A 114,355-nucleotide genomic window follows, 5' to 3' on the forward strand; every position below is an offset into this window, starting at 1 on the left:
ATCAGGGTTGATCTGCAAGAGAAAGCTGAGAGTTTTCATGCAAGCTTGCATGCATGTGCCAGTTTCTATCAAAGCAAATCGACACAAGAGAGACACACCTGTTTCTGCATTTTTGTAAGGCAATACCTTGGTAATGCAAGCACCACCTAAAGCACAGCTGAGATCTTCTGCAGACATTTTAAAGCTTTTAAACATTTTAGGATATAACCTTGTTTAACCAGACAACTTTACTGTAACAGCTCAGCCAATCCCCTATTTTCAGTAGTGACATGTCAGGTCAATATAATCATTACCTCTTTGTTTCTTTTTTGCAACTCATATCACTCTGTTAATGGTTTTCTAAAATGATGTCCCCATTTGGACCACGAGGCTCCTACATCTGAGTGATTAACGTGTCTAACTCTGGAGATTTGAATCACAGAACATGAGGTCTTTAATGATCAAACTTGTTAATGGTGCCTAGGTGTCAATTCTCAGACTTTAGAACACAGCCAGCTCAACATTTGAGGTTAGAAGCTCTGATAATGATCTCATTCCTCCTGCCTTCTTTGCCATCATTGCTCCATAACTTTCAGATCAGACCCAAAGCTAATGAGAGCTGCAATCACTTGTGTGTAATTGCTGGATCTCTGTTGTTTCTTTGCAAGCTGCTGTGTTCACTGCTTTCTGCTCTTTTGAAGCCACTCTGACATGTAAATGTCTGGAGAAAATTCTTGCTGTTGCTGAAGAGGAAAAACCTGAATTGGGTTGTGACAAAAAGCCTTCAGGGATATGTGGGGACTCAGCAGGTGTTTTGTTTTCATCTTTAAATAACTTGTGTTTAAATTTTCAACTTTGCATCCAAAGAGCAATTACAGATCATTCACTGTACCTTTCATCCAGTCAACCACTTGACTGGGGCTCCACTTGCTCACTGGCTCCATAATTAATGCCATGGTTAGAAGTTTGTCTTCCAAGATTCACAAAAGGAAAACACGCCCAGGAAAAAAAATGTTAAAAAAAAAAACTCCTTAATCAAATATGTAAAAAATATTTAATGGTCAAAGATAAAAAAGCAATAAATAATTCAAATTAATCATAAATCTTGCAGGTTTTTTTGTGTGGATTCAGGTTCAAGATGTCCAAAATGTCGTTGGAAGCAGCTTGAGTAAAGCCCAGCAGACTTGAGCACATTCCGGAGCTCCTCAGTGTCTTGAAAAAGCCCGTTCACTTATCATTCATGTCAGGCTCTGCGGCGTTGATGCTGGCGGTCCCTGCTGCCCTGCTCCTCTTCCAAAATAGCTGCATCCCAGCCCCATCCAGAGCAGCAAACAACACGCAGACTGCTACTCTCATCATACTGCTGTCCTGAGAGGTTGCATCGCTCTGAGCATCCTCCCTACCCCCCTCCCCAGACATGGAGTCGCAGCCGTTCATACAAAGTCTTCGTGTATGAGGGGTGATTAGTGTCACACAAGCCAAATCCAGCCTCAGTCTTGCTTCTTTTGAAAAATATATTAAGTCAATGGTGAATTTTGTTATTGTTGTTGTTGTTCCATTTATCTTTCTGAATACCTATTTATGTTGCCTTGTAGTTTCAGAGATATGATTGTTGTTGTGTAATTGTACTAATTTATCATTAATTTCTTGGCTGGAGTCAGACATCCATTGCATCGGTACAAATACAATGCTATTTCAAAATTGAGGGTGTTATTTTGATTGTATCAAGTATTTAAAAAATAACATTTGAAAATAGCATTGAAAAAGAACAATTACTGGAAAAAAAATTAACAATAGTGCCACCAAACAAAAAAGTAAAACTGATCATTTTGTTTTACATGAACTGGAATCTTTCAGAACAGCAGCATTCCTCTTTCTCTTTATCAAAAAAAAAAAAGAAATTCACAAAACCATTGTACGATAGAGTTTTAGGGCCACCAAAAAAAAAGGTAAAATTACGAGATTTAAAGTTGTGAATTTATGAGATTTAAGTCAAAGTGAGCATACAGTGCAGCAGCAAGTGATCGCCACGCAGTAGCAAAGCAGACAGACTAAACTTAATTGAATAGGTGAGCTGGACATTTATTTATAACGTTACAAATGTTTCGAAGCTCATTTGTTTGATTTACGATTTATTAATGTTTTATTTATTGATGGGTGGTTTGCAGGATCACTGCAGCCCGTTGATGAAGACATCGGTATCCCTGCAGATGTCCACTTCAATGCTTTCTTGCTCCATGAAACCAAGATCTCTAAGTCTGTGTGACGCTTCCGTCTGTGGAGGAGCACTTTTTGGCATTTTCAACGTTCTAATGCTATTATAACAGACTATTTTCATTCATCTTTGTTTTGTGTTGAAACAGGACGTTTCCTCTGGAGAAGGGGGCGTATGTAACTGTATAAACATTGGTGTTCTGCTTCATGACGTAATGAGACAAATGGTGTTCAGGTTGCGTGAATGAAAAGGAAAATAAAGTAGCGGTCCCCTACACCGAAACGTGTCTCTGAGCTCCTTATTTTACACATGAAACTCAGCTTTACTGAGACCAGAAAGCCAGCTATACTGACCACAATCTGATTTTGAGTCGTCAAAAAGTTCCGAAATTCTTTGTTTTTGAAACCTATTTGGAAATTAAGCTTCACAAAATGCTCCAGATCTTTCAAATTCAAGGTAGGCTCCGATAAACAGAGAACTTTGGTGTTTTTTTCTCACTAATCTAGGACTTTTTTCTCGTTCATTTGCAGTCGTAAAGTCGTAAGTTTACCAGATTTCTTCCCATGAATTTACGACTTAAGATCTCATGGTTTAACAGTTATGCCTTTTTTTTACGACATAAAAGTCGTAATTTTAAAAAGAATTTTGTTTGCAAACTGGCCCTAAAACTCAGTCGTACCATTGAAATAATTGTTCCTTGTATTTAGATATTTCTTTAATTCTAACTGGGGTTCTGGAAACCTTTATTTCCATAAATGAAAACAAATATAATTCAAGTGTATAATTCCACAATGGAGTTTTAGGGCCAGTTTACAAACAAATTTTTTTTTATTACGACTTCAAAGTCTTAAATTTAAGAGAAAAAAGTCGTAACTGTTAAATTACGAAAATAAAGGCATAAATTCAAGACTTTCAAACACGTGAAGTTACAAGAAAAAAGTCGTAAATTTACAAGAAAAAAGGCACAAATATCCAAGAAAAAAAGTCACAAATTGGTCATGAATTAACAAGAAAAAACAGCAAAGTTGTCAATTTGTTGGAGCCGTGCTCAAAGATAAAAGAGGTGGAGCGTTTTGTGAAGCTTTATTTCCGGATAGTTTTCAAAAACAAAGAAATTCTGAACCTTTTGCAGACTCAAAATCAAATTACTGTTAATTTAACTGGCTTTTCCAGGGTTTGGTGTCAGGAATGAAGATTTTATATGTAAAATAAGGAGCTCAGAGACAAGTTTGGGTGTAGAGGACCGCTACTTTATTGTCCCATTTCATTCACATACCCAGAAGTTCATTTATCACCTTACATCATGTCATGCGCAGAAGAAAACACTAAAGGGGCATAAAAACAGTGTTACATCCCCTTCTCCAAAGGAAACGTCTTGTTTCAATACAAAACAACAAATTGGAATGAAAATAGTCTGTTAAGTTAGGATAAGAACATTGAAACTGCCTAAAACTGGGCCCTTTCAGGCAAAAGCATTACACAGTCTTGGAGGAGATCCTGCCTTTCGTGGAGGAAGAAAGCATTGAAGTGGACAGCTGCAAGGAAACCAATGGCTTCATGAACGGGCTGCAGTGATCCTTCCAGCCACCTATCAATGAATAAAACATTAATAAATCGTAAATCAAGCAAATGAGCTTTTAAACATTTGGAACATGATCAAAAAAACATTCAGCTTACCTGTTCAATTGAGTTTAGTTGGTCTGCTCTGCTGTGTTGCGTTCACTTGCTGGACTGCTCATTTCAACTTTAAAGTCATGAATTTACTAGAAAAATAGCTGTAAATTTACAACTTAAATTTCAATAATTGAACAGTTTTTTCTCATAATATTACGTAATATCACTACCTTTTTTGTGGCCTTAAAACCCTGTCGTAGAATTCAAATATTTCTTTGCAAAATATATTGTTTGAAAAATCTCTTTTTCAGTGCTACAGTGACTGAAGTGATTGAATTAATAGGTAAAGTTTTAAAAACATCGACATATTTTTAACGTTATTAGAACTGCAGTGAATCATGCAACATTCAAATCTTAATTTTAAGACACAGCTTGTAATCTATCTCTAAATGCTTTCTACGGGCAGTTGTAGGAACTGCAGGTCTTTACAGAACCAACACTTGGGCCGGGAGAGGGAGGGTTTTATTCATAATATATGTTTCTTTGTTAATGCTTTTTTTTCTTTACTCATATTTTATTTATGTCTGAATTATTTATGTCTGAATTCATGACTTGATTGAAGATGACTGTCTTGTGTGCACTAAACATGATTTATTAAAGTTCAGTTTCTTTTTTTTTTTTATGTTCCTGCTCTTACCAACTAATTTCCTTTGTTTCCTTGTTCAAGTGCTGATTTTTATCCTTGCAAGGAGCATCTGCCACAAAAAGCCATTTCCCTCTTGGGATTATTCAATTATTCTACTTAAATATTTTATTCCCTACCTTGGCCAGCTTTCCATTTTTATTCTCATCCAGACAAAGTCAAAGGTGCAGACCTTATAGGAAAACACTCCCAGTATTATTTCTTTTGACAAAAACAGTCAGAACAATGCTAGTTTTGACAATGATTGGAAAACATCTACTCCCAAAGCAGAGGTCACTTTTCACCCCCCATACCACCACTGTTTTCCCATCTTTCTTTGTCGCTGCTCACGCCTCCGTCACACAAAGCGCAGTGTAGTGGAACCACGGTCACCGACGGAACAAGGATGCAATCATGTGCCTTTCTCTTGTTTTGCCAAAGAAAACTGTTTCTGGCTGTACATTAGTATTTCATATAACGACACGTCTGCTGATTTTGAAAAAAAAGAAAGTCTGAAACATGGATTTACCATGTAAAAATTGTTTTTACAGTCTATGGGATTTACCCATAAATAAGAGCTCCCTTTCAGTTTCTGCAAAAAAAAATGTTATTCAGTTTTGGAATTTTATTTATTAAACTATCATTCTTTTGTTTCATTTGCTTTATGAACCATTTACCTGCCCAATTATGTGTTTTATTCTGTTTGTAGTATTTTACGCTGAAAAATACGTCATACAAAATAACTCATTCTTAATATTGACTAAAAGATTTTTTTTTAAATACGGCTAAAGCATTAGGACAGTATTTTATTTAAGTATTGTTTTCTGAGAAATTAAGAAAATTTGCATTAATTAATCATTGTTGAACCCTAGAAGGACCTCAGCATCTTTTTTTAAAGTATTAGAAAATCTTTGTTCATCGAAGAGTGGCATTTCCTTGTTCTGAAACACAGATGATCCATTTTTTCTGAGAGTTGCTTGTTTTTACTCAACAAAGTAACATATTTTAATAAATTATGGGCCCCTTTTCTTCATGTATTGCTATTCAACAAAACCTTCTTTGACCTTTTTTTGAAGAGGTGTTGTGGTCCTGGAATGCAAAGTCAATGTCTTTAACCCTTGTGCTATCTTAGATGATCCACCCTTACTTTGACGTGTTCTCACTACCATGACAAAGGTGGATAAAGGGGGAAAGATTTCATGTAATCCATGGACACCAGTGAAGATCACAAATCATTGAAGAAAAAGGTTCAGTGCACTGTCTAGTGGGTCTAGATGACCCAACTCCCAATGTTAAAGTGCCTAGGATAGCACAAGGGTTGAGAAAAAAGTATTTCAAATATGTTAAAGAATTTGGGGTTCATTTGAATCATAGACTGTAAAAACAATGGATAAGTTGAGGTGTGACGTCACCCATAGAAAATGCCTAACCTCTGGCTCTCACGAAATGAGGCAAAATCCTTCGCTATTGCTTCCTGGTACGGGCGCTTCCTGGTCTACTGGTTCCAACATGGCGGTGCCCGTACCAGAAAGCAATGGTACTTCCTGTTTGGGAACACGAGAAGGGTCCATTGTTTTTTTACAGTCAATGCACAAAAAACAAAGTCAAGGCAGCAAAAAATGTCCACTTGTGGCTTTTTGCAATACAGGCAGACAGTGATCATTTTTCCGCATTGTTTGTAACAAGAGGATATGTCCCAAGGAATCTGAACCCTAACCATCTAAAAAAATTATTAACTATAAGAAAAGCATCCTTCATCAACTTGTAGAAAGACATTTTAAATGTCAATTTTCAGGGTTTATCTAGGAAAAACTATGAATGTTATTTTTAGCTACAGAAATCCCATGTACATGTTTATAGATTTGAATGTGTCAACAGAAATATTTTCAAAAAAGGAATAACAACACAGAAATATAAACATCAAAATTTAAAAACAATGTTAGACTCCAACAAACTTGATAATGAGATGTTTGTTGCAACATTTTCAGCTACACCAGCGTGAGTCCTGACATTCACCAGGATCAATAATCATAAATAAATGCAATAAGAGAAAGTATCTAAAAATGATTAAGGGACTGAATACAGCTTTGGTGATTTCTGAACAATTATTTTGCTGTATGATTCACATTGCACAGCCAGAGGGCAATTCCAGCAGTTCTCTCAAGCATGCAGTGACATTCAGCATCTCTTATATAACATAAATGCTAAGATGTAACAATGACAACATCTTGTAATAGTCTGCAGTTAATCTGCAATCAATTTCACCACCATGAAAACATGGATGGTAAACATATTTAAAAGGCATAAACAAACAATTATTTGAATAATAGCCCCTAACAGAAATGTTTTTTTTTAATGATTTGGTTTTATCTTGTAATTAACTGTGTAATGGCATCAATTTAACAACATATTGGTCATTTTATGGGTCATTCCAGAATAGGAGGACATTCAAGTTCCATCCATCATATGTCAAATAATCTACAAACTGCTAAAACATGTTGTATCTGATGGAATTTACTCTTTTTAAGACGAGAACTAAAACAAAAGAATGCTTGATAACAGTGTTTAAGTACCCCCTAAAATACCATTTTCCCTCCTTCCCCCATGTCCAAATAATATCTTAAATTCATTCATTTTCTTCCGTTTGTCCCTTTCGGGGTCATGTATCTGCCAGAGCCTATTCCAGCCACTTATGGGTGAAGGCAGGGGACACCCTGAATAGGTCACCAGTCTGTTGCAGGGTCACACATATCACACACTCACGTTCACACCTATGGACATTTTGGAGTGACCAATTAAGGCAGCATGCTTTTGGAAGGTGGGAGGAAGCTGGAGTCCCCAGAGAGAACCCATGCATGCACGGTGAGAACATGCAAACTCCACACAGAGAGATCCCCCATAGTTGTTCTGTTTCAGCTGGGACTTGAACCAGGGGCCTTCTTGCTGTGAGGCAAGAGCACTAACCACCGCACCACCATGCAGCCATCATAAATTAAACTGTTAAAATGAAACATAACATTTTTTTATTTCGTAATTTTTGTTTCAATTGTGTCTCTTGTAATTGTGGGAACATTTGTTTTTATAAACAATTTTTTTTTTTTAATTATCGTTCAAACTTGTGTCCAACAACAGGCACGCAACCCTGTTACCATAACCTTTTTAAGATAAGATAAAGCTTTATTGTCATTGTACAGTCACACTTGTACAACAGTACAACGAAATTGCGAACTGTCCCACATTGGTGCAAGGAGAATGAAGAAAACAACATAATAATAATAAAACAGGTTGTATATGCAGAATATACATTCCTCATTCTCCCAGAGAAACTAAACCATGGAGCATGGTAGAATGGTAGAGGAAGAATATAGCAAAGAATCAATGATACGGTGGACTTGGCATCATCAAGCAGTTTCCCAAAAGAATGGGTAGATCAAATGAATCTCCTTACTTCTTGTTTTGATGTCCAGCTCTACCCCATGCAACCTTGTTATGTATATAATCAGAATAATAATTTCTATGTATTCACATAAGTAAATGTGTCCTCTTGTTCATCAGTAACTTCAACAGTAGCTTTTACTCTTGATGGGAAAGCTAATAGATTTGCAACCCTGTAACCTGCAAAAATTAGTAACAGCGTTGCATCAAGTTCTGTAAACATCAATGTAATAAAATCTTCACATGTGATCTGCAATCTCAAATAATAAAGCCTTTGGTAGTTTATTACAAATTATTGATGAACATGTAGCAGGAAATCAGAAAAGTGCAGGTTTAATTTTCATGAATTTTGAAGCTCACATGTCCTCCAATTCAGGAATGACCCTTGGCCGACTGCAGACAAACACTAAATCCTTTCTGCTTTTATGTATATATTTTTTTTTTACCACAGCTCTAGTCCTGAGTATGTTTTCCTTTGCTTATATAGCTTGAAGTTGCAAATTTTTACAATTGCTGTTTTAAAAATAATAATTTGGCAAGTATTTCTACACACGCACTTTGGGGGAAAGTTCCACCTTGAGCCTGCAGGGGGCGGTCAAGTTTCACAGCCGGCATAGACCTCAACGACGAAGAAGAAACATTTTCACTTTAGAATACCCGTGATGGCAGCGGTGAGAATCCTCTTTTCTTTCCCTTTTATTAAAAATAACATAACACAGTTTCAGATAGTTTATACTTTAACATGTAACAAACCAATATTCGTTCAGGAAAAACGTATTTGAACTTTAAAGTGTGAGTGGTTTCGCATGAAAGCGCTACAAAGCTAGTTAAGTACCGCCCAGTCCAGGTGTACCGCCTGACCTAGACTGATTTATTCAAAAGGTGAAGAAAATTCCGGTGGTTTTCTTGCTGGATTGCAGCATAAATAGGAGCAAACGAAACAATTCTTTGTATTTCATTGTCTTGGTTAGATATTCAGGATAGTTTTATTTTATTAGAAATCTTTCTTTGGAAATATTATAAAACGGGTTTTTTTGTCTTGTTTTGTTGTTGGATTCTAGCTAAAGTTTATGCTGTTTAACTTTATCTCCAGTTATGTTTACTACGTAACGATCCTCCAAGAGGATTTGCCCCAATTTTTTTTAAAGTTCAAACGTACAAAGTTTAATCGTTTTTGTGCCTTAATACAAACAAAGCAGACGTGTTATAGCAGTCGTAGTTGTGGATCAGAGAAAGTGGTATATTCCTGTATTCCCGCACTGTGTGGGAAACGTGTCCTCCAGGTGGAACGCAGGCCTTTTTAACCCGGAAGACTGACTGCAATCCCACTTCCTAGTGGCCGAGCAACTATTCTTTTTTCTTTTTTGTCTCAGTTGATAGTTGGCATTATTTCACAATTTTGACTTGTTCTTCAAAAAATTGCTCAAGTTTAGAAATCCCCCATAGAAAACCATTTTTATTTTATTTTATTGAAAAGCATCAAAGCCTTTTAAAAGTTTAGGTTGTTATTTATTTAAATAGAAATGTGGCTGTTATGTGAAATTAATTAAGCAATTTTATTTTTTTAAAGAGTATATCGTGTGAAATAATGGTATTTTTAATAAAATAGGGTAGATTATATCATGCAAACTTAACTTTTTGTTTTTACTTGTTTCTGATAAACAATCATGGCTAAATGTTGATTAAGTGGAACTTGTTTAAATATTATGTTTACAGTTATTATGTTGGTAAGGGAAACACTCGTTTTGAACTTGTCAAACGTTTTTTTTAAATACAATCCAAAATGTCCTTTTTTTATTGAAAAGTATTCAATATTTAATGTTTTGATGCCTTCTGAAATGAGTGGGCGGAGTTACGAAAAGAACTCTTGGAATTGGTTTTTAGACCAAAATTTACTCTATGCCTTTAATGCGTCCAAATGGACTCTACAGAAACAGGAGCTAAATGCAGTTGACATTTGTCTTTTAGAAAGTTCTCCTCCAGAAGTTCCCATAAATGTGTTATTTGTAGTTTGCCTTTCCACTGTCCATTTCATTTGCTGAACAATTAATGGTAAAAGGCGTATACTTGTATAGCGCCCCCTCTGGCTTGCTCGAAGGCCCAAAGCTTTACAGTCCCGTTCACACATTCACACACTGGTGGCGGCTCCGCTGCCAAACACTGGCGCCAACCTTCCACCAGAGGCAAGGTGGGGTTCAGTGTCTTGCCCAAGGACACTTCAACACATGGGCGTGAAAGGCAGGAATCAAATCAGCGGCACACCGCCCTACGACTTCGCCACTGCCGCCCTTCGTGTTTTTGGGCTGACTTTCTGTTCTTTTAATTTTATGTAGTTTTAGCTGAGCTTTAATTATTGTTTAGATCATTATCTTGTTGTGAGATGAACCTCTGACCAACTCGAGCCACACCAGAGAGGAACTGCAGAATGTCACAGTAGCTCTGTTTCTTCAAGGTTTCCTTCACCGTGTTAAAATCACTAACCCTGAATAAGGCTAAACAGCCCCATACCATCATTCTTCCTCCTCCATGTTTGTCATTTAGTGTCACGCACTATGGAGCCAATCCTTTTACGTTTTTAGTGGTGTACAGGGTTTTTCTGGATGATGAGCTAAAGATTTAAAAATTGGATCCATAACACCTCATTCAGTCTTTAGTCTAGTACGCATGGGTCCTGACCCAGGTCAGTCTTTTTGTCTCATTCTATCATATTTGCTACATCTTGTTCTGTCTGCTTTGCAGACTGCAAAGACTTCAAGCTGCAGGGTTGAACTCTTGTCCTGAAAGCGGTCTGTCATCAGATGTTAACTCTCTGGTACAGTCTTCTTATCTGATTTAGCTGTAACTTTGGGTCTGTCAGAACTCTCTCTTCCTGTCAGTTTCACCACATTTTCTGATCATTGTTTTACTCAAAAATAAAACCTGCACCTTGACTTTTTTGCTATTTTCCTGTAGCAAAGACTTAATTTTCAATTTTATGATGGCATGCTTCACTTCCATTGATAATTTTCTTGTCATTTTTGAAATGGCACATCACTTTTATTTGTATTATATAGTATTGGAATAAAGCTTTTCAGGGTATGGCACCACAATGTGTTAAAGTATCATTTTCATGCTTTCACAGAAAACAGAGTTTTAAGTAAATCTACCTTTTTTCAGTACTTCTGTTCTTTAACAAGTGATTTTTGTAAATTTTTTCAATTTTAAGTAGAACTAAGAACCTGGATATTTGGTCAAAAACATTTGACCATTAGTGAATAACAGAATGTAACTATTTCTTTTACATTTGTTTCTCAGAAGTAGACATGTTTCTAGCCAAATCTCAGCTGCTGTGTAAACTCTTTTCTTTTGTTACATTGCAGGTTCAGAGAGGTGACCTTTCTGCCACCTTGAGGCAACAAGAACTTCTTCACCTCTGATACTTATCCCTCAAGAAGCTCTTTCCGTCCAAATGGATGAAGAAACTGCTACAGATTCCTCCCCTGGGGACGCAGTGTCTTCCAGAGACCCGGGGGAGTTCGACGAGGATGAAGAAATTCACGACTCTCATCGACCATCTCCCGATCTGGGAGAGACCCCTATGGACACCCTGGTTTGGTACGGAGTCAAGTTTCACTTTATAGCACAAAAAATGTTTCTAGCTAGACATTTTTTATGAAATGCAGTATAATCGTTTTTTTTTCTGTTTTTTTGAAAAAAATGAAAAGATGTAAGCTTAAAAAGGAGACCAATATGGGTGGAATTTCAGCCAGGACCTTTGTCAAGTTTATTTCCATAAATGGCTTAGAAGACTGCTATAATTTAAGAATTGTTTAGAATAAAAAAAAAAGAGAGAGATCAAAAATCGTCAACAGGAAAAGTGGACAAAGCTCTCGCAAATGATCTAATTTAAGCTTTTGTGAAATGTATTACCACTGTTGGAGCAACTAGACACTTGTGGTGGCTCGGTGACCTCACCGTTTAAGAACAAGACTCTTACCTGGGTCACCTGCTCAGATACTGTGAAGCCTCCTTCAAACCCAGAAACCCCAACAAACAGGTTTAAAAATGTGGTTTTATTGAAGCTTCAGTCTAATCGAACAGTTCATTTATTCCATGTTTACTAGAAAATACTTAAGCCACCAAATAATTATAAATAGTTGCAGAAATGTATTAGAAAATTCTGAGATTAGGTTGCTAAAAGAGATTTGAAACAAATCTGATCTGAGTGAGCTGAAAGTGAACCTTTTGTCTGTCTTGTTCTATGAAAAGAGCATGGACACTAAAAGTAATTCCATCTCTTTCTGTCCAGGTATCATGTGGACCAGGCGTTGGCTCCAGCTCAGAGCTACACATCGATGTCTAGTCAAGGGGAATCTGATGTGGATGGAGACAGTGAATCCATTACAGGGTAAAACCAAGAGCAGCATTCAAGAATGTTATTGATGTTTGTGCATAAAATGTAAAATTGGAAGTTTCTTTATTGGTTATACTGGTGTTGACAGTTCCTCATCTCTTGTTTTAGGGTGAAGCTGGACAGAACCGGTTCGTTCTCCAGCTGCTACTCTTATGACAGCGATGACTGTGAGAAGAAAACAAGCAAGTAAGAATTATACTCATGCACTCTGACCTTAGATCTTTAGCGGTAATCTTTTTCTTGAGTCTTGAGCTGCTGTTTTATAAAGTCTTCATCGTGGTCTCACCAGGTCTAGAAGTTCAGATGACTCCTCAGAGAGCCCTAAAACAAATGAGTTAACCCTGGACGAGAACGAGTTCAAGCATCCGTCTTTAACAGTGGCTTTCACTTTCACGGTGAGTGTAAGCTCAATGTTTGGACATTTTATTGACTGTTTTGGCCAAAATGTGGGTCCTTTTATGGGCCTGTGTTTTGGGGTAAAGTAGAGAAGTATGTTTTTAAATACCTCTGTAATCCAGTGACTTGGAGATCAAGCTTTTGCAGCAACAACATGAAGCAGAGCTGTTTTGAACCCCTTCCTCCTTCACAAAGTACCTACAGTCGGGACCATAAATATTTGGACAGAGACCCCTTTTTTTCTGATTTTGTTTCTGTACATTACCACAGTGAATTTTAAATAAACTCAGATGCCATTGAAGTGCAGACTTTCAGCTTTTACAAATAGCATTTTTTAAACACAATCCCTTCATTTCATGGGCTCATAAGTAATTGGACAATTGACTTCCATGCTATTGTGTGGGCAATGCCCTTGTTATGTCATTATGAGTGAAGCAGATAAAAGGCCTGGAGTTGATTAGAGGACTCCTGCTTGTATTTTGAAGATTTTGCTGTGAACAGACAACATGTGGTCAAAGGAGCTCTCCATGCAGTTGAAAGGAGCCATCATTAAGCTGAGAAAACAGAAAAAAAACCATGCCAGAAATTGCTACAATATTAGGAGTTGCAAAATCAACAGTGTGGTACATCCTGAGAAAGAAAGAAAGCACTGGTGAACTCAGCAACGCAAAAAGACCTAGACGTCCACGGAAGACAACAGTGGTGGATGATGGCAGAATCATTTCCATGGTGAAGAGGAACCCGTTCACAACAGCCAACCAAGTGAACAACACTCTCCAAGAGGTGGGCGTATCAATATCCAAGTCTACCATCAAAAGAAGACTGCATGAAAGTAGATACAGAGGGTACACTGCAAGATGCAAGTCACTCATAAGCCTCAAGAATAGGAAGGCTAGATTGGACTTGGCTAAAAAGCATCTAAAAAAGTTCTGGAAAAACATTCTTTGGACAGATGAAACCAAAATCAACCTTTTACCAGGTTTTACATTTTTATGCAATCTTTTTGTTCAATCCATGGAATAAAAGCTGAAAGTCTGCACTTCAATGGCATCTGAGTTGTTTTATTTAAAAGTCACTGTGGGAATGTACAGAAACAAAATTAGAAAGAATGTGTCTCTGTCCAACTATTTATGGTACTGACTGTATCAATTTCTTTTTTGTTTATTTTCTTCATTATCAAATGTATATTTATTTGCTACAGTGAGAAAAATCTTGCTGCATAAACAGATCCTTAGTAAATCCAAACCAAACCCAAATTATTACACTTCCCCTGCCGTGCCTTTACAGTTGGGAGTATACGCAGACATGCATCAAGTGAATTAATACCTTTAATTTACAAATTATTTACCACAAACATAATCGAACAATGGGACTAGTTACTTTAGTATTTAGTAGATGTTCCTTTTGCAATTTGTAATTAAAACTTTTTTTTTTGGCTTTTAGCCGATGAGCTTTGTCAGCTTTAAATAGTTCTCATTAAACAGGAAAGCTTCCTCACCGGGGGGCCAGATCGGGCGGGTCAAAAGTCTGTTGATTCTTGACTTTGGCCTTTGAACATAGACTGTAAAAACGATGGACAAATCGAGGTGTGATGTCACCCATTGAAAATGCCTTACCTCCGGCTCGCGCCAAATGAGGCCAAATCCCTCACCACTGCATCCTGACACTGTTTTTTTACACTCTATGCTTTTGAATTGTAGTTTATTTATAATAACAGAAGCAAAAAAAAATGTGAGTCTGAGTGGGCCTTAACAGGTTCTCTGAATGTTGGGAATTAGAATATGCAGAGTTGATTTATTCCATTATGGTGGAATCTTTGAAAAGAAGATGTTACCTCAGTGTTCACCCAAAAATCTAAATCAGAACTGTTCTTTACTTTTGCCTTGCAGTACCTGTGGTTTGTATCATTGTCGTCAGTGAGGCCTGTAGCATGACGTGGAGTTTTCTGCTTCTTTTTTATCCTTAGAGTATTGCACCCACAGAAACATTCACTTCTGGAAAGAGAAAGCTGTTCTAAATCCTTTTTTCATGGTTGATGAATTCATAAACCATTTAGAAATTCTTTTACCTTTGGGGTAATTGGTATTCCTGAGCCCAAAACTCAGACTTTATAAAGAGGTGATCCTCGCCTGACCCATCACCTATAATCCAGGACTGATCATCCTGTAGGATTACAAACACTAGACGGTGAAATTAAACCCATCTTGTTTGTTTTCTTTTTGGATTCAGGCTATATCTGACACCCTTAGGAAGCTGTCAGACTTGGAATATTTTTTCAAGAGGGAACTGTGGCTTCACTTCCCACAAAAGTTCAACATGGACATGGATGTGGTGAGCGTTGTGGACAAGCTGCTTGAGTCCTTCAGCCTTGAAAAGTCTCTGCGGATTGTTAAAGCCATTCTTATAAAAATTGAGAGGAACAAGTTGGTCCAGTATCTCCAGGCTAGATGTACAAGAAGTGAGTAGAGCTGCCCTGCTGTATTTCCTGACTTTTAACGAAGAGCAGCAAATCGACATCATTCATAAAAATTTTTTTTCTTAATCTTTCAGATGAAGTCCGCTACGAGTTAAAGAAGTTTCTGAAGGAAAAATACTCTGATCTCTTTAAAGACGGGACATCCGATGATGGCGAGAAGCCATCTTTTAGCGATGTCTTCACAGATCTTTACATATCATCCAACAGCCACAACGGTCCGAACATCGAACACGAGGTTCTTACCATTCCGAAGCTGAACACCAATGATGAACCAGGCACTCCCATTTCTCTTAAAGACCTGTTGAACCCTGGCAAGCTGTATGAAATCAGATCAAATGTAATTATGCTCCATGGAGCGGCAGGTTCTGGAAAATCCATGGCCATCAAGAAGCTAATCCATGATTGGGTTGAAGACCAGTCAGACACTAGTTTGAACCTTCTGATTCCCATAGCTTTCACAGAACTGAAGCAGTTTGAGGGCTCTAGAATGTCTTTCCTGGAAGTACTGCACACTCTCTACCCTCCAACACAAAGGATCACTGAGAAGGACTTGGGTTGCACGGACTGCAAAACGCTTTTCCTCTTCGATGGCTTAGATGAGCATGAGGGGTGTAAGGCATTCAACTTCAACAGCACCGAGCTCGTGTTTAGCAGCACCCACAAGGTCAGTTTGCACGGCATTGTGGTCAACGTTCTCCGAGGTAAGGTGTTAGAAGGCGGCGTTGCTTTGGTGACGACGAGGCCAATGATGACTTCTACCACACCTTGGGATTGCCATCATCACAAGATAGAAATGCTGGGGTTCACTGGCGACCACAGGGACGAGTTCTTCAGGAAGAGGTTTAAAGACGCCACTCGGGCTGAGCGTGTTATCGAGTATGTCAAGTCTTCCAAAACCCTGTACGCCATGTGTCACCTGCCCTTGTTTTGTTCTTTAGTGGCCGATGAGTGCCAGCACGTATTCAGGGAGAGGGGAACCCAGGCAGAGCTGCGCAGAAGCATCACCTACATGTACACAAAACTGCTCCTAAGTCTCATCCGCGAGCGCCGGAAATCTAGAGCACCGGACCGCAGTCCGGAACAGGAGAGGGAGTTTCTCATGACACATGGAAAGGTGGCATGGAACATGTTAGAGGAATTTTCCTTTAAGAGAGTCAAACCTTACTTTTCAAGTGAGAAGATCTTTAATATCGAATCGGTGACCTACAGTGGCCTGGTCATAGAATACACGGTGACGCCAGCTGTGTTGTTAAATGAGCAAGCCTTCAGCTTTCTCCACCCAACCGTGCAGGAGTACCTCGCAGCTCTTTATGCATATCTGTCTCATCAACACGATAAAGACATTTTTGAGTCTAAATCTTTTCACGGAAAGATTAAGGGCTTCCTTAAGCAGCAAAAGGCGGATCTGTTCGTGTGGGCCGTGGAGAAAAGCCTGGAGTTTGAGGACGGCAGGTTTGACATGTTTCTGCGTTTCCTGTGTGGAATGGAGCTTAAAGCAAACCAAGATCTTCTCCAAAGCTTCTGCAGGTCTGAAAACCACATCCAAAGTACAGCGGATTTCATCAGGAAAAAGATCAAAGAGAATCGGCATCCTAACAGAATCAACAACTTCAAACAATGCTTGGAGGAAATGGGTGTGTCAATTTAGTATCGATAAATCTGATTTGGAAAACCAAAACAACTCCCCTGACATTGAGAAGTAAAGACTGAACTTAAAACAAATCCTTACTGAAGATGTTTAGGGCTGATGCAAAAATGAAAGTGTCCCCATCAAAACCTGGTTTACGACGAGATTTCAGCAATATACTTTTAAGGTACTGTAGGTTGTCTTTATGGAATTTTTATTTTATTTACTGTGTGCTTGAGATTTATTTTCTTTAAACGAAGAATAGAATGCAGGAAACTTTTACCTTAATATAACTTGACCATAAAAATCAGTTCACTTAAATTGACTCCAATCAAAACTAAGTCCACAGAAATCAGACTAAAGTAATGTTCAGTTTGTTTGCATCTTCTCCGTCTACGGGCTCTTTAAGAGCTCAGCATAAGGACTTTTTAGCTGCTATGTGGCAACAACGTTTACATGTGCAATTACTTAATGTAGTCCTTCAGATTTTGCAGTCTTCACATGCACACAAACAAAATGTTAACAGCACTAAGCCCTCAAAAATAAAATCCAGTCACTTTACTGAACCTGGGATCTTAGAATTGATGATGAATGCATCGTCCAGAGAGTCAAAGGGCTGCCAGTTTGGTAAAAACAGACGCATGCTCATTTTAAAGCACAGGTGTCCTGGGGTGGAAGATGTTATTGCTAGAATACTAACGTTACAGGTTTACTGGAAATATTGACTACAACAGAAAATGCCAGAGCAGATACTAAAGTTTTGTTTTCTTCCAGATGACTTGCATGCTTAATTAGTTTAAAGCAAGAAATGGGATGTAAGGAACGAACCTGTAAACCTGAACCTCAATTTCAATGTTTGCTATTTTTTGCTTTCTTACTTTATGCAGTTACATCATGTGTATATGTACACTAAAGCGTGAAGGTGAATAAATCTCAGTTTGAAAAAGATGAATTTTATAAACATATTTGACTAAGAATTGTTTCTTTCATTCATTGAAATCAAACTAAGTGTGTATAAAGTCATTTTTAGTGAAAAGAAGTCATGTAAATGAAAAACATTGAAGCACCATGAAAATAATGCTTTCTTTCTCACCAGTATACCACTATTTCAGATTATTCACACACCCAGATTAGAAAATGTTCCTTGTTTTAGAAAAAATATGATTTTGGATTGAATCGTGCAAAATCAGCATCTCATGAATGTGAAACAAATGCATGTTTTATTGTGATAGGGTCAATCAGAACACAAACATGTCACTTTAAAAAGACAAGTTTAATTTTGAAATATTGTTTTCTACCGTCCATAAAGCTTGACATCAAAAAGAGTTAAGCCTTCATATCAAAGCTGCTTTTAAATAAGGTAAATTAATGTATAAAAGTCTTGATAGTCATGAGAAAGTTTTCTGTATTTTTACACAATTTTATTTAATAGCTAAATTATAAATGATTTTAAAAAGTAGTTTGTAATTTATTTTTTTATAAACAATGAAAAGCATGCAAGTATAAAAACACATTTTGTAGCGCACTTATCTTACATTAACTCTCCTATAACTCAGTTTTTATTTTTACATCACTATTTTGCTTCTACACGCATTAAAAGCCGCTTTTAATATTTAGTTTCTTTTTCTCTCATTCCCACTACATCTATGAGATTTGATCGTCATGGACTTTTGCACCATCTCCTCTGCACTGGTTACAACACAGCTAAAAGTGGACTTGAGATCTTCAGGTGTGACGTTCTTCAACAGCAAACTCTTGTGTAAGATGAAGCCATTCTCTGAACTTGACCTAAAGCAAAATCATCATCATGGGAGTTTTTTTTTTTGGCAGATAGTTGAGCAAGTAAAAAGTAAAAGTGATTCAGATCAGTGAAGCTGCAACACTTACTCATTAGATTCAACGATCCTGTCATGGCTGAGTGTGTCCTCAGGGAAAGAGCCATTGACAAGCCAGTAGATAAGAGTCTCATCCATGTTGGTTTTTGTAAAAACATCACAATGGAGAACCAGAGGCTCGTCTGAAAAGGGAAGGGGAAAAAAGTTTCATATTTACAGGTTCTTTCTTCTTAATGGGTTTTGCTGTTAATGCAGGTAAAGAAATCTGTCCGTTACCTGGATACGCTTCTATTTGGCCATGCTCAGGCCCAATGATGATCAGAGATTCATCCTCTGAAACTGGAGAATTTATGTAAGCCACACAGCAAAAAAAAACAAAGTAGTTTGATCAAAGATTAATAGATTTCCAACAAAATATATTTACCTAGAAATCCATTTGCAAGCAGCAGACACAGGCAACCTGCAGCAGCTGCAGAAACAAGACGATCACCAAAAGTATAACATCAACCAGTACACTACCATCATTGTATTTGATTACCTTTGGTGGTAAATGACAGCTTCATTTTGATTCCACTTGCAGAAGACAGTGTAGCTTTTTGTGGATTACTACCACTTATATAGTCTGTTTACTTCCCCTTCATGGAGATTTCCTCTAGGGATGTTCCTTGTAGGTCACCAAAACTGTTTTATAATGGATTCTAAATTATTTCTTGAATTCCCTTGAGTCAGCAGTATTCCTGGAGTTCAGCTCGAAATGACTGGAACACTTCCTTATGATCAAAACCATGTGACGTTTATTAACCGACCACAACAGAACAAAATCATCACATGTTCCAGATGGGTTTGAATGGATTAAAAAACAAAAAAAACCACATGAACTACAGCTTACACTTTTACTCCAAAGCAACTTTAGAAATTGAGCGTCAACAAAAGTGAATGAGAGGAAGACCTGGTAGATTTAATGTACTTATACCTTTTATGACAGTTTAATATTTTTTTTAACTGCACATCTTAATTATTCCTTATATTTTATTGTTTTTAAAGTTGTGCTGGAATTCCACTACAGTAAAGGAAACACTAGATTAGGTTTTATCAGATTTTTCAGTAAAGAATCCAGTAACATGAAATATTTGACCAAAAGTAGAGTCCACAAGGATTTGTACTCTGGGCGGAAGAATTTGGTCTTTTCCGGAGAGACAATGGCATTTGTGTGATGACAAAACAAGTCACTCAGACCCCAAATATCTCACCAAAGCTCAAAAGTGAGTAATTACATAAAAAGGAAGAAAGTACAAACTGATTCCAGATGATATTTGTGGATACAGAGGCAACACTTTTACTCTGGAACCCAATCGTGGGATGTATCCGATATGAGGAAAACTCATACATTAGAAAAAAAACAGCACCTTTCTAATAGTTTTCAAAACTGCTTTACTCCAAACCAATCACTGGGATGTGACACTGATGCAAACCCCGGAAAAATTAAGACGGACTTGACGAGTTATGAATAAAATTCAAATAACTGTAGATACAGATGTGCCTATAAATATTTACAAAACAGTATAGACACTTTCATTGGTGGTTTTCAGTTCCATGTAGGCCCACAGTCTTTTGAGCCAGTGCATATCTTCTCAGTGAGGCGTCGGTCTGTGCCGGTCCATCACCGGTCACTCCAGACCCAGCACGTAGTTGATTCCCTGGACAAACCCAATGATCACAGGTTGCCAGGCCACCAAGTATCGAAGCCAGTCTAAAAGCTGTCCATACATCACATGTGGCCTTTCCCAGCTAAAGAAACTAGTTAAGGAAGTTTTAAATTATTACAACAACAACCTAAATTAAAGTTTTGCTAACAAATTCCTCCACCGCTTTCGTAAATAGATGCAATTTACATACAATTAAAAGGTGTTTACTAAAAGTTGTGTCAACAAATTTTTCTAAACCACAAAAAGGAACAGGAACTTATAAAGTTGTTTACGTATGTAAAATCCCCAAAATGTCAAATTACTTTACTGTAAAAAAAAAAAAAATCCTATAGCAATTACTGTATTTGAGAACTGGACTGAGTGGCCCCACCCCTTACATTCCAAACAGGAAGTACCCACTGGTTCCAAGAAGCCAAAATCTCATCGACTTCTATAGAAAAACACTTATTATTCAGTCAGGTTTGTCACAGTAGCCATTCTTGATCTACTACATTTTCTTCAACACATTCTTGATAATCCTGATCTTTTTCCATGATATTTTTTCTTTATTGCAAGTTATTCAAGCTATAAACTGGCCATTTAGATGCCTCAATAGAAGTATGTGGTACCCAATGGTCCCCATGTCCCATATTCTAGAGGTTTGGCAGATTCCCTGCTTTCAGGTGGTAAGAGTGTAGAATTCCCATCAAACTTGCTCCTGATTGGCAAGAGTGGTTGCCATAGAAACATTGCCTTAAAATGAGTCGGACAATGGAAAAACAGCGACTGAATTTTCTTCATTGGGTTGGAGCTGGAAAAAAAGTTATTTTCTGTGGGCGATGTCTCACTCACTTGGTCCAGTTCTCTTAAACAATCAATGATTCTCAAGCAAACACATTTTCTGGCTGGATTTCAGTCCATCTTTGTCAGCTGTGTTTCTATAAGTTTTGGGAAAAAAACAAGCCCTTTTAATTACAGAGGTTTACTTATCTAGTGTTGCCTAAACATACAAGTTGTGCCTCAGTCACAGGCACCCGTATGAGTGCTGTGGGTTTTGGGAAGGCCGTAGGAGGAACTTTCCCTTAAAGGGAGCACAGATGTGTCTTTGACGTCGTGAACATGGAACATACCATTGTCGTGTGTGTGTGTGGTAAGTGTATTGTGACACTTATGACATATGAGGGATGCTGTCGTACACAGCACTCCAGTCATTAGTCAGGTACGTGCACTGGCTCCTTACTGACCACGCACAAATAATTCAGTTCAGCAGCCGCATGTCCACATAAAGTGCAGGTTTGCTGCTGTGCTTAGCAACACTGATCTGAAACTATATTAATCTGACTGTAAAACTTGTAATTAAAAGGGGATTGTAATTATTTTTAACATCAAGTCATAATAGGCCAAGTCTTCAGTAAAGTACGATTACCGGTAATTTTTTAATCAGGATAATCGCGTTTAAAAAACAAAGAAAAGTTAAAAAATAACAAAGCATCCAAGGATACGGGTTACTAAACATCCGCTTAAGGTCCACCTTCTCTTTGCAGTACGGACACATCTGCTTCTTTCCCACGATGCACCACCCTCGTATGCAGAACTCATGGAAACTGGGCATGGAGTTAAGGCTCTGAGTGACATCAGACTAAAAGTACAGTGAAAAATAAGCAGCTTAATGCAACAATAGCAGTTTAATTTAATAAAGCACCAAGCAGATCATTTGTAATGACAATGAAGATTGGAACCGGAATAGTCTTAATATATTCACTGAAGGGAGAAAATGAAAATATTTTTTGTTCATTTTTAATATTTTCCCAGACTATTTTCCAGAAGATTGAGTAATGGCTTTGCTGTAAAATAAAAAAAATGTAACCAAAAATTAAAGAAAACACAAAAGTATAACATTAAAAAAAATTCAGGATTGGAAAACAAAAATTAGTGATGGTGACATCCACTGAGCTATAAAAAGTAAACCATCATCATGGAGGGGAAGTTGTGTGGTTTTAGATTATAAACAGAAAGGTCAGGTCAACTACCAATTCCTCTTTGAGTTAATTAATGTTTGTCAGTTCCTAATTACAATTATCTTTTACAGAAATGTAACCTCACATGGTATTTTTGCTTTTGTCTTGGTGTCAGGAAGGATACACATGGTTGCAGGATAATCTGTACGTGTTCTCAATAATCCCTTCCTCACTGACATCCACCAGTATCGGCTGACCACACACAGCGCAGATGTTGTCAGAGAGGTGCTTGGTTGGCATCCCCGATGCACTGTAATACTGAGACAAAAGAAATTTGAGTCAATGTAAAGGTTTCAATGTTATAGAAAATAAAGATCAACGAATTCATATGTAAAGGTGGTTTGTCCTACCCCAACAGTTGAAGCCATGAAGTCTGCACACATCTCTGCAAAGTCCCTTCCAAGAACACCATAGTACAGCCCGTAGAACAGTAACGAAACCCCAAAGTCCATTGCATCCTCTGGTTTTATCCTAAAGGAAACATCAGAGGGTGTGGTCTCATTCTAAGCTCTGATGGGTGTCTGTTATTTCTGACAAACAAAAAATGGACTCCTTTAACAGTAAAGGAGTCATATGGGCCTGTTTCTTGCTGATCAAAACCTAGTAGGAGCTGATGAATCTTATTTTACTCTTTAGGAAAGTTTGATACTACTTTGCATTCATTGCATTGTTACTTTCATAATAACTATGAATTGTATTTATTTTTTGGCACAAATAAAAAAGGAATATAAATCAAAACTAGCATTTTGTCAAAACAAATTTTTTTCCTTTTACAAAGCTTCAAAATAAAAGACTTCCTGTGCCACGCAGGATCATCCCAGCGCAGCTAATGCACCACCAAGAAACCTGAACATAAACATGTATTCATTGGTTTACGATTCAGTAGAAAAGGTATATAAAGAACATGCAAATATATATATATATATATTTAGCACCCCCCTCTGGACAGCATTGTTGTGCAGCATTGGACAAAAAGTGCTTTAAATGAACTGAGCAATCTCAAAAGATCAGCTAACTAATATAAATTAAATCATTGCTAATTAAGTAAGCTGTACTTTAAAAGATTACTGGTATTTTATGTCTCTTCAGCCAGAGATAGTACATGGTGTGGCTGAAGAGCTTCAGGTTGCAGACCCTGGGTTTAGTCTAAAAGCTACTAAATCAACCTCTCTTTATGTTAAAAATCATGTTGGTTTCTTTTGTCTTTTAGAAGCACAATATTAGAAAGGGGATAAATGGCTAGCAGCATGACTGCACCATTTACATACAGTAGACACAACAAATTGTATTGTAATAATGGCATGTCACTAATATCAGAAAAACCTGCCGTGAGAAAACAGAGGATGTGAAACTGATGAGAAGCTCTGTTGTCGTGAATTTCCCACTTTTAAACCCAAAAAAATTGTTTCTCTTTTTTCTTTTGACGAGGAAGGATAAATAAAAAGCCACATTTGAGTAAAGAAAAAATTTCTGTTTTAATTGTACATTTTTATTAACTATTTTATTTAGTTCTTACTGTTGTAAGCTGTTGGAGAGTTATATTTTCCTGCAAAGGATCAATAAAGTTTTATTTAAATCTGAACTTTATTCTAATTTTATTGTTATTTGGCTGGAATTCATTTTGAAATAAATGAGTTTGGGGAACGTTTGAGCTCTTAAGATGTTAATTGCCTGTATTGGGTGGCAAAATAAAAGTAAAAATGTAAAAAACATTTTTTCTCCTTTAAAAGTACAAATAAGTGTCTGTCTTTTGCACGGAGAGCAAACCGGTTCATTTTTGTGGATGAATGAGCTTCAGTAAATGCTGTGAATTGTCAGGTTGACAGACATAGACATGATGAGAAGATCAATCTAATATTTCAAAAAGCAGCAAAAGTCGGTCACAAGGTCAGACACCTAATAATAACTCCACTGCTGCTTTGTAAAATACACGAATTCTCAACCTCCACCACAAAATACTCAGAAAAAAATGCAGCACAACCCGAACTCAAACAGGCAGCTGAACCTCGCCCAGTTCAAAGTATACCTGTTTGTGTGAGTGTAGCCTGAGAATGACGAAGCGGAGCCGCAGAGCTAATGTGCTAACAAGGAGGAATTCTAGCTGGTTAGCAAAGTTCCAATTGGTCCCATTCTTTTAACAGGTAATAGGAGCAGCAAATCAGAGATGGGAATCGAAAGGGAGACGGCAAAAGAAAGTGATGTTTGTGTGACGGGTGTGTGGTTACTGAGTTTAACTGTAAAAAGCCGCCACAGCAACATCTGCAGGCAGCCAGGTGCAACAAACGTGATGGAAAACAGGTAGCATGTTATTTATACGGTTCTATTTAGAGATCACCCATTTTAGCAATGGGGTCATATTCACTTGCATTTTAACAATAAGAACATAGCTAAATATTTTTAACAATTTTAAGTCTCTTCACAAAATAGCATTTAAAACTATTTATGTAATTTTAATATAATGATCATTTAAATATGTTCTCTACTCTATTTTTTCTTGCTTTGCTCTTTTTGAACTCGGGATGCAGTACAGTTAAAGTCTATTGAATTGAACCCAAGTTCACACATGTGCACTACTATGATACTATGATGTGTTGGTGGAGCTCACATCAAGCTTCCATCAAGAACAGGACAGCACAGTCACAGAAATGCATTAGTCATCAAATATTAAAGGCAACAGACACAATAGAGGCAGCAAATAACGCAAATTCTATATCAGGGGTCGTCAAATTACGGTTCGGGGGGGCCATATGCATCCAGTTAAACTATTTATTCTAGCGTGCCAAACTGGAATAAATTATGTTGATCACTCTTATTAATGTTTTCTTTTCTCTGTAATTCTGGTGTCTGGTCCACTACAAAAGAAAGTGACCTTTGTTTAGGAGCAGAAAGTTCATCTGCAGGTGTGTGCTGAGGGAATATTTGCTGTTTTTCAGACGTTTTTGTGTTTTCTGACTTGGACAGTCATTTTTCCAATCATTCCAACATCACATAAACGCAGCATTTCTATCATTTGCTTTTTTTTCTGAGTACTTCAAAATGGTCTGGCACTTTTGTCAAATTGTACAACCCTTTGTGGAACAAAAGTAAAAAAGTTTGCCTTCTACAGTCCTATAATCTCACAGATTTTTCCCTGGCATCACAACATTTGTCTGGAGAATCAACAAACAATTACTGAGGCAGATCATGTAACAAAATGACAGAAGAAATGTTGTACATACCTGAATATAAGGTTAATACCAAAAAGTGTAAACATGACGATGCTATAGCCAGCAATGCCGATGGCATAGCTGATCTTGTACAGAAGGAGGAACCACTTGTACACCAACCTAAAAGACACAGAAATGGTTTGATTATTTGATCTAAAGCTGAACAATACACTTGTTATTCATACAGTAATGGAAAAATCCAGCTGAAATAAAGTTGTCAAGGACTGATTAGTTGCACAAAGGACCGTATCAGTAGGCATTAAAGTTATGAGAAATGTGTGTCAGACAGGTGTAGAGAGGCGTGGCCTCACCTGGGTGTAGTGCAGGCCAGGGGCTTGCGAGTGGCCCGGAAGGATATGTATGCTGTGATGACAGAGAAGACAAACCAGGTGGTCAGGAACCTCCACCAGTGAAGTTTGGTAGTAAAGTAGAGAGGGACTACCCACATCTGGAACAGAGTCACCAGCTAGAAGACAGCAGAGCGTGCAGGTCAGAAAACACATGAATGTCAAGAGTTCCAGAAAACAAAATTCTCACAACGAAAGCAAGTTTTTAATAATAACAGTTCAAGCATTTTTTTTTAAAAGGGCTGCAGCATTAATTCTGGATTATCAAGGAAGCAATGTTTTGTGCGGCTCACGTTGTATGACTTTGGATGTCTCTGTTTCCACTGAACGAGGACGAGCTGTGCAACAACCAGGGTGACGATGAGGATCAGCACCATCTCTGCATGCATGGCCTCATGGCCTTTGTGTTTAGCATGCATTTTTGCATGCTCCATCCTGTGGAAAGACATGTTCAGATTTGATTAAGGTTAGAGCCTTTTATGTCTATTTATCCCAAAGCAGCAAAGGACTGTCCTTGAATTTCCAGGATCAAGTTTTAAACACTACTGCTGTGTTTTGATCAAAAGAATCTTTTCCAGGAACTAAAGCATTTGGAGAGAGGTCACTTTTCTCACACAGACATACTGTTTTTATGATCAGCTTTACTACTCTTGATTTTCCCTTCTACAGAGCAAAACACGTGAGGAAAATTAAAATGTAGATGTTGTTGCATTATCTTTTGCTAAATCATCATTTCAAAGACTAAACATGTATTAGCTATGTTTTAAGATAAAATGACACTTTATTGAAGAATTTTAAAAAATTCTATCACCAATGTACTCTACAGTGGCACAAACACTTACCTCCATTTCTCCTCTGGTGAAAGCTTGGACACATCGAACTAAAGGGAATTAAAAGAAAGTTATGAGGATTATTCTCCGGCAATTATACTTGCTTAATAAAGTATTAATTAAATAAAAAATTGGAGGAAAAAACAAGTATATACAAATAGTTTTTGTACTCAGTAAAATCAAATTAGTAATTAAAAAAATAAAATCAATTCCATTGTTTATACAGTGTTTTGCAGCCTTATACTCGATAAGTTTGTTCAACTCTTCCTGCTTTAATGAACAGTTGCACATCAGGAAAACTATATGAACCTATATATACAAAAATAGGAACTTTAAAAACAAAGAGGACAACTACTCAATATACTGCTGAACTTCTGAAAACATAAAAATTTTATTTATTGCCAGCACAAACTTCTTTTCATGTGAACATTTATCAGTTTAGCAATTTTTTGACAGTAAAATATTATGCTCAACCTCACCATTTAATTTGATCAACTACTAAATCATGGTTGCAATTCCAAAAACAACTTCATCAGAAATAAACAGTTTTTCTTTTTGTTAATGATAATACATTGAAGTGTAAGCTCAATAGTGAACTTCAAAAAGCTTGTGTTTACTGCTTGAACCACTACAGCAGGGGTCGGGAACCTATGGCTCGCGAGCCATATATGGCTCTTTTGATGGTCACATGTGGCTCGCAGACAAATCTTTAATTATAGTTTTTTTTTTTTTTCATTAGACCAGTCCTTCTCGGGCGCGATGCGATGCAAGAGGCGCGCAGTAGTAGCGGTGCTTGGAGAGAGAAATCTGCGCCAGCGCTATCAGTTACTATTATCTATTATTTCACAGAGTTTGTACCAGCTGGAAACCTGTGAATTGACGTGCCTAAAACTACGCGCTCCCGTCTCTGAGAAAGAGCGCGCAGATGCGGGGACGGGATGTGTGAGGAAGAAAGCAGAGGGGGGGGCTGAGGTGTTGTGGGGACAGGCAGCAGGTGAATCGCGCAGGGATTGTAAAAACGTAAAACCCGCTTCCCGTCACTCACTGCAGCGTGTGAGTGTGTGTTTGGCTCCGCGTCTGCATGTGATAAGAATGTCTCACATCTACAGAACATTCAGACCTACGATCACGTTTAAAGTCTCAACGCCTGAACGAAGCAGAAACTCACCACGTATCAACCAGACTAGACCATCAGCAAAACTACCACGAGAAATACTCATCATTTATTAGCAACAGAATAACAATGTTATTAAAAAGAATCCACAGACTTATTGTACTTTAAAAATGTTGAAATTAAATCAAATGCACACATTCATTTGTGTATTTAGTTTTAAACAAATTGTCGCGGACTGAGTTGGATGGCTGTTGGGTCGCGTTAAAAGTTCTGGAGTTCATTGAACGCGTCAAGCAGAGATCTGATTGGCTCTCAGTTCTGTCGCTCAGCCTGTTGTTAGGTAGTTTGGACCAATGGGGTTCAGCTATAGGCCGAATAAGGAAATGGGAGGGCTGCAGCGGGAGCAGGGGAATATAAAGTTGGGAGAAGCGCTCTCGTGTCGGCGGGAGAGATTCAGGAGTTGCTGAATTAATTGAACGGCGTTTGTTGCGGTCTGCAGTAACCAGAATAAAGAACTTTAAAAGAGGTTAAGTCTCCGTGCCTCAGTGTGGGGAAGGGACACTACATTATTGTATGGCTCTTTCGAAATTACATTTCAAAATATGTGGCATTTATGGCTCTCTTGGCCAAAAAGGTTCCCGACCCCTGCACTACAGTAATGAGTAATCTACCCATCTGTGATCCCTTAAGACATACTCAAAATGATACACTTCTTATTTAAATGTCTTAAAGGTAGGGCTTTAACGATTAATCGATGGATCGTTTTATAGTCCTACGAACCAACCAGATCCGTTTGTCTGAGGCAATTTGTTAATCAAAACGAACTAGACCATTATAAAATTGTTTCATAATGAAATATACAGATCCAATCAATATTGGATTTGCATTGAGGCATGGCCGGTTTATTTTACTGTAACGTAAAAACAGCCAAATGCATCACAGCGGACAACACACATGTGATGTCAGCAAAACATGATCAAGCTTCATTAGAGTCCAATGTGCAGAAACACTGAATTTAGCAAAGCGTTTCCACACGCTTAGCTAAAGCGTGTGGAATACCATACCACCCTATAAGGTATGGTCATACCACACTGTATGGTATGGTCATACCACACGGAATGTTCTAATAATGTTCTGTTAGGAATATTTTGATGTGGAAAAACAACAGTGGGCTGAACTATATGAAACTAAAACGTGAATGGATTTGACATTAATTTTTGTTTACTTTGTTTGTTTGTACACATATTTAATTTACATTTGATTATTTTGAAAGAAATACAAGGAATCTGGAAAACGTCACCTGCACTGTTCAGTACCCAGGTGTTTATCTCTGAGTCACACTAGCTGAATATTTGGCTAAAGTTGTCCTGAATCGATTTAGTTAATCGGATCGTTAAAAAGCACCAATATTGACTATAAATCCTATCAGCAACCACAAATTATGCTATAAATCGAATTATTGTTCAAATTAATACTTAAACTCCTAATTAAAGGGACTCTTTTTAGATTGTTATGTTGTAGTCTGTTTGGAAGGTGACCTTTTCCATATTTTATTTTGACACAGCAATATGAGTGACAAACAGATTAAAGGTAATCCAGAGCATCTACACAAACAGTTGAACTTTCTGAAGCTCATCATAGGGAATCTAAACAGGCTGCTGAACAGGTTTGCACGTTCAGCGTGCAAACATTACACTCCACAGACATAATTAATGTACAACTCCAATGCAGCATGATCTGTTACGCTGAAGATCTCGGGTAAACTAAAGAGAATAAGACTTTCAAATTCAACTGGAGACTGTTTTCGTTTCTTCAGTCTGACTTCCCTCTTGCTGAACCTTTGAGCTCCTCAGCCACATCGTCTTAAACTGACAGGAAAACATTACCCATTTATCAACGTGGCAACCAACCCACAGCACAGGCGCAGAAACAACACAAGATTTTTTTTATTGCTTTCTCATTTTAAAATCACAATTAAATGAGAAATGACTGCTACTGGAATAATTAGATCATCTAACAAAATAAATTCTGCTTTTTCCTTGAAACGCCAAGTTAGCCGTTTTCATTTAGCTAAAATATACTTTATCTGGACACACGTATGCTAAGTTAACCGGTGGCTAGCTACTTTAAATGGCTAAATCGTGCTAGCAGCACCTCGGTTGACAGCTAAATCACGCCTTCCTTTTTCTATCCGTCACACTCAACGTTGTTCATAAAAATAACCTGATTTGCGTCGTTGTGGTGCTCCAGTCCATGGTCGTGCTCTACACCGTCAACCTCCACCTCAAACACCCCGGCCATCTTCGGAGTGCTCACTTATCTTTCCGGGGCCATGGGCATAAGTGGAAAAGTTGGAGAGGTTCACTTCCGGTTTCAAAATAAATCGCCAAAGTAATGTAAACGAGGGAAATACTGTTTAGCACGGTTTCTTGTTCAGTGCGCTGTCACTCCTACAGGCAGGTGTCAAATGGAAAGAATACACTTTAAATGTCTGGGTTGTTTCACTATTGCTAGGTTAATGACGAAGGAATTAGGGATATCACTCCGGAATTTTTATTCATTTATTTATTTTGCAAAAATGTTCTTGTTTGTTTGAGTTTAACATTTTTTCAAATTATCTATACTAGTTTGATTAATTTTTTAAATAATAAACAAATACTTTACTTTAAACTATTGTTATTCTTTTAAATAGCATGAATGTGTAATTCCTGCATACTCACTGGTTCATTTTTTATCGTAACAATGCTTTTTAAGTGATAAGTGACATTCTAATGCGGCTTTTGAAGTGGTATTGTCATATTTAGGTCTAGTAATTGCTGTGTTTATTGTTTACAATCCCGCCAGAATTTACCTCACAAAAGCAAACCGGAAGTTGTAGAAGGACCCCCATCCTGACTGTGATTGGTTAAGATGCCCGCCCAGGTCTTCTCTGATTGGTTGGAAAACTGACACAACTGCACCTAACTGGCCAGTGTTCTGTTGGCGCTCTCAGTTTAAGATTCAAGATTATAGTAGATTCGAGGTGCCGGGTTATTCCTGAGATAACTCCTTTATAACGTAATTGTTTGATTTGTATTTGGACTCCGTTAAAAGGAAGACTTCAGTATTTGCTTTGTGAAATTGCCAGCGTCTTTACAGTCAACATGCATGTCATTAAACGAGGTATTTCTGCTTGATTTTCTGTTTTTGCTATGATATCGGGTAATGTGTATGTTCTTCTTGGCTGCTAGTATGTATAGTGCTTAAAACGTTGTTATTATTTGGAATGATATGCAATAACTATGCAATAACTAATAATAGTTAAACTTTTAATGCGTGTTTCCGGCTTTTGTTGTGTGGAGTTTCCTTCAGCAATGGACAAATATGACAATAGGAGGATTCGTGAACAGAAAAGACTTAGTAACTATGTCTTAATTAGACTGTGTACTATTTTAGAATGTATTATTGTATAATGTTTATTGTATTATTTATATTATATTTAGATCAATAAGTTTTGCTTTGGAACGATTTTTAATTTATTTATTTATTAGAAGTCGAGTCGTTAAACGGATCGGCAAACTTTTTGTTCTCTAATTTTTTCCGTTTCTATGTTGTATTTTAATAAAGTTACCTTGTGGATTACACACATTTTTTGCACATAACATGTATATGTCTGTAGGATTTCAGATGGGTTTGGTTTATAGTGATGTTTTGGCGCGCTCCTTTGTTGGGATAAGTGACTCACTGGTGTGTTTATTGCGGCTTTTCTTTGCATTACAAATAAAAGTAACTGGGACAAGACTGGAAAATGCTCCATTAAAATAAAACCAAAGCTATTCCCTTGTCTTTCTTTTTCAGATGGGCGCCGTGAAGCAGTTAGTTTTGACAAAATTACCTCCCGCATCCAGAAGCTTTGTTATGGGCTGAACAGTGACTTTGTGGATCCTGTAAGTTCCAAACAAAAAGGAGAAAAAAACGCATCATTTTCCACGTGTGGTCTGATTTTGTGTGTTCTGTCTCTGCAGGCTCAGATTACCATGAAGGTGATCCAGGGTCTTTACAGTGGAGTCACCACTGTGGAGCTGGACACTTTGGCTGCAGAGACCGCTGCAACCCTCACTACTAAACACCCCGACTATGCAATCCTGGCTGCTAGAATTGCTGTGTCTAACCTGCACAAAGAAACTAAAAAAGTATTTAGCGGTAGGTAACAACTGAATCAAAACAAAACCAATGGGTTTAAGCTTCTGCAATAAATATATATTTTGAATGCAGATGTGATGGAGGATTTGTACAATTATGTCAACCCCTTAAATAAACGTCATTCCCCCATGATCTCCAAGGAGACACTCGAAATTGTCCTTGAAAACAAGGATGTAAGTCACTTTTCTCATAGTTTTGAAAGTTTAGTAAACAATTTTGTGTTGATGCAAATATTCTACTTTTTCTTTTTTTACAGCGCCTGAACTCAGCCATCATTTATGACAGAGACTTCTCCTACAACTTCTTTGGCTTTAAGGTAAACTTTTATTTGCTGCTCAAGATTTTGTGGAAATTAATTGTTTTTTTTTAATAGTCCATAAATTAGGAATTTGTCATATTTGTCAACTATGATTTTATTTTTGTTTTGTTAAGTATTTAAGTTCATTATGTCTACATAAAAACTTTCTTTCTTGCAAAAAAATCCTGAGAAACATAACTTTTGAGATGAAAAAACTTAAAAATCCATAATTTGGTTATTTACTTACATGACTTTGTAAACTATAGAACTATTCAACTAAAGTACAAGCAAAGGTCAGCATTTCAGAGTGAAACAAAAATTAGGATTGCTGATATTTTAATGGAACAACCTTTCGAAACACTTAATTCAGAAGGGAAGTAAATAAATTGTTTAAATAAAAGAGTCAGTTTTTATCAAAATGGCAAAAAAATGATTGTCCTAAAATATTGTCTTCAAAAAAGCCATAATCCTAAGAAAGCATGGAACAGAAACAGATTCAATGTTATGGTGGAATTATTAGGATGTTGCTGAGGTAAAAATGATTAAAATATTAGAAATAACATTAAGTCTATAAAATATAAATAAACACATTCCCTTTTTTCTATATATCCCAGAAAAAAATAAGATTGATCTTCTTTATATTTATCTCTTTTTATTTTGTGATATTTACACGGTTGAAATTTAAATCAGACTTTGTATTTAAATGTTTTACATATGAATAAAATAATATATATTAATTGACAGATATATATTGTTTTATTTTTCTCAGACATTAGAGCGGTCATATCTGCTGAAGATCAATGGAAAAGGTGCGTTTCCTGTAATTTGATACACATGAGGATGCAAATGGTCAAGTCATGATCTAAATTGCTAAACCTCTGATTAACATCTCCCCTGCAGCTGCTGAGAGACCCCAGCACATGCTAATGAGGGTGGCTGTCGGCATTCACAAGACCGACATTGATGAGGCCATTGAGACATACAATTTGCTGTCAGAGAAGTGGTTCACCCATGCCTCCCCAACTCTATTCAACGCAGGCACCAACAGACCACAGCTGTCCAGGTAAAACAAAGGCAAACCCCAGGGCAAACTTTCACTTCAATCTGGTCTTCTAATGTAAATATTTCTATCTTCAGTTGTTTCCTGCTTGCCATGAAGGATGATAGCATCGATGGCATCTACGACACGCTGAAGCAGTGTGCCCTCGTCTCCAAATCGGCTGGAGGCATTGGACTGGCAGTGAGCTGCATCAGAGCAACTGGCAGCTATATTGCAGGGGTGAGCTCAGCTCATAATATAGAAAGTCCAGCTAGGATAAGAATGTTTTAACCAAATTTGTTTCCTTCTTTTGTGTATTTTTTCAATCTGATTCAGACTAACGGCACCTCCAACGGGCTTGTTCCTATGCTGCGAGTGTACAACAATACAGCCCGTTACGTGGACCAGGGTGGCAACAAGGTGAGAGATATATTTATGACCATTCCTGTCACTTTCTTTATCATTGCACATTTTTCTACATGAATGAATGTCCTGTCCGTTTAGAGACCCGGAGCCTTTGCTGTGTACCTGGAGCCGTGGCATGCAGATGTGTTTGAGTTTTTGGACCTAAAAAAGAACACTGGTAAAGAAGAACAGAGAGCCAGAGACCTGTTCTTCGCCTTGTGGATCCCGGACCTTTTCATGAAACGAGTGGAAAACAATCAGGTAAACTTAAAAAAAACAACACTCTTTTGTAACTGTTAAAAAAAGATCTTAAATTGAAATAAAACGATTTTTATTAATCTTTTGGTGTTCTTGTAGGACTGGTCGCTCATGTGCCCCAGCGAATGTCCAGGTTTGGAGGAGTGCTGGGGGGAGGAGTTTGAGCAGCTCTACATTCGGTAAGATAAGCTCACATAGTCACTGTTTATTTTTTTTTTTTTTATATATATTTTGAGTTGGCTTACTGACTTAAATTTCTGTTGTTCCTGCAACGTTTAAGGTATGAGAAGGAGGGCAGGGCTAAACGTGTGGTGAAGGCTCAGCAGGTGTGGTACGCCATCATCGAGTCGCAGACGGAAACCGGGACGCCATATATGCTCTACAAGGACGCCTGCAATGGCAAGAGCAACCAGCAAAATCTAGGCACCATTAAATCCAGTAATCTGTGCACAGAGATTGTAGAGTACACAAGCAAAGACGAGGTGAGGAGTGCACAACTGTACTAAAACGGCACTTTTGTGTACGCATGTTCTCATTCAGCTTCATTCTGCTGTCCACAGGTTGCAGTTTGTAACCTGGCATCTATTGCCCTAAACATGTATGTCACCCCAGAAAAGACCTTTGACTTCAAAAAGCTGGCATCCGTGACTAAAGTCATTGTCAAAAACCTGAATAAGATCATCGACATCAACTACTACCCAGTAGCTGAGGTAATGTTTCACATCAAGTGTTGTTTCCCAACAAACCCCTCAGTTTAGTCCAACAAGCCTTCAGTATTTCCTCCTTTCCCCCCTACAGGCTGAAAGATCAAACAGGCGTCACAGGCCAATTGGAATTGGCGTGCAGGGTCTGGCTGATGCATTTATCCTCATGCGCTACGCATTTGAAAGTCCAGAGGCCCAGCTGCTCAACATTCAGATCTTTGAAACCATCTACTACGCCGCCCTGGAGGCCAGCTGTGAGCTAGCAGCACATTACGGCACTTACGAAACCTACGCCGGTTCTCCTGTCAGCAAGGGAGTGAGTCGATATCAGAAATATTTAAAGCTGTCTCGGCTCAAGGACTAGCAGCTTGATGGACTAAAAAAAACATTTTTTCTCTCCAGATCCTGCAGTACGACATGTGGGGCAAAACCCCAACAGATCTCTGGGACTGGGAAGCACTTAAAGCCAAAATTGCTCTGTAAGTTATCCTGTTAATATTTCGTTTATATCCAGACATATTGATTTTTTAACTCCTTCTGATCATCTTCAGACACGGTGTAAGGAACAGCCTGCTTTTGGCCCCCATGCCCACAGCGTCCACCGCCCAGATCCTGGGCAACAATGAGTCCATTGAAGCGTATACAAGCAACATCTACACACGCAGGGTGCTCTCAGGAGAGTTTCAGGTCAGTGCAGGTCACATTTGGTGTCTGCCTGAAGTTTTGCAGCGGTTCACTTTTCCTGTTTTGCAGATCGTGAACCCTCACCTGCTGAAGGATCTCACAGAAAGAGGATTGTGGAACGAAGACATGAAGAACCAGCTGATTGCTCAAAACGGCTCCATCCAGGTAAATGTTAAGCTGTCAACCCAGGTGTATCTGTTCCCAATGCTGCTTTGGTGAACACGCGCCCAATATGTCCTCAGGAAATTGAAGGAATCCCTGCAGATCTGAAGCAGCTTTATAAAACTGTCTGGGAGATCTCTCAAAAGACTGTCCTGAAGATGGCAGCAGATCGTGGTGCTTACATCGACCAGAGCCAGTCTCTTAACATTCATATTGCTGAGCCAAACTATGGTAAACTCACCAGCATGCACTTCTACGGATGGAAGCTGGTAAGGCACTCAAGCTGCGTTCGACTATGCTTTAAATTCAGAATGTATTTTTTTTATTTAGCTTTTTTTGTGTGCCGCAGGGCCTTAAAACTGGTATGTACTACCTGCGCACAAAACCAGCTGCCAACCCCATCCAGTTCACGCTGAACAAGGAGAAATTAAAGGAGGCCCAGACAACCAGAAGTGCAGAGGAGGAGCTCCGAGAGCTTAACAACGCAGCAATGGTCTGCTCCCTAGCAAACAAAGACGAATGCCTGATGTGCGGCTCCTGAGGCTTTTTACTCCACAACACCCTAGCGACTCAACCACTGAAGGTGGATGACGATGAAAATGCCCACTTACCTCAACTTATAGATTTTTGCCATGTTATTTAATTTTAATGGATTAATGGATTTCTTTTGTTGCAATAATGTTTTGTATAGCATTTTTAAAAATGAATGAACTGTCTTTAGCCACAGTTCTGTCACATGCTAATGATGAATTTCATACTTAGTGTTTTAAAATGTGTGGAAAATAAAAGTTTTTCTTCAATTGTCTTGCTCTCAACTATTATTTAGAGGAATAAAGTTTAAAAAAAAGTCTTTATTTTGTATTTCAAAAAGAAAATTAATAAATACAGACACACACAGACATATATATATATATAATGTGTGTGTGTGCATATATACACACCTAAATTATATTAAAACTTGCTTTAATATATATATACATGTTCTGACAGCTACTTCTCCATTTTATGGGGGGAAAATGCAAGTGAACTGAAATAGTTACATCTCAGCAGTCAGAACTGGCAGCAATCCTGACAGGACAACATGCCAGTGTTTGTCCAGGCCACTAATACATAGTAGTGTGCCATGGGACACTTAATGCTTCAGGTTAAGAATTAATGACTGTGCTGGTTTATAAACTCTCAGGAGAGCAGAATGTGTTAAACAAGCTGAGACCTGCGCTGTTGCACTGCAGCATTGCAAATGACTGACCAAATTCCTTTTTTAAATGCATAAAATCAGGCGAATTCACAACTGAGACAGAAGCAAATGTGATTCCAAACCATTTAATGGCTTTATAGAGTAAAAACAGTAAGTACAAAACAGCCCGTTTGTTTTCTCCTACTTCAGTTATTTCAAAACTAGAATGGCCTACCGAAAATGTTAAATATAAAACTTAAAAGTGACATTGTGCAAACTGTAACTACATTTTACTGCTACTTTTATTAAATTTAGCATTTTTTCTGATTTGAATCCAATGATCACTGAGATATGGAGCCAAAATATTTGTTGTCTGTCTTAAACCTGAAGGGCAGCAGTTCCAGTCACCTTTGGGGGAAGGCAGAATGTATTAACTTGACAGACAGTAATTTGGAGTGTCTTTCAGATTTACCTTTGCATTTAATTTGCTGGTTTCATTTTGACTTTTCTTTGCACTTGAAAACGTTTATTCAAATCAGATTAAGAGGAAACTCATCTGATTGTGACAGCCTAAAAGAATCAGATGATCTAAGTTTTCACAGTTAAGCCATCAATCGACCCTACAGCCTCCCGTGAACCAAAGCCCGTGTCCTGTGAGCTGCTGCTTCCTGTTGGAGATGGTGTTATTTTGATATCTCCAGGTTTTTCTCCACTGCCCCTACCATGCAGCTTTTCTGCTACTCCATTCTCAACTTTTTTACCTTTAATTAATTCTGCTTTAGCTTGTTTATCTCTCAGCTCCAGGTCTTTGAACTTCCTCAGTATCTCTTTGGTGTCATTTGTTTCACAGCTGACTGTGGTGCTCTCGGTGTGCTCTGGGATAATCTCTGAGGGTTTTCCTGGCACCTTTGCTCCACTGTTAACCTCTTCTTCAAGGGTGGCAAAACTTACCCTTTCTGCAATCTCTTCTATGTCTTTGCCATTTTCATTCTTGCCCGTTTCTGCCTGCTCCCCTGTCAAACTGCTCTCCTCTTTAGCTCGTCCTTCCTCCATTTTCACCACCTCACAGTCTTTCTCCTGCATAGCTCCCACTTCTCTACATTCATCCACCTGCTGTGAATCGGACTCCTGAGTCTCTAAATCAGCTTTTTCTTGACCTTCCCCTTCCTCTCCATGATTCACTGCCAATTTAAGTGATGTATTTTTGTCGTCTTGTCTGCTGTTAAAACCTCTAAAATTATTCTTGGCACCAGTTATGTATTTTCCGAGCACGGAGGATCCATCGTTAGTCAGGGCATCAATGGCAGCAGGACGATCAGCCATCAGGAGCTGCTGAAAAACTTTCATATCACTGTGCATCCTGGTCACAGCTTTGCTGAGTTCAGTAATCCGATTACCGATATCTGAGAAAGAAAATTACTCTCATTACACCACAGCAACCTGGTATTCTTGGGACAAATAATATTGCAGTTAGTTAAATGAGAATTTTAATTTAATCTTGATATGAGTACAATTTAAGATAACAGAAGATGGGCAAAGGAAACTAGTGGAAATAAACTAAATGTTTTCGGTTTTTTGAAAAAGATTTTTGAAGTGAATTAAAAAACAATGAAACTTTCAATTGTGTTTATGCACAAAAAGTTGAGGTTTCAAAGTGTTGTGACTGTCTGACTGGCTCAAAAAATGACAATTTTTTGATGGAGTCCTGCATTCAAAATATTCTTTTTTCACTGCATCAATTACTGAACACACAGCACAGAATAAATTAAAATATGTTGCAGCAACTTTCCCACACTTCTATATTTTGAGTTTCCTTTAACAATGAATACGGTAATCCTGCAGAGCTGAAGAAAATACCGGCTTCTTAGAAACTGTACTCCGACTGCGTTTGTTGAGTCTACCTTCATTTGAGTTCTTTGTATAACGGTGTGATGAAGTGGACGGCCAGGACTTTCATGTGACAGAATATTAAATAAGCAAATAATAGACCACTAAAGATCTTATAATGCCATAAATCTTTTAAGTACACATCTGTGTGAGGTTGACAAAATCCTGTTTACCTTTCCTCTTGGTCTCCTCAAACTCTCTGCGAGCAGACTCAATGTAGCGCTGCACCAATGCCCTAATCACCTGCTGGCGGTACGGTATCTGGCTCTCCTCAGACATCCTGTCACTGGGCTTTTTACACCACAAAAGCACAGAAACCATGTTAATGTTGTTTCATTCAGAGTGGGAAAAAATAATTTGCAAATGACATGAACCATTTATATATTTTCCTCAAATATGTGTTTACCATGGAGTCTATAGGAGGATATTTTTGCTCTGAAGAATAAGTGCAGCAGCAGCAGATTCGTCTGAAGATACCCCTGAAGCAGAACGTAAAACACAAAATATTACAGCTAAACAATATTGTGCAAAAAATAAATTAAATGTACAGTTAAACAAGTTGCTTTTACTTTTTTATCATTTCTAGTCAGAACTTCTAAATGTCAATTCACACCATGAAATAACCCAAATGTCACAGATTCTGTTCACTAAGCTGAGGATAAGGCAAAAAGATAGGAGAAAAACATATTTAGAAGAACTTTTTTCATTTTTATTTTTTCTGATTAGATCCCACGAGGAAAAGAAAACAAGTTTGATTCTTTAACTGTTAAATTTTTTTTTAAAAAGCCCAAATGTGGTACCAAGCTAGACAAAGGAAAAAAACTAAACTGCTTATCTCAACTCCACCTAAGCTAGAAGGAAATGAAAAATCAAAGCACTTCAGTATGAGAATTTAGTTAATGAATAAGGAGAACAGCCTAAAACAATATTTTAGATTACTGTTTTGACCTCCTCAGAGTTTCTTTGTTTAAAAAAAAACACATGTCATATCTGAGATGTAGAAAAAAAATAAGAGCATGTTCAGAATTGAAGAACAACCCATTTTAAATTCAAGAAAAGCCTTAAATAGAATTTGATTTACATGTTTACATCATCAACTTGATCAAAAGTTATTCCAGCAAATCAAACAAAACAAACATCTTTGTCATCACAGTGACATGCAGGGAAACTTGAGTTTAGGAAGTTTCCAAACTTTGAGTTTATGTTCTACGAAGGCCAAATATGAAGTCCATGGATTCTTTTGAGCCACATCATGTACTGGGAAACGTGCTATACAAATAAAGTTTGATTTGAAAAACTCCTGGCTACTTAAAAGCTATATAACATCATGTAACATTTAAAGAACCCATCATAAAATCACAAAGAGTTACTTCAGTTAATTCTGAACAGGTGGAGACATTGTTTGAGCCTTTTGTCTGAGACCAGACAACCTTAAGTTAGTGGGTCCTTTTTTGGAAACTACTCTTCTTGGTGTCCACATTTGGACACTTTTAGTTACCTCAGTATGTAAAACACAGCTTTAGGTGAAGGAATGATGTTGAAGGGCACAGGCATGGTCAGGCCCTCTCTGAAGTAACTGAGGTACAGCTTTGATCTGGCAAACTTCCACTCGACGTCCGCATCATCCTGAAACAAAAAGATGTCAACAGCTATCACAAAGACTTATCTTCATCAGATGTTACTGGACCTGCAGCACCAGTCAACCCAGTCTTTACCTCAATTTTCTGAAATGAGTTTGTAATCATAGCAATGAGCATGTTGAGGAGGACAATGACGATGACAAGAGTGAAGATACCGTACAAAATCCTCCCCACAAACTCTGCCAACACAAACTGTGGCATGTCCACAAAGTCCTGGTTGGCAACACCAAACATGGTCCAGAATAAGAAGTTGAAAGTTTCATTAAACCTGGAAAAGTAGAAAATAAGTTACTGAGGCAGCTTGGAGATGAAAGAAGCCTAGACTTTTTCTATTTGTGGGTTGATAGGTCAATCTCACATTTAAACTTGTTTTACAGGACTTAATTTATGCAGTAATACCAGATAACTATTATTCGATCAATAAATAGTTAACCAAAGAGTAAGTGCCAGCTGAACTGAGCTGTCTCCTCTGATGTTACCTGCCGAGATGGGGAGAGATGACATAAGGAACATAGACGTTGTTGATGCCACAGAGGAATGCTGTTCCAATAATCATGAGTATAAACATGAATCTATGAGACAAAAGCAGAATATCTTTACTTATTTTCAAACTCCACTTATGACAATGATGACATGAGGTGATGCTGTTACCTCATCATGTCATCAATCATCTTTCCAATGGAGATCTGAAGCGTTCCCAGGGACTCATGGGCTGGCAGGATGTACGCCAAACGGGTAAAGCTCAGCATGCTCGTCACGGCGAACAGCACCTCTGAAATCAGCTGGGGGTCTTCCTGATGCCAGTCGTCTCGTACTTTGACACAGGAGGGCAATTAAGATTTGTGAACTTAAAAAAGAATTAGCACTCTCTGTGACGCCATCCTGTCCTCACCTGTCTGAGTGAAGTAGATGCACTGCTCGCTGTTGCTGTCATCGTGGCAGAGGAAGTAGCCTTTGAGCATGATGACCACACGCAGCGTAAAGGATGCCAGGTACATGCTGAGCACCACCATGTCCAGGCAGTTCCACCAGTCAAGAAAATAGCTCCGCAACCCTTCAATCCACACTTCTTTACACTCATACCAGAAGAATCCTTGCGGAGACACAAGCAGCAATGAGAACTTACTGGAATCATGGAAGCTATTTTAAAAGCAGAGAAAAATGATCTTACCGACCACCCACACCATGTGGAATGAGCTGTGCAGAATGTCCTGGTGTCTAGAGGCAAATTTATCTCGATACATCTCCATGGTTATTGACTCTCCAAGTAATGTGATGAGGAACCACAGATATGATGCAGCATGAAGAAGGAATTTGATCACTGGGATCTTTAGGATCTTTCCTACCTGCAAACAAACCAAAGATCTGTTGGGGCCAAACCACATGGGACTTATGATACTGTCTTGTTGCTAATCTGAATGTTTCCTGAGTCTGACACCTCAAGGCATTGGTTAGTTATCAGCTTGTAGACAATAGGACAAATTTCCTCAGACCTTGGACTTTGGTGCTATCCAGTAAACAAGACAAAGAAGAGGCATGGTGAAAAAAATTCCCACGGAGACTAGGAGCTTCCAAGCTGTCCTGCTGCCTCTCCATCCAGCCAGGTTTCCGCACCAGATAGATGACAGAACCTGCTGGCAGATTGGGTGTGCCACAAACTGCAACAGTGCAAAGAAAGACTTGTTTTGTCCAGGTTATGCCTTTCCTGCATTCTAGAGCAGTGTGAAGTGTTGGGATTCAACTACCTGCTTCTGGTTATAATTGACAGCAAGCCGCAGGCGGGACAGGTTTGGTATTCCCTCCTCAAAGGCCTGCTCATGTAAAGCTTCCTGGGTCTCGTCTCCACAACTGTTCAAGATGGTGGTGACCTCACTCTGATTACGACACATGCCAAGCAATTCAAACGCAAACTCTTGACACAGTTGCTCCAGGCTGAGGTACTGTGGCTGCAGGAGAAATGAGCCACAACTGGGTCAAGGAGTAAATAGAAAGATACAGAATGAGTAGGCATGCAAAGTGGGGGGGCTTCCTTCACACCTTAAATTCAGGCTCTTTCTGGGACAGTTTCCGGAGCTCTTTGCTGAGACTAAATGCACTGAGCATCGCATCCTCAGAGGTTATGGACAGGTATGCACGGCTGGCGATGCCACGATAGGTGTTGATACGAGACAAGGAGAACTTCAACAGGTCATACTGTCGGCCATTGCGGCACTCCAAACAAGCGCAGGACATCTTGTGAGGATATGGAATGACGTGGCCTTTTTGGGTGAGCATGGTAACGATGTCATACAGGTCTTTCTGACAGGCCAACGTCAAAGGAGTTACACCAGGAGCAAACTGTGAGTTGTCAATAGAGCGGTCGAAAATGGCTTGAGAGAAGGATCGCACATCCATCTTGTTGCCCTTCTCCTGGTCCAGACGGTCCAGCAAGCGCTTCACCACCAGGGGCTGGTTGGTGTCAACAGCAACCAGCAGAGCTTCATGAATCTGCCGGAAGTCAAACTTGACCCCATGAAGGAGCGCATCCATAGCGTCCTCATTCCCCAAGCGGATGGAGAGGTTTAGAGCCTCTCTCCACTGGCGATCTTCAGACTCGTCCAGCTGACGGATGATGCCATCCCCCGTCTTAAGCAACCCACTCAGCAGCCCTATTTTCCCTTCTTGGATGGCGTTGATGAGCCCGGGAGGGAAACGCATCTTTTTGTTCATGATCTCGCGCCATTGTTCCGGCTGAGGAACACATCAATAGCGTTAACCTCAACCCTTACACAAGTACAGTGCATCTATGCATAAACACCTTTTTTTAATTAATTAATATGCATTTAAAAAAGGAAGACAATAGAATGTGATTAAGACTAACATTTGATAGAAATAAGGTGAGGAGTATAGAAAAACAGAATGTCAAAACAGAAGCCAACTAAAATTTACATTTTGATTTAAAAAAATACGTAATTTTTTTAAATGTATATCGTAACACTTTTTCATATCCTGTAATGCAAATAAAACTCTTCTTACCGTGAGATTTTCCATTCCTGGAGACAAAACTAAAGTCCTCTATGTGGATTTCCCAACGTAAGAATACAATCACAGGCTCTGGAGACACAAAGTCGAGTTTTTGCCAACTATTTTTGGAGACTTGGAGATTAAAGCAGAAGATTGTACATTCAGCTTCAAGAAGAAGAAAAGTGATAACATTGCTGATCATGTGCTGCCGCCTGACTGGATGGATTCATCAGCTTCCAATAAACTCTGTAACACACCAAAGTTCCCCAAGGGGAATGGCCAATTAAAATGTAACCTGTTCAAAGTGTTTCATGCTCAGCTGGGCTTAAAGTAAACAGTTTCTGCATTCAAACAGGAATTATCTCTGGTCTCCGCTCTGTACCCAGTGCCTCAGCACAATTAAGCTAGTTGTTAAGGGGCACCCAACTGCTGTCATCTTTCCTCCCAGAGGATATGGAGGACGCTCACAGAAGGGGAACAGGAAAAACAAGCAGCTGCAAGTAACATACTTAAGTTTCCCCCCCCCCTTTTTTTAAACAACTTTCTTTAAATTGTGTTATTGCAAAAGCCACATAACTTCAAAATAATGAAGTATTAAGATTTCAGTTTAATTTCTTTTTCAACTTACCTGCTTTGCTGCAAATTTCTGTTCGGTAGTCTCCACAGCAAGTGTCCTATCCTGTGCATATCTGATGAATGGTCAATGTTAGCAGCTAAATTGACATTACAACAAAAGGTCAGTTAATTGCATTTTATGTGGAATGTTCACTTTCTTTAATCAGTTTTACTTAGATTTGAAGCCCGGCTGGCTGTAGCCTCTCGTAAATGTCAGGTAGCAAAGCAGGCGGTGGAAAATCTTCCTCTAAAAGATGAGCTCATAGCTTTTTTATAAGTTTAGAACAAAAACAAAAGAGAAACAGTGTAAAGATGAAAGACAAGAAACTATTTAACTGTGTTTCATTATCTTTATTTCCAGGAACTTGTTGAGCATATCACATTATTAAAGCATTCATCTTAAACTCTGTTCACTGAAATAACAATATTTTACACTGGGGATTTTTCTAGAATGAACCCCACATATAGGCTACACGTGTACTTTATTATTCAGTAAATTAAATTAGTTTCCCTATTTTAGAATTTGCCTTGTCCTCACAAAAACAACCTTCAGTTCACCACAGAAGTGAATACGTAAAAATATTCTTTCAGTACTTAAACACTATGAAATTTTTTTTTTTCCATTTTCCTTTTTCACCAAAAGTTAAAACAAACCTAAAATATAAACATTTTTAGGTTTAGTCCAAGAAAAACCAACACTAGTCACCAGATCCTTCAATATGTTGACCTTTTTGGTCGAACATGCGATTTTCTCCCTTAAGGACATGACCCTAAACTTCCAGACAGCAATCTGCATCTGAGACAGATTCCTTTGTGTTGACAGTAACCACGAATCAACATTTAAAATGCTGGATCATCATGATCCAAACATGTAAGAATAGACAGTTTTCCAAGACAGAAGTAAAACCAATGACGTTTGAAACAAATGATTCCTCCTTAAAAGGAGCAACTATAATAAACCAAACCCACATCAGGAACAACCACAATTCTATAAAAGTCATTATTTAGTTAAAAAACTCAAAGCATGACAAAGACAAAAAAAGGGGAGAGAATCGATGTCATCAAACTACTCTTTCAATCAAACTATAAACTAAAAGCAGCTAAAGGTGCACAAAAAAATCCAAAAGCAACTTGGGTTTCACTTTGTGTGCGGACAAACAGTAGTGTTCAAACAGTGCAGGTCAGTCCAGCAGATCTTAGGTTGTTTTTTTCCTGGATTCTGCATCCTCCTTCATCTTCTGCTCTTGCATTCGACTGCGAGTGGAGCCTGCAAGAAAAGCAGCATGAAGATGTGTGAGAAAACAACCGCAGGAGTTCAGCGGGACATGCAAAGGCACAGGTGTTTTTCTTACTCATCTCTGCAAGCTTCTGTATCAGTGCAGACTCTCCTCCAGATTTGCTGTAAATTGAAATGAAAAAATGATCCAGATGTTAAGTCAAATAAGCCTGATTTGTGGCGGTACTCTCAAGCTTGAATTTTGAAGTCGAATTGTCACAAACCTGCCATCAGCTTCATCCTGCCCGTCCACATCAAAGCGTAGCCTCTTCAGAGGCTTTAGAGCAGAGCCACCATCCAGAGTCCTCTTGTGAGCGCGGTCACCGCTGTTCACCATCTGGTTGATTTTCTGGAAGCGGTTGGCAAACTGTAGACCAAAAAAAGGAAAGAAAAGAAAATGTAGCAGCTTCTCCAGCCATGAGTAAAATAATAATTTTTATTTTAAAAAATCACAAACCCCAAAAGATTCACCAATGGAAACCAGCATTCTGCACAAAGGAAAAAAATTAATATATTGTAAGGAAATATTTCTAAAGTATTGACATATTCTAAGCTCTTGGGACTGACCTGGAGCGAGGAGTCATCATACCCGGAGACAGGCGTGAGTTTTTTAGAGGAGAAATGTACACATTGTTGCTTCCCGGCACACGCAGAGGGGAGTTTGGGAACTTGTAGGGACTGCATGGGATTTGAGGGATCGGAGAAAGAGTAGGTGGCTGGAGAGAAAGGACAGCAGATGCACTGAGACGAGTACATTTGCAATAAAAGCACACTGTTAAACAGGTCTGAAGTCTCTCACCCGGGTGGATGCATACTGCAGGATGTTGGTTTTTAACTTCTGCATAAACACTTGATTGTAGAAGACGATGATGGAGTCGTACTGGCCTTCTGTGATCAACACGTGCTTAAAGGTCTGAAAAAACAACATTCTCATAAGTCACTGTTCAAAAAGAAGAGTTTATATTAGAGTTTTTTGAAAGTTGCATCACCTCTTGGCTGGTGTTGGGCATGTTCTTGTAGGCAGAGACGATTAACTTGAAGCGCAGGTCGACGCTTTTTACTTTGCAAATTGCATACATGGCAGACATCATCAACTGCAGAGATGATTGAACTTTAGTCAGATTCTTCTTCACTACTGCCAGAAAAGTTCATAAAAACTTCTAACATTCACTCATGCACACACATTCACACACTGATGACGGCTCCACTGCCAAACACTGGGGTCATTCTATAACCATGAGGAGAAATGTGAGGTTCAACACATTCAGCGCAGCGGGAACCGGACCTGCGATCTTCCAATCAGAGGTCGACCGCTCTTCCTCTGCACCACAGCTGCCACTGCTATGGTGACCAAAATGGACAACCAAGCTCAGAAGCGCAGCTGCCAGCCTAGGTGAATCTGTGATAAATCTTTAACCTGGTGATCGGTGTTAAGAAGACATTAAAACAGGAATTCCCTGAGGAGCCTCCATCCTCCTTCACTGCTCTTTTTATTGGAGATATTTCACAATAAATAGATAATCACATTTCCATATGTGATCCTAGGAATAGGGAATTCCAGTTTCTCATTATGGAAGAAGGGTGGACTCCATCAACTACCGGTACTTGAGTTAGAGTCAAATGATGGTAAATATATAAAGTGTGAAGACTATTGATGGGTCTGGCAACACAGACGCATCGGCTCACGTGTAAAGCTCATAGAGTGAAACCCTGTGTCGCTGCGCGTATCCCTTTAGGAGAAGTCACGTGACCGATACAGCCACTGTGAGCCAAACAAGGAAGCGCGTCTACCAGCAGTGTTGCCAGATCATGCGGTTTTCCACCCAATTGGGTGGGTTTGATTTTGCTGAGAAAATTTGATTTGTGTGGTTTTCGCGTCAACTTTGCAGGTTTTAGTTAGTTTTATAATGAGTCTCTAAGCAGTCTTTTATTTTGAAAGTTATTATATTTTGAAAAATTACCAGATCTTCTTGGTTACATTACTGTCACTTGGGTGCTAAATAAGTCCAGCGGTGAGTTGGACTGAAGAACAGTTTTTGATGCCTCAGATGCGCGCCCTGCTTCCAGCTGTTGAATGATTCTCGCGCTCGTGTGCCGCCGTTTTCCCCGCCCACCTGTGTTTGAGGTTTTATTTTACTGAATCTTTACTTAAGGTGTTAAATGTGGTGTTTTAATGAGGTTCGCGGAATTATTTAATAGTTTTAATAGTGTTTCTGGCTTTTTGTTTCTCCTCTTCCTCTCGGTTTCCGCTTGATCTAGCAGAATATAATTCTATTTCCAACGAACTCTAATCAGTCATTTTATGTTTCAGAGGTTAAATGTGGCATTTGTTCTGCAGAACCGTCAAACTTAAAAGCACTTTCCTAATGCTGGGGCATTATAGAGCGAGACATGGGAATAAGGAACTACTATGACAAATATTGTGTTTAGCTTCAATTTAAAAAGTATATCAGCTGAGTTTCTTAACTTGGTTCCCTGCAATAACGTTTTTGGTCCAGTCAGTATTAAGTGACACAGTATCGACACAGTATCATTACAGTTTGGGCAATGTGTTGAAACGCTTCACGTGGCCTCATCTACACATCACTAGTAAAGACTATATCATTAAACTAGATGTAACATTTATGGATCCCTTGAGGATTATTTGTATCACTGTAGTTTAATATTCTAAAATAATACACATTTGTAGTTTATTTTGAGTGAAGATGGAGCAGCAGAGAAGGGTGGGAGGTGCTTTTTTTATTTTTCTTTGATGGAGAGTTTATTTTTTGTGTTTGTGTGATCTGTATTCTGTCAGTCCAGAGTGTTTCAAGTTCATGCATTTTATTTATATGGATGGTCTTTTTGTCTGACAGAGAAATGTAGAACTTCCTTCTTCTTGTTCTCTGTTGTCCTGGACTGGTAAAGCTCGTACACCGAGTTCTACTTTTCCCTCGCTGTGATTATTCATCGTGACAAATGTTGAGAGAAGGCGCCATTGTTATAAGGGATACCTTTAACGTCACAGATTCTTAATAATCTCTTAAAAAGCATGATAATAAAAAGGAAAGAAATTGGTAGGAAAATAGAAACATAAAGAAATTCTAGCTTTACATAACTAGAAAAAAACAATCATTAGAGCACGATAAGGCGAGCACACCTGGTCAAGGTGACGGTCCCTCATTAGATCATACTCATATTGCAGCGTGTGCTGGAACAGAGTCCATATAACGTGCTCCAGGTCCGGGTGGTTGGAAAGCAGGCAGGAACAAAGAGTCTTCAGCCTCGTATATGCCAGTCGATACACTATAGAAATAGAAAAAGAGGAACTTTCCGTTTTACCAGTGGACGACCCAATTCAAACTAGTTTAAAAATAAGGAAAATAAAAAGTTATTTGTAAATGAAACAAAAAACAAAATTCTAACAGGAAGTTAGATGTATGATTCATCCAATTCCAGGTAAACTAATAAAAGCCTTGAACTACAAAAAGTGAGTAAGCTAAAACAAAATAGGTAATATAGAACTGTAGCTTAAAGGATGTTAGGGACTCAACAAGAACCCACACTGATGAAAATGGTGTTTTGGGTGTTTTTAACATGATCTTGTGACATAATTCTGATGATGGAGGACATGTGAAGAAAATTTAGCTTAAAATTCATTTTCTGAGTATATCTCTATTCAAGCTGTTGTGAATCAGGAGCAGATGAAAAAAATGCTGTTTGAAAAAGATCGTATTTGTTACATAGAAAATACACTGGGCGGACACAAGCTCCCTGCTCTGTTCTATTCTGATTCATCCACTTATAGACAAAGAGATCCAAAAACATCTTCCTTTTCCTTGTCTGAGCTGGTATGTGGCTCAGAACTACGGCTGGACACACAGGATAGGTTTTTACATTAGATAAAAATACGATCAAAGTGGAACTTTAACATCTTCTTAGATTATGTAGATGGATGTCTGTCTCTGATTGGACAATAAATCTGTTGTACTAAGAGTTAAGTTAATTTCAAATGTTCTGTGGTCTCTTATTGTAAAACACTTTCATACCCTGAAGGCGTTGTGAAGAGATATATAAATAAAGCTTAACTCATTCATTCAATGACTCCTTACAGACACGTTCTTTGTTTTTTTTAGCTGTTCCCTTTAGGAGTTACACAGTGAATCATTCACCTCCATCTAACCCTCTTCTTTGTTTCTTCCTCGTTCACATAAACTTCCTTATTAAAACCATGAAACTCCTATTTGGTCTTCCTCTAGGTCTCTTTGTTGGTGTTAAGCAGCCTTTTACCAGCATAACCACTGTCCCTACTCTCAATGTGTCCAAAACCTTTTATTTTTTTAAAACATCTCACATGAGCTGTTCTTCTGATGGACGATGAAGCCTTACTACAGCCAAGCCAAGTCTCACTTGTTGTCACCAATATCCACCAGCACCAATAGCTCTTGTTAAACTGACATCAAGGAAATAATCACAGAAACATCTTACATTTTTTATAGAAGAGGCTCAGAGAGTTAGACTTTGGTTGCCGTGGAGCTTGGCCTGCTGCCTGAGGTGTCGGCTGAGAGGAAGCCTGAGAGCTGGGCGTGGCTGGTGATTCAGGAGGCAAGACACGGAGACCTGGGCGAATTGGGGATAGATATCTGTAGATGGAGAAGAAGCCAAAGAAGCATGCGTCATTTCCACCACAAGTAAGGAGGCCCCGTGTTGAGTCATGCATTTAAACCAAGACAAATGAACTGACGATTTGTCCTCATTCATAACAGTAACATATATTTCAGGTTTAGAACAGTTCCGTGTGAGCTGAGGGAAAGATTGGCTCACAGGTCAGCTGCCGTGTGGTTGTGTTGCAGAGGTAAGCTGAAACTCGCCGGGGGCTCGGCCTGTTCTGTGGCTCCAGCTTCATTTTCCCGCTTCAGCAGCTCAAACAAAGGGGAGCCCTACAAAAACAGAATCATTTAAGTCTTTATCATAAACTTCACCTCAACCAGAATGAAAATACCGCACAGTGTTATGAAATGCACACAAAGACATTAAAATACAGGTTAAAACGATACATTTAATCAGCTAAAAAAGGAATTATAGTTTTTTTGGTCATCATTCATGTTCAAGTCATGGTCACTCACATAACTTATGGCTATCAGTAATATTCAAGGCTGTAAGAATAGATTCAAAAATACATAGTTCTATGATAAAAGTGATCTTTACTGAAATAGATTATCAGGTTCTTTCTGGCTCTATTTTGTAAATGTTCTTTTGATCATTCTTGTTATCTGATTTGATTTGTGTTTTATACTGATAGATTGATGTGCAGATGTATATAAACTTTAGAACAAGTTATTTTTTAAAATAGTATGAAACGCACTCTTAAAAGAAGTATAACATTTTTTTTTATTTGCTGAGAACCCAAAACAGATGAAGTAAAGTCTCCTTTCATAAACACGTATCAAGATTTAAAGGATCGGCATCAGGCAGGGGAGTTATGAAATAACTACAAACTGACAAACAAGAAAAATGCGATCAGAGATACACACCTGTAATAACTACCAGTCTGTTTCAAACTCAAAGTTTATTTTGGTTTCTGAAACGATATTAAATGCTAATAACAAAAATAAAAATAAATGTGCCCTAGTAAAATAATTGCATTCAAATTTTCTCTAAAAAATGTATATTTGCACAAAGAAATCGCTGTGCTGCAAAAAATAAGAAGAGACTTTAACTTTGAATTAAAGAAATTCTGATTTTGAGGTAAATCTTGAATGGTGTTCTTTGTTGTACCTCAAAAAGAAGAACAAACAGTGACACACAGAAAGTACAACATGTGAACATCTCATTTCACTAGCAAAACAGGCCAGATAAAACACAAAGTACAGTAGATAAAACCACATGTTGGACACTCCCAAAATGTGGTTTGTTTACAACTGTTGTTTGCTGTTTTTTATGACAAAAAAAATCAAGCAATTGATTTAAAAAGTTTGTATTAACTTAGTTATGAAATCTGTAAACTGACAAAAGCCTGAGCTCACAGATGGGGGTAGGGCTGGTGTTTTATTACATATTATGACCTCAGCAGCTGCAGGTACAGACACGATTGAGTACAAGCAGTATGAGTACAGTGCATTCCTAATGACAAGCTACACCCTGCTGACGCCAGAAACATTTCAAAAGTTACAAATTTACTTTTTCAAATGTTTGGCAACAACTTAGGACATTACTTGCACTGTAAAGATATAATATCTATCAATGTCCTGCAGCAGTTCCTTTATTGTTTGACAGTCAAATGAGATACAAATCTTGAATGTCTCATGAAACATTCGCGTATAGAATTGAAAGTCATAGTAAGACAACTTTACGTTTAAATCTAAAGGTTAAAACTGACAGATATTGACATTTTTATTAATTATTTTGATTTGGATAGAGATGTATAACTTTTATCTCATGTGAAAGTAAAAGTGAACAGTAGGGGGAGAACTTAAGTCCACAGGCAGACTCCTCCCCATATTTCAACAGTCCACTGAGCCCTTTGTGTCTCTACCTTTGACTTCCATGCAGCTGCGAGGCAGCTAATACTCTATAACAGGAACAGACCGACACCTGCGACGTATCCACAGAGCTGTTGAACTGATACGCAAACAACAAGATCAGCTATTTTTCTGTTTGGAGTCAAGAGAAAACAAAATCTATGTGGATTTTTATTCTGCTGTGGGAGGAAACTGTAAAGACACTTAATCTTGACCACTGGATGTGCTGGGCAACTTTAATGCAAGAACAATCCAACAAAAGGACCTAAAAAGGTATTTTGCAAAACTACCTACATACTTTTCCCTCTAAGAATTTTATTAGTCAACATTTTCCATCTATTGTTTAATCGAAAAAATTAAAGGACAACAACTTTTCCGTATTTTTGCCTTTTAGAAGCTAATTTGAAGATGAGTATGAACAACAGCACCAGGAGCTGTGAAAGAAACGATGAGTTCAAGTATCCGATGTACAGCGTCTATTTCAGCGTCGTCTTTTTGCTGGGATTTCTCTTCAACATGACAGCGATGTACATCTTCGGATGTAGATTGAAGCTGAGGAACGAGACCACGACCTACATGATCAACCTGGCGGTCTCAGACTCCCTCTTCGTTTTCACGTTGCCTTTTCGGGTCGTGTACTTTACTAAACGTAACTGGATATTTGGACCTGTGTTTTGCAAGATCTCTACAGCTCTCTTCTACACAAACATGTACGGCAGCATCCTCTTCCTCACTTGCATCAGTGTTGACCGCTTTCTGGCCATTGTGCACCCGTTCCGGTCCCGGGCAATTCGGACCAAGAGGAATGCAAAATTGACCTGCATTCTGGTGTGGGTGATGATTCTCTCTGCAAGCATACCCACAGGCATCAACCTGGACACCACCTCTGTAAATAACAGCAAATCCGAGACAAACTTTTGCTTTGAGAACTACTCCAAAGATCAGTGGAAAAGCGAACTGTTTAAAGTGGTGGTGTTTATAGAGACAATGGGCTTCGTTCTCCCACTGATGATCAATGTTTTTTGTTCCACCATGGTGCTATGGACCCTGAACAGACCCCAAACCATCAGCCGAGGAGGAAGCATCAAAAAGGCCAAAATCTTGCGGATGATCATCGTGCATCTGTTAGTCTTCTGCTTCTGTTTCATCCCGTACAATGTGAACCTCATCTTCTATGCCCTGGTCCGCTCCAAGGTCCTCAAGGGATGCACGGCAGAAGACGTGGTCAGGACTATTTATCCCATCGCTCTTTGCCTGGCAGTGACCAACTGCTGCTTTGACCCAGTTATTTATTACTTTACCTCAGATGCAATTCAGACCTCCATCAAACAAAAAGCGACAGTATCATACAGTGGAGCATTTAATAGGCTGCAGACGGAGAGCTCTCAGAGCAGCCCTAACTTGACACCAAAGAGCCTTACAGGGAATAGTCTCCAATTTAAAGCACCTGACAATAATTAACTCCATCCTGTGTTGTAGCATCCTGCTTGGAATTAAATGACAACATCTGAGCGAATTTGAATCCCAGACAAGGAGATGTTTCCATTCCCCACAGAGACTTTGGACTTCTAACTGCGCTCTGGCAGGGAAATAAGTCTTACCCAACTGTTGCAACATGCAAATTTTCACCAGGTGAACAATTTACAACATGGGTAATAAACTCTATACTGAAAAAAAACTGTCTGCACAAGCAAAGAGGAAACTTGATGCTGTATATATCTTAGCTTTGGCTCCAGCTTTGCACGTGCATTATTCACCACAGCAGGCCTTCTTTAGACTATTTATAGACAGCAGAATATTTCTTTTAATGAAACAAAACCATGCAGTGTTTTGGTAAGTTCTGTATATACTTTTCTAATGAAGCATGTTTTATACAATCTTTTTTTATATAAATACTGAATAAATTTTTAGCTTTTTAAAGCTTTGGAACTTCATGCATTCCTTGTGTAATTTCATTTGATGATGTAAGAAACTCCTGTTCTTGAGCCTTTGCCATTGCTTGAACCAAGGTCCATCCACACACATGTGGTTGGTCAAAAGTGTACAGTTCAGGTGTGTTCTGCAAACAACGGCTACAGAGCACGCAAGCACCCACAAAACAGACGGCTACCAAAATGACTCGGCAATATAATAGGTAGATGCACTTTTGCAGTAAGGCTGGTTTTAAAACGGACAATGTACTAACCAAAGTCTTGGGTACTTTATTTTGAAACACACATATTAGTGAAGTAATTTCCTTTCAATAAGTAATTTTTCTGTTTGAAACTGCATTCTAACAGATGGTTGCTGTGTGCGTGCATAAGCCAAAACCAAACAAAAACTCTACAACATTAAAGTTTGCCAGGAACTGGCTTCTCTGTGCCCCCCTCTCTGACGGGGGCTCTGTTGAAAGAAGCTAATAGACCACCATTCCCTTCCAGAGTGTTCACAATCTACCAAATTAACATACTAAACACTGCTGCAAAGCTTCAACCACATACGATTCAGATAGACCACATGAAACGCCAATTGTGGTGGTCTCTGAACAGATGTGACATCTTTCTTAAACTTTAAAAGACAAGCCATGCACCACAAGCACCACTGCATTCCTGTTCAGAGTTTAGCCTGCAGGCTTGGCTCTTCCGCGGAGCGACAAAACACTACAAGTGATTAGAAAACAAAACCAGACAAGAAACGGCACGAAACTTCAATGGAAGTTTCCGAGCTGATGTGGGTATCTTGTGTCAAAAGAATCAGCAATGAAAAAATGAAAAAAGGGGATTACTAGTTAAAAAAATGTCATGAAATTATTGCCAGCTACAATGCACGCAAAAACAGAAGAAGAAAGAGGGATTTTGTGGCCTTTGAGAATAACAGTCAGCTACGATCCCATGCTATAGTTCAAACCAGAGCTTGTCCGCACATGAAGACCATCAGCTGATACTCTCCTACGTCTGCTCAACTCTCTGAGCTGTTCTTGTGTGACTTTGAAGCTAACCAGCCAGTAGACTGCTGATCCTAAGTAGAAGTTTTTTTTTTTTAACCAAAAAGATTTGGATGTCTATAAATGATCCAAAAGTGCAGCTGATTAAATAGCAATGTACTTACGGCTATATTTGTTTAACTAAGTCCTAAATTACAGACGAGTAAACAATAATATCTGATCATTTATTAGCAGTTAAATCATCTAATTGTGCTTCAAAGAGCTAAAGCTAACTTAGACGTAATTAAGGTGTCCTAAAATTAAGTTTCGCCTTTATTAAAAATGATAATAAGAATTTTTACAGTTTCTCTTGCATCACAAATCGAAATATGAAGACAAAATAAAACAGGGACCTTCTATCATTTAGAATAATCATTTGTTTTATTCTAAACTAGGATTTATAAAAATCAACGTGTCTAATGAATATTATAAAATGACCTCAAAATGCGTAGTTCATCTTCTGGAAAACTACTCAGTGTATGAAGAACCAAGCAAGTGAATTGCCAGATTCCTTTAACTCCAGGAAGCACTAAACTAGGATTGAGTGGAGGGAGTGGTGTGAGAGACTGGGCTGCTGTGAGCTTCTGCTGCAATCAGTAACATGTCCACTCTGCAGCATCAGGTGCTGAAAATCTACTGCATTTACAATAGATGAACTGCAAATGGAACAATCCAGTTACTGGTGAGTGGCATTTTCATTTGTTTCGGGTGGGTTTTCTGTACCACTTTCTGTATGTGTAAGCTGTGTTTATGACAATAAATCTCTACTCTCTACTCTACTACTCTGTTCTGTACATTTGAATTTGATCAAGATTTCTGATCTCTTTAGTTTGTTGAATCATTCTTAAACACAAACTTGCACATAAACAAGATGAAAATTTAGGCCATTTACACTTTTATTTCACCACTTAATTAAAAAGGTTTTATTGGAATTATTTTTTTAATTAAGAAAGTTTTTACTGTTGAAAGTACAAGATAACATTTCACATAGAATTCTTTAACCGATCATTGGCCAAGCCATCATTTTTGTAGTGTCTTAAACTACTGAGCCAAAATTTTTTAATTATATTTGCAGTTTACTTCACCTTCCAAAAATCAAGACACCTTTTCCAATACTGACAGGATCCAACTGTTCTGCTTTCGCAAGTTAAACTCAAACTAAAGCTCCTGCTCTCTTGAATACCACTTTATGAATTTCATTAAACATGTTTGTGATCTGTAAAGAATATAAAAATGATTCATGGATTTTTCTCACACTCTGAATGTAATGAAATCCTGTTTGCTTACTTTATGAGAGCGCTCTAAAAGCTTTATTAGTAGAATCCACCTGATTATATCAGGCACAGTAGTCACCTTTGCAAATTTACCTTCCATAAAGCGTCACACATTTAAAATCTTTACCTTCCGCAGGTCTAATTGCTTCAACAAAAGTATACAAGTTTTCATCTATCATGTACTCATTTTAAACCAACCCTGTCTCCTCCAGACATGAGCTCAATGCCGTCACTTCGAGTGGTGGAGGCCTTAATCCTTTGAGCTATGGAGCTGAATCTGACGCATCAGAGTTTGGAGCCGTTTTCAGCCTTGTCTAACTGTACAGTGGATACAAGTTACCGCTTTGTTTTCTACCAAGTGTCCTACAGCATCATCTTTCTGCTGGGGCTGGTCAGCAACAGCCTGGCTTTGCGTAGGCTGTGCTCATCAACCTGCACCATAAACTCCACAGCCATCTATTTGGTCAGTCTGTCTACTGCAGATTTATTCTTTGTCATCTCTTTACCCATGAGGATTTACTATTACCACCAAAAGGCTCAGAGCTTATTCTCTAAGACCGAGAACTCCACCAGCTGGACTCATGGGATAACGTACTGCCAGATCACCTTTGTCCTCACGTACATCAGCTTGTACGGAGGCATCTTCTTCCTGGTGTGTATTGCTGTGGATCGATACTGGGCTGTGGTGCACCCTTTGATGTCTTCAGTCCGCCGGTTACGTACTGCACGTGTGGTGAGTGGGGGGATCTGGTGCCTGGTGTTGGGGCTCAGCATAAGTTTGCCTTTACTGCGATCGGCAGCGTCTCATCACGACCGGCCCTGTCTGTTCGATCCGTCCTCCCTCCGCCACAAGACCCTCATTCTGGTAGTCTTTGGCATAGTGCTGGGGTCGTTTCTGCTGCCTACTCTGATCCTCCTCTACAGTTACTGCAGGGTGCTGATGGTGCTCCGCCACCCAAGACATCGCTGCCGCAGTCAACGCCACAATCGTCGCCACACCCTCAGAATAATCTACTGGGTGTTAGGAGTCTACCTAATGTGTTTCCTGCCATATCACATCAACCTGCTGGGATTTACCCTCACACAGGTAAAGCTGCTGCCCCACTGTGGCCTCGCTAAGGTGACTGAGGCTGTGCATCCAGTGGTGCTCACCCTCGCCAGTGCGAACTGCTGCCTAAACCCACTCATCTATTACTTCTCCAGTAGCTTGGTGAACAGGGAGGGGCCCCGTGGATGGGGAAGTGGCAGCCATTGTCGTAGATCCTTTCAAGCAACTTCTCAAAAACTCCCTAATTAGTGCAACATGTAGTTTAGTTTAGTTTAGTGTCTGATGCTTATGGGGATGACACTGCAGAACTTGTAGCCTCACGACATGGAAAATTGGACCAAATTGAATTTGTTAATTGGAAATATGCTCTTTAGACTTGCACCAAAAACACATAGCTACAGTCAGGACCATAAATATTTGGAGACACATTTTTTCTAATTTAGTTTCTGTACATTACCACAGGGAATTTTAAATAAAACAACTCAGATGCCATTGAAGTGCAGATTTTCAGCTTTTATTCCATGGGTTGAACAAAAAGATTGCATAAAAATGTGAAAAACTAAAGCATATTTTAAACCCAATCCCTTCATTTCATGGGCTCGTAAGTAATTGGACAAATGACATACCTGAAAACAAAATGGTCATTACTAATATTTGGTCGAAAACCCTTTATTGGCAATGACAGCCTGAAGTCTTGAACTCATGGACATCAGCAGATGCTGGTTTTTCTCCTTCTGAATGCTCTGCCAGGCCTTTACTGCAGCGGCTTTCAGATGCTGTTTGTTTGTGGGCTTTTCTGTCTGAAGTTTAGTCTTCAACAAGTGAAATGCTCAACTGGTTTAAGATCAGGTGACTGACTTGGCCATTCAAGAATATTCCACTTCTTTGCTTGAATAAACTCCTGAGTTGCTTTGGCTGTATGTTTTGGGTCGTTGTCCATCTGTATTATGAAACGCTGCCCAATCAGTTTGGCTGCATTCACCTGGATCTGCGCAGACAGTATGTCTCTGAAGACCTCAGAATTCATTGGGCTGCTTCTGTCTTGTGTCACGTCATCAATAAACACTAGTGTCCCAGTGCCACTAGCAGCCATGCACGCCCAGACCATCACACTGCCTCCACTGTGTTTCACTGATGATGTAGTGTGCTTTGGATTATGAGCTTCTCCACGCCTTCTCCATACTTTTCTCTTCCCATCATTCTGGTAGAGGTTGATTTTGGTTTCATCTGTCCAAAGAATGTTTTTCCAGAACTTTTTTAGATGCTTTTTAGCAAAGTCCAAACTAACCTTCCTATTCTTGAGGCTTATGAGTGGCTTGCATCTTGCAGTGTACCCTCTGTATCTACTTTCATGCAGTCTTCTTTTGATGGTAGACTTGGATATTGATACGCCCACCTCCTGGAGAGTGTTGTTCACTTGGTTGGTTGTTGTTAACGGGTTCCTCTTCACCATGGAAATGATTCTGCCATCATCCACCACTGTTGTCTTCCGTGGACTTCCAGGTCTTTTTGCGTTGCTGGGTTCACCAGTGCTTTCTTTCTTTCTCAGGATGTACCACACTGTTGATTTTGCAACTCCTAATATTGTAGCAATTTCTGGCATGTTTTTTTTCCGTTTTCTCAGCTTAATGATGGCTCCTTTCAACTGCATGGAGAGCTCCTTTGACCGCATGTTGTCTGTTCACAGCAAAATCTTCAAAATACAAGCAGGAGTCCTCTAATCAACTCCAGGCCTCTTATCTGCTTCACTCATAATGACATAACAAGGGAATTGCCCACACCTGCCCATGCAATAGCATGGAAGTCAATTGTCCAATTACTTATGAGCCCATGAAATGAAGGGATTGTGTTTAAAAAATGCTGTAGTTTTTCAAATTTTTGTGCAATCTTTTTGTTCAACCCATGGAATAAAAGCTGAAAGTCTGCACTTCAATGGCATCTGAGTTGTTTTGTTTAAAATTCACTGTGGTAATATTCAGAAACAAAATTAGCACAAGCATGACTGCAAAAAGTGTAACCAAAGCTGCTAAAGAAAAACATTTTAATCTATCTCTAAATAACTGAATGCACAGAGGCTCTAAAAACAACGCAACAAGTCTTTCATGCTGTGTCTTCAGTCTGAATTTTTTTTGTGTCAAATACCTTTTTATTTTTTTTGCTTTAGCTCAAAATGCTGATTTAGAGTTTGTGGTTTTAGCAAAGTAAAGTGTTTTTTTTCTACAATTATCTGAAGTGTTTTTGTGTGTTGACCAAAGTAGTGAGTCGTGCAAAAGCAGGGAAGTGGCACAGCCTTATGTAAAGCATCTCCTTTCTGTTCTGAACCCTGATGAAAACCTGCCACTGTGTTACAGCCTGTACCTATTTGCTAAAACGTGTTTCCTTTTCTGTAATTAAAATAATTTATTTCATATTTGAGTCAATGATGTCTTTAATACTCTGCATGCTTGCAGGATGCACTGGTTTAAAGAAAGGTGAGTAGTGTAACTGACCGTCCTCCATGCGATCTTCTCCATGATGAGGTTCTCACACGTCTCCAGATGTTTGATAATATCTTTGCTCAGAGTTGGTTCAGCCTTGATGAAGCTTTCGATGACTTTGTAGAAGTCAAAGGCGGAGAGATCGAACACATCGAGTATCCACGGGAAACACAGGTCTCTCACTGCTTGGTCGCCTTCTCCATGACTGCATCCTCTGTTTTTGAAACTGCTCTCTATTCATGAAGCACAAACATTTTTGCAAATGTTTAACAGAAAAGCCATGCCAACAGAAATCCTATAGAAAAATTAAATTAAATAACCTTTTTTTTAATAAACTAGCTTTAACTTTATTTATTTTTCATAAGCTAATGGGTGAATGTACCTTCGTATGTTGCCATGACGACTTCCAAAGCACAAGCCAAAAGGGACATGTGAAACGTGGAGTCATTGAGAAGTTTGCTGAAAATTATAGCAAGTGATTTGTGAGGCAAAGAAAACTGCAGGATCAGTGTCAAAAGAAAATAAAAAATTAAATGCGTAAAGAGTCCCTGACTACACACAAACACGACAAAGATGCAAAATTTACCTGAAATTTTGCACAGACAGTCGCTTCTCCTCCTTTGAAATAAAAGCAATAAAACTGTTCAAATATGTCTGCTACGGTTTTCTAAAGGCAAGCACTGTATGCACTCTAAAGTTTATTTGACAAAAAAGATACATTTAGTTAAATACATCTGTTGAAACAAAACAACAATAAAAAACTTTACCGATTCTAGCATTGCCTCCATGACCTTGTAATACAGCCTAACTCCAAGAGTAAATCTCTGAAAAGTAAAAGAAAATAGGTAATATTATTTAAAATTATGATACGTTTTAAAGGGTTTTGCCAACATTGAGAAATATTAGGTTAAGAGCAGCAACAGGTAAGTAACACTGGTGTAGGTTTCACATTAAACTGATCCCTGGTTTGTGTTTTGTCTCTCTCAAAATGTTCTGAAAGGTCAAATCTTCTGCAAAGTGGAAGATGTGGTTAAAAGAAAATAGAAAGAAGCTAGTTTTGGTGCTCAAACTTGATAAATTGGATCCATTCTGAAGAATCTTTTCATTCATACAAATAGATTTGATTGTTTTCTGATCCAATGTTTTGTCATTTTAAGTCTTGCTTAATTTTTTTTAAATTTGGAGAAATAAATCTAGCAACTGAAAATCTAATAAAAGTGAACATAATAGCGGTATTTCATACCTCTCTGCCATACACAATGCAATGCGGTCCAACGGCCTCACCAAACTTCTGGCTAAACACCTGTCCAAGCATCTCCAAACGCTTCTGTATACCCTGGGTTGGGTCCACAGTGCAGTTCTAAAGATTAGTAGCAAAAAAAGCAAGTATAAATCTGCAATTTGACAGAAAGCATCATTTCAGTGTTTTGAACAGACCCACTTTAAAATATATCGCAAGATTAGAGGATGGCTGGTCTCCACTGGAGGGAAGGTCACCCCTCAGCATCTTGATAGAATTCATTGCAGCTCTGCGAAGGAAAGTTTCAAAATAAGGACAAATGCAGAGACTTAAAAAAAACATTTAATACCAGGTTAAGTACCATAATTACCCACAAAGGTCTCGTAATGTCAATGTAAACATTTTCCCTTACAGATATAAAAACGAATGTTAAGTTTCCACCTATTTTCACATGTGTATTTGTTTTGTAAATTTGAATACCTTCTTTTCAAACAGCCAGTTTATGGCATCTGGTATGTCAATAATTTTACAGGCCAAATTTAAAAAATGTAAAAATGTTATAAATATTTTCATAATATAAAATTATTCACACATTTTTGTATTAATATTTAGGTTTTGGACATTTCCCTTCCCCTTAAGTAGACAAATTGTCAGTTTTAGTAAAGAAAAAGAAAAACATTTATAGATATATATAAATTACCACTTGATGGTGTGTGTGTGTGTGTGTGTGTGTGTATGTGTTTGGTCAACCTAATTGGTGTCTGTGGAGGGATTAATGGCCCGTCATCATCCGGTGAGGTCTTCTTGGGAGTTCTCTCTACCTGGGAACTGAAGGCAGAACCAGACTCTCAAACAAGACTCTTCAACAAAGCTCAGAAACCAAGATGAGAGGGAAAAAAGAAATTACATGTCAACTTTTGGTGCAAGGACGGTTTCATCTCCATCGAAAAACAGTCGACCATCAATGTCTCCACTCTTCAGGTAGTGCTCTTGATACTGCTCGCTGACATCAGTCACCTGAGGAGAAGATTACAGTATATGGGGTTTACAGCACAGTATTGTGCCATTTAACAAATATAAACACAGAAATAACTTTGACTTTAATTGGACCTGGGGCTTAGTTTATAAAAATGCATAGATTTTGGTGTAGAAAACGTCCAAATTAGAAAATGTGCGGACAAAGGGAATGTTCGGATGTTGTGACCTAATTCCTTCCCTACTCACCATATAGTGTTTTGCCATTTTGAAGTGCTGTCCGAATCTAAAATTCCAAAACTAAGTGCCCTAGAAATTTCACAGAAGTCTCTGCGAAAAACCAGTGTGCTTCGCTGCTCACTAGATCGGCGATTATAGACCACAATACATTGCATCGTAACAATTTTTACAAAAATATGTATTTAAATGTATTTTCTAATAAACCATCAACGTATTTATCTTCAGAAGACAGTGGACTAGTACATATTCGTCACAAAACGCTCATATTAATTCGATTTTAACTTCGTGAAATCGAAGACGTCTTACAGTGGTGGACAATATTGTTGGTTCCCCTCAGTTAAATAAAGTCCACAATGCTCACTGAAATGACTTGAAATGTTTAAAAGTAACAATAAATTAAAATGTATTAAAAATTAAATAAGCAAAATCAGCCATTACTTTTGAGTTGTTGATTAACGGAATTATTTAAAAAAACAAACTAATGAAATGGGGCTGGAAAAAAATTGATGGTACCCATAACTTAATATTTTTTTGCACAACCTTTTGATGCAAAAGGTTGATGGGTCTTAAACTTCTGAATAATATGTGCCACTTTCGTCACAGGAACTTCCAGCTGCTTAGAGATGGTTTTATAGCCTTTACCTTTACCATGTTTGTCTATAATTTTGTTTCTAATGTCCTGGGACAATTCTCCCCTTCGCATTCTGTTGTCCATGTTCATTGTGGTACAGACCTTTTCACCAAACAGCAACATGACTATTTGTCTCCCTTTAAATAGCCAGACTGACTGATTATGGGTTTGAAAACAACTGTGATGTCAATTAAAGGACATACCTGTGTTCATTGTGACCCCCTGGGCTATTAGTTCTCAGTCTTTTTTGGAGGTACCATCATTTTATTATCATCATTATTAAAGTAAATTAACTGTAGTTCTTATACACCTGCAGATCATATAGAATGAGTGCAGTCTGGATAACATTTGCTTAAAGCCTCAGAGAAAAGATGGTGCTCTGCAGTATGACTCGGTTCAAAATAAAAGAGGGGGTTTTCAGTAAGGCCTTTGTTGGCAAATCTAAATATTTACACATAAAAAAGAATGACTAGGACAATGCACCCATAGACTAATTATGGCCAGTATCCTTGTTTCAAGAAATATGTCCATTTAAGCAAACAGTAGCATCTGCTTTCATATCTGTCTCTGCAATATGCCGCTGGGACATACAGGAGGGATCCCCTGCTTACGTACACAATTTTCCGACATTGTCTTTGTGTGAACAAACAAAGAAAAAGCCAACATCTGTCAGGCACTCAAATGCTTGACAACAGAAGACACGCACAGAGAAACAGATAATTAACAAACACGGTACCTGCCGAGGAGACCTAAGAACAGAATGGGCCCTTACCAAAGGAAAATCTGGGAATCTGGAAAGATCCATCAGGTCGAGAAAAGCTGAGAAGCTGGTCTGGTAAACGTTCTTCACCTGCAAATGCAGATCACACAAAGGAAAATGGCCACACTCTCAAGGTGAATAAAAGTGGTGTCTACAGAGAAGAAAAAAGTGACAGACCTCCTCAGCGTTGCATTCGTTGTCTTTGCACAAAGTTTCCAGAAGCTCCACATTAACCTCAGATTCCACAACGCGGGATTTGGCTTTGCTCTGGTTGCGGCGAGATGTTCTTGTTAGCGGACTCTGAGCTTTGCTGACGACTGACTCTGAGGGAGAATGCAAGAAATATTGGTTGATGAATATTAATAACACCAAGCAACAACAAAAAATGTGTCAATAGGTCTGACCGCTCTCCTCAACGTTCATTTATCTTATGAAAGAACAATTTTTAAAAAAGCAATTTAGTAGTAGCAGCAGGTTAATAAATCTTAAATATTCAACAGAATTGATTGTTTTAGATGTGCCGTTATTTATTTATCAAGATGAAGATAAAACATAGACCAGACCAGCTTCTTGGCTAGAAAGGACTCCTACAAATAAAACAAAGTTCTTGTTTCAATGTGAACAAAATATTATCCTGAAAAGAAAAGTAAAAGCCTCTAAGAAAAGACCAGACCACAATTCCACTGAAATACACTTATGGAGAAAATTAATACTACAAAACCTCGATGAATATAATTGCTGTTGTAAAAAAGTTTTAAAAAGTAAGAAAAAAGTTAGTCCAACTTAAAGTGTTGCTGTTATACATGCCTCTCCATGCCTTTAAGACCCACTCCAATGAAAATCCAGTTTTTGGTGTTTTTAACATGTTCTTGCAGTATTTCTTTTATGATGGAGGACATATATAAAGAATTTATAAAAAAAATGGCATTTCTGAGTATTTCTTTATTCCAATCGGGATTGACCAGGAGCAGAGGAAAACCTGCTGCTTGAAAAAGCTCAAAATTGTGATGCAGCAACTGAAATGGGCGGGCCAAAGTCTCCCTGCTCCGCTCCATTCCTATGCATCCACTTGTTGACAAATAGATCCATGTTCGTCTTTGTTTTCCTCGCCTGAGCTGCCATCTGGCTCAAAACTGTTCAGCTGGATAGCTCTGATATTGCTCACCATTTTTCGTTGCCCCACTAATGTTGGCTTGGGGTTGTGAGGGGCTGTAAGCTAGCTGGAGAGTGTAAACAAAGGCATGATGGGATATCAGCAGAGGTTACTTCCGCACCAACTGTCCCGCTCACAATTCAGAGGCGAATTTCTGATGAACAACTGGCGCTCCGCAAAAACTCTGTCTTAAAAAAATGACAGCTTTTTGGATGTTGGCTAAAAACTGCTTAATCATAATTAACACACTTACTGTACAGAGGCAGCAAAAGCTCTGGAGAGCTGCGCTTGATGAACAATTCCAGCGTGCAAAGCAACAACTGGAACGATATGACCAGGTCATCCTCCATCTGCAAGGCTCTTCCTGCAGAAATCACATGCGCCACACACGAGAAGCACCAATAAGGCTTCAGACTCCAAATAACAGAATAGCAACCATAATAAACATGTTCTACCAAATCTGATCAGCACTGAAGAGAAAGGAAGTGTGACATGGAAAAACAAGGATAACTGCTCACGCCTGCTTATTTTACTTGTTAACATGTTAAAAGGCCCCACTGACCTTTTGCCAAAAGAAACATTGTCCAGCAAGTACGCATGGTTGCCCTCTCCCTTGAAATAAAATGGATATTACATCAACAAATTACAAAAGGGTTAAAAAATAAAATAAATGGACAAACATCCAAGTTGAACTAACTTACTTTTTATCAGGGGTCGAAGCAAAGATTTTCTTGCACGTTCTGAAATAAATCAAGTGTATGTTTGGTTGCAATTGTTGCCAGAATTTCTTCTGCGGGTGTTTTCACTTACTTCTCAAACCTCTGGTAAAGAGCCAGCATCACATCGTACTTCTTCTCCACTCGCATCAGTGCTGAATTCACTTTAGTGCTTATCGTATCCAAGTTTACATCCAACTTTCTCACCAGGCCGACAAACTGTTTCACACTATAACACAAAAAATGTCTGGGTGAGAGGCCTTGCTTTACTCTGTGTCTTCAAAGCTTAACAGTGAATTTGTAGCTTAAGCCATTTAAAGCTCAAACAAGGTCTGAAACATGATTTTTTTTTTTACTTTATTTTATAAAATACTACTCCTGCTACTTACTTGATATTGACAGCTTTTAGAACTTCAGTCAGGGTAAAACAGGCGGCATCCATGTCTGTTGCAGTCACAAATAGACAAGAACCCCACAGTCTTTTCTGATTGGCCTAAAAAAATTAAAAGAAGGTAAATTACTTAATTCAATGTTTCAACAACTGCTGTCTGCTTTTAGATCAGTGATTAGAGGGTTTCTAAACATTTATTATAATTGTCTTTACTTTCATGTATCTATATTTACTCAGTGAGGGAGAGCTGAATAAATATCCACTTTTTGCTGCTATCAGTTTGTTACCTTTTTTATAATGCCTAGTAAGACTAAGAAATTGAAAATGTCTTGGATGACTTAACACTGCCTATTTTCATATAAGACTGTGGTGGATGTTTTTGGAATCCAAGTGCCTCAGGAATTTACTGCCAAAAAATGTAATACTCTGGATGACATAACTTTGGCATCGAGCAACACTTAAATAAACTCTAGTTCTTTTGTGCTTAGGTAAAATTGAGCCATAATAGTAAAAAAAAATGCACAGTGTTAAAGTAAACAAGTCTTTATTATATTCAAAAGGTTTCTGAAAATCCCAATTCTGATCCAGTTTGCGTCAAATCAAGCTCAGATGACAACTGGTACAAAAACAAAATATTTAATTTTATGAATCATTATTTCTTTAATCCAGAAAGAAATGTTCTGCTTTTTGATGTCAGACTGCATAATTACTGATTGTTATTAGACTTTCCACAATAAGGTCTTGTTTTGGCAGATTTTATATGTTATTTTTGTCAAAGCTACTAATAAATTCTACCTGGGTGATTCCATGACACCCTGGAGTCATGGTGTTACAATCTCCTTGTTTGTGCAAATATCTTAAGAAAAAACTTGCCGATAATTTTCTTTCCCATAGCAGAGATTTCAGTGTTTGCTTGTTTAATTGTCAGTCTTCATTATTTTTCTGTCATCTCTTTATTTCACTGGTTTAGGAACTTCTTTATTAAAGAAAGTTATGTGTTTGCGCTGTCATCAGACTCATTTAAATCCTTCAGATGGTTGATTAAAATGCATCTAAGTTTAAATGAAATATAAAAGCAAGTACATTTAGCTGGGGCACTTTGTTGTCACGTAAAGAGGAAAAAATAAGTATAATTGCTTGGTTGGCATTTGGTTTCAGACTGCATCAACCTGCCATCCCTTTTATTTTGATCTATAAATGTATCTTTGCTTTTACCATCAGGGCCCCAACATTACAAAGTGACAACTCGGACAGTTGGTTATACATACATCAACATCTTCCATCACATCCTGTACAGTTTTCCACAAAGTCCACGCGCGCTCACACACGGAATCCGTGGCGTGGAGGCTCTTACACAGGGTCACAAACTCCACATCCTTCTCTGTGTGTCTTCAGAAAGGAAAACAAACGTCAGAAAATCAGATTATATAGCAGTGAAACCTTCTAGACTATTTTCTAAACCACATGATTTCCTGTTATTTGTAGATGAAACTTGTTAAAACCAGTGATGAAAGTCAGGTAAGGAAAAAATCCCTGAACTTTTCTTTGAGCGATATGGCGGGCACAGAGCAAAATTTTGGAAAAATACGTGGTCTTAGATGCATTCTGGTGCATTCTGGCAACTAGTTATTCACTTCTTTATCAAGAAACTAAGACTAATTGGAGCATCATGATTTGTCATTCAAACCCCTAGTTTGACTCTCCATTAAGGACTTGCTGGTCCCAAAAAAGAATTTGGAAAATTGCTCAAAGTAACACAATCCTACAATCTACGCTTTTCCTTAAAGCTGCAAAACATACAATTGCTAAAATATAGTAACATCAAAGCCCCAAATGGCAAAAAGAACACCAGTAACTATGATATTCTATGAAAATACCTCAGTTATTTATACATTATTTCTGCTTTAGAAATGACTGATGTACAACATCCACTTGCACTGTTTTCTCAAACTATAATTACATCAAAATATGGGATCTGCTTTAACTATAATTCTATAACATAATACATCAATTCTTTAACACCAATACTAAGTAATCTGGGAAATATCAAAACAAACATACAAACTAAGCTAAACATTGTAAACATTATTTTTTAAGGGAGTGCGGGTCCAAACCATCAAATACTTGTAATTAATGTCAACTATACTGAACTAAATCATGGTAATTAGGAAATACAAATAAATTAGATAAAGAAATGTATTCAAAATAAAAACTGAAACTCAAAACTAAAATTGAAATTATTTCAAAATGTGGTTTTGAGATTATTTTACACAAAAAAGTATTTGACCTACACTACCTTAAAAATCTTTTTTTTCCAGCCAAGACCACTTCAATTTGTTTTTTATCGTCTTCTCACAACTGAGGTCGTGACCACGCTCAATAATGACGATGCCTGCCATTATTTTAACACAAATTTTATCGCAAACTCTTCAGATGTGTTTGTGAAAGTTTAGCGTGGGTCCGCCAGTTTTGGTCTCTAGGGAAGCGAGTCACGCTGACCACGTGGTGCAGACAGAGCCAATCAGACCCGTCGACGCATCCGAAAGCAACTAAAACGGCCCGTCATTGGTCAATTAGGCCGGGAAGACGAGAGATGGCCACGACCATAGAGGAAGCGATCTGCGGAGAAATATAGAAAATAAAGCTAAAATTAGCTGATTTCAGACCATTTTTTAATCCGGAAAGCGATTTGTCCGTAGAGATCAGGTCTTTATTTCCCGGAAAGTACGTTCGGTTTGCTCAAAAACCCGGATTTCCGGGAATTCCCGGAAGACTTTCATCACTGTAAAACTATGCTGCTGGTTGTGTGGATTGCGACATTCATTGTCAGTACTACTGTAGGGGTACAATGTTGTTAGCCTCGCGGTGGCTAACTCTAACGGTTCGTACACAAGCTACTCATGAAAATACTCCTTCAAAGCCCGTTTTTTGTGTCAGTGAGTAAAGAGCGTTTTAATGTGTATACTGGGAATCTGTTGTCCCCTTCCGAATGGCGACTGTTAACTTATCTTACTTGTTCAAAGAAAACTCTGGACTCCCCTTCTTGTCTGCAAAGCTTTTGTCAGAACTCGGCTTCGGCTCCTTGCTCTGTGCCGCTCCCGAGTTGCGTTTTTTAGGCGGCATATTGGAGTGGTTACTTTTCAGAAAAATGTGTACACCTTTTTGTACTTTTGTTTAAATCGGCAGCTAATGTATTTAGAGTTTAAAGCCCACTCAGTAAATTCAATGGCAACAATACAACAAAATCTGACATACTTCCTGGAGCCGTGCTTCAGTGTATGCTCGTTTTATTCAAAGGAATTGCCCCGCAGGGAGGTTATGTCGTAGCGTTTGCAAACGTTCTTTACACTGTGATAATATATCTGAATAAAATACCCTATTTTGAATTTAGATTTAAGAATATTATTTCTAAAGAAGTCAAAGCTAATTTTACTATTAAACTGTACTCTAAATCATATCAGACACCATTTTTTTAGTTCACACAGATCACATGACAGCACTTGAGTTAAATAAAACAAACTGACAGTACAAAAGCGCGGGAAAATACAGACGCAATTTCCGCTTGTTTGCGCATGCACCACAATCGAAACAAAGTTAGCACGTCTGTCAATGGCAATGACGTTGATTGTATAACAAAAACATATTTTCCTTACATCGAAAATAATAATAATTTACGTTTGAACCTTTTTTCCATTCCTGGTGGTTAGCGTACCTACAATCTAATCTGTGGTTCACTTAGTTTGAGCTCGGGTCATAATAAAAAACAAGATTAATTAAATCAAATCAAACTTTATTTATAAACCACTTTTTAATTTTAAAAGAATAACATACAGTTCTTTAAATTAAAACAAAATAAATAGTACAAAAACAAGCATGAAAATTAAAATAAATAAACACAAAAATTAAAAAATAGGGCCCCCTTCCTGTACCTACACACAGCCCCCCACTCCTTTCACACCTCCCACCCCCTAAACTGATGGGGAAAGACAATAATGAGAAATAGGCTGAGCACGAAAACAAGATGTTTGAATCGTTTGAACCTCCCTCTCTCTGAATAGCTGCATAGCCAGCCAAAATGCAGCATCACAGGCGGGGACCGCTCCACCACAGCTAAGTGGGGATGCAGGTCCCCATCTAGAGCTGCATCTAGAGGGAGAGGACCCAACTGAGGTCCTGACTAATAGTAGTAGTAATAAAAATGTATTAATGTTTTGACTTTGATTACTACTATGATTGCTACACAATACTATTAATGAAACTATTATTATTATTAATACTCCAACTCTATGGGGTTTTTTTTCAAGCCGTGGTGGTGGGGGATCCTTTTGGTTGAATCTCCTGTGTCTGTTGGGTCGTTTTCCTTGGTTTTCAGGGCTTTTTGTACCTTTTGAGTTTCATTCTAATCTTTGTTGCGATTAAAATGTGGTCTTGAGTACACACTTTGTGTGTGCTAAGGCCAGAATTAATGTATATCTAATAAAGGAAATCAAATATGAGATGTGTTTAATATATACATATACCCTCTGGCCTTTTTGAAGCTTTATGCAAATTTTACTGATAATCAAACAGATCTATGGTTTGTTTAGATTGTTTACGCATTAACCACAGTGACAAGATGCAGTTGCTGTTTAGAAGAATCCCACTTTTATTATCACTGACATGTCTGTTTTAGGGACTTGAAGCAATGGTGAAGCCATTCAGCATCTTTGGGACCAATACATATGATTTTGTTTGGCAGCTCAGCTCATCCCCCTGTGCAGTTCACATCCACACACATCCACATAACCATGCAGAGAATATCTTTATCTTTTTGGTTTGGCTTTATGGACCCCATGTGGCTTACTATGCATGTTCTCTGCACTGGCTTCATGAGCTGCACACATATTCCAAGCAAACAGAAGCTGAGTTGACCTCCTCTCTTGCACATTATTCAGTCATAAAAAGTACTGTATTTTTGTTTTTAACTCTTAGTGCTGCGAAATACTTTAATGTACATTTTTTTCAGTGACTGAAGTTGGTGAAATTAATATCTTCCAAAGAGAACAGAATATGATAAATAATATTAATTTATTTTATATGAAGCAATCTAATGAAACATTTAAGGTCTATTTTCAACTTTGTTGGATTGGCTTCATTGCTTTTACTTCTGCTGTTGTATTTTATTTGAATTTCTTAAATACTTCTGGACAATGTAAGTCTCTGAAATAATTAAAGTGACTCAACATTAATATCCACCTGAGTTAGTCTTTCTTAATGCTCCTCTGCACTTTTTTATATAGTTAAAAGCTTGAAATAAATGTTCAGTTCATTTCTTCAATATTTAATGTTTAGAATGTTTAATCCAAAGGCATTTTTGCATTAGGTTACACATATGTGCACATAAAGTTTGGGAAAATCTTGTCCACCAGAGAGTGTAACTTGTTCGTTGACAATGTGAAAAAAAGTACTTTGCTATTTATTTATTTTTACTTCCTATTTACAATACTGTTCTTTATTTGCATTTATTGTTTCTGAAAAATGTCAGAACTGTCTTCCTTGGTGGAGACATCTTAAACTTCCATCAGAGGGCGACACCTGCTGATCACCTCCTGCAACTACATGCAGCTTTTCATCTTGTCCAGTGAAACACTGTATGTGCAGGATCCTGCCTCTGTAAAAGTTGTCAATCTTTGCAAGTTTTTCTTGTTTAGAAGAGTTTAGAAAATGAATGAATGAATAATGAAGTATTTTTTTATTCACATGGGACCTTATCTTTGTGTGACATATAAGCTTCTAACGCTACAACTACATGTTTAAGTAGTCCAGCAGATGGGCTTCATCCAGATGGAGTTGGGGGACGGCTGGGGGCGCGAGACGAGCCAGAGGCGCGGTCCACAGTCATTTACAGGACCACTATGTGCCACACTCTAACACAGACACTACCATATTTTTTCACAGGTTCACTTATACATAAGAAGTTAAATATAAAACAACAGGAACTGTCTTGGCTATAATAATCTTTTTGTAAGACTATAGTTGTATTTGTACATGGGTTTACTAGTGTTCATGAGACACTATAATGATGTTATTACATGATTATAATGGTCAGAGTATATTAATATGTGTATTATTGTATAATAATAGTTGTAATTGACTATTAAAGTAGGCTATTGGTGAAAGAGTGGGCTACAGTAACGTTGAAGTATGAAAGCACAAGCTATTACTAGCGGGGCCCCTCAAAATATTTACCTAAAAAAATACTTAAATTTAATTTTATTCTACAAAAAAAGGCAGCAAGAATTATCTCTGGCAGTAATTACATAGATCCATCCAATCTATTAGTCAGCAAATTAAATAAACTGAAATTTTAGGATTTAATTGCTCAAAGTATTTATAAATTCATGCATGAAGCACAAAATTGTCTTCCAGAAAATATACAAAGAAGATTTAAAGAAGACTGAGTACGTTTAAAAGGATGTGAGATTTTATCTTTGCGCAAATTCAGAACCAAAACAAGAAAACAAGTGCTGTACTGTATTTCAAGGAGTCAAAATGTAAAAGTGGCAGAAAAATAAGGTTTCGTCTTTCTGCCCCCTCCTTCATTTGTCTTCGAAAAAACCTTGTGCAATATCTTATGTCTTTGTTGTGGAAATGAAAAGAAATAAAGAAAAAGTAAAAAAATGAAATTAAACACCAAACTATTCTGAAATAGTTTTTATTTTTACTGAAGTAGAAATGCAACATTTTAACTTACAGTTTTGAGTTAACGATAAGAAAATAAAAAAATAAAAACTGCAGCATAGCCACTTCTTTTTTGTTCAGTTAAAGTTGAACTTTGTCTCATTTGGAATTTGTTAAGAGAATCATAGCATTGTTGATGGTGAGCTCTGGGTCAACCAATAAGAAATGAATAAGTTCAGTTTTTAAAATACAAGTCCTATTTTGAGTCTTCATTTAAAAAAAAATATATATAAATTTTTACATGGTTACATGTGACATCAGTAACATCAGTCATTACTCCAGCATGATCATCGCTGTGTTGGGGGGGTCTTTAATTATGTCTGTCTAATTGTATTTTATCACTCTAGTTATGACAGAAAATGATCAAGGTACTAAACAGTAAATTAATAATTCATATTGAAAAACATTTTTAATACATGATTCTCTTTACACAATTTAATATATATAAATTAAGTGGTTCCTCCACAGCTAAAAGGATGCAGCCACCAGAGCCTTGGTGGGGCGAGTAACAAAAGGTTCCTTTGATTCTTTCTCCCCATTGTTGAAAGTTCATCCCTGTTTCCTTATGCTTGGCTTCCTGTGTCCCAAGTCATAGCGTGAAAATCCAAGTCTGTAAGGGTGACGGTAAAAGGGCCTTCCACTCTCTCAGAATCCATGTACTCTGCAGGTGTAATGGTGCTGTTCAGGTTATTTACCCTCCAGGAATTCAGGGGTCGGATTGCTTTTTGGAAACGCTGCAAAAGAAGAAAGTGAGTCGGTTTATGATGAGAAACTAAAGTTCTGGCAGTTGCAGTTCCTGCCTGCAGCACAGGTGTAACTGGACCTCACAGGGATGCAGTTGTAATACTAACATGTTTCAGGGTTCCAGTTTCCTTGCAGATGGCTACAATGGCCCAGATGAGGATCTGCAGACAGCAGGTGGCGCCCATGCACACGCCTAAAGCTTTACCCCATAGTGGAAACACGTAGGAGCCATATTTGAGGGATGTGCTGTACATCTCAAGAAATATAAAGGCCAAGATGAACTGCAAGGAGAAAAACAAGGAGAAGGTTAATGATACCAATGGCGAAAAGAAAACGAGGAACCAAAAAAAAAACAACAACAACAATGGTACAGAGGGAACTCCAGTGAATTCCAGTATTCCACCTGCATGAATATTCTGTTTGAACATATAAAACAAGCATTCACACAAGTCTCAGAATTATATGAAGACACAACCTTAAAGCCTTAGTCACATCACGCACGCGTACGAAGGGGTTGACCCCTACGCAGTGGTGGAGCTGGAACATTTTATATGGGGGGGGACAGAAGACTTTGCAAGAGAATGAGAAGAGCACTGTGGAATGCCTTTACAAAGGAAAAGATACAAAATAAAAAAATCAAACTGTTTTATTATTGCTATTGCTGTCAATATTGAAACAGCTGTTCTTTTAGTTGAGGTACGTGCTATAAAATATATTACTGTAATTTTTGTAATGCTTTAAAAAGCTTGTATAGATGATTTCTTAATCTTTATCAATAATACTAACATTGACACAAAACAAGAAGGGCAAAATTATCACGTGAACAGCACTAACACAGCACAGCATTTGGGGAGGGAAAAAGATGAAAAATTCATACATAATGCATGCATCTCATCTATTCCACCATTAATTTACCTTTGTGTGTTGTATAAGTGTTTGCTATGACCTGTCGCCCACAGCATGCCTATGGAACAGTTGTGACTAAGGCTTAAGGTTGCCTAAAACTGAGACAGTCAGTCCTTCAAGTAGTTCTATAAAAGTAACACAACTGTGAATCTCCAACAAAGAGCTACGCAAAAAAAAAGCTCGCCAATGTCCAAGAATAAAGCAATTGTGCAAGAAGGCAAAAAGTTATTTCACTGCGACTGAAGAAGGCAAACAACATCAACTCCATGTCAGGGTATTGCTACTAAAGATGGAGCTACAAGCCTTTGGCTTGGGATTCTTTTGTATTTGCCACTGAGTAGGAAAAAATGTAAACATTAAATAATAAATTTAAGTCATTTTTTACAGCTGGTTACAACTAAACTGAGATTAGTTGTTTCAACAATACATGAAGAAAATGTGTTGAGTGCCAGCTAAACTTCCAATGACTCAATTAATATTCAACCTAAGCTGCATCAAACACAGAGGAGTTTTCACACTAGAATGTAAACTCACCATAAGTAAAAACGGAGTGAAGAAACACCAGCAGGCTTTAAAGTAAATGAGTACTTTACTGCACCAAGGAGGGCAGTGACGGATCATATCGAGGATGTCTTGACAAAACTGGTTAACTCCTAACAAAAAAATACATTTAAAGAGGCAAGTTAGTCAAAACAAGAAGCTAAGGAATGCTGGTGCTATGGTGTTTCATGAACTAAAACTCATACGGTGGAATGACATGATAAGAAAAGTGAAATGCGAGACTTAAAGGAGCGATATGAGATACCATAGAAGAAAGAGATGCCGATGCACATGAATAGGGTGATGATGATGAGGCCAAAACTGGTGCTGAAGGAGTCAATGAGAGTGAACCAGTAAATCCCTCCCTACAAAGAGATCCACACAAGAAACCTGAATGTGAGCAAACAAATGCAGGCGACATGCTTCAATTTTATATAATCACACTCACTTCAGTCACAAGCAGGAGGCCCATGAGATAAAAGCCAAAACACAAAGTGCCCAAGAACAGGGACTTGTGCAAGTTGTTCTGTCTGAGCTGTGGAAACTCGTCAAGCACGGCAGTGGTGATGCCCTCCATGTTGCCAAACTGTGATGCAGCAGAGCACAGGTTGTTATGCATTTAGACAGGAACTTTGAGAAGTTTAACTTTGCCTTGAATTATATATGACCCTACCAGTGTGTCGACCCCCAACATAAATAGCATGAGGAAGAACATAATGGACCAAAATACAGAGCCTGGCAGCAGTGCAAGGGCTTCTGGGTAAGCAACAAAAGCTAAGCCAGGACCTGAAAGCGAGACAAATGTTTTTTTTTTATAAATCATGTGAGGAAAAACGAAAAATATGTTGACAAAACTAAGTACAGCAGCTACCTGTATCAGCCACCTCTCCGACAGATACTCCCTTCCTCCAGGCCATGTGACCCAGAATAGAGAATATAGCGAATCCTGCAAAGAAGCTGGTGCAGCAGTTTCCTGTGGTGATAATTATTGTGTCCCTAAAATCAGAACAAGTGCCTGTTATTACAAAAACCTAAGCATGGACATAGGGGTGCAGCTGACTCACCTAATGACATTATTGTCAAATTTGTTGTAGGAGGCCATAGACAGCAGCCCTCCAACTCCTATACCCAACGAGTAAAAGATCTGAGACGCTGCATCGCTCCACACCTGCAGAGTTGGAGAGAGGAACGTTTGACACAATTCATCCATCTGCAGTATAAAAAATAGTGTTTGAAAGCATATATGTGCTTGTCTACAATTCATTTACAATTCAAGTTTTTAATGGATCAACATTCTTTTTGTTTAAGTTCACATCGGTCAGAAAACATGGCATTCAGCCACTCAAATGGGCAAAAGCTTATGAAATCACAGCCTCCAAAAGAGTCTTTCTCCTGGTCAAAACGTTGTTCGTCGTATTAAAAATCGATTTACAAATGTTAAAAATGTTAGTCTTACTTGCAATATTCTTATTTTAAAATTGCAAAAACTGTAATATAAGCAGTTAAAATTTTAGTGTATATAAAGGCCCAGCGACGGATTGGCGACGGTCCAGGGTGTACTCCGCCTTTGCCTAACACAGGGGTGGGCAATTGTTTTGACTTGCGGGCCACATAGGGTTCTAAAATTGGATAGAAAGGCCAGACCAGGAGGAGATGCGTGGAGTGAGAAATAAATTACATGGAATCTGGATGAAAACATTTGGATTGAAAATTATATTTTAAAACAGATCATTTTAGAGTTTTTAGGTTAAAACGTTTGTTCTCATTTAAGAGCCAATTGCACCAACGGCTTGATGGACCTCGTGAAAACATAGAGAAATCCTGCATTCATGTGGTGTTTGAATGACAGGAAGAATGAAAAACAACTAATCTTCCAAAGCCACATGGATGCTAGAGCGGAGTCCCCAAACTTTTTCTGGTGAGGGCCACTTTAAAATTCTTTTATCTTTCTTTTATTGTAAAGCCATATAATAAATTTTGTTAATTCATGATCCTTTTAATAAAATAAATAACGCTATTTATGAAATGAAAAAATTACTAAATAACTGTGATTTTCAAAGACAAAAGTCAGGAAAAAATATACTAATATATTAAAAAGAAAAAACAATAAATACTGGATCTTCTCCTGTCTTTATCCCGCTGAGACTTTGAGGGCTGCAGCTCATCACACGTCTCACAGTTTGCGCTCAAACTGAGCAGCTGTGTCCTGCACGTCTGTTTCTTATCCAGTAACAATGAAAAAAAGCAAATTTCTATGTGTTCTGCTGCAGCTACGTGTATCTGCGTTACCTTTTCACCAGTACAGTGTTCCCTCGTTTATTGCAGGAGTTACGTTCTAAAAATAACCCGTGATCGGTGAAATCCACGGAGAATGAATGATTACAGACGTTTATGGCAGTAAAACTCCTCACTGCCCACTTTCTACACTTTTCTCAGACAGACATGAACATTTTCACCGTTTTCTCTTGTTTAAATTCCCAAACCTTCATAGAAAGTAGGTCCAGGATCTTAGAATGAAAAACAAAGATTTAATCGATCAAAGATTTCTGTAGATCTGATGAGCTCCGCGTTTCTGTACAGGAGACACTGCACGGAGGAGATTGATTGACAGGGTCTCCAGCCAATCAGGACACAGAACACTGTTTAAAAAAAGCAGCATAATCGCTCTAAAAGAATGAGCTAAACCGGGAAAGATGAACTGCGACGTAGAAAGGGAAAACTGTCTTCTGTTCTATTTGACAGGGATTTTACAGGGTTTCAGGTTGGAGCACAGACTGCAGAAAGTTGGAAGAAAATGTCACGTTCTATGCAGGTCTTAATCGTGTGGCCAGATAAAAATAAAAAACACAGGTCTCTGATACTGTTCAGTTGACCAGACCAAATATGGAGGCGGGCCGGATCCAGCCCGTAGTTTGCCCACCCCTGGCCTAAAAGTAAGTGGGATAGGCTCCAGCAACCCAGTGACATCAAAAGGGATTGAGCCAATTTGGAATATGGATGGCTCTAAAAACTATTTGTATTCAATATTCCAAATGCATAGAAAATATTTAAAAATGTCTCAAAGGAAAAATTCCCAACTAGCATAATTCTTTAAGTTTATTTTTCATCAAATTATTTAAGATCTGTCTGTGAACAGATATTCTGTAATTGTAGAAATCTGTAACCCCATTTTCTAAAACTAACTACGGCTGTCCAAACACTCATAGGAAATTTTCACAAAAATATGACGATTTAAAATAAAAATAAAATAAATCTGTTCAGAAAGAAAAATCAATCCCGTTTGTCAGGTTTTTGAACCTATTTGTGGTAAACGAACAGTGCTGACATCCTGCCTCCCATCTACCTGTGCAGAAGCTAAACGGGCCCAGTCTGGAGTGAGGTAGAAAGCAATGCCCTGTAGAGAGCCCTCCAGTGTGGCTCCTCTGATGATCAACACGATGAGGACAAAGTATGGGAAGGTCGCTGTAACATAAACCACCTGAAAACACAGACGGCCCAAATATTATAAGACCTGGCAGGCAATTGTACACTTTTTAATTTCACTAAAACAACCGTCTTTCATTTCACCTTGCCAGAGCTGCGGATGCCCTTCAGCATACAAAGGAAGATGATGATCCACGCTGCTAGGAGGCACAGGGCAAGGGGCCAACGCACGGGGCCCGGATCATGAAGGCCCTCACTGTTTACCAAGCCCAGCACATTTTCACTATGGTGACACAAAAACATTCAACTATAACCACAAATTCCCAGCAGGACCGTAGAAGAAGCAAAACAAACAATACACAATGTTAAAAATGAAACTTTTACATCAATCTGTAAGGTGATTCTTTCAAAAAAGCCATACATTTTCTAGGATTGTTATTACAGAGTGATAGGTTTAAAACACATAAAATATTACACTCTGATTTTACATTACTTTCTCACTTTGATGACTTGTTTTACATAAATATAATCTAAAGTATTAAGGTCACTCTTTTTGTTCTAAAACTTTTTTCTGATGCGGTTAAACAAAAGACATAAGTTCTATTTTCATATTATGTGTCTTTATCTTAGCCATGAGTCATACTAAATAAAAAAGTTCAACTATTCATTTCTAAGTTGTGGTGATTAAGAGATATTTGAACAAGGTTTGTCCCTGCATACTTGTCCTTTCTTAAATATTTGAACTCATTATGCCACAGGAACACTTGCCATAAACTTTTTGTTTACCTCAGTAACATAACAGAACAAATCCTTTTACGTCACAAACACACTGGTTACTTACTTCCAGAAAATTTCTGTGGGGGTGCGAGCTCGACCAGAGGAGCTGTTGCCTGCAGTGTTGTTGCTGCAGACAGCTGCATTGGCGATGGCGTCACATGACCAAGGCAGAGGGCTCTGGAAGGAGCTGCCCAGATAGTAAAACGTCCAGGCTATGATGACATTGTAGTAGAGACAAACCAGCGTGGACACACACAGCATCCCAATTCCAATACCTACAGCAATACAGAGAGGCTTTAATGATTTCAGATAAATAATAATCACACAGATGTCTAAAGTCAGTTATACATTTAAAAAGGTAGGGTATCAATTTCTATTTTATTGTTGTTTAACACTTTAATTAATTGTTGTTTACACGGGGCAGCACAATTAGCGCTCTTGCCTCACACCAAGAAGGCCCCTGGCTCAAGTCCCGGCTGGGGGACCTGAAACAGAACATCAGTGGGGGACCTTTCTGCGTGGAGTTGGCATGTTCTCCCCGTGCATGCGTGGGTTCTCTCCGGGACTCTGGCTTCCTCCCACCATCCAAAATCATGCTTCATAGGTTCATTGGTTACTCTAAATTGTCCATAGGTGTGAATGTGAGTGTGTATGGGGGATTGTGGCCCTGCGACAGACTGGTGACCTGTCCAGGATGTCCCTGCCTTCGCCTACAAGTGGTCAGGATAGGCTAAAGCAGTCTCATTTCCCCAAAAGAAATAAAATGAATGAATGAATGAATGAATGAATGAATGAATGAATGAATGAATGAATGAATGAATGAATGAATGAATGAATGAATGAATGTTGTTTAACACAAGTATGGAGCTCAATAGTGGGACGGGTTTTTTGTTGGGTGAATCAGCAATTAGCTTGTTTCCTCGTGAGGTGATGCAGGTCTAGAATAACTGGTGCCACAGCATTCTGACCAAGATTAGGCAAGGTGAATCTGTTTTTAAGACTTAAGACAGAGTTTTAGGTTGGATAGTTTATACTAGTTTCCTTTTTGATGAAATGGAGTTTGTATGAAATGTCAAAATTTAAATCTGTTCACATGGCATGTTTAGACAGGAATCAAATAGATTCAGACATTTGAATGAAAGCACACATATGTAAAAGTTGTGTTTTGCATGTGAAGGTGGGGGTTTACTAAAGGAAGAATAAAATCTAATGATGAAACTTTAGACTGAGGAAAAAGTTTCTATTCTAGTCAAAGAACACTGGACCAGCTCCTAAAACAGGAAATAAAACACAGCAGATTTTCTGGTGTATTTTTAATAAGCTGTTTGTGGGTTGAAATATGGTTTACGAGCAAGAAATGTCATTTATTCTCACCCATGGAACTTTGATGCTATGTTCACACCGGCCTCTGCAACACGCGTTCAAGCGGCCACTTCAGATGAAAAGTCTATGCAGAACATATATTTACGTTTCGGGCTTCCGTGTTCAAAACTGTCCTGTCTACCCATAGCTACTCAAGTGTTTACCACTGTTTTCTGGCACTACCTACAAGTTAAACCAGGTCAACTTTGACCAATCAGGTGCTCATTTTATTTCACGAAAATGCCAACCATTCACAAATAGATCATGGAGGAAAAATTCATATTTTCTGTTTATATTATTATTGTTCTTAATATTATAGGACACCAAGTCTTTCATATATCAGAATAGAGCTGAGAAAGAAAAAGCCTGGAGCGAGAGTTGCAAGATTTGCACCGCCTCGACATTTTGCACCAAGCCTCTTTCAATGGTGCTAGTATCGGGTAGCGACAGTTCAGTGTGAACACCATGGGCTACATGAGAGTTCTTGAACGTCCGTCACATGCGTGTCTACAGCGTAACAGTAAGTAACAATGAGACTCAGTACAGGCATCGGGATTTCTCCTTAGACCACTTTTACCTGTTTAACCAGAATAAAAACTGCTGTGGCATTGTTGGTAACGACTCATACTTCGTACAGTTAGCAGGGAAATCTTATTGGTATTTGTCTCCAGGTTCCAAGCTGTCTGTAGTTCTACGTATATACTTCTGTACATCATATTCTTATTTCTCTCTAAAGGCCATAATTGCAGGTGAGATTACCTTTGAGCAGAGGGCAGCATTTCCACACAGTGATTGGACCAGCAGCACCATACTGGCCTAAACTCAGCTCCATAAGGAAGAGTGGAACACCCGCGACAAAGAGCATGATGAAGTAGGGGATGAGAAACACACCTGTAAAAAAAAAAGTTGAGGAAGGGTGGTACTACAAAGATTTGAGATATTCTGTGCTCATGCTTCACATGTACAGACAGGTTAAATAACACTTCAATGTTTAAACATTAGTCTCACAGACAGGTATTATACACACTGAATTTTAGTCAAGCTCCAACTTGTTGGATTTAATGAAAAACGTATAAACCATAAGGCTGGGATGACACTGCAGGAGACAGGTGGAGTGTGCAATCAATCAAACACAAGGATAAACACAAAACATGATGAAATAAAACCAAAATTCAGTCTTTGTGATCAAGAGGACAGCACACACCCAACAGTTAGTCACTCTCCTAACCAGGTGATTATAAAAAACCAATACAGAAACACACCCAGACATTTAGGGATTTTTAAACCCTGGAAGTAAGTGAACCTGCAAGCAGACGGCTCACCTCCTCCATTGCGGTAGCAAAGGTAAGGGAACCTCCAAACGTTGCCCAGGCCCACGCAGTATCCAATACAGGACAGCAGGAACTCATACTTCCCGCCCCACTGCTCCCTTGGGGTAGTGTTAGCTACAATGGGACCCGGTCCAGGGGAATCAAACCCTTGATCGTGGGACGCCGTATGCGCTGGGTTGTGGCCATTCTGGGTGATAGCGTGTTCTTTCTGAAATACACAAAACAACAGTTTACAGAAATCATAGAGGAAATGCAGTAAAAATAAAGAACTGATCAGCTTCCTCTTAAAAAAAACTGGTTCAATCGGATGCAGTCAGGTAAAACCCGCAGATGCTCTTAAGACTTTTAACTTAGAAAGATTTTACGTCAATGACCTTTGTACAAGGAAAAGTTAAATATGTTAGCAGAATCAGATAAAAGTAAATTCTGTCATTGTTTGGGTTTCTTTCTATTGGTTTTTGCTTTCCATCTTGTTTCTGTCATGTTTGAGTTCTGTTTCCTGTTTTATTTTGAAAGGTTTCCTGTTTTGTCATGCTTTTGACTTTCACTTCCCTAGTCCCAATCTCTCCTGATCTTGTTCACCTGTGTCTTGTCAGTGCTGTTGGTATTTAAGTCTTGTCTCTGCCTTCCTCTTGTGCTGATCCATTAACGTCTCTTCCCTGGCTGTCATGTCCATGTTTGTCTTCTGCCATGTTTTCAAGTTTTGCCCACAGTGAGTTTTGTTTTGTTACCCTGCTCTGCAGCACCTTTTGTTAAATAAACCCCATCCCCCTGGAACCGTGTGCCTCCGTCTCTGCATTTTGGGTCCTTCACGCTCACCAGCCCTCCCTACCTGACAAAATTCATAATAAAACTCTGTTTTTTTTCTTATTATAAAGTAAAAACAACTAATCCAGAACACATCCTAACTAAACAGGCTGCTGAACCCCTGAAGTTAAGTTTCCTCAATTATGACTATCTAAAATTCATGATGGAGCCTGCCCCCACTGTGATTTCACCTTGACCAGAAGCGGACCTCCGCCAATCCACTGAAGAGTCAACCACGACATTAACATCATTTATAATGGGTATTTAGGTGGAAGCCATTAATAACCTGCATTTCCCAAATTTCATTAGTCCAGCAGCTTGTGCAACCAAAAACCTCAAAAGGGATTACAAATAAGGATAATTTTTGGATTAAAGTGGCTTTTTTTTAAAATGACAAATAAAAAACAGGTTCAGTCTTGTCCAAAGACATATTACACTAAACTAGTACAAATGAAAAATTTCATATACATTAAATCATCTATTACAGGGGTATTTAAACTTTTTTCAAGGGGGCCACTTTTGGTGAAATGAAAATTTGTAAGGGCCAACCATTCACCCCTTATAGGTTAAATCCAAATGAACAATTTAATGACCTTTTTTGCAATGGGATACGTTCACTATAAAAAAAAACTATCAAATGCTCACTGTAAATTGTTAAATATAAATCACGTGAATAGGAAAATAAAACAAATTGTTTTCTTATTCAGAAGTACACAACACTGTGGTTTTGATCAAAGAATCAAATGTATTCATTTCGTTTACATGTGACATATTAGATATGAGCTAGAAAGTATCACAGAAAGGTCCAGCAACAGTGTTGCCACCGGTTTACAATGGCATAATTTAACCAATCACAAATAAGAAGTCCTACACTCAGTTTTTAGAAAGTGCTAGGGGCTGCATATTAGTTTTATGAGAGGCTCTATATTAAAGCCTTTGTAGTTCACTGTTGTGATATGAACAGGCTTTGTGTAAATTATATATATATATATATATTATGTGAATTCTAAAAGTTTAAAGCTGACGTATTTACAAGAGGGGAACAATTCATCGTTTGGCAAATCGCAGGAAGAACTCTGACTGCTTCTGCTTTATCTGACATGACTGTCAACATTATGTATATCATAAAGGTGACATACAGCTCTGTATTTTTACTAGTAGGTTTAGGGACATAAAACTTCATGCTTAAAAGATGATATGTCAGAGACAACTTTTAGAATATGTAACATACTTTACTAACAAGACTGATTACTGGAATTTTAAAAAGTAAAAAAATATATTGTGGAGGTGGAAGTTGAGAAATGATGAGATGGAGGAAAAAATGGGAACTTAATACATCCACCTTTTAAACAACTTCCACTGCCACACAAAACTTTAGATACTATTTTATTTTGTGAAGTTGAAACTGAGTTCATGGATTAAATAAAAAAACATGCAACAAAAATCGTATTTTTCAAAATAAAAGCAGAGGATTCCATCAAAGTTCATTTTTAATCTTTAATCTTAGTCTGATCTAAAATGTTCTGGGAAAAGTTGGTGTAAACACATCTGTTGAACCAGCTGAGTCTCCATAATCTGACCATATATTTGCGCTGATCCTACCTGTGAGCGCAAAGTGGCCGAACAGGTTTGACTGCTGCCACAGTTCAGGACAATACCCTACATGCTCCTTCCTTTTATCGAGGTTAAGTTTCAAATCTCTTCCTAGATACAATCACGACCCCACACGGTTGGAAAACCACAACAGAGCGGAGGTTGTTATGTGAAGCCAGCGGCGGCGCGCGCCGCTCTTACCTGCGCCGCGGCTGCGCGGTCTCCTCCTGCTGGGCTGCCGGCTGTCGCCTTGCCTCCTTCCTTCCGCATCTCCAGTGGCGCCTCAGTCCTTCATCAGCCGCGCGTTCCTCTGCATTTTACTCGAGGCGGTGTTTGTGGAAGATGCTGAGAGTTTGGTTTAACAAAGCACTTCATGAAGAAGCGGCCAGGCGGATGGAGGGAGGGGGCAGCCAAACACCAGAGGTGACGACACGGAAACGGGCTGGCGGAGGAGGTGCAGGTGCAGGAGGTAAACTCCTCCCCGCGCCGTGAGACAGCCTGAATCTGTACAGGAGACACAAGCAATCTTTGACATGACTGTGGTTGATGCATGAAAATGATACCTTCAGTTATGACTCCGTTATGCATGCCCAAACCCCCACCTTATGTTTCCAATTTGAATACAAGCCGAAAGTACTAAATGTTGCACTTTTTCAAGATGACCATGGGATCTTATTTCAGCAAGGACTGTTTTTGTTTTTTGTTTTGTTTCAGCAAGGACGGGAAGTAAGCCCCCGCGGATATCCCATCATCCCTTTATTTTATACTCTCTCAAAACGCACAGCCCCTTACATCTCCTTTGCTTAGATAGAACATTTGGTCTCAGCCACTGTCCATATCATAAAAAGGACAGTTATACATAATTAATCTCATATAATTTTCTATGCAAATGTCACATTCATAAATCCAAATTTACCCTAATATTTCTATCTTTGTTTATGAGGTCAAAGAATACAATTAAAAATCAAACAATAAGAAAGCGATTAAAACACTCGATTTGTGTGTCAGTTTCAAAGACTTTGTGCCATGTTCTTTTCTGGTTATTGTATTGCACTCTATTGTATTGAATCGTTGTGATTAATAAAGTTCCTGCTAAAACAAAACATGAGTGGTGCAGCAAAATGTTGAGCACTGTTGGAGTTATCCAGCCGTAAAGTTTTGAGCCAGATTCCAGCTCAGACGAGGCAAATGAAGACGTACACGGATCTATCTGTCTGCGAGTGGACGCATTGGAATGGAGCAGGGGGTCTGTGGCCCGTCCTCTGTATTTTCTATGTCACAATTACGCTCTTTTTGAAGTAGCATTTTTTTGTCTGCTCCTGATTCACAACTATTTGAATAAAAAATAATCAAATATGCAATTTTAGGCCTAAATTTCATTATATATTTCGTCCATCATCAGAAAGATGCCACATGTGAAAACACCAAAAACACTATTTTCGTTATTGGATCTTTTAAGCACAAAGAAAGGAGTACATTGATATTGTTTTTTAGCTTAGTTTAAAAATAAATGTGGATAAACTTTAGAATCAAACAAATCATGTCTCATCTAAATCGAGTTAAGTTTTATCTCAATCTTCAAATGAGGTTGCAAATGTCAATGGAATTTATGAGGCTCTATATTCAAATCTGAGCCAACAGTGCTGTTGTTTGTCCCTGTAAAAGGCTGTTCACTGATTGACTGACTCTTTTCATGTTGTCAAAAACAATTAAATATAAAGTTTAGGAAATGGGCTGCTTTTTAAGTGTTAACAGATAAATAGTTGTAAAAAGGAAAGACGTAGAGTCATGCAGGTGACACTGTTATAGGTAATCACATTCTTGACATTAATGCAGTGGTTCCCAAACTGGGGGGCGCCCCCTAGGGGGGCAAAAAAGGTATTGCAGGGGGGGCGCGGTGGAGTTTAGAAACAAAGGATTTGTATCTTTGTGTCAGAGTGGGGGGGGCTCGAAAACATTCTAATCTTCAGAAAGGGGGGCCCTGCAGAAATAGTTTGGGAACCACTGATATAGTGGAAGTTGTTAAGTCTTGGTCTGAAGTTTGTTTCTTCACATTAGCTAATTTGGGCCTAATTCAATTGTTATAATTCTTGTGTTATTGTTAACTTGTGGATGTATTTGTGTTTAGTATGAATGGTTGTAGGCATTTGGGTTTAAAGGGTCACAGCTTTAGTTTGGGTTTGGGATTGTGTTACTCAGTCATCACAATCGTCATAAGGAACATGCTGAGCCAGCCCTGCCTGAGGCCAGAATTTCTCAGTGCACACATATGAACATTTTTCTCAACATTTGTTGACTTTAGCAACATTAAACCTGGGGAAAAACTTTAAATGTAGAATGAGCAGCACAACTGTAGGTATTTTTAGAAACTTTTTTTTGGCGTGTTTTCAGAGGTGACGTGTTCTTTTCACCCCCAACCACACCCAGCTGCAGTCGAAGGCCCAATGAAGGCATCATGTTTTGATGCCCTTATGTCAGAGCAGCATTCTTTTCTTCAGCAGATCATACACAAGAAAGGGTTCAGATGGGAAATTTGTCGCAGCTAATGTATCCAACCAAGTTTACATTTCTGGAAACTTTTTTGTCTTCATTTTCTTTATTGCCTCTTTTCTCAAGTGAATTTTTGTGTACATTTTATCAAATCAACATTTTGCTGATACTATAAGTTCCATAACCACATGTATTTAAACATTTTTGAAATTAAAATGCATTTAACCTTTATGTCTGAAAGTGAACGATGATCATGAGCTTCTTCACTGATCATGAGGAAGAATTGGACTCAGAAAAAGATAACCAGTGCCAGATTCTCGGTGTCTCAAGACACTAAGATATATGGGATTTTTTTTTATTGTCATTCAATTTAACTAAGATTCTCTGACTCTAAAGCATCAAATCAGCCCCACATTTTAAAGCTTCTACTACCATGTTTCACTGGGAGAAGTCTATCTTTCACAGACAAAGAAAGAAATTGTTCTCTTCAATCTGTTTTGATAAGATTAAAGTAAAAAGGTCCAAAACTCACATCTGTGCTTCGAGTGATCAGGCTAACATTTTTCTGCTGCTGTGAGAGCAACACCTTTCCTTGGCAAAATCACATTAAGGGACAGCCAAGACAAAAACGCAGCACAGTGGCTCAGGTGGTTGAGCGAGTTGTCCAATGATCGAAGGGTTGGCGGTTCGATCCCCGCTTCCACCAGCCAAAATGTCATTGTGTCCTTGGGCAAGACACTTCACCCTCCTTGCCTCCAGTGTGGCTCCACTGGTGTGTGAATGCGCAGGGCAGCTGTGGCTACAACCATAGCTTACCGTCACCAAGTATGAATAAGGAGTGAATGAATAATGGACACAATGTAAGCGCTTTGGGTGTCTTGAAAAGCGCAGATAAATCCAATCCATTATTATTATTATAAAACCAAGTTAAGACAGTTTAACAGCAATCAGCTTTGTGAACATCTGCTGATTCTGATTGATTCTTGTTTTTTTAAATTAAAACAAGGTTAGCTTCGGGTTTTTTTGCCTAGTTTTTGGCTAAATTTGGCACATTGCACTTTGTCTCGATTCAGCTGTTCGGGGGTCGTCAAAGTACAAGTAAACAGGCTTGCTTTTACTTTTTTTTAAACAAATGGTAAATGGCGTATACTTATATAGCGCTTCCTACCTTCTTATGAAGGCCCAAAGCGCTTTACAGTCACAGTCCCATTTACCCATGCACACACACATTCACACACTGATGGCGGCTCCGCTGCCGAACACTGGCGCCAACCTCCCACCAGAGGCAAGGTGGGGTTCAGTGTCTTGCCCAAGGTCACTTCGACACATGGGCGTGCAAGGTGGGAATTGAACCTGCAATCTTATGATCATGGGTTGACCGCCCTACCGCTGCACCACGGCCGCCCCAAACAAGGATTCGGAATGTTTTTACAAAGATTTTGATTTTAGAACCTTTTGGACTGATGACATTTCTAGAGAAGGAATATGAGAACTATCTTTCTGAACTGGGTGGTCATGCAAACCAGCTCAGATCATTAGGATCCTAAATATAAATTTATACTGACCAATTAGGTATATTTTTAAAAGCATGAAAACATACATGAAAAATCATCATTTTTACCTTATTAAGTTTACTTTAGAACGTGCAAAAAAAAACTTTGAAAATTCACTTTGAAAGATTACAGAATGTACCAAATAGGCACTCGACTGTTTAAAATGTGTTACAGTATGTCAGGTTCTACAGTATAAAGAACAGTAATGCACTTCATTGTCACATTTGGGGAAATACAACAGTTTATTTTTGTAAAAGTCTATAATTTTGACACAATAAACAATCTCCTGGTCAAAAACAGACGTTAAAGTTGTGTCAAAGTAAAAAACAGTCTACATTTCTAGTTTACTGTCATACAACTAATCTGGAGTACTTGTTCTCTACTTATCCAAAAAGCCATTAAGGAACAAATATTTCACAAATGATATGTTTGAGAAGATAGTTAGTTTAATGTAACTTGAAGTTTTACTGATATAAAGATTACAGTCAAAGAAGTCATCTTTTTATTTCTTTAAGTTTATTTTGATGAATCATGTCATTTCCAGAGCAGTAATGATTCCCATGATTTGTTTTTGTCTATGTGGTGTTGTCATTGAATACCATCATGAGCCCTTCTGTGACGAAGAATTGGGGTAGGACCCAAACCTGCAGGAGATCAGGTTTGAGACAGGAACTTAAAAGACGTATAAACAACCCTTACCATGACCAAACAAACGATTACAGAGCAAATGACAAGACAAAATAAACTGAAAAACCAGACACTTCTACACACTGAGGATGATTATTTAAATTAGGCAAGATTTTAATAAATAAAAGCAGGTTAAATGTGACATGGGGGAAAATAAGCCTGAATACAGAACACGACAAGAACCAAGTAAACAACTAAAGCATCAGAACAAACAGCACAATCCTTACACAATTTTGATTTTTATATGAAATGCTCAACATTTTAAACAGCAAACATAGCCGAAAGCTGGAATCCAAACACAAGAAAAGACAATGCAGTGTGAATTAAAGAATTGTTAGATTGCAGGCTGCAGGAGAGACAAGAGAGATGCTGCACACACCCACACTTCACAGCACAACTTCCTCATTAGAGATGAACAAGATCAACCACAAGCAGGCAACAACAATAGCTGTTGATCTCAAGATAAGCAGCACAGTTTTTTGAGGGACGGAAAGAAAGTGCTATCAATGAAATCAGAGAAGAGACTGACCAGTAAAATGAACATAATTTCTAAAAGTTTAATAATCAACAACTTTTTTAACATGAGCCATGATGACAGTGTGATGTTGAGAGGCTCTGTGTGTGGAAACCTGTGCACTCTTTAATCCACATAAGCTCTTGATGCTTCTTTAAATCCATCCAATCTGTTGTGAGTCTGTTCTTAACAGTCCTTCTCAACAAATCTGGGTCATTAGAAGGTAGACTGGAGCAGCAGCTGCTGGGCAAACACAACCCCTGTTTTACATTTCTTTAGAACAACCGGACAAAATCCTGCAGCCATGATTGAGGATCTTTCTCAGAAGACGGATGTCCAAGACCACTCTGAAAGCAGCTGGTACCAGTACTTCTGCAGCCAGGCGGAGTTTGAGCCGAGAGCGAGTCACGATCCTTTCAGCTGTGAGCTGCAGGATGAAAATCAACAAGGCAACATCTGGGCTGATACCGAATCTGGACAAGTGCAAAGATGTACAGATCGATCCTTCGCCAAGGATGCTAGATTAAGACTTGAAGTTTTGAAGTCAGGCTGCGATCTGTCATCCTGCTGCGTCACGGACAGCACGCTGAACAGCTCCAACTCTGAAGAGGACTTCTCTGATTGTGAAGAGACTACAGAGTCAGCTTTGGACTTGGTGGAGATCCTTAATATAGAGGATGATGAGCAGGATGAACAGAGCTGGTAGTCTTCATCAGATATGTCTAAATGTTTTCTGACAGTGGAATATTGTAAAAGGTTGAGTTTTTTGGTTTGACATGTAAGTGGGATGTTTTGCTATTTTCCTCACAGGTTGTATGAACCTCAGAAGAAGCAGCCACTTGTTGAGAAGGGCTCTGCACTCAGGTGGTGTCGACAGGTGCTCGATAACCGCAGCCCTGAGATGGAGATTGCATGTCGTCTGCTTATGAACAAGCTGGACCAAAGTAAAGACAAAAATGTCTTTTCAAATATTCTCACTTCCAAAAAGGTTCGTTTAACCGTGACTGTGGGGTTACTTTGTGTTCCCTGTGTTCAGGATCGAGGCATCAGGTCTTTGGGTGTTCCTCAGCTTTCCATCATGGTGTGAATGGATCTTCTGTGGACAAAAGCTCTGTCATGTCATCATTCAGTGACTCCAACAGTTTAGGTAAAGTTGTTATAGCTTTGACATTCTTGATGAAATGTCCAGAAGTTTATAACACTGAAGAACCACATTAGAGCATTATTTTTGATCTTCCTCTAGTTGAAACATAACAGCGATGAATTTTTCCATGGAAGTCTTCATCAGTTAGTCACTGTCACTTTTAGTTTACATTTAAACTAAATCACAGCAGAATCCGACTTGCTTAAGCTTTGGGGTTAAAGAGGTGACCTGGAAGTGAGGTGAGGAGGATAATTAGATTCAAACTCCCTGAGCAAGAGAGTGAAGATAACTGGTGTGCTATGGATGTGGTTTCCTTAGAGGCTGACCATCCTTCAATTCCTACGGAGTACTTTAAATTTGGTAATTGTTTAGTAAATATTTAACCCTTTTACCTCTGTCTCAGGTTTAAAAGTAGAGATACTTTTGGAAGATCGTGTGTTTTGAGGTTTTTCAAAGTTCTGCTGATCATTCTCAAGAAAACTGTTTTTGAAAAGCAAGTTTTAGACTTTAACTCATTTTTGAAAATATGCTCAGGTCAATTTTAAATTAAGTAAGCAATTTTTATAAACGCATCCTAAACTATTTATCTAAAAATGCCACTTATTAAACTAACCCCCTTCAATATGTTTTGCTTGGGGCCCATAAAAAAAATTTAGCAGTGTTCTTGGAGACATTTATGTTTATACCCAAAATCAAATACCTGTTTGGGTCTTTTTCTGTTTCTTAATTTGCACAGATTGCAGTGAAGAGAATTTTCCCCTTGATTCTAGTCCTGCAAGCTACAAACTGCAGGACATCACAGATGTTCACATTATGGCTCGAATACAAGAAGCAAGTAAGTTGAGAAGTACCTTTAATCAATTGAGAGAATTTCTGGTTAAAGTTTGGATAATTGCAAACTAATAAAAATAGGACTGTACTGGCTTTTTTCTGTGTTATTCAGGTTTAAGACACGACTATGTTTCCATGCCATCTGCATACAGTAGAAACCAGCAAAAGCCCACTTCCTGCTTCAACACTGCAACAGAAAACACTGATGAACCTGTCCATGAAAATAAAGTCAGAGCTTGCTTTCCGTCTTCTCTGCCATCTGTGGGCTCCTCTCGCTGTCTGTCACCAGCACCAGCAACCAAGCAGATGTGTCAGAGTCCCAAACTGAGCCGGCTTCATGAACAAGTCACCCAGTTCAAGCTGCTTAAACGTGCTCAAAATCAAGGTAGACACAGCAGGAACAGCATCATGTAATTGTCCTATGAAATATCGTAAGTATAGTAATTATTTAGTCCTAAATACTCAGAAAACCGAGACACTTATTTTTGCCCCTGAACATAAAATCCCGTCCATCAGTCAACGCCTTGGGTGTCTGAGCTCTTCTGCCCAGTCAAGCCTCATAAATCTTGGGGTGTTGTTTGACAGGTCTATGTCTCTGGAAAGTCACTCAAAACAGATAGTGAAAAACTGTTTTTATCATCTGAGGAACGTGGCAAAATTAAAAAGTATTTTGTCTCGATCAGACCTGGAAACAATTATCCACGCTTTTATTTCCTCTCGTTTAGATTACTGCAACTCTCTTTTTACCTGTTTTAACAAACGTTCCCTAAACCGTCTTCAGCTTGTCCAAAACTCTGCAGCGAGGCTTTTAACAGGAACAAGTAAACGGACACACATCACTCCTCTCTTGTCTGCTTTACATTGGTTACCTGTCAAATTTCAAATTGATTTTAAAATTCTACTTTTAGTTTTTAGAGCCTTGCATGGTCAAGCTCCGACATACTTATCTGACCTTTTAACCCCATACTCTTCGGCCCGATCATTGAGGTCTTCCAACCAGAATCTTTTAAGCGTTCCAAAAACCCGCTATAAGACTAGAGGAGATCTGTCATTTCAAGCTGTTGCTCCTTGTCTTTGGAACTCCCTCCCATTGTCGTTGCGTCAGATCGATTCCGTTGAGTGTTTTAAATCTCAGGTCAAGACGTTTTTATTTAGGAGAGCTTTTAGTTGATTTAGTCCTAGTTTTACCACGTTTTACTGTGTTTTATTTTACTATTATTATTATTGTATTTTATTACTTTTTTGTGTGTTGATATGCTTTTATGCTCTTTGTAAAGCACTTTGTGACTTGCTCTGAGAAAAGTGCTATAGAAATAAAGATTCTATTCTATTCTATTCTCTATATATTATATTTGATCCAGATCACAACCACAATAAGGATTTCAAATATTACTTTACAATTTAACTTCTGCTTTTTGATCTGCATGACTAAAAGAGGGGAAACACCTAGAAAGAAGGACACATTATTATTACAATGTTTTTCCCTCATTTCTTTAAATTTATTAGTTTATTTACAAAAACTCTTCAGAAATCATATTTTATCGTCTGGTTACAGCAGCATCCACTGGCTTAGCGAGGTCACCCCTGCGAACAAGCCTCCGCTCCCTTCAGGCTGTGAGGAACAGCAGAAGTCTGGAGACGGACGACTATCAAACCGCTGGTCAAAGGTCCAACGCCCAGCCAGGTCTGTTCCTACGTCCTCACAGAGAAAATAACTTTCATTTATGGATCAAAAGTTTCAATAAAAATCTCATTCCCAGATGTGTCATCCACCAGAACAGCCTGTGGTTTTCGATCCCTATCTCCAGCATCTGCAAACTTTCACAACCTAAAGCAGTCCTCCAGGGCTGGGTCAGTTCGAGTGGCAGCAGTGAAGGGGCTGCAGAGGTCTCAGTCTCTGAGCCCCTGCAGGATTCCTCATCCTGCAAAGGGGTACTTGCCCGTTCATGGACGAGTCTTTGCATCTCCAGAGAGACCAACCACTGCAGCATGGAGCACACGTGCTCCACCTGTTCAGCGAGGAAAGACATGATGATAGACTGTCAAATCATTTTAGTGTGCTTTAACTTGCAAAAGAACATACACTGCATTAAACTTGTCATATTAACTTAAGTACCTCATCAATTAAATTAGTCTGATGGTGGGTGGACTCTGTGTTGTCTTGTCTAGCCGCCAGAGAACCAACGAAAATATGTGAAATTTACCTTTTTTCTGATTTCCTGTTTTTTTTTTTAGGTCAAAACAATAAATTGCCGTTTCTAAACTTGGAAAAAATGTTTCTTTTGATTGTACAGCTTGTTCACGAAAGTGGACAACAGAACGATCTTAATACAAAAAAATAAGATAACATTTAAAACAAAAAAAGGAACAGTCAACATAATACTGCATGTAGATTGTAGAAAAATAAAATACTAAATGCCTTAGCTGCAAAGACTTTCATCACTGAACTGGACGTTTTAACCTTTGTGCTATCCTAGGCACTTTACCATTGGGAGTTGGGTCATCTAGACCCACTAGACAGTGCTCTGAACCTTTTTTCTTCAATGATTTGTGATCTTCACTGGTGTCCATGGATTACATGAAATCTTTCCACCTTTATCCACCTTTGTCATGGTAGGGAGAACACGTCAAAGTAAGGGTGGGGTCATTTAAGATAGCACAAGGGTTATCTTAAGTATTTGAATATTTACCACACATTAGAACAATTTGGATTTTCCAAATCTACACTGTAATAATCTAGTAAGCAGTTTAAGATCCCTGTTTTTGCGTTTGAAGACATGATTTGACATACAATTTCTCATTTTCTCAAGTCATTTTTACTTGAAAAATATACACTGTGCTTCTTACTTTTAAAGTGGAAATTCATGCAAAGACAGGGAAAACCGGCTATTTTTCATTTAACCCCTTTCATGTCATCTACTGTAGCTCGAATATGTCCATTACAGATGACATTCAAAAATTAACCTTCATATTTCCTGTTATACTGTTTAACTAAACTTAAATGACTTCCTTAGTTAAAAAAAAAACGATTCCTTATAAATATTTGCAATACTACAATATTTTAAAGTATATCTTTTTTCTTGGCATATTTGTTTAGTTGTGGTCTCATCCTGTTGTTTTCCCAAAAAACAACAAAGGGTGTTTTCTTTTAAGCACTTTGGGGAAAACAGTAGAGTACTTAAAATGAGTGAAATGACACAACTGCTGATGGCACGAAACAATGGGCTGGTTAACAGGAGGCTAGAGTAACAAAACAGAGTAGAGCACCAAATAAAAACATAAATGACACGTAGAGATGCAGAGCATTGTGATCTGTGATGTAAATGCATGTGAGCAAACTACTGCAACACATTAAAATAGATTCTAAGCCTGCAATAAACCAGGAAGTATAACATTTTGATGAAATGCAGCAGAATGCAAGAAGGCCTGTAGAATGCCAGTAACAGGAAGTGCAGTCAGTATTTAAAGGAAACCAAATAACTGCACAGGGCATAAAAGGAAGCAAGGGGTGTAGGTTCGATGAGGCAACTTTTTATTGCTTCCTATATTTTCCTAGTTGCTGCATTTCCTTTCAGCTTGATTTTTGAGGCGTGCATTAACAAAAAGATTAGATGTTGCTACTTGTTTTCTTTCTTGGATGCTTCCGTTTTTTCTGGAAAGTGACTTGGTTTAATGTGTTTTTGTTTTTAGCAAAATTACCCGTACAATCTTAACTTGTCAGTCTGAAATCTTCTGTATTTTTTAAAATTAGTGCTGCTATGTTTGTAAAGTCAGAGGAGTTTGTCCAATCCCCGTTGGTTTGTGTGAGGCGTTTTGAAGTATACTGCCCCCTGCTGTTCACCAAACACAACTACAGAAAGCCTCTTGACCCTTGGGCTATCCTATGACCCCACCCTTACATTGACGTGTTCTCCCTACCATGACAAAGGTGGATAAAGGTGGAAAGATTTCATGTAATCATGGACATCAGTGAAGATCACAAATCATTGAAGAAAAAGGTTCAGCGCACTGTCTAGTGGGTCTAGATGACCCAACTCCCAATGTTAAAGTGCCTAGGATAGCACAAGGGTTAAAAATAAAGTTCAAGTGAAAAAGCATCAGCTTAAAACATAAGTAAAACTTTAATTGAATTTAACTATTTGTTTTGTTGTCCATTTGATCATTTCATTCTTATTTAGAGCAGAAAAATGCCTTTATATTAATTGTAAGAATTTAAGTTTTATTAAACATTTCTCAATCTATGGATTTTTTTCAACATGTACCCAGCTGTGTATTGTTTTTAAAGGGAAATGACACAGTTGGAAATGTATTAGGTTTTTTGCTGAAATACAAAGTAAACAATAAAGATGTTACCTGGGGCGTATTTAATAAAAATGGGCAGCACAGTCACTTTTTGTTGGTGAACTTTATTTGCTTTATGAATTGCTGATTATAGGTGTTTTTCCACTGGACTTTGAAGGTAACGGACCTGCGCAGATGCTGCATGCCCCTAACAGCAGCCCAAAAACACATGTGCCAGAGAAGACAGGCAGACATTAACTCTTTCAAACACAAACATCTGGTTTCTACGTCTAATTATCTTGCCTGCTGAAAATATTGAACCCTGAAGAATTATTTTGTAGTAAAAATGAAAACTGAAGCAGAGAATCTCCAAACTTGATTTCCACAAAAAGAGAGCAGTCTTGTATTTAACATATTTAAGAAACTTCCACAGAAAGAAAACCTTAAAAAATGAAACTATATTTCTAGAACACTGTTGTCTCTCTATTTTTGTGATCAGTGAGCTAATATCAGGTGATTGGCCGATAAACAATAACTATTTCATGAAAATCAATGAAACAATTCCACCTCAATCCATACATAGAGTATCAACTGAAAAGTACAAAGTACTAGCTTGAACTGCAAAGGTAACAGGAAGCAATAGAAAGTATGTATAAAGCATCATTTACAAAATAACTACAACTGTACATATTTACATGTTTCATTTCAAAAGTGGTATAATTTTCAGGATAGTTAAAAAAGCAACAACATGACATTAATTGTCAGAGTCCATGTCGCTGTCTCCTCCGATGGATCTAAACTCTTCACTCTCCTCGTCTTCACTCAGCTGGACCTGGGAGAGCACAGCTGGACCTCTTCTCCGTGCTTCATCTTCTTCATCCTCCTCCTCTTCACTGATCCCGTATTCTTCACCGTTTATCATGGTAGATGTCTGCGTCTGACTACGACTCTCAGTCTCCTCATAGCTGCCGTAGCTGTGACACAACAGAGAAACACAATCAACCAGCACTTTCAAAAATATTTTTAGTCACAAATCTGGAATGCTGGTTATTTATTTGAACTGTTTTTTCTTTTTTTTTTTGGAAAAATGGCCACAACATTTTAGCCTTGTCAGACAGAAGTGCTCTGTATTTTTCAGGAGAGGGAACAGTTGTGGGGTCGCTGCACTGGGTCCCCCATCTTTTTCAGGCCACGGATCAGTGTCATGTCAGACATTATTTTATTGTCTGACATGACACTCATGGTTGTTAAAGCGTAACTGCAGAACTTGTGTATCCTGTGCCATAATGTAAAGATCTGTTGTGGGATTACTTTCACCCACTCTTCACTACAAAGTTGATTCATCTGTACTTTTACATTGTTCCTCTAGCTTCTGCTCCACTGTTTAGGCCTGTGGGACACTTGTACTCATTTAAATGAAGAAAAAAATAAGTCCTGTTCCTCTTTAATTCAATCTCTTTGCTTACTTTTAGGCGCCCACTGGAGGCTAAAGTGGGCGCCTAATTTCTTTTTACCTCCAGTTTCCCTTCATTTTTGAGGGTAAAGACTATCATCATCCTCTGTAAAATATGCAGCTGCTTTAAACCTTATTTGTAAAGTAGATTTCATGTAGGAACCATTCAAATATGGGTTTTTTCATAACCCATAACTATCAAAATGGAAGCTTCAAAATCATGTGAACTTCAGCGTCATTAGACTTAAAAGGTGTGACGGATACATGTAAAAAAAAAAGAAAGGGTCACTAAAACTGGTATTTTCTAAATATAATCACGAACACGAATTCATCATTTGATCAGTAGACAGCTGGTTGCTTACTATTATGCATTATTATTAAAGTATGGGGGAACAACTGCCGCATTAAAACCTTATTTATAGTTGAAAGCTCTTCAGTTTCATCACTGAATCTTCTGTGAAACTAAACTTTCTTAAGTTTGTTTTTTGTTCACCTTTCTAGCTTGTTTTTCAATTAAGCAGTTGGTGAAGTCGCTTTAAGCAAGAAGCGAATGTGACCGAGCGACGTGACGTACATCAAGAATGAGTCGGATGTGGTCGGAACAATCCAGTAGTTTTCCAAAATAATAGTCCCTTCCAAATCAGATTATAAATAAATAGAAGTTTCTCAGTGGAGGGGTACCAACTGGACAATGGACTGGTACCGGTGCGCGGTCTGCTGTACCTGATGTTGCTGTCCTCTAAAGTTGGCCCATCAGGCCCGTCTCCTTCGTACGACATCATGCTCTCGTCCTGCTCCATGCCCATGCGGGCCGTCTCCTGAGTTCTCCGTGGAGGCGGCGGTCGCACGTTGACCTCTCTGTCGGAGTCGCTGCCACTCTCTGACAGCTGAATGGCTGCACAGACGCAAAGTGCCGACAATTTTTGAACTCGAACCACAATAAAATCGGAGGTGACATGGGTCCCGTCTCTGCACTGAAGCTGGACTCACAGGAGAAAGGATTGTCGCCCTCCTCTTCGCTGGCATCATCCTCTCCATCTGACATCAGCAGATCTTGATACAGCACGCTGGACTGAGCCGGGTGGCTTGATCTCCTATGCTCTCGCTCCTCTTCGTCCTCATCTTGGTCGTGTGCTCGCCGGCGAGGAGGCAGCAGCATCTCGTCATCATCATCTTCATCTTCCAAATCCCCTTCAGCATCCTCTGCCTGGAAAGACATCAAGGTAAAAGTTGATCCAATACAAGTGAAGAAAGATTGACAACAATTTAAAGTGGAAGAAAAACAAATTCAGTATTTTTTCAAAAATGTGAGTTTTACTTGTTTTATAAAGTGGAATGATCGGTTTCACATTAAAAGCCTCTTTCTTACTGGAGCTGGAGTTTTGGGTTTCCCATCATCTTCCTCTTCAAACCCTTCGATATCTACATCTGACTCCTCTTCTCCAGGTCTCCTGCCGTGCCGTCCCTGAGAAGAGAAACCAAACGTCAAAACAAAGAAGTAACAAAGGTCAACTCCAACGTTTTGAGCTCTGAAACTTTCACAAGTAGGTCAAATAAAAAACGCCATATTGAGCTGGATGCTGTGAGGATCGTTTAAGGAGGGGTGGCATGTGCTTGCAAGCCTCATTTCTCTCTCCATACCTGCCCCCCTCTCTTCTCTGGAGCAACCACTAGAGGTCCCTCAGAGAAAAGGCTGCTGGGCTCTCTGGGCAGACTCCCTGAAGCCCCACTGTCAAACAGATCAGCAGGCTGGCCAAAGCCACACGGAGTGGCACACAGACAGAGAGACGGGACACGAGGGCAGAAGACAAACGAGTGGGAAGAAAGAAGACACTAGTAAAGGAACTACTGGGAGAAAACACAACGTGAATATCTGGAGTTAGTACAGAGAAAAAGGGAAGAGGGGGATAAGAAGAGCACTGGAAGGTGTAGCACAGTGTTTTTCAACCTTTTCTGAGCCACGGCACACTTTAACCTTAAAAAAAATCCCGCGGCACACCAGCATCCAAAAATTAAAAAAAAAGGAGAAACTCATAGTCTGTATTGATCTACAGCCCCTCCGCAATCTCACATGCATTTTTGAGATAATTGTTACAGAAAAAGCTGGAAACTGCAGATGTTTTTTTCTAAAAGATGCAATAAAAGTTAAGTTAGAAGATTTAAAAACAGTTTGATGTGTGTTCGTTGGTTTCAAGACGTTTAACAACAGATCTCCGTATGCGCTGTCACTCTCACAACCCAATGCATCATGGGAGATGTAGTGCATAAAACGGCCGGATATCGGTTTTCGGAGCTTCATTGTTTTGTTCACTTGTTCCACGGTCTGATACCGGATTCTGTGGGAAGCTACACCGATAAAGACCGAGCTTTAGCTGCTATTTTTTTTTAGAACTGAGCGACTTTACGAGCTAAATCGGGACAAGGAAGTGAAGACTTTAACCACTTCTGATTGGTCAGACTGATGACATGTGATTAAGCCTTCAAGAATGATTGGTGGAGACAGTTAAAGGGACGGGACGTTTCCAAAATACAGCCGAAGGTGCAGCTGAATCGCGGTACCTTATCAAAATGTCTTTAATAAAATAAAATAAACGCAAAGAAAAAGTGTTTTATGATCTTTTATATTCCTAACTCCTCGGTGTTTTATCAGGGCCTGTTTGTTTGAACAGAGAGCTGAAATCATGGAGATGGAAAATGTTTTTAGATCAGTTAATGAGGGCAATTTCCCACGGCACACTTGACCATCTCTCACGGCACACTAGTGTGCCGCGGCACACTGGTTGAAAAACACTGGTGTAGCAGAGAAGCTGCAAGATCAGCAAATTATGCTCTTATAAACAGGTGGGGGACCTGAAGTCGCTCAGCATCATGGTGCGATTACAGCGGGATACCAACACAAATAAATATCTATCAGAGGGCGCTCCTACCTGCGGGGTGTAAGGCCCAGGCATGGATTCGAAACCGTCGAGATCTGCTGCGTCTAGAGCTGCCTCCTTAGCAGTGCAGATGTCTTTCTCCAGCTGTGTCAAGTGCTCATCATACTGGAGATGCAAGAAAATCCATGACAACAGAGATTTAGGTCAGTGGGTTAGCAGCAAGTAGCGGTGCAGCTGGAAGGGAATCATTAAACCTTGGCTTAATGAAAAAAAAACATACTGATTAGTTTCACATAACCAAATATTAATCATGTTTTGTGCAAACAAAGAATCAACCCCAGCGTTACCCTTTCCCTGCAGCGTGTATGCTTCAAAGCCCCCCAACATACCTCTGCCAGAGTCTGTTTACAGATGCTGATTATATCCAGAGCTGTCTTGGTGTATGGGCTGTCTGGGCCTGTCAAAAAACACAATTATCAATACTACAACTTTTTTTTTCCTGTGTTCAATAACCACTGCACTTTCATTAAACATTTATAGAAGGTAATTTACCATTATACTTGATGCTGTTGGCGTGGATGAGACTAACATCAGAAAGAAACGCGTCTCGGTTCTGGTATTTGTGTTTGGAGATGTTCTAAAAACAAAATAGACTCATTTTAATTTAAGAAAGAAGGGAGGAGACACTTTGACATGTCTTCTAAATGATGTGCTATTGTTTTGAGATGTAAAAGGTCAAAACCAGAAAGTCTTTCACCTTTCTGATGGTCTCCAGATCCATGGGATTTGGTATAACCTTATAGTAGTCAGGCACAAACTTTTTGTTGACAGGATGGTGAAATGGCCAGGACTAAAAAAAAGAAAAAGGAGGGGGAATTGTTAAGAAATAAAAATAAAACAAAGTCTAGGCTTTGATCATTGCTCTTGTTAAACCAAGTTGGAAAATAGGAGCAAAAGGTTTAAAGGAAGGCGCCTCACATCGGGAACAATCATCATTTTCTGAGTTACAATGTTGTCCAAGATGAAGGAGAAGGCCACTTGATCATCGTCATCCAGCAGAGGGTTGATGGCTTTCTCCAGCCTCACCAGCCTGTCCTCTTTCTGCACTCACAGGTAGAGATTGAAAGTTTAAAACTACGGCGCCTCTTAATCTGTGAAGATGTAAAAACCTGTTCAGACTCACCTCCTTCAGTTTAGCGTCGCACAGGTCCAGCATGGACTGCGCCACTTGAGTGATCGGATGTTTGGCGCCTGTTGAAGCAAAGACACATCAATTTGGATGAATAGAGCAAAATGATTTGATGCTTTAAGTCCTTATCTTTCATCATTACCGTTGTACGTGGCACTGTTTTTCACAATGAGCTCCACAGCTTCACGAAACTCCTCCCTGGACGGGTACATCCGCTTGCGCACGTTCTCCCTGAGCGTCTGCAGATCCATGGGCCGAGTAATGATTTTATAGTAGTCCTTCACCACCTTGGCATTGACGGGTGTGTGGAAGGGGTATGTCTATAACAAGGACAAGAAGATATTTAAAAAATGAGGCTGCAGAGCAGGACTTCACTCTCTGGGCAGATCTTACATTTGGATGATCCCGCATATCGTTGATGAGGCTTTCTAGCACAGAGGACAAAGTAACCATGGGGTCGGTGCGTCTGCGGTGGATCGCCTTATGCGGTTTCTGTCAATGGTAACAGAAAAAAGTATTTAAATATCAGCCAAGTCTCCTGAATGCATCACACAAACCCAGCGCTTACATTGAGGTAATCGCAGTGGACCGCACTTCCCACACGTCTCTTTTTCTTTTGCGGCAGCTGCTGCTTAGGAAACTTCAGCACCAAAGACTTCCTGCGCACCTCATCAGCACTGTGAAGCACATCAGAGAGCATTTACGTACATGTATTTATAACCTGATTCATTATAAAGGGGAAAAAGCAACTAAAATACCTCTCAATGAGTTGCTTTCCCAGTACAATCTTGGTTCCTTCCACTTTGATCAGTTCCTCATTGTCATTATGGATGACCGTCTTCTCCAGCTCTTCTTCCTGCTCTTCTGTCATGGCAACAGGATTTGAGGGTGGAGCGTTGGTTTGATAGTAAAGCGGACAGAATTTGTTGGTCCTCATGTGGCCGATGGCTCCACAAGCTCCACACTTCAACTGGGGATAAAAGACAAACATTAAGGAACGAGAGGATGATCAGCCTGGAAAAGGAACACCAATTATAAACACAATACTAGCTCTAAGTTGTGTTACTTTGTGCTGCAGATAGATTTTGAGGAAAAATACAAGATTAATTCCAGTAGAACTGCAAGCTTACTTTTACCTTGAGGTCTGGTCTCTCTTTGGCTTTCTTGGCCTTTTTCTCTGGAGGACCTTTGATCTTGTCCTTCTCTTGGTTTCTCTTCAGCCTCCTGAGCTGCTCCTGAATTCGCCGACGCTCTTTCCTCATCTCCTCTCTGTGCTGCTCATCAAACAGGGCAAACTTTCGTCTGCAAGCACAAACACGGCTCTCTTGTTTTACTATACATTGCGTTCTTTGTGGAAGCTTGTAGACTTGTAGAACAAAAATAAATCTTGCTTCATATTACAAAAAAAAAAACAGACCATCATCAGTGGAATTGATCATTATGCATTAACTCATCTGTTCTACAAACATTAAGAGATCTAAAAAAAAATGCAATAGTGATGCAATTTATATATTAAGATTTGATGCTGCAGACGATCGAGTGGATGCTTGAAGTCAAAGTTCATTTGAGTAAAGAGGAAATTGATTATTTAGGATAAAAAGAAACAAAATCTTATTCAAAGATGATCTTTTGGAGGGAGTGGGCTTATTGAGTAAAACATTCATGTTTTTTTATTTGTTTCCTATATTTTTCCCCACACTTGTCTTATTTAATGTCCTGCATAGAAACTCAGGGGCAGCCAAAGTGTAAAATAAGAAAGTTACACTAAACATAAACCTTAAGCTTTTCAATCTCGCTTAAAATTTGGTTGCGGTTTATTGCATTTTTCTATTAATCGTGAATCATTATAATAAATAAATAAATAAATAAATAAATAAATAAAACTTTCACCATGGACTTTGTTATTTCAGAGCAGCGCTTAATAAACTTATTTGTAGCTTATTTTCAAATATGTTAACACTTGCAATGGTGGTTTGAACTTAAAATGCAAACAATCATGTTTACATTCATCACACTCGCTTGTGTTACGTCTACTGCCTAATTTCCTCCAATAAAACATATATCTGTCATATGCAGCCTTGGTTGGTTTACTTTTGTTGCTGTACTCAGTTCTACTGTTCATTTCCTTAAAATTCCAGGTAAACCAGGTGTGAAACTTACATGAATTCATCATCTTTGGTGGTTCTGATTCTGGTATATGCATCAATCACTGCAGCCTTCCTCACAGTCTCACAGCGCACATACTCTTTACCATCCTCGTCTCTAAATGTGCGGTAGATCTTGAGTCTGCGTCCCGTAGCTGAGGAGTTTAGGCTGGTGACAGAAGATGTGTCGTCATCTTTGTGAGAGCTGGTGGACAAGGAACTGGCTGCAGGGGAAAGGCTCGGTAAGAAAACCTTTTATTTTGAATAAAAGTGAGTGAATCCCATTAGAGCTGATTTCCAGCAGAAACCCAGACTTACATAACCCTTTACGCCTATCCTTGCGTCCTTTGTTGTCGCTCTCTTCTCCCATCAGCATCCTCTGCAGCTCCTTCCTTTCCTGCTCTTCTCTCTCCCGAGAAAGCTGGGAGCTGGTCTTTTTGTTCTGCAGCATGTTCTCAATGTTTTTACCCATCTCCTCAAAGTCACTATCTTCTGCTGAACTGCTGTCTGTGTCTGTGGACAGCACCTCTGTTGACTCCAGAACTCTGCAGTGGGAAAAAATAAAAATAAAAACAGTACAGATGTGATAAGGAAGAAGCATGAATAGCACACAGAGCTGTCTAGATCTTCTAATTGAGCACTCAATATTTTATTTACCTTTTTATAATATATTTGAAAGGGAATGTGTTATTTTTTAAGGAATTCCCCGATTCTAAAATAATGAATAATTCAAGCAAAACCTTAATAGGTTTTAAGGGTTGAACTTCCCTTTTTGTCCAAATAGTTATTAGAGACGCTTGTGAACCTCTGAACTAGTATGAGCAAAAAACTCAAAATTGTCACAGCAGTTTAAAGACCCCCTCTGACGAAAATGGTGTTTTTGGTGTTTTTAACACGTTCTTGTGGCATTTTTCTGATGATGAGGACATAAATAAAGAAAATTAAACTTAAAAATAAGCATTTCTGAGCAATTCTTTATTTAAATCGTTGAGAATAAAGAGGAGAAGAAGAAATGCCGTTTGAAAAAAGTTTGCAGCTGTGACGTAGAAGCTACAATCGGCAGGCCACGAGCTCCCTGCCCCGTTCCATTTGGATGCATCCACTTGTAGACGACTAAAACGATGAACGTCTTTCTTTTCTTCATCTGAGTTGGGATCTGGCTCAAACTGTACGGCTGGATAGCTCCAATATTTCTTACCATTTTGTTGCACTGCAAATATTAAGTTGAGGGTTTAAGGGTCTTAAAGATAGCGGGAGACCGTGTAATAGACTGATGACGGGATGAGGGGGCAGGCTTACTCTGGGCCCATAGTTACACACTTAAATAACTCAGAGGGGAATTTCTAATGAACTGCTGCCGCTCTGCAGAAACTATGTCCTAAAAAAAGACACAGGTTTTTTGATTTTGACTCAAACCGGCATCATCATAATTAAAAGATCACTGGGAACGCGTGAAAAAAATTTAACCAAAAGATGGTCGGAGTTTGACTTTAAGGGGAAATTAGACAGGAAATATTTACACACAAGTATTTCCATGTCAGATAGTAATTTAATGTTTCCCCCCAAATTTCTCAACCAAAGCATGTTCCTGCAGTAAATCAGAGCTGATTAAAACCATCGTTTCTATCTGATTCTACAAAACGATAGAACACAAACTTCTAATGCAGCAGGGAGGAGAATAAAGACAAACGTTCCTCTGAAGACGTCCAGATAAAAATCACTAACAACTAATGTCCATAAATCTTTCTGGAGAACTATACCTAAAGGGCCTTGATCAGAGTTCCGGAAAGTTTCCCACAGACTGCATGTGATGATAAATGAGTCTCACTTGTTCTGCAGATCAAAGATCCTCTGGCACTCTTCCTTGTAGCGCTCCTGGTGTTCAGCCACAGAGAAACGAGAGCCTCTGGCAAATTTGCTCATGGGACCTTCGCCTGATCGCGCCTGCTCTGTGGACATGGTTCTCACCACATCGATTACCTCCCAGCGAGAGAGCTTCTTGATCTACACCATTGGAATGAAAACACATATTTTGTTATGGAAGCAAGCAGTCAACAACAAAGGAGGAAATCTGATAATTCAGCATGATGAACTCACTTCTTCCTCCGGAACTCCAAACTTGCGAAGCAGCTGCTTGGCGTTCTTAAGTGAAAGCCTCCTGAGATCTGCATCTGTCCCCGTCACCGTCTTCTTGACAGGTTGAGGCTCTTTGTCATCCTGAGGAAACAAAACAGTGAAAAAAAACAAACCTGTAGCACTAATGTATATCAGCAGTGTGCAGATCTCGGGGAACAAGATTCCTCTTGAGAAATCAAACCTTCTGTTGGGTGGGCTTGTTGGGCACTTTCACATAGGAGAAACCCTCCCCACAGCCTGTGGGATCTGCCACACCAGTCACCTCCAGCAGACACTTTCCCTTCATGGCAGAAATGAACGCTCGTGTTGTGTTCCAAGGAGCTGTCCGCACCTATGGCAAATGAAAAGAGTTGGTGTGAATCCTGCAGACTGCTTCAAGTCCTCTAAAGTCTGGATCTGTAAATGCATTCAGGAAGGTTTTTGGGTTGATACCTCATCGTCAATCTTCATCTGAAAGTCCTCCTCATTCTCTTCTTCTGGGGCAAAGAAAGATTTCTCACCATATCCAGCATCCTGTGATAGATAAAGAACTTGTAAATGAACCGATCTGTTTTTTTTATCAGTTTGCACTGTGGGTTGAAACTATTACCTTTAGCCTCTGCTCTGCCACAAGCATGCTGTAATAAGCACAGCACTGCTCTGGAGACACCATGGCTCGGATTTCTTCTTCTGTGGGCAATCTGAAGTCCGGTTTCAACACCCACCAGTTGGAGTCCATACCTGATATGACAACAAAGGAATTTATGAAGGTTTTATTATTTTAACAATAATATATTTAATGTATTGAGCAAAAAAATAATAATCAAGCAAACAAATTAGAGATTTAATTATCAAAATGTTCATCTTGAAAGTGCAGCAGTACTTTATTTTGACAGTTGGAACCTGCTTCCTATGTTTTCCTCACTGGAGCCCAGCCAGTAGACACAGAATTGTAAGAAAAATGAACACTCCAAACTAGTTTAAGTGTTGTGTCGTAGTTAGTTGTTCATAAGACGCTTGTATGTTACCACGTCTGGCATGATGCCGCGGCTGCTGGTGGTTTGGTGTCATTTTGGGATTACCTCTGTAGCAGTGAGGAAAACAATGAACAAAAACCAAAGGTTTCAACTTATTAAGAAGCATCAACTAAATTCAGGTTTAAATCGTAATTTTGTGTATTTATCTGGCCTTTTGTCCCTTACTGGAAATTAAAGCATTTGTGCCAGTGTGTCTTTTGTTTAAAAATTTTAATCTGGGACAGAAAGTGAAACGTCTTTATCAAGAAATTGTCAGTAGTGCAATAGTACTTCTTTTGGTTTTTAAAAACCATTAGAGCTATGATGGCCTGCATTCTAATCATCTGTGTTTGCACATCATTATCTCACCCAAAAACTGAACTTTACACAGTCTCTGATTCAATCAGCGCATATTGGTGCTTCACAACAAAACGAGCAAACTTTACCTGTACGTTTGAAGTCTGCACATAACTTGAGCCGTTTCCTGATGCTGCTTTCTGAGTGTGACGGAAAAGCTTTCTTTATGTCCTCCATGCGGATTCTTCTGGGCCGATCCTTGCTCTTCCAGAACAAGCGGTAAATAAACACCTAAAGAAAGCAGGAGGACAGATGTGCACTTGTGGCAGCAGGAACTGTAGTTTTGGGATAAATAAATATTTAAAAAAAGAGTCAACTAAACATACCTGCAAGAAGTCCCTGATGTGAGTATTGGCTCGCTTGGAGTTTGGCCCTGGGACTTCAAACAAGGGACACTCCTGTCCAACTACAATAATGTCAACAAGCTCTCTAATGAAGTAGCCATGCCGGGTTCGTAGGACCAAGAAATCCGTTTCTGGCATTTTGTGCAGATAGATCGGGGACCGAAAAAGGTTGTTCTCAAATGCCTGCAGGAAAAAAAGGTGACGATAAGTAATCTCATGGCCTGAAATGTTGAAAATCTTTACATCACATAGGCAGTACGAACCTGGAGTAATTGTCCAGGGTGCAAAGAGCCCAGAAAGGGGGACGTGTGGCAGTACACAGTCTCTCCGTACTTACAGTCTGGCGCTCCAGGATCTTTTCCAGGTTTCTGCAACATAAATAACCAGCGGCATGCACACGTTTTAATATGGGGCATTTTGTAGAGAAACAAAGCAGTCCATTATCCTTTTAGTTTTACATCAGATCACAAAGAGTTAAGTTGTTTTTTGGAACCAAAACAACACTTCCAAAGTATTGGCAGAAAGACTCTTTTGCTCACCCTTTTGTAGTAGTTCTTGATCTTTGTAGCCATGCCCACTTGCATGATAAGAGGCGGGTATTCCTCACTGTATTCTGCTAGAATCAGATCGCCATCTTTGCCTGTCAGGTCTTGTGGCGTTCGCATAAAAAACATGTCTCCACCTCCTGAAGCTTGCCGCTCCTGCTCTCTCATCTGTATGAATAGAAAACAAACAAAAAAAGGATTAAGCAAAAGGTAAATGTTTAGAACTAATAGCAATGTTAATAATAATAATGTAAACAACAAATTTGAGCAGAGCTTCCTTCACCTTGGCCTTCTTCTTGATGTGTTTGAGTAGGGGCTGAACAGCGTGGGGGCCCGGCTGAGCTAAAGCTCCAAATGAATACTTCTTCAGTGTTGGACGATGGAACTGGCGAAGCTTCATGGGTCCCATGTGAGTGGGGAAGAATGGCTGCCGTAGCTCTAGAGCTGGGATTGAATGCTTAAGAAAAAATTAAATAGATTTAAAATAGCAAACAAAACAAATCAAATAAATCATGAAAATATCACAAATGTTCCGCCTCATTTTTTTGTGTGTTGGCCACTTCTCACCTGAATGATATTGCCACCAAAGGTTCCTCTCAGACCTTGCTGTTTGGGGTAGTAAAACTCATCATTGGAGAGATTCCAGGGATCCTTAACTTCAGGCTGGGACATGTTCTTTATTAAAAGGAGAAAATAAGTCCATATTTTAACTTAAATGTACCAAACAGAACATTCAAAATGAAACTTGCAGAACTATATAATGAAAAGTATGGCCCAGTTGCATTTTTTTAAATTACATTTAAGTCAGGATTGCATATTTTGTGTGATATTTACCTTTGAGTCTGTCGTTTTATTAAAACTGAGTTTTTTCATGTGAGAACATACTTGCTGCGGCTCGTCTTTGATCACTCCGGTCTTTCCCAATAAAATGCGGCTCTTCTTAATTGCAGTTTCCTTCTTATTCTCTTTTGATGGTGAATGTGAGGTCGCTTCTTCTTTCTCATCTGGAATTTCTACAATAATATAGTTGCTGAGCCCATTTTGAACAGGATAGCTGGCTAAATGCTAAGACTGAAAAGCTACAAATAATGTGGTTGTATACCTAGAATAATATTCTCATCATTGGGATCCAGTGTAAGAACAGGTGGTGCAAGCATGTGATCCATCTCCTGATCATCCCAGATGATGTTGTCTTCCCATCGGCCATACACCAGCTCCTCATTGTCAATGGGGAAAATAGAATACCAGGAACAGGATTCTTCTTGAGAAGCTGCAGATGAGCAAAGGCAAACTGTTAGGATAAGAATTTCCAAAGGAACGGTTTGAGTGGAAGTGTTTTCTATATATTTTCGGATCACCTTGATGATCGAGGCTGCTTTTGTCCCGTTTAGCACCTGTGATCGTAGGAGTTTTGGGTATGGGTGGAGGCGTTGGTGGTACCAGCTGAGAATTACTTCTAGTGAGACCTTTAAAAGTAAAAAAAAAAAAAAAAAAAAAAAAAAAAAAAAAATCAATATTCACGCAACAACTAAATTTTCTTCTTGAAGCTTAGAATCAGATTTGTTTATGAGGATCTTTGTAACATTTGACCTTGCTGTGCATTATAAGCATTGGCGTTGCGCGTCATGCTGGAGGGAAGCCATCCTGCCAGACTGGCTCTCTGTGTCTTGGTTCCCTTGTGCTTTACATCTTCTCCATTCCAAATGATATCATCCTCCCACTTAAGCTGAGTGACCATCAAGAAGACCTCATTCTCTAAAGCCTGTTTTTCTTCATTTCCATCAACTTCCTCTCCATCGCTGTCATTCATTTCCTTTTGTCTCTGAACCGTCTGTCAGAAAACAAACAATAACGGTGAGTGAACATAAACAATAAGTCATTTAAATATTAAAAGACATGGTGGTCTTACTTCTTGAGGAATCTCTGTGATTTCCTTGGGGATCTCCTGCTTCTGAGGCTCACTGGACTCCAGCCTTTTCAGCTTGAACCCATAGTTGAAACCACTTCCATCCTCAGGTACACCCAGCATGTCATACCAGAGCTGAGCTGGACCATATCTCCATTCTGCCACTTTAGGTCGAGACTCTGTCTCCTTGTCCCCATCCCCACTGGTCTGCGAAAACTTTGACTCCACTGGAGCCATCATAGTTATCTAAAACAAGCAACCAGAAGAGAAGTGAAAAACAAAAACTCACATGTGACAAGGTGCTGAGAGTTGAGATCAGCCAGGAAACTACCGAGGTGTACCTCATCATCGGAGAGGCACTGCTCTGGGGGTGGAGGGAGGGCGTACTCATAAATCCATCCCGATTTTTTCTCCAGGCCTGGTTCTGACACCTCACCTTCAGGTGGAGGTGTTCCAGGCTGAGGGTCCCTGTGTTTCCGCTTCTTCTTCCTGCGGGCACTCCTCCAAACTGACGGCATGTTCTTTCCAGGACCAAACAGCCTTAAGAACCTGAGAACCTGTAAATATAAGGACATAATAAGAACATTTATTTGATTTAAGAGTAATGGAGATTGAAAGGAATATTTACCTTGCCAGGCCTAAACTCTGGAAAGAGCTCTGTGACGCCAGGCAGAGCTTTGGCTGCATCTTTCTGCATTATGCCAGCAAGAGGGAGGGTAAGTCTGTCGGGGGGGCCTCCAGATCCAGAGATCTGACAAGGTCTGTCAGTTTCTGACTCAGAGTCTGAAGAGCTGCTGAAGTCCACCTTATCAGCAGCAGAGGATGGTGCAATGATGGAGGGCAGGATGATGCCATCACCGTCTTCCCCCGCTGTCAGGACAGACCGAGATAAATCACAGCAGCAGATACAGATCATGACCTCTTAACATAATTCTTTGATCCAAAATATTCCAACAAATAAAAAAAAACACATTGTACACTTTGCCATAAAAATTGCAGCTTACCAGTACATGAATCTTTACCGTTTGTGCTCTGGCTTGAGGATTCCTCCTTCTCTGGCAATGAAAGACTAGGCGGCGGCGGTGGAGGCATGAGCTTAGAGTCAATATCCTCACAGTCAGCATCATAGTCGTCGTCGTCATCTACAGTTCAGGAGTTGAAAATATATATTAAACCAAAATTTTAAAAGACATTTGTAAATTAAATGAAATTGTGGTAGCTAAGCAAAAAAAAAAAAAAAAAGAAAATAGAGAAAAAAAGCATAGGGCAGATTGTTTAGATCACACCTTTTTAAAATGTCATCACAAGATTTTTTTCTTCACACAAAAGTCAGTGTTTGAATAGAAAATTAATGTAGACAACAATCACTTCAAAAAGTGTCATTTTTCAATAGAACGTAGCAATATTACAATATTGAATACACAATATCACACAAGCAATGAGTCTAATCGTTACCAGTTTTCCGGCTTAGCTGCAAAGACCCCATAGCCTGGCGGTACTTTTTGGTCTCATCTTCTGCCACCTCGCTGATGTCAGAATAATCGACAGCGTCGTCAGTGCTTTTCACCCAACCTAGAAAATGGCAATAGTTGGAAAAAAAAGGAAAAAACAAACTAAATTGCTCCTTTTTGGCCACATTTCAGGTAAGTAAGCTTCCTTGTCTATGCGCTCTTACCTTCCCCATCGACATTTTCTGAATCTTTATTTTCTTTTTCCTCGCCCTCATTTGCAGTAATCTCTGTAATTAAAGAACCCAGACCCAGAGTTCCTAAACCAGCGAGATGCTTTTTGGACTCCTGGGATAAGAAGACAATATAGAGAAAATCATTTCCAGAAAAAATTAAAATCACAAAAGAACACAGATTTATCACAAAAGGGGGATTAAAAACTTTGATGTTAACAATCTCTATCGAAAAGTACAAATGTTTAGTTTATCTACAAACAATACAAAAATACCTAAAAAATAATCTAATATAATGTTGAAGAAAAATGTCTTTTAAACACAAACATTGTCCAAAACGCTATCATCCTCCAACTGTCCGTCTTCATTGATGTTTCCAAAGAGGAAGCCAGTGAGGGAAAACGGGCGACCTTGATCTTCGTCACTGTCAGAGTCAGACATCCTGTCAAAAGAAAACAATGTAAACAAACAAACTATGCCTGGAAAAATAATAATAACATCAACAGCTCTAAAAGACAGTCTTTTTCCTAAAAATTAACTGAGCAGGCGGAACCTTGACCTTAAGGCAGCTTGCATCAACACCTCTTATCGGACATTTACAAACTGTCGTAGAAAAAATTAAATAACAGTGCACTTATTTTGGGTTACAAAAAACAAACTTATATTGTACATTTTCTAAAACACAAATGCTGCGTTTGAAATATTGGTTGCATAGATCTTATACAAATCAAAATATTTACCAATTTGAATAGACACGCACTGTTATGACATTTCATATCTGACTTGTAAACTCAAATTATTAAACTTTTATTTATGGACAACTAAAATTTTGTAACCAATATTTTTTTAGTCTAAAAAATAAAAGGCTCAATATTAATAAATATAAATATCACCTTTCTGTTCTCTCTCTTTTTCTCTTTGTTGTTGTCACATTTTGACAAAAGCGATATCTATTTCTCCAGACTTAAATGTCTATGCTGTATTTGGAATTATATACCACAGACAGACGTCACCGTAAACATGCTGTTTTCATCGTAACGATCATCTCATGACTCATAGTAGCAAATTATTACTTTGCAACAACAAAGTAATATTTTTGTAGACTACGATCATTGACAAATACATAAAATTGTTTTCAGCGGTGCAGTGCATAATAATATTATGCTAAATTAAACATACCTTGTTTAGCTCTTCAGACTTTGTAAACCCGGGATAAACTTGATGTTTTGCTGAAAGCTAACAAAACAAGTTAGCCAAATGTTATTATCATTGTACAGTAACTAGAAATGTTTCTGTTCCGCGCTGTTGTCTTAATTTTCGACCAGATTTTTTATTTTATTTTAAAGAAGAAATAATAAACGCTTCACAGAGCACCGACCTATAATTTTAGATTAAATGTTTTTTTTTCCTTCTTAGTCCAAACAGCGACCCGCAGCTTCATTAGCGGAAGCTCCAAAGTGACCCGGATGAACTGCCTGATGCGTTCAGGTACTGCTGGTAAAATCGTTGGATTTTAGACCGAGAGAGGTAAAATTTAAGAATGCCATTTAAAATGTAAGTATTTAACACATATAAAATTACTTTTAATTTCATTAGAATAATGTGGATGCTCTCATAGTTGCCTTATATGCATTATTATTATTATTATTATTATTATTATTATTATTATTATTATTATTATTATTATTATTATTATTATTATTATTATTATTATTATTATTATTATTATTATTATTATTATTATTATTGTTATTATCATTATTATTATTTTTGCATGTTTGGGCACTCAAACCAATGAGTTATATCGCTCCAGGAGACATCACGTGATTCCTCATGGGAGGAAAGAACCGCTATCTTTTTTTTTTTTTTTAGTAAACTTTATTGAAGTAATACAGGATACAAATTCAAGTCAATTTTAAGTACACAGATGAAAAAAGAGTAACAAAATGTGCTTTCTTTCAGAAAATTTGCATTTATGCATGTGGAATTTGGCTAGTGTTATACAAAGGTTAATTAAATAGTATTGAGAACCGCTATCTTGGTGAGGTCAAAACACTGCTGCAGTGCATTCATGCATGTGAACACATTTTTTTTTTTTCAAATGCCAGTTCGTTGTGCGGGTTTCAACTGCCAAAATCGGAGAAATGAGCACACGAAGGAGGAAGGCATAACATTTGACAGGTAAGTACTATAATTTTTTTCTTTTAATGCTGCAGGGGCATCATTAATAGTACACATGTTGACAAGCATGATCATGCTGCAGGGCTATTATTATCAATTGCATGATGTACGTATAATTTGCTGTCGACATAAATCTAAACTTTATTGTGTTAAACATATATACAGTATACTAGGACTAGGCTATAACAGTAATATAGATTTATACATTTCTGACTCAGTGACTGGACTTTTCTTGCAGGTTTCCAATGGATTCAGACTTAAGGGAAAAGTGGGCCTTAGCTGTCACAGGAGCTAACCCAGATGGATCACTGTGGTTACCAACTATACCAATTAGCAATACAGTCGGGCTTTGTTCAAAACATTTTGTGGAAACAGATTTTGACAAGTCGGGCCAGACTGTTCGCTTGAAACCCGGCACCATACCATCTGAGTTACACCAAATTGATCACTCACATCAATCTGTGGGGTAAATCTATTGTTTTTCTTTGTTTTTTTGTTTTGTTTTTAGGGTAAATCTATTGTTAACTTTTGGACTTTTTGTTGATTTATTGTTATTTATTATTATTATTTGCTTATTATGTATTAATTGTTATTATTAAATGTTATTATTGGCTTATGTTTTTCTTATTATTTAATATTATTATTGACGTACTATTGATTTATTATTATTATTGACTTATTATTGACTTATTGTTGGGCTTTTCTAAATAATTGAAATTACATCTCAAAGAGGTCTAAAACTTCTAAACGGTTAGAAATTATTTTTTAAAAATTGTAATAATTTTTATATTTGTAAGAAGTTCTGCAACTATGTATTTTTCAATTCGGTTTGAGCGTTAAAGGCTGACTGTTTCTCTTATTTAACAACAACAAATGATATATCTATATACTTGGATGCCACCAAAGGCTATGGAAAGCATTGTGGGCGCTGACAACCTCACCAAGATGGCGTCGCCACAGGAGGCCAGGCTTCCCAAGCAGGCGTGTCTCCTTTAGCGAAATAACTCATTGACTCAAACTTTAACAAGGTGCAAAAAAATTGAAAAAAATTAAAAATTTTGCTGTTTAGTACCTTTTATTGGCCAACTCGGTTCAATAGTAAAATGAAATTTCATCCTGTTTTAAATGATTCTAATCTTTAATTTAGTTGGATAATGCTGTCTTTCAGAATTGCACCTACATACAAAAAAATGGAGAAAAAATAACTCAAGTTATGAGTTAATTATAACTTTACAGGATTCATAGATTGTCTACTTTCAGATTTTTTTAAACTAAACACTTCCTCTTGTTTAAAAT

At 38.6% G+C, this 114,355-nt stretch overlaps 12 protein-coding genes across 40 annotated transcripts in view; 5 read left to right on the plus strand and 7 right to left on the minus strand.

Moving 5' to 3' along the window:
- Window positions 1–1,394, minus strand: part of LOC101167472 (connector enhancer of kinase suppressor of ras 2) — a 32,754-nt gene extending 31,360 nt beyond the window's left edge. For 7 of the 8 annotated variants that reach the window (XM_078931211.1, XM_078931210.1, XM_011483601.3 and 4 more), the window contains exon 1: window positions 872–1,393. In XM_078931211.1, the coding sequence (XP_078787337.1) occupies window positions 872–935 (64 nt within the window). In that variant the 5' untranslated portion in view covers window positions 936–1,393. Of the gene's footprint in view, window positions 1–871 lie in introns of all 8 variants that reach the window. The other variant, XM_011483600.3, reaches the window with a different exon arrangement.
- A 7,088-nt stretch (window positions 1,395–8,482) lies between these two features.
- nlrc3l1 (NLR family, CARD domain containing 3-like 1) lies at window positions 8,483–17,794 on the plus strand. 4 transcript variants are annotated; one of them, XM_020708938.3, is made up of 8 exons: window positions 8,499–8,596; window positions 10,665–10,737; window positions 11,285–11,519; window positions 12,214–12,312; window positions 12,427–12,504; window positions 12,608–12,713; window positions 14,944–15,172; window positions 15,265–17,794. In XM_020708938.3, exons 3-8 carry the CDS (start codon window positions 11,374–11,376, stop codon window positions 16,836–16,838), a joined length of 2,232 nt encoding a protein of 743 aa, XP_020564597.1. In that variant the 5' UTR covers window positions 8,499–8,596; window positions 10,665–10,737; window positions 11,285–11,373; the 3' UTR covers window positions 16,839–17,794. The 4 variants fall into 4 exon arrangements, with proteins under 4 accessions (XP_004076574.1, XP_020564597.1, XP_078787366.1 ...); XM_078931239.1 differs by having other exon boundaries at window positions 8,590–8,807; XM_004076526.5 differs by lacking the exon at window positions 10,665–10,737 and having other exon boundaries at window positions 8,483–8,596.
- Window positions 17,795–18,071: 277 nt separating this feature from the next.
- LOC144983812 (interleukin-1 receptor accessory protein-like) lies at window positions 18,072–19,339 on the minus strand. Its single transcript, XM_078931241.1, has 5 exons — window positions 19,191–19,339; window positions 19,077–19,121; window positions 18,929–18,991; window positions 18,705–18,834; window positions 18,072–18,605 (listed from the first exon to the last, which is right to left on the minus strand). Exons 1-5 carry the CDS (start codon window positions 19,213–19,215, stop codon window positions 18,431–18,433), a joined length of 438 nt encoding a protein of 145 aa, XP_078787367.1. The 5' UTR covers window positions 19,216–19,339; the 3' UTR covers window positions 18,072–18,430.
- An 84-nt stretch (window positions 19,340–19,423) lies between these two features.
- Window positions 19,424–30,233, minus strand: rnf121 (ring finger protein 121). The gene is made up of 9 exons (XM_004076475.5): window positions 30,076–30,233; window positions 26,751–26,788; window positions 26,202–26,343; window positions 25,873–26,027; window positions 25,574–25,681; window positions 22,706–22,826; window positions 22,480–22,613; window positions 21,840–21,941; window positions 19,424–20,440 (listed from the first exon to the last, which is right to left on the minus strand). Exons 1-9 carry the CDS (start codon window positions 30,151–30,153, stop codon window positions 20,320–20,322), a joined length of 999 nt encoding a protein of 332 aa, XP_004076523.1. The 5' UTR covers window positions 30,154–30,233; the 3' UTR covers window positions 19,424–20,319.
- A 589-nt stretch (window positions 30,234–30,822) lies between these two features.
- On the plus strand, window positions 30,823–36,388 carry LOC101156188 (ribonucleoside-diphosphate reductase large subunit). The gene is made up of 19 exons (XM_004076476.4): window positions 30,823–31,014; window positions 31,690–31,778; window positions 31,857–32,034; window positions 32,107–32,207; window positions 32,291–32,350; window positions 33,102–33,141; window positions 33,233–33,395; window positions 33,470–33,611; window positions 33,708–33,791; window positions 33,876–34,037; window positions 34,134–34,213; window positions 34,315–34,516; window positions 34,595–34,744; window positions 34,833–35,054; window positions 35,141–35,217; window positions 35,290–35,425; window positions 35,492–35,587; window positions 35,665–35,853; window positions 35,934–36,388. The coding sequence occupies exons 1-19, from the start codon at window positions 30,996–30,998 to the stop codon at window positions 36,123–36,125; spliced, it is 2,382 nt and encodes a 793-aa protein (XP_004076524.1). The 5' UTR covers window positions 30,823–30,995; the 3' UTR covers window positions 36,126–36,388.
- An 821-nt stretch (window positions 36,389–37,209) lies between these two features.
- LOC101167976 (short transient receptor potential channel 2-like) lies at window positions 37,210–43,451 on the minus strand. Its single transcript, XM_023962824.2, has 13 exons — window positions 43,304–43,451; window positions 42,326–43,018; window positions 42,034–42,234; window positions 41,782–41,946; window positions 41,460–41,634; window positions 41,181–41,381; window positions 40,940–41,102; window positions 40,768–40,860; window positions 40,364–40,556; window positions 40,147–40,274; window positions 39,055–39,127; window positions 38,822–38,939; window positions 37,210–38,164 (listed from the first exon to the last, which is right to left on the minus strand). Exons 1-13 carry the CDS (start codon window positions 43,316–43,318, stop codon window positions 37,350–37,352), a joined length of 3,033 nt encoding a protein of 1,010 aa, XP_023818592.2. The 5' UTR covers window positions 43,319–43,451; the 3' UTR covers window positions 37,210–37,349.
- A 785-nt stretch (window positions 43,452–44,236) lies between these two features.
- On the minus strand, window positions 44,237–68,842 carry rb1 (retinoblastoma 1). 2 transcript variants are annotated; one of them, XM_004076477.5, is made up of 27 exons: window positions 68,563–68,842; window positions 66,818–66,938; window positions 65,548–65,651; window positions 65,253–65,387; window positions 65,144–65,182; window positions 65,005–65,054; window positions 64,696–64,806; window positions 63,467–63,612; window positions 63,302–63,379; window positions 61,591–61,700; window positions 61,434–61,511; window positions 60,885–60,972; window positions 60,687–60,803; window positions 60,211–60,267; window positions 60,030–60,061; window positions 59,826–59,902; window positions 59,456–59,676; window positions 49,986–50,101; window positions 49,650–49,804; window positions 48,322–48,467; window positions 46,172–46,276; window positions 45,982–46,095; window positions 45,750–45,898; window positions 45,640–45,670; window positions 45,407–45,549; window positions 45,259–45,305; window positions 44,237–45,173 (listed from the first exon to the last, which is right to left on the minus strand). In XM_004076477.5, exons 1-27 carry the CDS (start codon window positions 68,670–68,672, stop codon window positions 45,103–45,105), a joined length of 2,751 nt encoding a protein of 916 aa, XP_004076525.1. In that variant the 5' UTR covers window positions 68,673–68,842; the 3' UTR covers window positions 44,237–45,102. The 2 variants fall into 2 exon arrangements, with proteins under 2 accessions (XP_004076525.1, XP_078787368.1); XM_078931242.1 differs by lacking the exon at window positions 68,563–68,842 and adding an exon at window positions 67,846–67,966.
- Window positions 51,676–53,616, plus strand: LOC105355627 (lysophosphatidic acid receptor 6-like). The gene is made up of 2 exons (XM_023962478.2): window positions 51,676–51,955; window positions 52,077–53,616. Exon 2 carries the CDS (start codon window positions 52,091–52,093, stop codon window positions 53,141–53,143), a length of 1,053 nt encoding a protein of 350 aa, XP_023818246.1. The 5' UTR covers window positions 51,676–51,955; window positions 52,077–52,090; the 3' UTR covers window positions 53,144–53,616.
- Window positions 56,141–57,307, plus strand: LOC110016390 (lysophosphatidic acid receptor 6). Its single transcript, XM_078931243.1, has one exon. The coding sequence runs from the start codon at window positions 56,184–56,186 to the stop codon at window positions 57,213–57,215; it is 1,032 nt and encodes a 343-aa protein (XP_078787369.1). The 5' UTR covers window positions 56,141–56,183; the 3' UTR covers window positions 57,216–57,307.
- A 3,385-nt stretch (window positions 68,843–72,227) lies between the features above and the next one.
- slc6a7 (solute carrier family 6 member 7) lies at window positions 72,228–84,188 on the minus strand. The gene is made up of 14 exons (XM_004076528.5): window positions 83,954–84,188; window positions 81,344–81,560; window positions 80,781–80,912; window positions 78,724–78,934; window positions 78,027–78,165; window positions 77,803–77,937; window positions 75,524–75,627; window positions 75,331–75,455; window positions 75,133–75,245; window positions 74,908–75,045; window positions 74,725–74,824; window positions 74,454–74,572; window positions 73,121–73,294; window positions 72,228–73,003 (listed from the first exon to the last, which is right to left on the minus strand). The coding sequence occupies exons 1-14, from the start codon at window positions 84,020–84,022 to the stop codon at window positions 72,833–72,835; spliced, it is 1,947 nt and encodes a 648-aa protein (XP_004076576.1). The 5' UTR covers window positions 84,023–84,188; the 3' UTR covers window positions 72,228–72,832.
- Window positions 84,189–89,200: 5,012 nt separating this feature from the next.
- On the plus strand, window positions 89,201–93,245 carry LOC101168480 (SLAIN motif-containing protein-like). 2 transcript variants are annotated; one of them, XM_011483682.4, is made up of 7 exons: window positions 89,201–89,698; window positions 89,807–89,940; window positions 90,033–90,143; window positions 90,877–90,975; window positions 91,084–91,356; window positions 92,527–92,655; window positions 92,732–93,245. In XM_011483682.4, exons 1-7 carry the CDS (start codon window positions 89,301–89,303, stop codon window positions 93,001–93,003), a joined length of 1,416 nt encoding a protein of 471 aa, XP_011481984.1. In that variant the 5' UTR covers window positions 89,201–89,300; the 3' UTR covers window positions 93,004–93,245. The 2 variants fall into 2 exon arrangements, with proteins under 2 accessions (XP_011481984.1, XP_078787381.1); XM_078931255.1 differs by having other exon boundaries at window positions 92,530–92,655.
- Window positions 93,246–95,361: 2,116 nt separating this feature from the next.
- Window positions 95,362–112,376, minus strand: taf1 (TAF1 RNA polymerase II, TATA box binding protein (TBP)-associated factor). Of its 17 annotated transcripts, none has more exons than XM_078931248.1 (42): window positions 112,257–112,376; window positions 112,058–112,114; window positions 111,206–111,320; window positions 110,873–110,993; window positions 110,653–110,769; window positions 110,220–110,339; window positions 109,826–110,067; window positions 109,539–109,754; window positions 109,201–109,443; window positions 108,882–109,122; window positions 108,650–108,757; window positions 108,394–108,561; window positions 108,177–108,304; window positions 107,859–107,966; window positions 107,575–107,748; window positions 107,286–107,459; window positions 107,010–107,114; window positions 106,729–106,929; window positions 106,492–106,633; window positions 105,640–105,770; window positions 105,483–105,563; window positions 105,232–105,381; window positions 105,012–105,131; window positions 104,743–104,918; window positions 103,233–103,459; window positions 102,931–103,138; window positions 101,901–102,072; window positions 101,529–101,740; window positions 101,339–101,447; window positions 101,164–101,262; window positions 100,913–101,090; window positions 100,765–100,832; window positions 100,560–100,682; window positions 100,339–100,431; window positions 100,134–100,218; window positions 99,971–100,038; window positions 99,633–99,746; window positions 98,347–98,454; window positions 98,075–98,170; window positions 97,696–97,912; window positions 97,429–97,600; window positions 95,362–96,226 (listed from the first exon to the last, which is right to left on the minus strand). In XM_078931248.1, the coding sequence occupies exons 3-42, from the start codon at window positions 111,317–111,319 to the stop codon at window positions 96,007–96,009; spliced, it is 5,949 nt and encodes a 1,982-aa protein (XP_078787374.1). In that variant the 5' UTR covers window position 111,320; window positions 112,058–112,114; window positions 112,257–112,376; the 3' UTR covers window positions 95,362–96,006. The 17 variants fall into 17 exon arrangements, with proteins under 17 accessions (XP_078787374.1, XP_078787370.1, XP_078787371.1 ...); XM_078931244.1 differs by having other exon boundaries at window positions 108,126–108,304; XM_078931245.1 differs by having other exon boundaries at window positions 110,202–110,339.
- Between the last annotated feature and the right edge of the window lie 1,979 nt (window positions 112,377–114,355).

This window comes from Oryzias latipes, chromosome 14, assembly GCF_053564925.1.
Source record: "Oryzias latipes strain Hd-rR chromosome 14, Olatipes_Hd-rR_3.1".
NCBI lineage: Eukaryota > Metazoa > Chordata > Actinopteri > Beloniformes > Adrianichthyidae > Oryzias > Oryzias latipes.

Excerpts from the sequence above, each read along its gene's own strand:
- nlrc3l1 (XM_004076526.5), top strand. The coding sequence starts at position 11,374 with ATGGATGAAGAAACTGCTACAGATTCCTCCCCTGGGGACGCAGTGTCT. Across the intron at positions 12,313-12,426 it reads GACAGTGAATCCATTACAGG|GGTGAAGCTGGACAGAACCG; the intron begins GTAAAACCAAGA and ends CTCTTGTTTTAG. Across the intron at positions 15,173-15,264 it reads CCAGGCTAGATGTACAAGAA|ATGAAGTCCGCTACGAGTTA; the intron begins GTGAGTAGAGCT and ends TTAATCTTTCAG.
- LOC144983812 (XM_078931241.1), bottom strand. The coding sequence starts at position 19,215 with ATGAAGCTGTCATTTACCACCAAAG. Across the intron at positions 19,122-19,190 it reads GCTGTCATTTACCACCAAAG|CTGCTGCAGGTTGCCTGTGT; the intron begins GTAATCAAATAC and ends TTGTTTCTGCAG. Across the intron at positions 18,992-19,076 it reads GCTTGCAAATGGATTTCTAG|TTTCAGAGGATGAATCTCTG; the intron begins GTAAATATATTT and ends TAAATTCTCCAG.
- rnf121 (XM_004076475.5), bottom strand. The coding sequence starts at position 30,153 with ATGGCCGGGGTGTTTGAGGTGGAGGTTGACGGTGTAGAGCACGACCAT. Across the intron at positions 26,028-26,201 it reads GACATCCAAAGTCATACAAC|CTGGTGACTCTGTTCCAGAT; the intron begins GTGAGCCGCACA and ends GCTGTCTTCTAG. Across the intron at positions 22,614-22,705 it reads TCATGGCTTCAACTGTTGGG|TATTACAGTGCATCGGGGAT; the intron begins GTAGGACAAACC and ends CTTTTGTCTCAG.
- LOC101156188 (XM_004076476.4), top strand. Across the intron at positions 32,035-32,106 it reads AACTAAAAAAGTATTTAGCG|ATGTGATGGAGGATTTGTAC; the intron begins GTAGGTAACAAC and ends TTTTGAATGCAG. Across the intron at positions 33,396-33,469 it reads AACAGACCACAGCTGTCCAG|TTGTTTCCTGCTTGCCATGA; the intron begins GTAAAACAAAGG and ends TTCTATCTTCAG.
- LOC101167976 (XM_023962824.2), bottom strand. Across the intron at positions 42,235-42,325 it reads AGAAAGAGCCTGAATTTAAG|CCACAGTACCTCAGCCTGGA; the intron begins GTGTGAAGGAAG and ends TTTCTCCTGCAG. Across the intron at positions 38,165-38,821 it reads TGAGGAGACCAAGAGGAAAG|ATATCGGTAATCGGATTACT; the intron begins GTAAACAGGATT and ends TTTCTTTCTCAG.
- LOC105355627 (XM_023962478.2), top strand. The coding sequence starts at position 52,091 with ATGAGTATGAACAACAGCACCAGGAGCTGTGAAAGAAACGATGAGTTC.
- LOC110016390 (XM_078931243.1), top strand. The coding sequence starts at position 56,184 with ATGGAGCTGAATCTGACGCATCAGAGTTTGGAGCCGTTTTCAGCCTTG.
- rb1 (XM_004076477.5), bottom strand. The coding sequence starts at position 68,672 with ATGCCGCCTAAAAAACGCAACTCGGGAGCGGCACAGAGCAAGGAGCCG. Across the intron at positions 61,701-63,301 it reads GATTCCCAGATTTTCCTTTG|GTGACTGATGTCAGCGAGCA; the intron begins GTAAGGGCCCAT and ends TCTTCTCCTCAG. Across the intron at positions 59,677-59,825 it reads CGTCATGGCAACATACGAAG|AGAGCAGTTTCAAAAACAGA; the intron begins GTACATTCACCC and ends CTTCATGAATAG.
- slc6a7 (XM_004076528.5), bottom strand. The coding sequence starts at position 84,022 with ATGCGGAAGGAAGGAGGCAAGGCGACAGCCGGCAGCCCAGCAGGAGGA. Across the intron at positions 78,935-80,780 it reads ATGCTGCCCTCTGCTCAAAG|GTATTGGAATTGGGATGCTG; the intron begins GTAATCTCACCT and ends GTATTGCTGTAG. Across the intron at positions 74,573-74,724 it reads CGGCATCTCTTTCTTCTATG|GAGTTAACCAGTTTTGTCAA; the intron begins GTATCTCATATC and ends TTTTTTTGTTAG.
- LOC101168480 (XM_011483682.4), top strand. The coding sequence starts at position 89,301 with ATGATTGAGGATCTTTCTCAGAAGACGGATGTCCAAGACCACTCTGAA. Across the intron at positions 90,976-91,083 it reads GGCTCGAATACAAGAAGCAA|GTTTAAGACACGACTATGTT; the intron begins GTAAGTTGAGAA and ends TGTGTTATTCAG. Across the intron at positions 92,656-92,731 it reads AAGGTCCAACGCCCAGCCAG|ATGTGTCATCCACCAGAACA; the intron begins GTCTGTTCCTAC and ends TCTCATTCCCAG.
- taf1 (XM_020708943.3), bottom strand. The coding sequence starts at position 111,319 with ATGTCTGACTCTGACAGTGACGAAGATCAAGGTCGCCCGTTTTCCCTC. Across the intron at positions 105,132-105,231 it reads ACAAGCCCACCCAACAGAAG|GATGACAAAGAGCCTCAACC; the intron begins GTTTGATTTCTC and ends TTGTTTCCTCAG. Across the intron at positions 96,227-97,428 it reads TTAGAGGACAGCAACATCAG|CTACGGCAGCTATGAGGAGA; the intron begins GTACAGCAGACC and ends GTTGTGTCACAG.